Source organism: Pseudochaenichthys georgianus, chromosome 8 (genome assembly GCF_902827115.2).
Source record: "Pseudochaenichthys georgianus chromosome 8, fPseGeo1.2, whole genome shotgun sequence".
Taxonomy (NCBI): domain Eukaryota; kingdom Metazoa; phylum Chordata; class Actinopteri; order Perciformes; family Channichthyidae; genus Pseudochaenichthys; species Pseudochaenichthys georgianus.
In genome coordinates this window covers 23,249,478-23,392,421 of record NC_047510.2, presented here as the reverse complement: position 1 = coordinate 23,392,421, position 142,944 = coordinate 23,249,478, and the positions used below count along the sequence as shown (strand labels likewise).

At 40.7% G+C, this 142,944-nt stretch overlaps 10 protein-coding genes and 1 non-coding gene across 14 annotated transcripts; 7 read left to right on the top strand and 4 right to left on the bottom strand.

Moving 5' to 3' along the window:
* The first annotated feature begins 5,020 nt into the window (after window positions 1-5,020).
* anks4b (ankyrin repeat and sterile alpha motif domain containing 4B) lies at window positions 5,021-8,198 on the top strand. Its single transcript, XM_034089527.2, has 2 exons — window positions 5,021-5,287; window positions 6,246-8,198. Exons 1-2 carry the CDS (start codon window positions 5,127-5,129, stop codon window positions 7,366-7,368), a joined length of 1,284 nt encoding a protein of 427 aa, XP_033945418.1. The 5' UTR covers window positions 5,021-5,126; the 3' UTR covers window positions 7,369-8,198.
* Window positions 8,199-8,586: 388 nt separating this feature from the next.
* LOC117451625 (kelch-like protein 20) lies at window positions 8,587-19,875 on the top strand. Of its 2 annotated transcripts, none has more exons than XM_034090022.2 (12): window positions 8,587-8,676; window positions 9,008-9,292; window positions 11,398-11,532; window positions 11,616-11,807; window positions 12,861-13,004; window positions 13,565-13,751; window positions 14,412-14,558; window positions 14,654-14,782; window positions 17,394-17,570; window positions 17,681-17,827; window positions 18,374-18,539; window positions 19,061-19,875. In XM_034090022.2, exons 2-12 carry the CDS (start codon window positions 9,014-9,016, stop codon window positions 19,215-19,217), a joined length of 1,860 nt encoding a protein of 619 aa, XP_033945913.1. In that variant the 5' UTR covers window positions 8,587-8,676; window positions 9,008-9,013; the 3' UTR covers window positions 19,218-19,875. The 2 variants fall into 2 exon arrangements, with proteins under 2 accessions (XP_033945913.1, XP_033945914.1); XM_034090023.2 differs by lacking the exon at window positions 8,587-8,676 and adding an exon at window positions 8,684-8,817.
* A 455-nt stretch (window positions 19,876-20,330) lies between these two features.
* uqcrc2a (ubiquinol-cytochrome c reductase core protein 2a) lies at window positions 20,331-27,425 on the top strand. The gene is made up of 14 exons (XM_034089078.1): window positions 20,331-20,433; window positions 21,932-22,027; window positions 22,133-22,282; window positions 22,443-22,507; window positions 22,618-22,674; window positions 22,771-22,895; window positions 23,639-23,736; window positions 23,835-23,892; window positions 25,757-25,852; window positions 25,932-26,131; window positions 26,220-26,300; window positions 26,406-26,482; window positions 26,564-26,717; window positions 27,110-27,425. The coding sequence occupies exons 1-14, from the start codon at window positions 20,401-20,403 to the stop codon at window positions 27,191-27,193; spliced, it is 1,374 nt and encodes a 457-aa protein (XP_033944969.1). The 5' UTR covers window positions 20,331-20,400; the 3' UTR covers window positions 27,194-27,425.
* Window positions 27,426-28,444: 1,019 nt separating this feature from the next.
* On the top strand, window positions 28,445-51,574 carry mosmoa (modulator of smoothened a). The gene is made up of 3 exons (XM_034089131.2): window positions 28,445-29,369; window positions 38,238-38,450; window positions 49,541-51,574. Exons 1-3 carry the CDS (start codon window positions 29,264-29,266, stop codon window positions 49,723-49,725), a joined length of 504 nt encoding a protein of 167 aa, XP_033945022.1. The 5' UTR covers window positions 28,445-29,263; the 3' UTR covers window positions 49,726-51,574.
* Window positions 51,575-74,965: 23,391 nt separating this feature from the next.
* sdr42e2 (short chain dehydrogenase/reductase family 42E, member 2) lies at window positions 74,966-84,632 on the top strand. Its single transcript, XM_034090101.1, has 11 exons — window positions 74,966-75,376; window positions 76,366-76,461; window positions 77,354-77,411; window positions 79,025-79,143; window positions 79,575-79,650; window positions 81,099-81,181; window positions 81,560-81,697; window positions 81,988-82,053; window positions 82,558-82,621; window positions 82,724-82,797; window positions 84,099-84,632. The coding sequence occupies exons 1-11, from the start codon at window positions 74,966-74,968 to the stop codon at window positions 84,339-84,341; spliced, it is 1,428 nt and encodes a 475-aa protein (XP_033945992.1). The 3' UTR covers window positions 84,342-84,632.
* Window positions 84,633-85,701: 1,069 nt separating this feature from the next.
* trnal-uag (transfer RNA leucine (anticodon UAG)) lies at window positions 85,702-85,783 on the bottom strand. The gene has a single exon. It is a non-coding gene; the product is annotated as a tRNA-Leu (tRNA).
* Window positions 85,784-88,358: 2,575 nt separating this feature from the next.
* On the bottom strand, window positions 88,359-96,561 carry cdr2a (cerebellar degeneration-related protein 2a). Of its 2 annotated transcripts, none has more exons than XM_034088359.1 (7): window positions 96,322-96,561; window positions 94,830-94,942; window positions 93,105-93,253; window positions 92,832-93,008; window positions 91,223-91,537; window positions 90,548-90,818; window positions 88,359-89,846 (listed from the first exon to the last, which is right to left on the bottom strand). In XM_034088359.1, exons 1-7 carry the CDS (start codon window positions 96,398-96,400, stop codon window positions 89,583-89,585), a joined length of 1,368 nt encoding a protein of 455 aa, XP_033944250.1. In that variant the 5' UTR covers window positions 96,401-96,561; the 3' UTR covers window positions 88,359-89,582. The 2 variants fall into 2 exon arrangements, with proteins under 2 accessions (XP_033944250.1, XP_033944251.1); XM_034088360.1 differs by having other exon boundaries at window positions 89,773-89,846; window positions 90,525-90,818.
* A 294-nt stretch (window positions 96,562-96,855) lies between these two features.
* mfsd13al (major facilitator superfamily domain containing 13a-like) lies at window positions 96,856-103,257 on the top strand. The gene is made up of 7 exons (XM_034089824.2): window positions 96,856-97,382; window positions 97,993-98,307; window positions 98,399-98,818; window positions 99,488-99,642; window positions 99,744-99,827; window positions 100,007-100,150; window positions 102,723-103,257. Exons 1-7 carry the CDS (start codon window positions 97,182-97,184, stop codon window positions 102,862-102,864), a joined length of 1,461 nt encoding a protein of 486 aa, XP_033945715.1. The 5' UTR covers window positions 96,856-97,181; the 3' UTR covers window positions 102,865-103,257.
* A 593-nt stretch (window positions 103,258-103,850) lies between these two features.
* LOC117451455 (uncharacterized) lies at window positions 103,851-106,801 on the bottom strand. 2 transcript variants are annotated; one of them, XM_034089767.1, is made up of 6 exons: window positions 106,711-106,801; window positions 106,212-106,529; window positions 106,027-106,124; window positions 105,887-105,934; window positions 105,518-105,640; window positions 103,851-105,405 (listed from the first exon to the last, which is right to left on the bottom strand). In XM_034089767.1, the coding sequence occupies exons 1-6, from the start codon at window positions 106,760-106,762 to the stop codon at window positions 105,352-105,354; spliced, it is 693 nt and encodes a 230-aa protein (XP_033945658.1). In that variant the 5' UTR covers window positions 106,763-106,801; the 3' UTR covers window positions 103,851-105,351. The 2 variants fall into 2 exon arrangements, with proteins under 2 accessions (XP_033945658.1, XP_033945657.1); XM_034089766.2 differs by lacking the exon at window positions 103,851-105,405 and having other exon boundaries at window positions 105,550-105,934.
* Window positions 106,802-119,436: 12,635 nt separating this feature from the next.
* LOC117451367 (ER lumen protein-retaining receptor 2) lies at window positions 119,437-129,312 on the top strand. The gene is made up of 5 exons (XM_034089636.2): window positions 119,437-119,718; window positions 124,901-125,001; window positions 125,103-125,261; window positions 125,959-126,211; window positions 127,973-129,312. The coding sequence occupies exons 1-5, from the start codon at window positions 119,628-119,630 to the stop codon at window positions 128,005-128,007; spliced, it is 639 nt and encodes a 212-aa protein (XP_033945527.1). The 5' UTR covers window positions 119,437-119,627; the 3' UTR covers window positions 128,008-129,312.
* Window positions 129,313-129,408: 96 nt separating this feature from the next.
* Window positions 129,409-131,956, bottom strand: LOC117451333 (lipid droplet assembly factor 1-like). The gene is made up of 5 exons (XM_034089592.2): window positions 131,827-131,956; window positions 131,533-131,687; window positions 131,217-131,385; window positions 130,970-131,115; window positions 129,409-130,639 (listed from the first exon to the last, which is right to left on the bottom strand). The coding sequence occupies exons 2-5, from the start codon at window positions 131,632-131,634 to the stop codon at window positions 130,580-130,582; spliced, it is 477 nt and encodes a 158-aa protein (XP_033945483.1). The 5' UTR covers window positions 131,635-131,687; window positions 131,827-131,956; the 3' UTR covers window positions 129,409-130,579.
* Between the last annotated feature and the right edge of the window lie 10,988 nt (window positions 131,957-142,944).

Here is a 142,944-nt window from a genome sequence, read left to right as displayed (position 1 = left end):
AGTAGGCTATAGTATTTGCATTTGTTGAATGTTTGATAAGATCTTTACTTGATTAAAGTAGGCTATTTATGCCACACTGTGGACATATTTCCCTACAAATTAAAGTATTGCATTCAAAAGTACTAAAGCTTTATCAGCAAAATGCACTTAACCCTTCTCTTGCGTTTCGGGTCAAAAGGGACCGAGTGACTTTGTTTTTTATCATAAATATTGTGTTTTTCATCCAATTGCCTCAAGACCTTATGTTATCCTCCACACTAGGCCTCTGAACATATACAGTACAATTGATGATCACCACTTGCATTGAATTTTTAGTGATTTATTCAACAGTGAAACACCCATGATGTTTTCACTCAGAATTGACCGCCATAGGAAATGAATGAGTGTATTATGTTCATCCTGCAGATGGAAAACATCTCCACACACACACACACACACACACACACACACACACACACACACACACACACACACACACACACACACACACACATTTGAATACTTTATTTGGTTCCACAAATGATATTACATAAGACAGGGAATCAAATATATCGGGGCTAAGAATCACAGAACACTTAAGGGAAGACATAGCATCCCCTTCTCCACACGGCTAAGCAGCAGCCTTAAGGGAACACATAGCATCTCCTTCTCCACACGGCTAAGCAGCCAATAATAGCTGAAACAGAGCAATATTTGACATATTTTGACAATCTCTTTGACATTCCAGCAATTCTCAGACCAATCATGGTGCATTTATATACATGGCCAAGACTTCAGAATATGAGTAGCTATATCTATATCTACACTTGTACGCAAAGCTGGTTATCACATCGAGCAGTGGTTGGTATTTGATATACTTGTCCTGGAAAGCCTGGTCCATGTACAGGTCAAAGGCACAGCCTACTTCTAAGATTAGCACCTCTCTGTGGTTGGTGTCAAAAAACAAACACCATTTGTATTTGGGATGTTAGCAAAGACATCATTGGTAAAACCAAACCATTCTGGTAACACAGTGTGCTTGTACATTGCTGCGCTATAGTAAGATGTTTCACACACACACACACACACACACAAACAATTTACTCTAAGTTACGGGAACCTCTCACTTTCTCGAGCTGTATGATACAATGTATCATACCTTCTCACAGGTGTGAGCTCTGTGCCCCTCGAGAAAGAAAAACCTCTCACTTTCTCGCAGTAAATGGCCCTCCATTACTGTCTCTCATGCAGTTATATTTGTGCCTTGTTCACATTTGACTCATTGACACAATGAGTAGGCGACCGATTAGGCGATTTTCTGTCAGTGAGGCTCTGGACAAATGTTTTGAACCAGATGAAGAGGACATTGAACCAGACATAGAGGACGATGTCTCAGAAATGGAAGACAACAGCGATCCAGCAGAGCCTGACCAACAGTCAACAGACCAGGAAGAGGCCCCTGAGGGAGAGAAGCCCTGAATATTTATTTTTCTCTAAATGTTCATTGAGGAAAACAGTATCAGTGTCTTGTTGCAACACACTCTCACTCCCTAAGCGTCCAGGAGCGACGTTTGGTCAGTGTCCGTGGCGTCCAGTTGTGACGCTCCTAGGCTCCTTCAGCGTCATAAAGGGACGCAAATAGCTTTCAACTGATTGCAATGTATTCCCATCTGCGGCGGGATTTGACGCTCATGGAAGCACGGCATTCGTTTGTGTCGGCTGCCCTTAAAGGCAATGTGAGCATCCATTCCCATTGGATAACGGAGAATTGTACACCCGGAAGTAAGTATTCCTCTTACTGTCGATTGATTTTACAGTGATATCTGCACTACTCATCGACTAAAAAACACCAGATTATCCTTACACAACATTGATTGGTTTAAATTGTGTGCAATGCTTTTGTATTTTTTTTTAACAAAATCCGCATCTAAAGATAGCCTACGTTATTTTCCCCTGTGAAATTCCAGTCTCACATCTCACAGCACATCGGCAGACCGAAAACATTAAAAAAAAAAATAATAATAATTTATTCCGAGTGTGCTTGCTTTTCTCTTTGAAAGTCATCACATAACGGCATTGTAATACACGGTTCGGTTGCATTAAAAATTACATATCTGTCGTAGTTCTGTATTTATAGAGCCCTGATGAGAAGACTTCTAGACAAACATGAGGAACTGAAAACGTGACGTGGATCATAAATATATCAGCCATTAACTTACATTTCTTTTCACACAATACGTCTCCGTGCAGTATCAACACTAATTCGGCTGACTTTTATATTTGATCTAATTGGTAGATAGGCTGTATTTACACCATAAAGGTGCACAGCTGATATAAAGGGACACCTAGTGGGTAAAGCATGTTATTGAATTTCATTATTTTTATTATTAGATATTAATAGGATCCCTATAAAGTATATTCATTACTCGTTATTCTCTACTAATAGCTAATTAAAGACTGTATATAATGACTATTTTGCACATCCCTTTCAAGATTTCAAGATTTTATAAGGTTTATTGACATATCATATAGGCCTACACAACTATGGTGTAGTTCTGCATTGAGTGAAAAACTTGGGTCGCAGGTTCCTCAATAGTGCATTACAAGACATCTATCAATATTTGTGCATACCTCCAGCAATGTTAACTATGTGTTGAAACACTTATTTTAACTGATATTATATATAATGTATTATGCTCTTATAAGATGTATGTAGATATTTCATCTCCGGCCTTGTCAGGTATTGAACAATCAATAAATAAAGAACACATAATTGTTAAATATAAAACACAGAATGTGTGTGATTATACTAAATGATTTACAAATAAACACCACTGCAGATTTAACTGTTACACATGCTGATGTAACGCAAATGTTCCAACTTGGGATCAATAAAGTATCTTATCTTAAGCTGATCGATGGCTACTGCCATATTTGCAAAATGTGCCTCTGAACCTTGACAAGTGCATGTTTCAGGCTTATCAATTAATGTAATGTAATGTAATGTTATCAATTAACAACAGGGGTCACAAACATAAGACCAGCTGTTAAATAAAACTCTTCTGACCTTAGCTGGCATGTGTGTATATATATAAATGCTGCCCATTATGGGCACAAGCAATTTTCACACATTTATTAATTATATGTTTTAAATTTGAGTGTTTCCTATCCCCTAAACCTCCATGGATGTACACAGTTTAATACTGGCAACTTCTTATTATGGGAAATACGAAAACGTCTTTTAAAACTACAACTCCCAGTAGAGACGTGCCATAGATAGAGAACATGTTGCGAAACAGAATAGCCAGCATGTGTAGTTCTGGGGACGGGTGGGGGAGGGGGGGGACGCGGTGGACCCGTTCAAATCCAGTTTTGGACAGTCTGCCGTGGTTCCATCCCATTTCAAGTGCTGTTCGAGAATCGGCGTAACCCTCGGAGCACACTCTCCAATCACAGAGCTTGAGGACTATCACGGGGTTTGTCAAACAGAGCACATGGTGTAGTCCAAACGATAGCTGGGGATTCTGGGTATTGTAGTGTCTTCTGCCATCCTTTACTCAGAAAAAATATTTGTTTCTCTGAATCGAAGGGGAAAAATACAAAAGCATTGCACACAATTTAAACCAATCAATGTTGTGTAATTAACAAGGATAATCTGGTGTTTTTTAGTCGATGAGTAGTGCAGATATGATATCAATGTAAAATCAATCGATAGTAAGAGGAATACTTACTTCCGGGTGTACAATTCTCCGTTATCCAATGGGAATGGACGCTCACATTGCCTTTAAGGGCAGCCGACACAAACGAATGCCGTGCTTCCATGAGCGTCAAATCCCGCCGCAGGTGGGAATACATTGCAATCAGTTGAAAGCTATTTGCGTCCCTTTATGACGCTGAAGGAGCCTAGGATTGTCAAAACTGGACGCCAAGGACACTGACCAAACGTCGCTCCTGGACGCTTAGGGAGTGAGAGTGTGTTGCTTATTTTATATTCATCACAGTGAATGCAGTGAATGCTGAACTTGATGGGCCCACCGGTGGGTCCGGACCATATACTGATGAAGTACACAATGAAACACTTGCTTGCATCAAATCAATACATCCCATACATCATTGGAACGGGTAGAATCTCAGCTACAACACCAACTAAAGCATTTCCATCTCCAGTAAAGAAAGTCTACATGGCAAGCATTTTTATAATGTAATGTAGAGTAAGCACTATCTTTGCACCGAGCAAACAAATGCACTACTGCACAATTATAACATGAAATTCACCCCTGGTGTTATTATGTCTGTCACCCCTTGATCCTACTTGCTTTGACTGTTCAAACGAGATGTCAACCATCAAAATCGGATAAGGGGTTCCAGAGATATGACTGTGCAAAACACACCGGTACATTTTGACCGAAAATAGTATGGGAAGGGGGGTATGACCTAACGCAAGAGAGGGGTTAAAATATGAAAGAATCCTCGTTATGTAATAACATTTTCCTTGAAATATTATACTATTATATGTATTCATTCTAATATTGAATTAATGTGTATATTTTGTTCCAATGCTAGTGAAACACAAGTAGGCAATAAAGATGCATACAATGGAAATATTCAATTGAAACTTCTGTACTTTTACTTTAGTTTAAATATGAATTACATGTTTACGGTTTTAAAAGATAACCATACAATGACAATGATAAAAAAAATCGAAATGTAACGTAAACAATGATCAAGTATAGTGTTATAATCAAAAAGTCTTCCATATAAAATTGTACTTCAGTATAAAAAAAATTGTTATGTTAAGTTATGTTGTGGAAGTTATATTATTATAAACTATTTTTGTGGGATGATCACTGTACGAACAGTTTTTCTTTAGATGAGAAAATGATAAGGCCATACTGGAAATCTTTGCTGTGACCACACTGTACAATGCATCTTAAACACACCTTAATGATGATCTCAAGCAGCAGAAGATTATGTGCCTGACAGCAGTGAATTGGACTTTGCTTTTCTTTTATGGCTCTGATCTGCTGATTCGTTGACGCCCAGTAAGCACTTTGTTTGCTCGGTGTGTGCAGTTCAGTCAGTGTGTGCATCTGACAGGAGAGTGGGGGGAAAAGTGAAAAAAGAGACGTTTCTGTTCTTGTGAAGAGATGTCTAGGTACCACAAAGCAGCGATTGATGGATACTTGGACCTCTTGAAGGAGGCCACGAGGAAGGACTTGAACTCTGCGGATGAGGATGGCATGACTCCCACTTTACTGGCTGCTTTCCACGGACATGTCGATGTTCTTCAGCTCATATGCAGCCGAGAGTAAGCATGATGCACTCCTCTCTATCATCGAGGCGTAATTTGTATATATAGCCAGCTTAATCTCATTCATGGTTAATGAAAAGGCTTGGTAAATTGGCTGAATTGTTACATTTTTAGAAAACCATACTTTTTAAAGTAATTTCTGCTGAAATTCTTGATGTATTAAGCACATTATAACTAAACTAAGATACAGTCAATGTTTTTCTTCATGTGTTGGTTTTAAACATGTCTCTGAAGACAATATAACAAGCTAAAACTTAATTCCACTCCCATGAGCTGAGCCAAATGTTTAATCAACCAAAAACCTCCTGTGAAACAAAAGATCCCTTTATCTGTAACCACAACCCCCACCGAATCATTTGTTCAACATAACAAAACAGAGGCTTCAATCTAGAACAGCATTCTTACTGAAAAAAATATGATTCTGGGACAGCCTATTTAGCAGGGCGTAACACGCACCTCACCCTGTTACGTGGAAAGAAGTAATTAAAGCTTTTCTACTTTGGTCATTGGTTTTTATGACACCGTATTGCAGGAATACAGCAATAAAGAATTTTATGGCTGTGACAATGAGGCGCAGCGCAAGAGGACTTTAAGTCTTAATAGTTTACCAATTCACTTAGCTGTGTTTGGTATTATATGTCATCAGTTTTTGTTTGACATGAAAGACGTTAATTCTAACCTTAAATGTAAAGGGTTAGGAAATTCATATTTGCTCTCTTGCTACGAGTCAGATTAGAAGATTGTCTGACACCTGTAGCTGGAGCTTCTTAGCTAACTTAGCTTAGTGTCCGAAGACTGTACAAATATTTTTTAAAAGCTAGCCTTGCTCTGTCCAAAATCTACTTACCAGCTTCTCCAAATGTCACTGATATCCTATGTATATCTCTTTCTAGTCCAACCCATATAAGAGTTGCAGATTATTACTTTAAAATAAATATGTTTTTGTTTCAAACAGAGGAGACCCCAACAAGAGTGACATCTGGGGAAATACACCTCTGCACCACGCTGCTGCTAATGGCCACATGCACATCCTTAGCTTTCTCGTCAACTTCGGTGTTAACCTTTTTGCACTGGACAATGAATCCCACACAGCTATGGACGTTGCTGCTTCTCACGACCGCATGGACTGCGTGCGCTTCCTAGATGCTGCTTCATCGCAGCAGACCAACCAAAATCCAAAGAAGGTTGCCAATCTAAAGAAAGAGGCCATCAAAGAAGCAGAGAAACATATAAAACTATGCGAGAAAGTGAAGAAGAAACACCAGAGCAAGATGGATAAAATGCAACACAGAGCGGATAATACGGGATCTGTCTCAGAGGCCAGCATGGCATCAGCATTCTCAAAGGGTGGCACCATGTCCGGCATCAACGAGCAGTTCTCCAAGCTGATTGCTGCGGATAAATCCGGGTCCCTCACAGCCAGGGTTAAAGGCACACTCCAGAAGAAGCTCAGTAAAAAAGATAAAGGCACGCTGCAGAGAACAGGAGGGGATGGGAACGTCATTTTCCTGAAACAGGATAGTGCAGCGACTGATCAGCCAGAGTTTCTGGATGTCTTCAACGAGCAGGATGAGAGCATGCTAGACAAGGAAGGCTTTGAAGACTATTATGACGACGAACCAGGCGAAATCAAACAGTCCATCTTCAACCGGCCTGGCCTTGGAGGTCTAATTTTCATGAAGAAGATGGGACTTGATTCAGAAGACATCCCCAGTGGGAACAATGAAAGTTTGGGCTACCTTGTTCAGAACGAGATGTTTGATGCAGAGGAAGATGCTGCTGGCTTTGATGGAATTGATACTGATCTGCCCTGGGATCAGGAAGACCTGGGACTGGATGATAATGAAGATCAGGAGACTTCTCCTTTGGATGGATTCTTGTCTGCCATCTCTTTTCCAGAGTTTGCCCCTGCATTCAGCAGAGAGCACCTAGACCTGGAGGCGCTGATGCTTTGCTCTGATGAAGATCTGAAAGGCATCCGCATCCAGCTGGGTCCCAGGAAGAAGATCCTGGAAGCTGTTGCTCGCAGAAAGAAAGCACTGGAGAGTCCAGGCACCATGACAGACAGCTGCTTGTAATCTCAAACAACACATGAACGGTACATTATAATCCTATTTAACGCTTAAAGAGTGTTTTTTTGTAAATAGAGGCAAAAGTTAGATTTTCCAAATACAAGAAAATGTTTTCCTCGAAACTGAATTTTACTGTACTTACCTACAATATCAAGAAAAGCATTGATAAATCTGGTTGAGAAAGACAAGAAAATTGTAATACAAATCCACAGATGTTTCTTCAGATGTTGTTGATTTCCACAAATAACAATCGTTGGAAGATGTGCTGTTTTATGTTGTTTTTACTTTTGACTTGAAAATATAATTGTCAAATAAATCAAATATAATAAACAATGTCTCCTAATTAGTGATGGGTAAATATATACATAGATTTGCTTGTGTGTGTCTACTTGTTCCCTGGTTTTGGGAACATAGGTTTGTTCATACAGTCACATTGTGAGGACTCACATTCCATTTTGGACAAAAAGTTGGTCCCAATAAAGTATGTTATGACAGTATATTGTGGCCAAAAGAGCATAACTGCAAGTGAACAAAATACAAATAAAGAAAATAATAGACTAATTTTAAAGTTTGCGTAGAGCCTAAATAATTGGGTTTGGATCTTATTGTTCTAAAGTTAAAATGCCCCAACCTGATAACTTGAGAAGTTAACCAGAGATGTAACAGGAAGTCAAAGATCCAGGGAATTATTTTTTGAAAAAAAAGATCTGATGAACCCACTTAACAACCTGCAACCAAATAGCCAGTGAACACAGTATGTTGGGTAAAACATATAGTTATTGGACTCTAAATAATTCCTTGCATTGTTCCATGTGTGCTTGATGTATAAACAACTAATATAAGGTAAAGCAAAATGCATAATTAATTAAAAAAAAAAAAACATTCATGAGTGACAGTTTGTATTACTTATTTTGTGTTTATTAGTTTCGGTGTCCTATTCTTTAAACATGCTGCATGTATAGAGGCCTATGTGGAATCTACTACAAGTCTGGATAATGAAAAAGGTTTTGAATAATTTAATGTTTTCATTTATACACTCAGTTTTGATATTATGATGTAAGATGATCCTTCTAGTCTTAAAGTAGCGTATTGCATATAATAGTAAAACAAAGACTTTGGTGCAAACATTACACTTTTTTCTCAGCTTGGGAATTTACACAAAGCCGGAAGTACTTGGGGGTGATTGCTCTTGAGCTGTGGGCGGGACTTCCGGTGAGAGGCTTTAAAGCCCTGTCGTTACCGTTTGACGGTAGTATGTGACTGCAGAGGGTGGGCTCGTACTTGTACTGTTGTGGTCACGATCGTGTCTAACAGGTATTATGGTTTACAACTGCTGAATGCTTTATATCCCCTGCCTGTGCCTTGTATGTATTCTGCTGAAACGAAGGATAGCATATCACGAGAGAGAGATATCGGCTGTGATTCGCTAAACCTAATTAGTCCGCTAACTAACAGGTAATCTCAGGTCCTCTCTCCGTCGTGTTGCTTCTCCTGCGACTTTTACACATGGCAATTTTGAACAGCAATTAACTTACGGAAAATAAGTGATGACCGGCTAATCTTTAAACTGTCGGTTTTATCTAACACGTGAATTGACAGTCAAGGTGTTCCAACTGTGCTGTCTGTTTGTCTCTCCACTACAAAGTGAGAAATGGCTGAAATAATCGCCGTCCACGCCGTGTTGCCCTCGCCGTCCACTATAAACGGCACCTTCCCGATCCAGGAGGACACAGCTGCATCCGCCCCCCCGGCCTCCGTGAGCAGCGAGGAGGACTACCTGTTTGTGGAGGCCAGGCACCCCAACACCGTCCTGCAGGGCCTCAACAGCCTGAGGCTCAACAACGCCTTCTCTGATGTGACCCTGTGCTGCGGAGGCAAGGAGTTCCCCTGCCATCGCATTGTGCTGGCCTCCTTTAGCTCTTACTTCCAGGTAAACACAGCTCTCCGTCACCACAGTCATAGCCATTACACACTCAATCAACCACTCCATCAATCACTCAATTTCTGTTAAAGTGAAGATACCCAATACACTTGACAATTACGAAGATTGCATGCAATGTGATGCATCATACAGTGCATAAAAGTAAACAAAAAAAAGTGACAAATTGCAATGTCAATGGGATAGATCGGATTCTGTGACGTGTAGTTGGATGAGGTTCTTATAGGTTCTTATGTGAGTAGATGGGACAAGCTGACAAGAGGACCAGCACAAGTACTACAGAATAACAGTGTAGTGCTGTGGACAAAAAATCCCTCCTAAAAAGGTTTATGTATTATACTTTAAATATTTTCACAGCTCTACCTTGCTGTCAGACAGCCCTTTCCGACAGGGATCTGAAGCAACTGAAGGAATGACTAGCATCAAGCGAGTAACAGTTTACAGCAGAGGTGGGAGTAAGTCCTACATGTGCAAGTCATGAGCAAGTCTCAAGTCTTGACCTACAAGTATCAAGCAAGTCCTAAGTCACTGTGGTGAGAGTCAAGCAAGTCAAGTCATTGCTCAGGTCAAGCAAGTCAAGTCATACGAAATTCTGATGAATAAGCCCAGTTTCCGCATTTCCGCATCAGTTAAAAGACAGTGGTTATGAAAATGGATTCAACCCACACTATGATCTTCATTACATACACAGTTAATCATTTGAAATCTAATTTAGACCAATGACAATCATATTAGATTAATATTAACCCTAGAACTGCAGACAATATAGCTAGGACTCAAAAAGTCTGTTCAAAAAGGCAGAATTCCAGGTAAGAAAATCATATATGGCATTTGCCATTACACATATTTAATTTAAATGTCTTAACACTACCACCAACAGCGTCAGAACCTACATAGATATCATTTAATTTGTTCCTCTTCATAATTTCCAATTAAACTAAGTAGGACGATTTAAAACTCACTTAATTGGGTTAATTTAGAAATTGCTTCAGTTTATCATCATAACAGATAAAAAAGTTCAGATTCATTGTACAATAAATCAAAGAATGATGCACTTCTACAAACAAACAACATAATTAAAACATTTAAACAAGCTACTAAAAGTAGATGAACTACATTATTCAAAAGTTTACAGTAACTTCTGATAATAACACAGGGGAAATAAATGAGGCCTCTCTCTCTCTCTCTCTCCTGACAGCCTGTCAGTATCGGGGTTAGTCAAAATGAATCCCTTGGCAGTTCTAGTGTTCATTTACCGTTTTGTCTTCTCTTTGCAATGCTTAATCGATTTGAAACCAAGTCTTAACGTAACTTAAACTTAACGTTATCTTTCTAGCTAACACAACACATTCACGCATCTTTCTCTGTGGGTTTTTTTGTTGTGACGAATTAAGTTGGATGTTGTGGTGGTCGTGTCACTGATATTTATGCTGCAGACCCTGCATACCGCTGTTCTTTTCGTATTAGCGTCACATAATACAACATAATCCTTGAATCCAAACTTCACTATTTTTGAAGTAAAGTTAGCCAGTCAAGTCCTTTCAAGTCATCTATCTCAAGCTTAAGTCATGAATACCAAGTCAAAGTCAAGTCTTTTATTAATGTTAGTCAAGCAAGTCTCAAGTCAAAAAATATGCGAGTCATGTGACTCGAGTCCCCACCTCTGGTTTACAGTATGGCTTTATTAGCCCAGATGGAGTAGACATGCATGGCCTTGTAGCATGGCCTTGTAACCACTACTGATAGGCCAACATGTTATATGGTAAAACTTTCTAGTTTTTGTCACGTTTCTAGCTTCATAATGTTGGACTGCTGAAACTGAACAGTTCTAGTATCAGAATTGGACAGACCAGAGAAAAGGACATTACAATGATCAAGCCTGGAAGATATAAATGCATGGATTACGGTTTCATTACAATGATTCAATAAATCTAACTTTGGCAATATTAGTCTAAAAAAAACATTCGATGTTAACAGTCAAGTTCTCACAAGGTCCCACATTTCTTTGGACCAACAACTCAAGGAGTCCAGATGTTCATACGCTACAAATTAATGTAAACAGTTTGGATTTTTGGGTGTTTCCTCCATCTCTCCAGGCAATGTTTTCTACTGACCTGATAGAGTCCAAACAGGAACGGGTTGCCATTAATGGAGTTGAGCCTCAGATGATTGGCATGCTGGTGAGCTACGCCTACACCTCAGAGGTCTACATTTCTAAAGCAAATGTGCAGGTAAAGTATCAGCCATTCTTTCTTCTTCACTGGCACCCTTCCTCTAAAGAATCTGTGCTGAAAAACAACAACATTTGTTCCAGGCTCTGCTGGCAGCAGCCAACCTGTTGGACGTGATGGCCGTTCGAGAGGCCTGTTGTCGCTTTATGGAGCGTCAGATGGACGAGATGAACTGTGTGGGGATTCACTGCTTCGCTGAGGCCCATTCTTGTAAGGTGTTGGAAAAACGCAGCATGGAGTACATTCATGAGCAATTCAGCAGCGTTTCTCAGCAGGTGAGAAACGCTGATCAAACCTTTTCAGTCTACATGCTGATACCTGGGTATCTGCTGTGTTTAGTTAATAAGCGTGAATGGGAGTGTTCTTTAACATGTAAGGCAACATCAGGTTTGAACTAAACATTGCTTTCAAAACTTAAAAAAACTAAATGTAACGAATAATTGTATAGTTCTAACTTTACTGAATAGTTTTTCACTTAACTCAAAGTCAACTTTAATGTCAATCTTTCAGTTTGTGTGTACAGACGGAGAGATCGAAATGACGTTTCCAACAATCCCGAATACAAAAATACAATTATACAATACACAGATATGTATACAAATTGGGGCTGTCCCGAATACCATTTTTCGGGCTCCGGATATTCGGTAGTAATCAGCAGCGAATATTCCAATATTTGTTCCGCGCGGGGGGGGGGTGCGTAGTAATAAGCAGCGGAGGAGAGAGCCTATTAAATTGAGCACCAGCAACTATGTAAAACAAATCCTGAACTGGAATTAAAATACATGTATACAACTGCATACAATTCTACTGCTTATTGGGAATTTGATATTCTTTAGGTTTTGCATTGATGGACAAATTTAACAAGCAATCAAGAGGCAAAGTTACAGACTAAGAAATCGCGAGGGACATTTCTTCACTAATTGTATAGATAACAAGTTTGGATCATTCTACAGAAAAGCCATATTTGGTCTTGACACATTGCAGCTATTTTGTTAAAATGGTAGTGTTTTCTCAATTTTCACTGGTGCTACTCTTCTTCCTGGTAACACCAGTGACATTCCTATATAAATAAGCTTTGTATAATAAAAATACTTTAAGCTCTACTTGTTGTGGATTCATCAAGTTAAGAGTTAGTTATTGCTATTCAACAGGTTTTAGATGTGTTTAGAAGGAATATATTTCAGCAGATTTGTATCACCCAGATTCCACCTTTTCTGTAGAATGACTGGTTTACATGATTTAATGGAGGAAATGATATTTTGTCCTAATACAAAACGGGTTAAGATTTATATTTTTCACAGTTTCATGTGTCGTTTTTTTCCCACTAGGAGGAGTTCCTGTCTCTATGTGTGGACAAACTGACAGAAATCATCGCCAGTGATTATCTCAATGTGCCTAAAGAGGAGCTGGTGTTTGAGGCCGCCATGTCCTGGTTGAACAAATGTGCCACTCGAAAACAGAGCTTTGAAAAGGTCAGTTTACACAACCTCCGATAGAGGAATGCCTGTATAATGTTTTATTGTTCATGTATACATTTGAAGTATAGTATTGAGCAGTAGGCATCTCTTTATATGTTGAGTCACAGTGCTGAGCAGCTGTTAGTCTTTAAGACATTCATAAATGAAGGATGACATGCCACCTCTGGAGAACACTGTCTGTTGTCATTGTTGCCTTCTTTTCCTTTGAGGTATTTTGCACTCTTTGTTTTACCATGCTGGAGATGAAGACGGATATACTTAATAATTTCCAAACATTACATTCTACGGAAGGTCATAAGAAACCATCAAAGGAAACCTGTGAGGAGTGTTCAAGCTGAGCTATGTCTCTAAAAGTATAAATTAAACTGGTCGTGCTGTTATGAGGGGTTATGTACTGTACCAGACTAATCATGTTCTAACATCTTATCCGGTGAGTGTGCTTAGCTAAAGAGTTCCTGGCTTCATTTTTTGCATTTTTAACTCCTGTGACTTTTCAACCAGCAGTGATAACCGTGGCAGTTCCTTAGTTCTCTTTTTCTAATCCTTCCTCAAAGGTCCTTGAACACATCCGCCTGTCTCTCATCAGCCCGTACTACCTGCACGATGTGATCGAGTCTCTGGATGTGGTGAAGGAGAACCAGGCCTGCCAGAAGCTCATCTCCGAGGCCAAGGACTACCTGCTGCTGAAGGACCGCCGCGGAGAGCTCTACTGTCCCCGAGCGAGGCCGCGCAGGTCCACAGGTCCACACGTTCACTTTCTATAGCTATTCCTGAAAAAATATGTGACTGTGACATACTTTGAATCTTATCGACTCATCTGCTGCAATTCCAGAAAATGGTCCAGCACGGCCTCACAAACAAGCAATTTTTTTAGTGGGTTTTCAAGCGATTGTGGGATTACTATGGGATATTTGACAGCTTTTGCATCTGGTTTCAGCAATTCTCTCCATTAGGTGCTCACACACTTCTACATCTGACACGATTGGAGGATTGATCGATCAGTCAATAAAGGTTTATCAGCAACTATTGTAATCATTGATTTAATAAAGTCATGTTTTGAGCAAAAATGCCACAAATTCATAGGTTCCAGCTTCTCAAAAGTAAATATTTGCTGGATTTAATCAAACCAAATATGTTTCGGTTTGGGGGCATCATAACGGGCAAAAATCAAACATTTAGATCTGTTAATTTGCACAGAAATTGTAGAGGCAGTCTATGGACCAAAAAAGAATCGACCAAACGGATTAAGATACTGTATGATTTAAAATAATCCCAACAATAGTCACAGCCCTGTATACGACCACATTGTATCCTACAGGGATTAGATGAATATCTATCCAAAGGCAAGTGTGCCTCGGCTCACGTCTCTCTGTTCTTCTACTACTGTTACCACGGCAACAGGGACAGCTGAAGTGATAGTGACAGTTGGCGGGGAGGATGACAAGGTGGTGCTGCGCAGCGTGGAGAGCTTCGATCCTCTGACCAATCAGTGGAAGAATCTGGCCTGCCTGCCCTTCGCTGTGAGCAAACACGGGCTGGTCGTGTCCGGTGAGATCAATTCAAAACTCCATATTGTGTCCCCCTCTCTCTGAAATGAGCAGCAGCTAAGTGACACGTCTTTTTCCTCCGCTCCTCCTCTGCAGACTCCACTCTGTATTTGGCAGGAGGAGAGTTTCCTGACGGCTCAGCCAGCAGGGAGATGTGGCGCTACGACCCCTGCTTCGACTCCTGGATGGAGATGGCTCCCATGAATGTTGCTCGCTCTGAGTTAGGTGAGGCACTCTCACTACAACAACACATAGGACCTGATTAGGCCTTTCAGTGATTTAAACTCATTTATATGATGTGATAAATCTGTCTGTTGGCTAATAATTTTTGATTATAGCCAAGTTTTAGTTGAAACAGTAGAATAGGGTAACGTTCACATTTGAACTATTAACCAATGGCTCCTTTTGAGGCTATTTTACTGTCTCTTTATTTAAAGTGGACCTATCATGCTATATTTGAACAATATATTGTAGGGCCATACCTATGTAAAGTATATAAATATAGTTGTTTTTTTCAAAATACCAAACAGATCCTGCATTTTAGCCATGCCTCATTTCGCTCTATTTGCTCTTTCCAGCCCTGTTTTTGCAGGTTCTGATTCTGTGACGTAGCTTTAATGCAAATGAGCTGCAGCTGACCACGCCCCCCTGCAGGAGAGGGGAGCGTGCTTTGAGATCAGCTGCTGGGCTGTCAGAAGAGGGGGAGAAAAAGAGATCTCCGTGTTTTATTCTTATATGATTATATAGTCATTATTCATTCGTTTTAAAGCTCAATAAATAACAAAGAAGATCTTTGACCGGCACTTTTCTAAGTTTGTCCGTAAGATTTCAACTTTAACGGACATGTAGACCGGCGAAAACAAATCTAACTGAAACTCTGCCGCACGGTTCCCTCGTCCCTTGTAAGAGGCGGAGAGGTGGGTGTTTGTCATCGGCTGGTGGCAAACCGGAGAGAATTACAGTGCTTGCTTCGCGGGGAGGGATTGCATTGAATTACAGCAGCAGGAGGCACAAACGCTTGCCTCGAGGAGGGAGAAAAAGAGCCACAGCGGAGAATAAACAGAAGGGCAACCATGCGCGGGAAGTCTTCTTCGCTGCTTTTGTGGCAGACTATAGCACCACTTACAGGCCTGGCATATGTACTACAGCGCTTTCAAGCGGCAATGGCCGGCCATGGCCCAACCCCACATTCACCTGACGGCCCGTCCACACAGCGGCGTGCGATGAAGCTTGCCGGCGGACGTGTCTGAAACAACCAATCTCCCGCCCCTGACACACAAGCAGCGGTTTGATTGGCTAAAGCTTGTACTGGCATATGATTAGATTGGCTGACACTTCTGCCGAGGCTTCAAAAGTTGAACATTGCTCAACTTTTTGCAGCCAGCCACGCCAGCAAAACTCCGCTTCGCTTCCCACAATGCAGTTTGGCGAAAAGTGACATCACACCATTCAAAGTGAATGGTGAAGCTTTCAACGCACGCCGCTGTGTGGATGGGCCATGATAGGTGGAGAGTTGGCCATATAATAATAATACATTTTATTTATATAGCGCTTTTCACAACTCAAAGATGCTTTACAGTATGAGGGAAGATAGACAAACAAGGACAGGCAAACAAATAAATATAGTAAAATAAACAAAAGGCAATCGAGAGGAAGTTGATTGAGAAGGGGGTGGGCTTATGGGTTAGGGTTATAGGTCAGTGTTTCTCAAACTTTTTCATACCAAGGACCACTTAACCAATAAAAAAACACTCGCGGACCACCGAACTCCACAAATATCCCAAAACACATCGTTTTTCTAGAACAGATTATAAATCGCCTGAAAATGGTACAAACAAGTGACAACATGTGTGATGAAGGTGTTGCCCTGGGCTTTATCATGCAATAGAAAGTGAAACTTAAACGTGTTCCATTACGGAGATATTCCCGCGAGAGTGCGGAAAACTTAAATGTATTTATTTATTTCAAATGTGAAATGTTACCAATATACTCACGGACCACTAGGGGCCGCTCACGGACCACCAGTGGTTCGCGGACCACACTTTGAGAAGCACTGTTATAGGTTATATAGGCGGAGCTCCTCGTTCCTGACAGAGAATTTTCAAATCTGTATCAGATCCGTTGCAGCCCTGTTTTTAGAGATTTGGGTTTGGAGGAAAAGAGAGGGTTGTGTTTTCTGACACTTGGTGAGTTCCCTGACACAACGGGGACACATATTCATGTATAAAAGATGAAGAAAAGTGCATTTTGCATGATAGGTCCCCTTTAAGAAAATGTCATTTCAGTTCCAAACTTCTAAATACATCACACAAAGTAAACCCCTTCCCTATCTTCCTCTCGAATCTCACCACTACCTTCAGCCTGTCACTTGTGTATAACGTGAGAACGCCAGCTTTGCATTTTGTGTACAAGTGTTGTATTGAGTTTGTGTCGAGTATGGAATATGTTACCAGACTTGGAACCACTGTGGGATGCTGTTACCTAGACTCTCTGTGTATGGAACAATCTATACCTCTTTCTCTTTTCCTCTGCCAGCACATTAAACACGACACTGAGGTGCGGTATGGCTGCAGATCATATACTCTGCCTCCCAGGCACTAAAGGTTGGCCCCATTTGAATAGATATGTAACACAGTCGATAGAGTTCGGAACCCAACCCTAAAAGATAAGAATTGTTTTTTACCGTGTAGAAACAGACCGCACGCATAAGTTTTGTTTCCGCCGCTGAGCCAGGACACATCGAAGCTCTTAGCTAAGTTAACTCTAACATGTGGGGGTAAATATCTGTCATGTTTAGATAAAACGCGATTACTGATTTGGTTAATCTTGCCCTCAGGCCTGGTGATGCTGGATGGCTTTGTGTATGCAGTGGGGGGGTGGGAGGGGGGGTCCCGCCTGGACTCTGTGGAGTGCTACAACCCTCACACCAACTCCTGGCAGTTCACAGAGTCGGTGAAGATGGCCGTCACAAGCCCCGCTGTGGTGGCCCTGGACGGACTGCTCTACGTTACTGGTAGGAAACACAGGCTACACATGTGAACGATTTTCCTGAGGTTGTGCTTTTTGACTGAAAATATTTGCAGTTTTACCACTTATTATGCTTGTGTCAACCTGTCCTGGTAGGTGGAGCCGTTCTAGAGGATGGTGACGGCACAGACCTCGCTCAGGTGTACAACCCTAAACGCTCGATGTGGACCGAGGTTGCCCCCATGCAGATCGCCCGCTCGGGTTCAGCTGCTTGCACACTCAAAGGAAAGATTTATGTTATAGGTATGTAACACACTTTACAGCAGCTATTCCCCACCATTGTGCCTCAGAGCATTATTTAGTGGGAGTGTAACATTTAATATAAAATAAAATGTTGATAAAATACAAAGCAAGTTTTTGGATAAATGTGCGCAATAAGAAGTTATTTCGACACACTAACATGTAATGCCCATGTTGGCCACTGTTTACATCTGATGTACTAATAAGAAATGATATATTTTTTAGAAACTAAAACATCATGAGGGAGATGACTCGCAGCACTAAGAAAAGTACAAAGTATGTGGTAATAAAATATGAGCTTGAATAATTTACATTTAGATAATTTATTGAAATCATTACTGCTGACAGTGGCAAGACATTTTCAGCCCAGATTATTTTTTGTCAGGTTACATATTTTTGTTTGGCTGAAACGTTTAAACAATCAGAAATGGGCACTAACTTACAAAAGTTACAATCTTCTTTTATAGCACCCGACAACAACACAGCAAGACCTTTTTATATACATTGAAATCAAACAAGATCATGACTATCTCTTGTTTATTCTGACAGGAGGATGGCACGCCTCAACAGAGAACACAGATAAGGTGGAGTGTTACAATCCAAAGACCAACAAGTGGACCATGTGCGCCCCCATGAAAGAACGACGGTACCGGCCAGGGGCGGCAGTGGTGGATGGAAAGATCTACGTCCTGGGAGGAGAAGAGGGCTGGGACAGGTGAGGGGCTCACCTGGAACATTTTGAAAAGTTGCTTGTCAATGTAATGTCATCTGATCCCAGCAGGAACTTCTGCATGAGTCCAGGATTTGACAATCAATTGGGGCTTAACAGTTGATAATTGAATGTTATCACCATCACAAGATGGGACTATTGCAATATCCAAATCCGAGGAAGGCAAATATGTGAAATTCCATTCATTTGTTTTTTTTAAACTCTGTTTTTAAGATGATCCTCATGAAAAACATTACAGCACGATCATTTCAAATGTTTAAATGAAATAAGAATAATGATACCCTTTTTTTTTCTTCTTCCATTATCATGAGGCGTATCACAATGTCAGCCACAATAATCCCAGTAAGATATTGTTTTCAATTGTATTTATTTAAAAAAAATGAATGAACTGCTCTTATGCAGTTGGAATGTAAAGAGGAATGTGAAGTGGCTTTTTTTTCTTGCATTAAAACCAAAAGACATTTACAGCCTTACTACTTTTAATGCTCCTTCCCCTGTACATGCAGATATCACGACACGATCGAGAGGTACTGTGATGAGACGGACACGTGGGAGATCGTCGGGGAGATGCCCACCAGTCGCAGCTGGCTCAGCTGTGTGTCTCTCCAGCTCAGGAAGGACATCCACATGTGCTGCTTACCCGAGACGCCAAACGACATTTGAGCGACAGTGTCTGAATCTTTCATGGTTGTTCATTGCACCCTCATTAGGGGACAGTGCCCTACAAAGCTCAGTGCTGTGGAGAGCAGCTTACTGAGATGGGATGCCGGGATCTGGCACGGCGCTGATTGAGCTGTTACCGGTGGCAAAGAGTAGTCGGTTTTGATCGACGTCTGCTTGTGGAATGAGTCACAATTGTGTCCCATTTTTGCCTTGATGACAAAAGACATATGGTACACGGATATTAAGTTACTGATTGACGATCGAGTCAGCAGTCTGATCTGGCTCTCTGTATGTTTACGGTACTGTTTTGATGTCCGAACACCTCAAATCTGTGAAAAGCCAACATAGTGTATTTTTGTACTGTTATAATGATGTGATGTATTTATTGGGGTGTGATTAGCTGTGAGAAAGATATTTAAAAAAAATGTAAACGGTTGACAAAAGATTCTCTATGGGCCAAATAATCTTTCTGTGAATATTTCTGAAGGTCACCCGTGAAAAAGTTGTCTATACGCGAGCTGTGTTTTTGTAAGTAATGCTTTGTAAGTTCTGAATTATTGTCTTTACTACCTGTAATATGTTGATTCTATTTTTGTAATGTGTGTCATGCATTGTAGTGACTTTTAATGGAGTGTGTTCTAATAAATAGTTTAAATTATGTATTGCGAGTGCAATTTTTATTTTGTTGTTGCTATTTCAGAAACGGCCTTAAACAACTTAAAACGTTTTGTATATTTAAGCAAAGCCAGTGGAAAATGTCCACTATAGAGTAAAGAGATATTAGACCAAGCTACGTATTGTTTTTATTTATTACATTTCAGTTTGATTCAATATGAAGCCCTGATATATGAAAGGCTACTTCATAATTTAGCTTTTATTGTTCAAGCTTCACTCACGTCATTTAAAATCTCATACTCATTTTTCTTGGCAGTAATGGGATTCCCTCCTAAACTAGACATAATTAGGGAAAACATCTTCGTATAAATATCTTTATGTATACTATCAATTTATTTATTGACCACAAAACGAAGTTTATAATAGTTTTGGTAACTTTGAACCTGCTGCAAAAGTTTATCTTGAAGTCCTATAATCTTTGATAGTCTGCTAGCTGCAGTGGATTCTGGGTAATACGACGCCAGCCGCCATATCTGTCTTTCTGTACCGGTTGAAGGAGACTGGAGTCATGAAAGGAATCCGATCCCTCCACAATATCCCCGTGAGTCCCGTTTTTCTCAGTTTGATATAAGTCGTGTAACCGTCAGGAGTTCAACTCATTGTGATTCTGGAGCTGCTTGAGGGGAATTAAGCTCCAGTTAGCCTGCTGGCTAGTTAGCTTGCTAGGTGGCTAGCTAATGCAGATTTATCTAACGTTAGGCTTGTTTTCATGGTTTCATAATCACACCCTGAAGTCAGTCACATGTACAGAAAGCCCAGTTTAACGTTATGTTTCCAGTAAAACAGTTTATGAAATACTTATAGCGGTGTAGCTTGTTTTTGGTTAGCTTCTTGCAACCTGAAGGTCATGTCAGAAGCCAGGTAAGGTTTTCCCAAATATTTTGGTTGAGGTGTCTCCAAACGAAAAACACCCCTTAATGTGGTCATAGCTGAGTGACAACCAGATATTTTACGGCCACAGGCTTTGTTTAAACTTTACAGGAAACATGTGTAATGTAATTTGTGTTTATACTGTAATGTTAGTAAAGTTACACGGGTTATTTCGCGACAACCTAACATTACACTGACACACCAGCTCTGCTTTATGACAGGCTGTCAGTGCATGACAAGCCAGAGGTGGAAACTATCATTACTTATTTGTGCCCAATACAAATGTTCAAGTCTTTTAGGCTTTTTCATGTTGTATTTGATCTTTGGGCACATGCTACTACTTACAAATATGTTTTATTATATATAAATAACAACACGGAGGTCCCATACGCAAAGGCTAATAATTATAGTACACAAATGGCTGTTTCTCATAAACTACATGGGGCATATTGAATATCAAAGGTCTGTAAACATGCACACAGAATACAAATATTGCATTTGAAATACATCTTAAAAACACAATGTTTTTCCTGACAATGTGTAATAAAAAGTGTAATCATCAAACTTGATAATACTACAAATATCATCATATAGTGCATAAACCTGTTGCTTACCTGTTGTTAGTGATATGATCCGACCCCTCAGATTTACTTTGGAGGAGGGGCAGGGAAACACAAATATATCTCTTAAGCCCTCATGTACTTGTATCAGAGGTTGATAGGTGACGGCTGCTGTAAGGAAACATTAGAGGTCATATTACTCTTCATGGGCCAGATTGTCTGATAGGGGATCCTATCCATAGTCAGTGTATTACTAACAGTAAATATCGCTCCAGTTTTTAGAAACATACCAGCTCCTGGGCTGTGGACTGGGGCCTAAGTGAACAATATTTTAGCCACCTTAAAGCTGGTTTAATTTGTTGCTATATTTAGTTTATTTTGACAGCTTTACCTCACTGTCAGACAGTCCCTTTCCAATGCTAATGCTGTCAGTAAAGACAACTAATCTTTAGGTTTCACAGGATACATGATTGCCAGTCTTTGGTTAAACTTATTTTTCTTTAATCCTTATGTTGAGTCTGTACCCCTTTTTAACTGGAAAACACAAGTCAAGAGCAGTGAAAGAAAACAAGATGCTTGTGTTAAATCGTGTGTCTCCTCTTCCTACAGAAACGCTGCTATGCGGCTGCCAGGAGGAGTCCAGCTCTCACTGAACCCCTCGCTCTGCCGTCCTTAGCTAAACCTCTCCCTCCCCAAAATGTCCAGGTAGGCACTGCTCAAATATAAATACCCATATCTGTTTCAGCCTACAATCACGCTGGACATTGTTTGATTGCAAGTTCCCAGTAACAATTGTTTTTGCTGCTTCAGGTGTCTAAACTTCCCAACGGTCTGGTGATAGCATCGCTGGAGAACAACTCCCCGCTGTCCAGTGTCAGTGTGTTTGTGAAAGCTGGGAGTCGCTATGAGACTGTGGAGAACCAAGGCGTCTCTCATGTGCTGCGACTGGCAGCAAACCTGGTAACTTGTGATTGTGTGTTCTGTAGCTGCTTACTGTGTACTTCTCCTGAGTAAATGTACTTTGATAAGTAGTATCTCAGCCATTGGACTGTTATATCTTAACCTGTTTATCACCCACATGCTGTAAAAAGTTGTTGAAACACTTTGTGTTGTGTTTTAGACCACTAAGGGTGCATCTGCCTTCAAGATCTGTCGTGGTTTGGAGGCACTGGGGGGCAGCCTGAGGTCAGTGATGGTACTCTCTGCACATGCACACACTGACAGTCTAAAAATAAATACCAGTGTTACCTTATAGCCCCATTGATACATCTGTGTTGTCACCTATTTACTTTCAGTGTGACATCATCAAGGGAGACCACCGTCTACACGGCAGGATGCATGAGAGACAACATGTAAGTGCTGCTTTCTGTATGTCAAGCCTTTAATGCTGTTCCACTCCCATGTTGATGACTATGTAAGTGTTAACATGACTGTATCTGTGTGTGCAGAGATTCATTATTTGAGTATCTGGTCAACGTGATCACAGCTCAGGATTTTCGGCCATGGGAGGTGTCCGGACTGACGTCAAGAGTGAAGATCGACAAGGCTCTGGCTCAGCAGTGTCCTCAGATAGGTCGGTAGCAACAGTTCAGCTCTGAACATCCTGCTTTCTCACTGTGGTAATGGAGTCAGTCTGTCATTATGTTGAGTCGAAGGAGAGCAATTGTACGCAAAGGACTTTAGGTTCAAGGCTATCAGAAACATTTGGTAAAAGGTAACGGCTGCACACTTAGTCCATGCCGACTCCATTAGAGTAATTATTCCACTACTTTACACTTCATTTTATTCTATTTTACAAGTACACATTTGACTTATTCCTTCCACACAGTTATGTCTCCTGCACCATTATGTTGCACTATTTAATTCATTATTTATTTTATGTCTTAAGTTTCATTGTATGTTCAGCGGTTCCTGGGACTTTAGATTGTCATGGTCACTGTGTATGCCTGCCGCTGTAACTATTGAGCATTTGACAATAAAGCCTTTAAATCTTTGAAGCCTTTAAATCTTTGAATCAATTCTTCAGTAGGATTGGCTCATCACAGGGTCTCATTAGATTTACATTTAATGTTAAAAATGCTCAAAGACCTAGTAAAAAAATGTGAAATTCTGTGTTGGTGGTTTATCCATCTCGTGACATTTTAAATACTTGTCAAAAAAATCCCCCTTTAAAAATGCAGTTAAGGGAGACAGAGAGGGGAGGTGAGGAGACATTTGTCACATTACGGAAACTAAACTCACTGAATGGAAAACAAGATGTAATTTATGGAGCATGCTAACTAAAGTTCTCTACTAAGTTTCTACTTTCTCCCGCAGGTGTTATTGAGAAGTTGCATGAAGCAGCGTACAAAAATACCCTGTCCAACTCTCTGTACTGCCCGGACTACATGGTCGGCCATATCTCTTCTGCACAGGTATGAATCTTATTTATTAAAACATATGAATATATCTGACATAAGCTTTTCTTCTTTTGCTCTAACACACGTTTCTTCTCCTTATCGCCCCCTTGTAGCTGCATTCATTTGTTGCGGACAATTTCACCACTGGGAGAATGGCTCTTGTAGGACTAGGTGAGTGTCACAGCTGATTTTTACAATCCTCAAATGTAGCCTCAGCCCAAACACAGGGGTAGAAACATATAGGCCAACAGAGATACTAATGTAGTTTAGTATGTGTGTCAGCATGCCTGAAGTGATTACACATACAGTGGGGCAAAAAAGTATTTAGTCAGCCACCAATTGTGCAAGTTCTCCCACTTAAAAAGATGAGAGGCCTGTGCATTTTGTAATCCTCCTAGGTATACCTCAACTATGAGACAAAATGAGAAGAAAAAAAAAATCCAGAAAATCACATTGTCTGATTTTTAAAGAATGTATTTGCAAATTATGGTGGAAAATAAGTATTTGGTCAATAACAAAAGTTCATCTCAATACTTTGTTATATACCCTTTGTTGGCAATGACAGAGGTCAAACATTTTCTGTAAGTCTTCACAAGGTTTTCACACACTGTTGCTGGTATTTTGGCCCATTCCTCCATGCAGATCTCCTCAGTGATGAGGAGCAGTGATGTTTTGGGGCTGTCGCTGGGCAACACGGACTTTCAACTCCCTCCAAAGATTTTCTATGGGGTTGAGATCTGGAGACTGTCTAGGCCTCTCCAGGACCTTGAAATGCTTCTTACGAAGCCACTCCTTCGTTGCCCGGGCGGTGTGTTTGGGATCATTGTCATGCTCAAAGACCCAGCCACATCTTCAATGCCCTTGCTGATGGAAGGAGGTTGTCACTCAAAATCTCACGATACATGGCCCCATGCATTCTTTCCTTTACACGGATCAGTCGTCCTGGTCCCTTTGCAGAAAAACAGCCCCAAAGCATGATGTTTCCACCCCCATGTTTCACAGTAGGTATGGTGTTCTTTGGATGCATTCTTGCATTCTTTCTCCTCCAAACACGTCTAGTTGAGTTTTTACCAAAAAGTTCTATTTCGGTTTCATCTGACCATATGACATTCTCCCAATCCTCTTCTGGATCATCTAAATGCTCTCTAGCAAACTTCAGACGGGCCTGGACATGTACTGGCTTAAGCAGGGGGACACATCTGGCACTGCAGGATTTGAGTCCCTGGCGGCGTAGTGTGTTACTGATGGTAGCCTTTGTTACTTTGGTCCCAGCTCTCTGCAGGTCATTGACTCGGTCCCCCCGTGTGGTTCTGGGATTTTTGCTCACCGTTCTTGTGATCATTTTGACCCCACAGGGTGTGATCTTGCGTGGAGCCCCAGATCGAGGGAGATTATCAGTGGTCTGATATGTCTTCCATTTTCTAATAATTGCTCCCACAGTTGTTTTCTTCACACCAAGCTGCTTACCTATTGCAGATTCAGTCTTCCCAGCCTGGTGCAGGTCTACAATTTAGTTTCTGGTGTCCTTTGACAGCTCTTTGGTCTTGGCCATAGTGGAGTTTGGAGTGTGACTGTTTGAGGTTGTAGACAGGTGTCTTTTATACTGATAACGACTTCAAACAGGTGCCATTAATACAGTTAACAAGTGGAGGACAGAGGAGGCTCTTAAAGAAGAAGTTACAGGTCTGTGAGAGCCAGAAATCTTGTTTGTTTGTAGGTGACCAAATACTTATTTTACCGAGGAATTTACCAATTAATTCATTAAAAATCCTACAATGTGATTTCCTGGATTCTTTCCCCCCATTCTGTCTCTCATAGTTGAAGTGTACCTACAGTAGGATGAAAATTACAGGCCTCTCATCTTTTTAAGTGGGAGAACTTGCACAATTGGTGGCTGACTAAATACTTTTTTGCCCCACTGTACACTTTTATGGATGTTTTTCTATCCCGGGAATGTAAGGTGTTTTTCAGTTTGTGTGCTCTGTTCCAGTTAATTTGCATGTTAACGTTAGTTTTGTCTGATTCCTGCGTGCAGGTGTGAAGCACTCTGTCCTAAGGCAGTTGGGCGAGGGGCTCCTGAGTGAGCGCAGCGGGGCGGGAGCGCCTGTGGCTCAGGCTGTGTACCGCGGAGGTGAAGCTTCAGTTTATTAACACATTACTCTCTTAGATTTATCACTGGAACATTGTCATAATGCTATTGTTTTTTGCAGGTGAGCTGCGGATGCAGAACACCGATGACCTGGTCCACGCCCTGATTACCAGCGAGGGCGGTGTGACAGGAAGCGCAGAGGCTAATGCCTTCAGCGTGCTGCAGAGGATCCTGGGAGCTGGGCCACATATTAAGAGAGGCTCCAACATCACCAGCAAGCTGAGCCAGGGTATTGCCAAAGCCACCACACAGCCATTTGATGTAAGTTAAAAAAGAGAGGATATTATTTGGTGTTGTTTAGTTGTAGACTTACTGTGTTTGCATTAGTTATAAACGTGCTGTCTTTCAGGCCACAGCCTTCAATGCCTCATACACCGACTCCGGCCTGTTTGGCATATATACCATTGCACAAGCTGACTCAGCAGGAGAGGTGATTGACTAAAATACTAATTCAAAGATAAATGTTATCCGATCTAAAATCTGCATTGATGCCTGAGTCTACATTTCTCTAAACTGCTGCTTGTGCTCTGTGTAGGTGATCCAAGCTGCCGTTGCTCAGGTGAGCGGTGTGGCAGAGGGAAATGTATCGGAGGAGGACATCATCAGAGCAAAGTGAGTTCACTGAGTAACGTTAGACAGACGAAGGTGAAGCCTTCTTTGTACCAGAACAAAATGATTGACTTCTCTGCTTAGGAACCAGGTGAAGGCAGAGTACCTGATGTCAATAGAGAGCGCCGAGAGTCTGATGGAGGAGATCGGGGCTCAGGCTCTGAGCACTGCAGCGTACCAGCTCCCTGACGCCATCCTCCAGGCCATAGATGGTGTCACCCATGACGAAGTGGTCAAGGTGAGAGTCTCTACTGTAGAGGTGGTGATGCTGTTTGTCAAAAGTGAATAATTATGTTTTGATTTTTTTATCAGACAATGTATTATTATCAGCAGGTAACTGTTTTTAAAAAGCTATTTCTTGCAGAAAAAAAACAGAAGGTGTCTTCAGATTTTACTTTCGGTTAAACAAAATACTTGAATTTAAAACATGAGAAAATCATCTCAGCATTTATTTATTGAGAACGATTAACATAACAAAAACCCCAAAAGTTGCACTACCGATAAATGCAGAAAGATAATATAAAGTGACAATTTTTATTAATTAATTAAATAGAGTTGTATTGGAGTTGTAATTGACCACTTAAGAAAATGCTTTAAATTAAAGCGTTTCCTCTGACCTTTACTTGACAGGCTGCGAATACATTTGTGGATGGCAAGAAGACCATGGCATCTTGTGGACAACTGTTGAATACACCTTTCGTTGATGAATTATGAAGATAAATCATAAGAACGGTTGGTTTTATTTCTGGCTCGCTGTGCCGGGCTGCTTCAAAAGGAAAAAGGACATCAAAGCCTCCTGCAACAATTCATCTGATGTCACCAATCATGTGTCTGTCCTGCAGTAAGTGCACCAACGAGGACCTGGAGAATCATAATGCAATATCTTTTTTGTTTTCTGTCAATTGAACTGTATATCTATGTAAATTAAAGAACGTGATAACCACTAGCTGTTGCTTGTATTTGTATCTTGGAATGAATCCAGATGTACTTAAGGTTCATGTTTTATCAGGAGAGTTGAGGCATCTCTGTTAGGGCTGTTCAGGCAGCTGGTATTTTCAGCATTCCGAGATGTTGTTCCATTCTTCAACCAATGGAGGGACACAAAAGCACAAACATGACTAAGCAGGATTTAACGTTGCCAATGCTGAACATCCTACGTTACATTTTTAGCAGTCCTGTTTTCACTTCTAATTATGTTTGCAGCATTGTTAAGTATAATTCACTAAAGAGAAAAGTAAAACCAGAATGATATACATAAAGAATACAAATAAAAGTACTTTAATCATAAGGCTGCATTATCTTGTGTTTTCTGAGTAAAATGTTTGTCTGCTTTCTGGCTCATTGCTATAGCTAAGATAAACACATTTAATTAGTTATTTAAGCATAAAATGACAAGTGTAAACTACAGTCAATGCAAGTAGAAGTAGTACAATGTTAACATTTTAAATGCTGGAACTTGTCAAAGTTTACTTGAATGATGAATTGGTTATTCAAATTGTTGGCAATTTTTTTTGTCCTCTAATTTGAGCTGTATTTCAACCACACTTTTACTTTTGCCTCGTGAGATTTTATTATTGTATACAAAAGGACAATTTACAAAATATTCAATTGAACATCAAAAAAGTGCATAAGAGCATAAAGCATAATGAAGAAAAGAAAACTAGAAGGTTATAAGGTAATCCACCCCCAAAAGGACATGGTACAGTGTTATTTTCCCGTGAAAATGCATAATAACATTTCAAAGACATGTTTAAATAAACTAGACATAAATTAGAATATTCTCATGGACCATTGCATGAACAGCCTTAGTTCATATTGTACTTAAATGGTTCAAATTCCCAACATTCATAGCACCCCTGTAGCAATCGCCGACCCCCCCAAAAAACTGCCTCCCAGGGCGACTCAGGTCACCCTGAACCCCGTTTCTGCGTAGTATCGCGAGAAGACAGTGAGTTGTGTCGCTGGTGGGGGTGTTTGCCTGATGTCATTAGGCAGAAAGGGAGGCTGAGATAACGGTGGGCACACGGGTGGAAAGCAAAACAATACCGCTACCGCTTTACCGGTCACACAGGGAATAATAACGGCTGTTTAGGGGTTAATTACGCTGCGTTAAATACATTCTCCTCAGTGTTGTCCGTAGAGGAAGAGGAAGAGGAAGTTAACGGACAGAAGGACCAGATGCTATTCCAGCGGAGAACGGGCTCGAATAAGCAAGACACGGTGATGGGTTCTCCTGACGGCTAACCTTCGCTTGAAACACGGATACTACGAAGAGAGGGGGACCTGTTTGCTTCTTCTCCACCTCGCTGTGTGTGTGTGTGTTTGACATTGTGTCTGAAATGCTAGCACAGTTGCGGTGTCGGCCGTCGAGCAGCTTCTGGGCCGCAGCTCGGCACACCGAGCCCGAATCTGGGAACTAGCTAGCTAGCTCTGTGCTAGCCGCAGCTGTACCCGATGCTGCTGTTGCTGCTGCTGCTAAACGGATCCACACAAGAGGTTCGGGGCCCCGGCGCTGAGTGAGCTATTGTTTTATCTTACTGGACTACAGCGGGCATTTGAGATGTGATGCTTTTGTGCGTCGTTTTTGAGCCGTTTGTAGCTGGAGGCTCTCGCTTGTTGAGGAGCTAACGTTGCTGCAACATGCAGAGCAGAACCACAGGCTCATGTTGAAGGGGGCGAGGTTAGACTGATAACAGCCCACCCTGTGTCTCTCTACACTCCGGGTCACATTTGGACAACGACCACATTTTTTCCACGTCATTCACTGCTTCCTCAGCTGGAGATATGGATAAACTCACGATCATTTCAGGGTGCCTCTTTTTGGCAGCAGATATCTTTGCAATAGCCAGCATTGCAAACCCAGACTGGATCAACACTGGTGAATCAGCAGGTAATGAAGCAGGCCACAACTGTCATTAAGAACCACTGTGATGTTTTGTGTGATTTAAGCAGGACTTCTCGCCACATCTCCCCCCCACGCTGCAGGAGCCTTTAGCGTCAGATAATCTCCATAACAAAGATATGCTCTATCGTGTGGAGGCTTTCATGTGCATCATCCGGCTCAGCACTGTGTTCTCTGCTGGTGTTTGTTGCTTCTTACTGACTTAAACCAGTACTTACAATTTCATACCTGAGTGATCAGCATCATAAACCTCTGTTGCTTTAGGGCTGCAACAAAACTATTGTTTCCATATGACTTTTGATAAATAGGTGAATTGCTAGTAACTCTTCAAATAGCTTGCTTTGATTAACAGTAACACAAAGAAAACACATTTTAAATTTAATAAGGATGTATAATGAAAAAGAGCTGTACATTTGGAAACTCTTTTGCTTCAAAATAGTGCTGACATCTTTAGTTGAATACTATATTGTCGGGTATTTATTCGAAGTGATGAATCAACATTTTATCAAGCATTAAAATGCCTTTCTCTTATACAAAACTGTGTAATTAGAATATGTTTGGGGTTTTACACAAAACAACCAGTTAAATCATGTGTCAGTGAGTTAAAGGGACATTATGGAGACTAGTCGACTTATTGAAAAATAAATCAACAAATGAATCAATCATGAAATAATCACTATAGCCTTTTTTCTTCCCACTGTCTAATTGATTAAGCGGCCTATCATTTTGGCCCTCAAATACATTTCATATGCTATGCTCTTCTTCTATGGTGACCTGACATTTGAAGTCACCTCCATGTGACCAATCAGCTGTCACTTGAGGAACCAAAGCAGGTGTTCATGTGTGGCGTCCCTGCTGATTTTGGACAGAAGCACGTGCTGTTCGTACCCTGCTTTATTTTTGTCAGTCCTGAAAACACATTCAGGCTATTGATAGACAGCTGCTCCTCTCTTTGTTCCCGCTGCAGGATGACAGCTTAGTAACTGGGTCAGGAAGGGTCCATCTCACACACACACGCGCACACGCACACACATCCAGGCTGTATTAGCTCCACAGAATCTGTACAAAAGTAATAACAGAGATGAAATGAGGGCATCGTCTACAATGCTTGCCATTTGGTTGTATTGTAGAGTTCCCATCTAAAGTTAGTGAAGTAGAGCCGAAACGTGGACAGCTACACCCCATTAACCCTTCCCTACAGATACCCTGCAGTCGGGCTGCTCGATTATTTGGGTCAATAATTGATATCATGATTATTAAAAACGATTATCCATTTACTTTGAAAACATCAATTTATTGGAGAAAAAAAATGGAACAGTATGTTTTTAACAGCTGATTACCCTGAACTTTAAGAATACTTCAACTGAAAAACCAATAAAAAAAAATTGAAAAAAGTAATAATGATAAAAACAATAATCGTTTTTATTTCGATTACGTTGTTTTCGTAATCGTTGCAAGACGTAATTGCAATTTAAAATACGATTAAATGAGCAGCCCTACCCTGCAGTGTTGAGAGTGGGTGTCGTGTTATATAGCAGGTTTCATACAGCCACCGACTTCCACCTCCCTGTCACTCTTCTCACTTCCCCTCACAGCTTTCACAGCACTCTTTGATGATCGTGATGTGACCTGTCTTGGATGGGTTTATGAGACATGAAGGTGATGGAGCACGGACACACATTCCTCTCTCTTGCTGTATTCAAATACATGATTGTAAACTAGGTTTGAAATCTAGTCAATATTCTGTAGTGTTCCTCGGTTTGGAAAGACAGTTATTATGCTTGTAAAATATATTTTGACTATAATTTCACCTTGAGAATCTGTTTATTTTGTCTCCACATTGGTAGGGCATGAGGTGCAATGTAGTCTTATTTTTCTATTTTTTTTTTTGTCAATGTGAAAATGAATGCATGTTGCTATTATACAGCTGCACATAACCCAGAAATCCATCCTTATGTGCACCTTGCAACAGATCTTAAATGGTCACCCTATGGGTTGAGTGTGGGATCTCACCCTCAAACTTTTGTAGTTATTTGTTAAGCTTAATATGAAACCATAATATTGTATAGATGACAACCACACATCACCTTTTGAGGGCACTAAAAAGTTGAAGCTGGTGCAAAAAGAACAAAGTGATCTATAAATGTACATTAAACACACTGCACGTAAAAAGGACTTTCAATTTAGGTAACAAAATTAATTCTGCTCACACGGCTATAACGTTGGAATACATTTACTTTGTGTGTAATGGGAAATCAGTGTCATGTGCCAGCTCTCCTGCATATTCCCTACTTTTACATTTCTTAATTTCAACCTGTGACCTTGGCTTCTCTTTGTCTGTAGAGCTTGTCAGTTTTTGTCCTGTTATGTCTGGACTTTAATCATGGTCTAGTCTGCATCCTAAATAATTTACAGTTCATATTTAGGGCTCTGCAACAGACTTTAGTTTGATACGTATGCCTCTATTAGCGCTGACATGCTGCTAAATGGCATTCAACCTAATGAAAGTCACATTTCTTGCAGCAGTTATTGTGCATTTGAGTGAAGTAGCCTTTCATGTTTCATAAGCTTGAGTTGTCTACCTCATTGCACAGACTTGTGTATCGTCTGAAGTTCTTATGAAGTAAGGGCCCCTGGCGACTCCCCACATATTGTTATCTCTTATCGGCTTTGTTGTCTTGTCAGATGGGCTCAGCTTTTGTCAACTTGCCCCTTGTTGGACCTCATTGTGCCGTGGAGAAACAGACATGTTCTTCTGGGTAGTAAGCAAAAATATAAGCTGACTTTGCTTCTTGAATGTAAGGCATTTGCTTCTGTTTCGGTCAAGTGATTTGATCAAAGCATTTCTTGAGAACAACTCATAGAAGTACACAAACGGAATCATCTTATATATCTAGAAATTACACGGAAAGAGCCATACCTCAGTGAGAAAGTGCACATTGCGCAGGAAGGAGTAGTAGCATAGCACTGCTGTAACACAAAAGACAAACACTGTCCTCCCTTCAGTGTGATATCCTCGGGCTGTAACAGCTGAAGTTGATTTCCTGTGCCGCGCTTCAAGACAAAAGCCACTGTGGCTGTAGTGTCAGGCTCGTCACCCAACTGCCCTCCTGCAGATACTTGGCATCAGAGTGGATGTCCTCCTGCAGTCCCTGAATAACCAGGGCTGAACCAAACGTTTTTTTTAAATATTAATCTGCTATTGAAGATTAAATATATGTTTGTCTTATTTTACGACGTCATCACTAGGGATTTCACTGTACCAGGAACTGAATAGCTGATACCAATACTATTATGACTACAATTCTCATACACTATTTTTAAAAGCTTTGAGGACAGTCAGTCAATAAGGCAGTGGAATAATGGACTACCATTTCCCATTATGTTGATTTATCTTCACTGGACTTTGTGTTAGCCCTCCACCATGATCCCCATGGTTAAAGCTCAACCTTCTTTACCAACATAAACTATGAACACTTAAAGCTCCTACTTAGCCTAAAAGTGATATCACTTTGCAAAGCCTTTTTTTGTACAGTGTGCTGCTGAATAAAAGAATACTGTTGATAGAGATCGTAAGCCTCGTGATAATCATGACAGTAAAATGCCACCCTTTTTAAGCACGTGGTTTTTCAAATAGAACAGAATACCTTTTGAGCATCTCTTCATCAATGGCTATAAATAATCTCCAACCAGAATTGCTGCCCTTAGAGTGAATGCTGTTCGGTAATACTTGTGTGATAATGAACAGCCAGGTCTATTTTCCACTAAGTGCTAAAGAGCAGCATGAGCTCCAATATGCTGCTTCAGGTTGTGTTGGAGACGGAGTTCTGATTGTGCCCAAAAACTCAGGCATTGTAATCAATGACACCGTTTGAGTTAGTTGCTAGATTATAAGTCTATGTTTAGCAAACAAACATGTAAGACTATACATTGTACAGTTGTACAAAATAACATTATACAAAATGCGTGAAAAAACTAAAAGGCCCAGGAACAGTATTGTGATTACAATCTGATGTCAAAAATATGAATTGGAGGATATTAAATGGTGTTATTGTAGATTTCTCTTTTAGAACACACACAGTGGCATTGATGCAAAGCAACTGAATCGGGCCCAGCCAATAATATCCAGATCGGCATCGTCAGCGGTTACACTTCTACACTTATTTCCAACCTTGGTCACCAACAAGAAAGGACAAAAACATCAGCATCGGTTCCGAACCGCAAATGTGACTGTTCTCAAATGTAGTTTTGTGTGTTCGATGTAAAGCCCTGAACTTGCGCACACACAGAAAACTGCAGCTTTAACACGTTTTTTAACACACGCCTGCAGGTGGCCCAAATGGCAGAAGCTAGGCCAACACTGATGTGTCCTGTCGGTTGAGGCACTCTAACTCTCTACTCACTCTTTGCTTTCACATCAGCGCTGCAGGTTGTCGATTCGATTATTTTAGATGTATCATTAAACACTTAGGTTGAGTGAATGCTATTCTCTCGTGGGTTGGTCGAACATGTTTTGTATGGAAGCTTTTGCCGTTCACAGCATCTGTGTTCCAGTGTGCCAACAATGCAAGGGCGCTGGAACAGCCTCCAGCAGCATTGGCAGAAGGCGCAGCTGTTGGCTGCTTTAACTTGCCTACTTGCCGCCCACCACAGATCAGAGGCCTGTTAGACTCATCCCTCTAGAGCTTTTAAAAAGCACCCTCCATACTCCGCTAATGACAGCATCATCATGCTGAAGATGAGCAGACACAGACCTCATTTCCTCTCATTCAGACCGAGACATGGTGAGATGAGGATTTTGAATTTTTGATCATAGCTGACCTGACTGCAGGGCGCAATGGGGGCGAGCAAATGAGCAGGGCTCGAAATATAGTATGGGCCCATTTAATTTCTACATGTGAGAGTCGAAGAAAACAATAAGATGTGTGTTTTAAGCTAAAGACAATCCAGTTTTGCTTTTTCTAGCAGGCACAATGTATAGTGTCACTTGCTCTGTCTCCAGTTTACTTCAATTAAAGCCCATGTACCAGATGAGGTCATGTACTGTCTCCTGTACTGGTGGGCTTGTCAGTCAGAGTTCACCTTAACGTTGAACCTGCAGATGTGCATGTTGGCCAACAGCAAAAAAACGAATGTCGTGTGTTTGGAAATGGTCATTATTCTAGAGATGCACCAACAGCTTGTTAAGAACAATATCACTTCCAGACAACCAGCAGAGACTCCAGTAATGACGCTTTTCCACTGGTCCCAATCAGGAAGTAATAAACAGATAATTGAATTAAAGGTGCTGGTTGGTGGGTTTACCTTCAGAAAGAGCCTGGCTCACGTTTCCCGTCTTTTTGCTAAGCTAGCTTTATATGCATTGGACATAACTGAGATTGGTGATCTTTGGTGAGCCAGCCATGCAAAATAAACGTGCTTCATAAAATGTCAAACTATTCCTGTAATATATCCTAATGCATTGTCTTGGCTTACACAGCCCAAGTCTGTAAGCTTTTGTGTGTCAGCTGAAAAGCAGACTCCCTATCTTAAAATAAATATGTATAACAACCACACTGTTGCTGTTTGAGTCCGACAGACTTTCACAAGAGCTGTTGCCTGCTCATGAGTTGTTTACCTGTATCCCTGTACCATAGCGTGCCTGCCTGTTGTAAGGCAGGCATTCCACAGAGAGCCAGTGAAACAGCAGGAGGCCAGAGGATCCAGAGAAAATGGCCATAAACTGGTGCCATTAACTGCAGCGTTCAAACCTTTGCTTCATGTTCTTCTGGTCCCAGCCGCAGTCTCTGCTTCCTTTACCTCTCTCACCTCTCGTTCTTTCATTTCTTCAAGGTTACTCTGTACTCAGGGAAAAGCCTGAGAGCTATTCAGTTGCCACTTTAGTCATGAGCCATGACCTCCATCTTTTTCTTTTTTTATGGCATAAGTGTTCTGCGCAGTGAGATATAAATTTCCAGAGCAGTGATGCAAACGATACGAGAAAAGCATCGATGGAGAACATCTGCTTTATTTGTAACTTGTCTGTAATGAAATGGGCCCTTATGACAGCATTTACTGTTACATTGGACAATGTTTACCAAATTGTCACAGATGTCCCCAGTGAAACATCAGTTACTATAATATACATTTAGAATTTAAAATGTATGAATTGTTATGTGTATCAACGACGTCCCTGCGCTGACTGTGCGTGGTGTGAAGGGTTGGTGTTCCTGCTGTAGAGTAAAGCCCTCTGTTCTGCAGCTTACTCTTACTTCAACATCTACTCACTCCTAAGGTGTTTCTTTTGAACCTCTGCATTGTGTGTGTGGGCTGTTACTGTAAAAGCAGTTCTTTCACCGGGTGTTATGAAAGAGACAGGATTTCCTCTGGATTGCCTGCAAAACACGACCGCACCCACGGGGAACAAGAACACCTTCCCACAGGCTTTGTTATTCTGTTTGTACAAAAGTGCTTTGGACATAATGGGGTTATTAGCAGCTTGATACGTTGTACAGAAAGGGTTATAGCCGACGCCGGGTTATCTGAAATGTTGCCAGACAGAGTCAGTAACGCGCCTGACCTTCTGTAGTTGCTTGTCTCATGCAAGCGTCCGCCCACCTGCTGAGCCCCTGTTGAACTTTTGTGATGTCGCCCACGCAGACTGCCTTTCAGTCAATGAATTATATTGTGGTCAGTAACAGAGTGTTTACCACTAGATCATTTGTCTTCTTTCAGACTACGCATCAAACATGTAGAGGAAATGCATTCTCTGAGAAGACAGCCTTGCTTTAGAGTTAGCTTAGCCAGAGTTAGCTTTGTATATCTTTGGCAGTTACTAGAAGGACAAAGTTTATTTACAGCTTCCCTGTGGAGATTTTGACCTTTTGTGGTACTATGGAGTTGTTTATCCACGTGTGGGTGTTAATCGTGTGCATGCCCGGTCGGATGCACACGCCAATGGTCTTTGACAGGTGAATCTAATGAGCCACGATATGTAGGCGAAACGGGCAAGAAAAAGACCGCTAGCAAGTTAACATGGATGTTAAAAATACAGGATGTAAAATACTTGAAATGTACACTTTGCAATTTATTTATCTTTAATGAGGAATGACCAAAAGTACACATTAACTTTATTTGTTTCCAGGAACACTCCAAAGGCACCTTTTAAGTAGAAATGTGTTACATTTACTTAAGTATGTTCTTCAAGTGTGGTATTAATAATCACTATATGACATGTATAGCGTGTTTTCGAGACTCAGCTTTGAGAATGAGAACATTGCCGTGCAGTGTTGCTTCAGATCCTCAAGTGTAGGTACACAACAACACTGCATTTTTCATGCAGTGTTGTTGCCTCTCCAAACCCAGTCCACCATCTTTCTGTTATTTGTACCAGAGCATTGGCATTCAGCACAGCTCATCTGAAAACATAATAATATACACCATTCAATTTTGTGCTTAAGCCTCTTTTATTTCTCAAATCAACACCTCACATCCTCACTAGTCCATCATTATATGTTTCCTTTCGTCGCCCCAGACCTAGGATCAGCAGAGGCCTGAGTGATGCGACGCTGTTCTGCTTACTCGGGTAGAAATTCCCCTTCAGGACGTTTTCGAATAGAATGACGTCCCTCCAGATAGGCCGCATGTTGCCGCTCTGTATGGCCTTCACACACACACACACACACACACACACACACACACACACACACACACACACACACACACACACACACACACACACACACACACACACACACACACACACACACACACACACACACACACACACACACACACACACACACACGCTTTAGCAGAGCTCTGCTCATGATTCACAGGGAGACGCGGGTCCATTTGCCTCCTTGTCTGATCAATGATGGAGGGCACAGTCAATGCGCATACTTAGACATTCAAAGCTCATAGCCAATGAAGATTTACACTGTCATACCTGCGTGGGACGGATTCAGTAATTGGCAGGATTGATTTATTCCTCGCTTGCTCTTGTCAAGAAAAGATATTGGCCGCTCACTGGCATAATTGAGCCCACCGGTGTAGAGAGAGCCGTTCCCCAGATCCTCGCCAGCACTGAATTGGTGACAAATTAAAGGAAGCTCTCTCTCTTCTCTCTTCTGTCACTTGTTCCTCTTTCACTTGAAATCCTCTGAGCTACTGTCACAGCTTTACTGCTCAGTATGAGACCTTGAATCTTTTGTTGCTCTTAAATTCTTGTGTGTTTCTCCTTTTGTATTCAGCCTGTAGGCATACTGTGGTGTGAAATATGAAATTGGCTTCGCATGCTCAAAAGGTTCGCCTCAAGCAGTTTAACTTTCCCTCCTATTTTTTTTACTTTTGCCCTATGGAGCAGAAATGACATCAATTTCTCTTGTATTAAAGGTGGGGTAGGTAAGTTTCAGAAACCGGCTCGAGATACACTTTTTGTTATATTTCATGGAATGCTCTTAACATCCCGATAGCAATGAATATCTTAAGTGCTTTGACAAAAAATCCATAAAAAAAGGTCATCTGTAGAAGCCGTAATACTGTAAAAAGTACAACTGGATGGCCTACCTGCCTGTCAGCCTTCCATCGGGGCACAAACTGATCTCGTGCCCTCATTGGTCATGTGCACGTTCGTGTGTGTTGGAGGAGGGGCTCTATAAGGAAGTGGCAGATTTTCTCCGGTTGTGTATTTTCAAATTCTAGCGATCTCGAGCCGGTTTCTCAAACTTACCTACCCCACCTTTAAGTGATGCTGAGGTTTTAATGTGTTTTCACTAACCCTAATATTAAGGGTCTTTGCTTGTCAATAATGATTTAAAACTAGATTAAAAATACAACCGAATGAAACTGACATGTTAATATGTCATCTCTCTGCAGGTGCCCTCACAGTCGGTCTGGTCCGGCAGTGTCAGACCATCCACGGGCGAGACCGGACCTGTATCCCCCCCCGGCTGCCCCCGGAGTGGGTCACCACACTGTTCTTCATCATCATGGGCATCATCTCCCTCACAGTCACCTGTGGACTGCTCGTGGCATCACACTGGCGCCGAGAAGCCACCAAATACGCTCGATGGATCGCCTTTACTGGCAGTAAGTCAACCAGACGATGACATTTGCGCTGGATAAATTAGTTTTGCTTTACTAGATCGGCTGTCAGTACATTTGCCCTCGGAGCTTTCTCACTGCATCTTTTATGGCATAACCTTTCCAAAGTCACTCTTGCATCTTAAGCTTTGTCATAAGCATTAGTCTTTCAAGGGCAGGAAATAATGGCGATGAGTTTAAAACAGAGTGAAATATTGGCCCAGATTTGCCCAGACGTCATTTGAGGCTTCATACAGGACCCATTGTGTGTTTGTGTTTCGGACTTACATCAAAACCTGTGTGGGTTTTTTTGTTTTTTGTGTTTAGATGCATTTGCAAATTCAGAGTGTTTTTCTTGCATGTTTAGCAGCTCCTCTCGCTCCCTGAAGCTGATTTATTGAGTAATGTGCAGCTCCTCGGATACCCGAGTGGGTGGCTTATGTGCCACAGCGTCTCTCTAGTGCCTTCTCTCCCTGTTTGCCTCGAACATCACTTATTTTATCAACAACACTTATTTTCCGATCATGATTTCTGGATACGCTTCCAGCCACAATAATATCTCGGCATCCATCTAATGTACAGCGGCTGGGCTGTGTGGGAGGGTGGAGTTGTATTGGCCGCTCAGTTAAGGAAAGAGACGGCCTGAAGCACACTCGTACAGATGGAGCGATGGTCCGTGGAGCCACAATGCTCTGTATTATTGTTCGAAAGCTGGGTGCATTTTTCAACACACTGAGGCTTTTTTGTTCTGCTGATTTGAATAAACACTCGGTGCTTTCGTCAAGATTATTTTCTAAGCCTGCCGGGCCAAATGCAGACTCATAATCAGCGCTCCCTAATCACTTGCAAACTCCCAATGAATCACCACTTTCTCCACAAACTGGTCCGTCTTTCCAATAAGCACAAATCTGTATCGCATCTAAATTGGATGCCGTTAAGTCATTGTTTTACCATCACGCTTAAAGGGAAGTAAGGCTGTTGCCATGGAAACTGTGAGTCATTGTCACCCTTGTCCCCTTATTAAGCTTCAGTTGGCCACTTTAGACAGAAGAGGTTTATTGTTGTTCTTTTTAACAGGTTTAAAGCAAAATGATGATTGTCAGGAAATAGTGCTGTGGGGATTTTATATATTTAAGGAACAAGGTAGAAGAAGCTTGGTTTGTTGAGAAACAAAAAGTCATCTCTTATTTTGTTGTAGGACAACAGTTAACTTAGCCTAAGTTAACGGTCAACCTGGGATACTCTGTTATGTCACAAGTCTGTTTAAATTGTAGGAGAGGGAAGAAATGGCAACATTTGACTTTGAAAGGACATTCTGTCCCTTGTGATCAGATTTGTATCAGCATGCGAACACCTCTCTGCCTTCGGCCCAGCAGAGTGAGCGGGTAAAAGGTCATGTGAGGAAACGGCCGGGCGCTTAGGAAGAGTTGAGTAAAGAAGCCGAGTTGAGTGGAAAATTAATCCTTGTGCAGGGCTGAGAGCCAAGGCAAAGACAAAAATGGACATGGAGAGACGATGAATAAAGTGAGGTTGGATTTAAGGAGACAGGTTGGTGCATTCAGGGTAACCAGGGGATGAAGGTTGAGGGAAGGTGGGCCGTCTGTTGTGGAACTCCAGGCCACCGCCTCCTGAATGGAGAGCTTTGTACGTCCAGCACAGGCTCGCCTCTGTGTCGCTACACACACACAAACACACGCTCACACCAGCAGTGTTTCCCTGAGGTGTGAGAGTCATCTGTAGGAGGAGGACTGGGAGTGGAGTTAAAATGAATACAATGTTTACAGTACATTAACATTTACTGCAGTGGAAATTACAATATATAAATAATTAGGTTTTGATTGGAGCCACATACACCTGTATCCAGTCCATCGATCACATTGTTAGTCCATCTTGATTTGAAGAGTAGCTTAACATTAATCCACTCTTTTGAGTTTATAAATAACATGTATACTCTTTATTACACTGTATGTTTGTCCCCTTGTGTTGAATACCTCATTAGTTACTTAATGAGAAAATAAATACTGTATGTTTGGCTTCCATAAACACAAACATGCAAAAATATTGACTATCACGTCATACTAAGAAAGCAGCAAATCCTTACATTTAGAAAGCTGGAAACAGAAAATGTTAAACATGAAAAAGGATGAATTATTAATGAGTTATCAAAATAGTTCAACCCAATTATTTATGTTTAAAGGTTATTTCTGTACTAAACATTAGTAGTCCATTAGCTAAATTGCTGTAGTTCGATCAGCAGCAGGTTAGCAAGGTGCCGTGTGTCATCAGTTCAGGCTTTTAAGAGAAGCAGTGGACTGTGATGTGCACTTTAATTAACTCTCTGGTGAAGCTTGCAGGAGAAATGCTGAGCCATGTATTTCTGGCCAAAGTTTAGCTTACCGTATCCCTTTGCAATCTCGCCCCCCTAATAGATTAACACTTTGAACAATGAGCAGGCAAAATCAGCTACATATTAGCTTGTGTGTGTGGTGCAGCTTTACCAAATGTAATGGTTTAAATGTCAGGGATTTGTTTAAATAGCTGCATGGATATCGCAATGTGTTAGAAAATATCACTCGTCACCGACTTGAGCTTCAATATCAGGATACATGTATTTATTATCCTTGCAAGAATGGAAGTAGTCATCACGCATAGAGGTGCATGGGACAAATAGTTCCCAGAACAGTGTCCTTCACCTACCTTAAATACAAGAGAGGGTGTATCATAGTCACAAGATGCAAGAATACTGGCTAAGGCCCACGTAAGCAATAAACATGACAGTCATATGCCTATCTATCTGTAGGGGCTGAATCATCATGTTAATCGTTGTCACATGGCTATCATATGCCTAAAACAGTTTGTCCTGACACTCTTCTAGGTAATCATACATCTGGTTACGTACACAGCTACGTAGGGCCTTTGTTCTACTCTGATATTAGAAGAGTACATTCAGTATTTTCCCAACACAATGGCATTCAGATTAAATATGGGGGCAATTTGTCATATGTATTTTGAGACATACTGTTGCCATCCCACAATTATAAACAAATAGCCCCATTTATTCTATCCATATCGCTAATTTCTAATTACTTATTTAATCTCTGGGTTCATTTGTAGACACTGACGGCCACAAAATGTATTTTGGTAATCCCAGTGCTACTACGGTCTCCTCCAGCTGCAAGAGACTTCAAATCTGATTAAAGCAACATCAGTGAGATGTTTGAGGCTGAGAGAAGTCATCCCTCAGGTACTGAACAGTTTCTCTAATTGGAAAAGGAGAGAAAGCTAAAACGGCTTCATCACCTCTCACCAAAATGCATTACATACTGTTACGTTCCCTCCTAAACTAGGGGTGCAAAGGGAAGTAACAAAACACAAGAATAACCGGGCGAGAGAAAAAGGAGAGGAAACTGACCGCTGAAGCCACAAAGTGATGTTTAATTAACCAATGATAGACAAAAGAGACTCACCAGCCAATTTGCAAAGTAAACTGAAAACAACTTTCATATAAAAGAAAGCGACTAAAACAAAACAATACACTCGAGCACATCTCCTAATAGTTAGCAAAATAGAGGTTAATAGCAGGTCTCACACAGAGATAGGGACACGACACATGCTGCACACATGCAGCCCGAGGAGAAGGAGAGAGAACACTGCAGCCTTCCTCAGGTCCTTTATAGAGGCCCTGATTGAGGATTGGGAGCACCTGGGGAGAGGCTGCACCTGGGGACAATCAGGCTGCACCTGGGGAATCAGAGGGAGAGAGAGAAAGACACACACACCCACACAAATACTACGGCACGTAACACATAAAACCAAACAAGTGTTTGGCCACAGTTACCAAAAACACTCTTGGACATAAATCGTGAAGTCTCACCCACGGGACAGTACAGTATCGGCCACCACATAATATTATCCGCTCCCTTCTTGTATTTGATGATGATGTTGAAGTCTTGTGCCAACAGGGCCCAGCGCTTCAACCGCTGGTTGTGGTTGAACATCTGGGACAGAAATACGAGTGGGTTGTGGTCGGTGTACACCACCACTGGCGTTGAACTGGACCCAACATACACTTGAAAATGCTGCAGGGCAAGGAGCATGGCCAGAGTTTCCTTCTCAATGGTGGAATAATTCAGCTGATGTCGCTTGAACTTGATCGAGAAGTAGCACACAGGATGGCACACACCCCCATCACCTTCCTGCAGCAGCACAGCACCAGCCCCAGAACCACTAGCATCCACCTCTAGTTTGAATAACCTGTCACACTGCTGACCACCAGAGGGCACTATCAAATCATCCTCAACCATCGACACTGCACAGGCTAGGGAAGTGGCCACGCTGGGAACAGCAGTCACCACAGTACCTTGCTGCTCCCCCTGGGGAAATTTCCCTGGCATGATGGGACTTAAGCATGTTAACATGGCACAACCTTGTTTTTCTCCTACGCTCAGGTGTGTCAATGATATAGTTGGTGTCAGACACTTGCCTTACAACCACATACGGACCTGAGAAACGCGCGTTGAGAGCAGATCCGGGTGTAGGCAACAACACCAGCACCTGCTCACCAGGCTGAAACTGCCGCTTAACTGCTCTCCTATCGTACCTGTTCTTCATGTTTTCCTGCGAAGATGCAAGGGCTTCCCTTGCTAGCTTAGTTGCCTGTCGTAAACGCTCACGACACTGGGACACAAACTTCTTCACATCAGTTTTCGGAAGGGACTCAGACATCAATTTATCTTTCAGCATCTTTAATGGGCCACGCACATTGTGCCCAAACACTAGTTCAGCTGGGCTAAACCCAATAGACTCCTGCTTTGCGTCACGAATAGCAAATAACACGAAGGGAACACCCTCATCCCAGTCCCTGCCTGTGTCATGGCAGTATTTACCAAGCATCGACTTCAATGTCTGATGCCAACGCTCAAGTGCCCCTTGTGATCCTGGATGGTAGGCACTAGACACTGAATGGAAAACACCCAATGACTCCAAGGTTTGTCTACAAATCTTGGAAAGGAAGTTAGTTCCCTGATCAGTCTGCACAACCTTCGGCAACCCAAAGGTGGTAAAAAACTTGGTCAGTGCTTTAATGATGGCCGGTGCAGTGATTTTACGCAAAGGGATGGCCTCAGGGAAACGGGTTGATACACGCATCACAGTCAGCAGAAACCGATTACTGCCTTGGTCTTCGGCAACGGACCGACACAGTCAGCAATGATATGGTCAAAAGGCTCACCAATAGCCGGAACAGGACACAACGGCGCTGGGGAACTACTTGATTTGGTTTACCCACCACCTGGCATGTGCTACAAGTTCTACAGAAACACACTACGTCATCTTTCAATCCTGGCCAAAAAAATGTTGAAGGATCCGGTCATAAGTCTTAGTCACACCTAAGTGGCCAGACCACAGTGCTCATGGGCTAACCAGAACCTGCTGCCGACAACTCACAGGAACCACTACTGATAAACGCTGTTCCAATCACACCTGAACCAACATCTGCATCACTTGATTGGTCAGCCCACCGGCGCATCAGCACCCCGTCATCCACAAAAACAATTGTTTCTTATTGCCTTCGTTAGGGTTCTCAGCAGCGTTAAAACACTTGATCAAGGTAGGATCATCTCTCTGTGCCGTGATGAGCACCTCACGGGTCAAAGGCATAGCCATCTCTGGAGCAATAGCGAGAGGTTCCATTTCACCATCACACTGTTGGAGGGCCCTCCACTAATCCATCAACAGAGGTCAACCTGTCGTTAGATAGGGCAGAAACAAGCCAAGAATCAGACAAATCCACATCCTGAGCCTGCTTACGGGCCTGAGCTCTGGTCGAAACACTAACTGCAAATACCTCCGGATGAGTCAGAGCTAGGTTATCATCTACAGCACCAGGAACGTCAACAACCTCTGGAGTAGGATACACTTTACCTCCGGCTATATCGTTTCCCATTATGAAATCCACACCGTCGATTGGAAACCTGGGGAGTACGGCAACTGTGAAGAAACCAGTAGCCAGTTTGGACTGGACATGGACATTGTGGAGAGGTGCGGGCACAAAACCCATTTCGATACCTCTTACCATGGCACTTACATCACAGGCAGACTCAGTACTCAAGGGCAGAGCACTGGCAAGAATGAACGACTGTGAGCCACCACTGTCTCGTAACACAGTAACCTGCCGCTGGTCCCCCACCTTCCCTGATGGAGAGACAAAAGCAGTGGAGATGAACGGCTTAAAACACTCATCAGGGCCCGTGTTAACAGTGGCCTGACCACTAGGATATATTGTTTTAATCAAGCCTACCCCTTTTGGGTGCTTGCCACCTGCTGCCCGCTCTCGCTTCCAAGCTGCACAGTCTGCTATCATATGACCTGGGTCACGACAAAAAGAAAAACTCTGTCTAGCCTGGGATCCAACACTGAAACACTAGCACAGGGAACGTCAGGAGCTCTACGATAAGTGTCCCGCTGAGGAGGATCACGCTGAAAAAAACCGCTCTTGTGTATCAGTGCAAACTCGTCTGCCAGAGTGGCAGCCTGATGAAGGGTAGTTACTTTCTGCTCGTTCAGATGGACTACCGTACGCTCCGGTACACAGTTTTTAAACTCTAACATCATCAGCTCACACACTGAAGTAATGTCATCAGCTTTACACGCTCTACACCACCTGTCAAAGAGGACTTTCTTCTCCCTCGCGAAGTCCACGTACGTTAGGCCAGAAGTTTTCTTCAGGCCGCGAAAACACTGCCTGTAGGCCTCAGGCACAAGCTCATATGCCCTGAGAATAGCACCTTTCACATTGTCATACACCAAACTATCCTCGACAGAAAGAGAAGAGCAAGCCTCTTGAGCCTTGCCGACTACCTTGCACTGTAAAAGAATAGCCCACACATCTTCTGGCCAGTGCAGAGCAGCAGCAATGCTCTCAAATGCACCAAAATAGATATCCACCTCTGATTCACGAAACACAGGGACCAAAGAAATATGCCTGCTCACATCAAAGGAGGCAGCAGGACCAGAAGATGTAACGGCAGAATCACCCACCACAGCTGCTTGGAGCTCTAGCTGACGCATCCGGACAGCAGTGTCTGCCTCCAACTTCCTGATCTCCAGCTCCCTCCTGAGCTGAAAATCCCTATCACGCTCCTCCCTCTCACACTGTAGACGAGCCATACGCACTTTTACCCTGGCATCTAATTTAGACCCCGTAGATGAGGATCCTGCCGAAAACGAGTCAAACTGAGGTATGGTGAAAAGTTTTGCCTGTTCCGTAGCAACACCAATGCGGCCTCCACCATGACATACTGCTGCTACAGCCCCGGCCACCGTGCCAGGGGATTCCACTAGGCAGACTCAAAACCCCCTGTTCAACTAGTCCAGTTAGCAAAGTAGCCTTGAGTTCACTTTTAACAAGAGCAGAGGCGACAGAAACGTGATAATGGTCAGCAACTAACCGCAAATCAACCTTCCTGCACCCGTCTAGCTGTCCCACTGTAGGACTGGCCACGAACTGCTCCAAAACAAAAACCATCCTTAGCAACGGCTACTTACAAATAACTTTTTATTTTACAAACTTCCCCAGATCCTGCCTACCAAAATGTACCTACCTATCTCCTGGAGCGTGCCGGGCTCGAGGCGACTTTAAAGGCAAACATCAGCAGCCGAAACCCTGAAACGCCTGCCCCAACAGGGACTAATTCCCCACCCAGGATTACCCCGAAAATAAAAAGGCAAAATAATAAATGAGTGCCTGAAGGAAGGACTGATTCAGCCCAGCTAGACACTCCCCTATCCAAACTGAGGAAGCTGTTAAACAGTAAGAGACTTCACAGCCAATGCTACACTTATATACACTACTGCTCACCACCAAACACAATATCAACACTATACGACAAACAATCAAATACTCAGTCCTTGGCTCAAAGATCCCGGACGAGCCCCCATTTGTTACGTTCCCTCCTAAACTAGGGGTGCAAAGGGAAGTAACAAAACACAAGAATAACCGGGCGAGAGAAAAAGGAGAGGAAACTGACTGCTGAAGCCACAAAGTGATGTTTAATTAACCAATGATAGACAAAAGAGACTCACCAGCCAATTTGCAAAGTAAACTGAAAACAACTTTCATATAAAAGAAAGCGACTAAAACAAAACAATACACTCGAGCACATCTCCTAATAGTTAGCAAAATACAGGTTAATAGCAGGTCTCACACAGAGACAGGGACACGACACATGCTGCACACATGCAGCCCGAGGAGAAGGAGAGACAACACTGCAGCCTTCCTCAGGTCCTTTATAGAGGCTCTGATTGAGGATTGGGAGCACCTGGGGAGAGGCTGCACCTGGGGACAATCAGGCTGCACCTGGGGAATCAGAGGGAGAGAGAAAGACAGACAAACACTACGGCACGTAACACACACTTTGCAGGAAACCAAAATAACTCAACATATCCTCAGTTTACTTTGAAAGTCTGTCATACTTTTTGTTGGAGAACAAGGGTCTTGAAACTAAGATGGTTGATAATGTATGCAGTACACAGTGACATATAGTGAGTCCCACCCCCTCATAGGCCCAACCCTGCTACTGCAGACAGTCCAGGATGAAATGCTGATCAAATATTCCACTGTGCTTTGAATGCAACAAGAACAATTTATTTTTAGGCACCTAAAGCTATTTTTAGAATTCTGTGGAGCCATTGTTCTGTGATTCCAAACAGTTACAGTTTAACACCACGGGGTTACAGAAGGAGACTCAGAGGTGGACCCAAAGCTTCAGTTTTAACGTCTTCAAAGGAAACCGAATGAAAAGGGAGATTCTAATTAGTGACAACTTTGTTATCCAATCACTTCATCCTGACCGTGTGATAAGACTAATGATGTGACCCCTGACCTCTGCTTACTCTGCAGCTGTGAGCCTGCTGTGCTGATGTTCTTCAGAGGGGAACTTCTCCTCTGTGAATTTTTTCCACATGCGTACTTGTACATAGCCAATTTAAAAATGTGGCTAAAGGGAACTCCTGCAGAGTGCTACTTCGTTCAACAAAATAAAAAGGTTTTCTTAAATCCTTTTGTAGCTCCAGAGGAAGCTGCCTGAAATCTGGTTAATTGCCTCAAGTGATGTCACCCAAGTCGGATAAAAGTTGTAAAGTGAGACCTCTGTAGCCTGACGGCCCCTACACATGGCGGCGTGCGTTGAAGCTTGGCGGTGGGCGTGTCTGAAGCTTGGGGAGTCAACGCGACCAACAACCAATCACATGAATCTCATGTTATTATATAATTACATGTCACACTTTATATGATGAACATTTATGACATTAATGTCTATGGTGCTATTTTATGCAACATTCCATGCTGGCTAAATACTGTCTATGCCTGCTAGCTGTCCATTCAAACGAAGTACACTGGATATAAAATCCCCCAACAGGCGAAAACCTACCAGTTTCACCCACTGTCTCTGCCACCTCCCTCCATGCCTGGCTCCTCCGGTTTGTATCCCGGTAGGTGAACAGGGACTGGTCATAAAGCACCGGGTGATTCCCTACCGCTACAATGATTTTGTCCTCCATTTTTTGGAACATGAGGAAATGACCTGCAGTATGGCTCTCCCAGCATAGACATACATGCGGTTTGATTGGCTAGCGCTTGTACTGGCAGATTTGCATAAACGGGATTTGATTGGCTGACGCTTCCGTCGAAGCTTCAAAAGTAGAACATTGCTCTACTTTTTAAGCGAGCAACACGTGCAAAGCAAAGCTTTGCCCCCACAATGCAGTTCGGCAAAGCGTGACGTCACCCCATTCAAAGTGAATGGGCAGAAGATAGTCCTCTTAGCTTGAGGCTTACTTTATGTTCTACCACTATTATAACACAACTGAATCTCAGACCAATCTGTCATCAATGGAATTGCATTCTGGGTAATACAAGGTAGTTACAAGGATTCAATGAAAAAGAAGAATTAATGGAATAAAACATATGGTAGGAATCAAATCGATATTTTTCTTTTCAAACAGCCATTGTGAGTCTGACAATGCACTCTTTTGTTATAACAGTGCATTGTTATTGTAAATAACCAAAGAAGGTCAAAGGAACACAACCTAAATGGACAATACGTTTTTAATATAATACGATTGTGTCATTACTAAATGTTTCTATCGGTAAATAAAAATTCTTACTGTGTTACATATAGTGGTAGCTGTGGGACAGAACTAACTTGCAGTGAGTAAACAGAGCTGTGGCTGTCAGAGAGCCTGAACACCTTTAAGCTTGTAGAGACATTTTGCACAGGTTGCTATAGAGAAGTTATTTATGGTTCTGCAGAAACATTTACTGACACAGATGCTGCATTCATGTGGTGTCAAGGTTCTGCAAATATGTGGTGCTCAAGGATGGCACTTGATAATGATAGCTTTGTGCAAAAGAAATTGCCTAAAGCCACATAAAAGCTTCACTTCACTAACTTCAAAGCTGAAATTAAATCACCTGATAGATGCTTTTCAGAAATGTGCAAAAACATTTTACTGTGATGGAATGCACCCTTCATTTACTCTCAGAAAATAATGTGCCATTGAAAAAGGACAAATACAGTTTCTAACTCACATAAACTATTATATTTCGATTATTTTTGTCAGAGTAATGTATAAGCCGTAAGCTAACTTTTAATGAAATGTTGACACAAAGAAGTTACATAAATGCTTTTTAACAGAAACAGTTTGTCACACTGTGAGTCTTCCTAAAACACACAGTGCCCCCCTGTCATGGTGCTACTATGAGCCCCCTCTGTGTAATTGCCCCTTTAGAGCCTTTTGAAAGGCCCTATTGTAAGTCTCTAATTAACTCGCTCAAATTCAATTCAATTTGAGCAGCTTATGCTTCCTGCTCAAGGTGAGTGAGTTAGTCGCTTCTTGTGTGGAGAACAAAGTCTTCAAGGATAACTGAGGTTTAAGTTTCTGTGTCCTTTATGTATTTACTTACTCTCCAGCTTATGAGTCTGTCCTTGAGATGAATCTAAATGTTTAAACACCTGGCCAGTAAAATGATGTTTCTGTGCAGGTATTTTATGATTTGGGGAACAGTAAACTAACATCTTCCCTCTCCTTCCTTTCAGTGATCCTGTTCTGCATGGCGGCGCTCATCTTCCCCATAGGCTTCTATATCAACGAGGTGGGGGGGCAGCCGTACAAGCTGCCCAACAACACGGTGGTGGGCTCCTCGTACGTGCTCTTTGTCCTCTCCATCTTCTTCACCATAGTGGGACTTCTGTTTGCCGGCAAAGTCTGCCTCCCAGGCTGAGGACTGCATCCCTCCCGCCTCTGGACTGACACACGAGGCTCTGAAAATGTTACGGGATTTACAAAAACACAATGACTGAACATTAAGAACAACAAACTCTGGCTAAAAGCCTGACACAGGGAAGTCTTTGATTTTATGTCAAGGGACCGCAGCACCACGGAGTATCTAACGAACAAAAAGACTAAAAGAGGCGACGTGGACACAATAGGGTGGAGGAGAGAGAGAGAGGGGGCGGCAGAGGCTGCTGCAGCACCCTGCCACTGTTGATTTAAAATATGGCCATCTCTGTTGTTGTTCTGTTGGAAGAGGGTGCTTAATGTGCTGCTGTCATGGCAACTGCTGGTCACAATGCTGGCACCCATTCCTTGAGGACCACTCCTCCCCTCGCCCGGCCGCCCGCTGCAGCGCCCTCAGCACACACCCGCGCTGTCACGACTGCTCCGGGTGCTATTTTTGGCTCCTCTTAGCTATTTCTGTTGTGTGTTGTTTTGTTTTTGTACATTTTGTGTTCTCGTTTTGTTTGTTTTTCCTTCCAACCTCCGCCGCCTTTCACTTAAGTAGCTTGAGTGTTATTGAGGCTCACTGAGCTGAGTCTTTGAGGGTCGTTTTTTTTTTGCCAGCTTGGCTTTAGAGCAGGGTTTATTCTCGCCCACCACTTCCCGAGGCCCCAGGTGTGCGGCTGTGCTGAGCAGCTGTGAGCGCGGGGGCAGGTCTGAGAGGGGGGGGCAGGTCTGCCTCCTCTCAGGCTCCCACCAGCTGCAGCTCAGGAGCAGGTAGCAGCGTAGGACCCCCCCCCGGGCCGCAGACGGGAGGACGAGTAATGTAAAGGAGAATGCCACTCAATGGATGACCAAACATTTTGTTTATCTGTACGCTCGGCAACAGAGTATTAGTAAGCTTAACCCATGACACTGATAAACATCTTTGCCAATAACTAGTAAAACTGTGCATTTAGAAAAGGATCATCTGAATATAAAGACAACTCTTGTATTTGTTGTAATGATTCTGTTAAACACGACCACAAGCACAGTGGCTTTTTCAAAGTAGAGTATTGCATCACTGTGGTGTTACATTTTAGAAGGGTAGAGATGACCTTAGTATATCACTAATTGTAGCAGACAGTATTGACTTTTTATTAATAGAAGATAAAGTTGAAAATAACATAAGCGAATCGTGACAATTGGTGGTATTCTCCTTTTAATGTTGGACAGGAAGGAAGCGAGCCAGGAGCTTTTTTTGTCTTGTGGAGGCACAGGGACTGCAGGTCAGGTCCATGGGGCTGGGCCTCAGGGTGCTACTTTTGAGGTCTGTGATTGTAAAACACACACACACACACACACACACACACACACACACACACACACACACACACACACACACTCTGTATACTGTAAATATGCAGCAACAAACTTATTTTTTATTTCGTAATGCTTCATTTTTTTCAAGAACAGCTTTTAACTTAACACAGAGAGGTGCAGATTACTGTGACTCTCAAAAGTCAAACTTGGTCCCACAAGTCTTCCCCTGCTTTATCAAGAGCACCAACATTTGTCAGCTAACTCGCCTTTATCAAGGTGGTCTCTAAGGTTTATTTTTCTTGTTCTGGTCCATAGTCATGCTCGTAAGAACTACAAATCCCATGACTTGTAGGCTCTAGGGGATGTCAACATAAAGTACAGTGTTGCCATGGATGTAGTGAGTTATGCTGTGAGCTACAGGTTAAGATGTGCTTTAATTTGTATATTTGTTCACATAGTGACAAATTGGCCATATTTAAGTATTGGTTACTAGGATGCCAGTTTAGCTAGCCTTTTACCGACTGCGGTAGTTCATCTAATTTTACAAACTGGTTATTGTGTGTGTGTGTGTGTGTGTGTGTGTGTGTGTGTGTGTGTGTGTGTGTGTGTGTGTGTGTGTGTGTGTGTGTGTGTGTGTGTGTGTGTGTGTGTGTGTGTGTGTGTGTGTGTGTGTGTGTGTGTGTGTGTGTGTGTGTGTGTGTGTGTGTGTGTGTGTGTGTGTGTGTGTGTGTGTGTGTGTGTGTGTGTGTGTGTGTGTGTGTGCGTGTGTGTGTGTGTGTGTGTGTGTGTGTGTGTGTGTGTGTGTGTGTGTGTGTGTGTGTGTGTGTGTGTGTGTGTGTGTGTGTGTGTGTGTGGAGAGAAAGAAAGAAAGAAATGTACGGCTGCGATGTGCCCGTCTCGGTTGGTCTGTATTGTGCCATGACCTGTTTTTGTTTAATAATGTACAGACACTCAAAAGGCAGGATCTCTGTATTAGGAAGCACTGTGCGTTGGACAGTATAGGTAACATAGAAGCACCACAAATGTATAAAAAAGAGAGAACTTCTTACCTCATTGTTTTTGTTTCTGCTATTATTTTCTAATGGTGGCAATGTGTGCCCACAAATTGTCTCTTGCCTTGATCGGATGTCTTCACATAAAGCCTATGATCATAGGAAATTATTTATCACTGAATAAAAAGAGGAAAAATGGGTGTGTGTTGCTCTGATGTAGTTGTTATGATTTATTGTGCTCATTTAAGGGGATGTGAATGGCAAAACACAACTCATCATCTAATCTTAAACTATGTATCTGAGAATGAACATGCTACTTCTGCAGGATGGGATTCAGATGTCCTTCTACTCTTCATTGAACTTGAAAAAAAACTGACTTCAAGGGCAGCCTCTCAGGATGCAGCAGTGAAAGGACGATCTGTGTTCCCAGAGTGCATCTGTTAAATACTGTCTTGAAGTCTATTTTTAGAGAAGTATTGTCTAAGCTAAGTGATCTAATGAGGTTAGTCATCTTCAGAATTTCGTTTTGCAAAGGCAACTTTCCCTTCAGAATAACACTTGCTTATCTACACATCATGTTTAAGAGTCTGCGTAAAGGAGCGCAGTAGTTGCACCCTTTATGTTTTACCTTGACCGACTATCAGAATTATTTGATTTGTTATTGAACGAGAGGGCAGCTTTTGATAGCAACCTAACTTTCGAAAGGTCAGGTTTTAAGGAATTAAAAAAGGTATTACATTTTAAACAAAGTTTTGACTGAGTTTTTAGGGCAGACTTTTGCTTCCATACGTATTGTCCTTACAGAAGATCGATCCATGCAACCAATGTTTGTGTTTTTAAATATGAAGCTATCACCAGCAGCTGGCTAGCATAGCTTAACGCAGAGGCATGACAAGGGGGCGGGAGAGACCAGGAGGAAAAATGGTTATTAAAAAGAAAAAAAATCTTAATTTGAAAAGTTATTGATTCGAAAATAATATGATACAGTGCTATTACGTCTGGGTCTCTGTGTGTGTGGAACGAGCCATTTTGTTTGCGTGCGCGAGCGAGAGGGGGCACCGGTACCGGAGATCGTAGTTGTTAGCTTCTGGTGCTAGCGAGCTACGCTAACGGATATAAGGAGTTTTTTCCACAACACGCTGGAGGAGAGTCCTCTCCTGTCAGACTGAGTGAGAGGCTCATTGAACTAAAGGACTCTCGGAGTGTTTAGATAGTTAACTTTAGTCTAAGTTATCTCAGTGGGTCTAAAACGTTTTGGTCACCATTAATGTAAACAATTATTTCCGAGGCACACGTTCATATGATCATTAAAGGTATAAGAGAATAAATGAAAAACAGGTATGATATACTAGGCTATATGACAGTAAAAAAAAGAATAAAGTTTAAAAGGGTGATTTGTAAAATATCCATAAAGAAAAAGTAAATCTGTTTACAGTTCTGTTTCATATAGGTGTTGAGAGATGTATCCATAGATCTCTTCATTTTGCTCTCAAAGTGCACGAGATTGATGCTTTTAACTTCAATATTTAAAAATAATCTTTCCGGGGGAGCTTGCCCCCGGACCCCCATATGTGAGGTCCACACACCACCTATAAAAATAGTACTTTACCGATGCTTACACCTATATGCCTCGAGCCTTCATTGTAACTGTCACACTTTGTATTTGCGTGGGGAGTGTTGCAGTAGAACATTCCACTGTAGCGACCAGTACATTAATGGGAAACCCTAAATGTTTGAGCACCCTCTATGAAACGTCAAGCTACCCCACAGCACCCCAAAATAAATATCTGGTGCCGCCACTGAGGCTGACTATTTGTGTTGGGGGGGCCGACTTTTTTTTTTCTCCAAAGGGAACCACTGGCTTAACATGATGTCTGTAAACAGGGCAGGGGCAACATCTAGCTTACCTCTCTTTAGGCAGGCTAGCTGTTTCCCTCGGTTTCCAGTCTTTCTCGTAATGTAAATGTTAGCTGGCCGTAGCTTCCTGTTTAGCAGAGTACCAATGTTTGTATTTCCTAAAAGTATTCTTTTAAGGCTCATGAAAACTGACAGAAAACAATAACATCTTCTGAAGTTGGGCTTATTAGTTGTTATTTTGCAGCATCAGTTCATTGTTAATTCCGATCAACATTGACACCCTTCAAACTAGGGATGGGAATTTGAAAGCAAATTTATATTCGAATATTCGACCCCCCAAAAAACGGTTAACCGTTTAACCGAAATGTACAAATCCTATAAAAAAAAAAGTTTCCATTTTTTTTCCCGAAATTTTTTTCAGTAATTTTTGGAAACAAATACATACATGTTCAAATAAGTGTAGAAACCAAGTCGAATTTGTCAAATGTATTGAACTGGTGATCACAGTTTGACAGCTATAGACCTACAGCTTTCATGTGCGGGATTCACAATCAGCCCAGCTGTAGAGAAGATCCTCTCAGCTGGAACGGAGGTTGCGGGTATAGCATGTATATATAAGTTTAATTTGGCATTCTTTCACACACAGTGACGTCACGAGCTACCCGCAATGCAACGCGCGTCATATATATATAAATACGCCATTTTCCTGGAGGTGCTAATATCCTGGAGGTGCTAATATAAACAGCTAGCTAAAGTAGCCAGGCACTAGGTTTTTTTTCTGAATTAACGACTGAAGAAATCGCTGCATGTCTTCGGATTACATCTCTGGAATTGAGGGGTGTGCTCTAAATCGTTACCAGCGTAAACTAGAGCTGTGTGGGTTGTCGGATTGCCTTTACAAGACTGCCTGCAGATGTATGGAAAAACGAACCCTGAAAGTGGCCTTCGTCGATTTTGGCTGCATCTACGTCTAATTTCTGGAAACACCAGGTGAATACCCCACTTGTCACAATAATATTATCATGCCATTGCATATATGTGGTATTTTAGAGTTGACTAGATATTGATTAAGGCAATAGACTATGATATTCTGCTTGCACCTCGCGTGAAATGGCGGATACCGGAAGTACGGTGTCGCACTCGGCCCAATACCCGTATGTATGTGTGAAAGAATAGTTTGACCTCTACACCGCGCTCACTAACCTGGTCGAAATATTTCCACACATTACTCCTTTTTGACACCATGTCTGTTGTGTAGGACTCTTCTTAGAGTGTAAATAATTACCGGACTATGACTGGTAAAATATGTTGAATACCGGCAAAAATCTCTCCAGTCAAAATGTCTATGTACTTTGCCGCCACACACGGTTGCCAAGCAGCGCTTATTGTTGTTTAGGCTGGCCACTCATGTGTTGCGAGTGTTGACAGGGGGCGGGGGGAGCACGCTCATGAACCTCGCAATGGCTGCGGAGCGCATTTGCGCCACATTTGGGCCTAAAATGAGGTTTGAGTCTGCGTGATTTGCGTGTAGGGAGGGGCAGCAGCCATATCATTGGCTAGAACTAGCTAGATCTGATGGATTTGGACATAAACGCGAGTGAAGTATAACCAGACGCGAGAGAGAGATCAGCACCTGCAGCTCTGCCTGCTGTGAGGGACCGGTGAGCGGAGCAAAACACACCTTTAGACGTCAACTAACACATTTAGCTATGGCACTGTCGTATATATATATACATTGAATTATTCAATTTGATAATATGTAATCAAATTAGGCATCCCTCCCAAAAAAAAAAAAGGTAGAAATATTCATAACTCATATTCGAATACATGAATAATTTCGAATATTCGATTAATCGTTCCCATCCCTACTTCAAACCCGCACAACCAATGCACAACAACAGTTCAAACTCAGGACTCCTAAGGAAAGCAGATATATCACACGAATAGCCACAGATATTTGAGGACCAGTGTTCAACTCTCAGCACAAGCCTACCAAAAACAGGTTTTCTTCACTCACACATTCAGCTTGAGGAGTTTCCTTGGTCTGCTATGTCTCTCTGGCGCTGTGCAGTATGTGTCTCCTCTCAGGACTGCACCTCCATGAACCTCTCAGTGACCTGCAGAGATGAGCATAGTGTTTCCATTTAGGATTTCAGAAGGTCACAGTATTTTGGCTCAGCGTATCACTTCAGTTCAGACATCCCTCTGCTCTCTGAAGGCAGAACTAGACGAAAAAGCACTAATGAAAATGTGATCTCGTCCGTAATGCAGAGGCTCCTTAAACATGATTCTGTAATCTCACCTTTTTTCATGAAACACTGCCACAACGTCTAAAAATAATTCAAGGGAAAGAAGAAACAGATTGTTTAAGTGATGAATTTTGAATATAAAATAGAAATATACAATAAAGAATTTGAGTTAAAAAATCAACATTCAAAAGTGCTTCATAATATAATTTGAATAAAAGGAAAACACTTACAACTCCAACTGAAATTCAGTATTTAGTTTCAGAGTAAGCGTTAAAAGGTTACAAGCAGTCTTACTGTGTGACACATGCTTCTCATCTACCTTGAAGAATAAGCAGAAAAAAACACATTTACGTTGTATAAGTTCTCCTGGTTGCTCCTATGTTGTTTGCTTTCACCCCCTCAACTCAATTTTCTATGTTATCCGCTCTCACAATATGTGTGTAAAGCAGTATCACCCTGCATTAAATACCGAGGGGGCGAGAGTATAAAGGAGGCCTCACAGATGCGACTTGATTTAGTCGGCCCCCCTGATCGGAGTTATTGGAAGATGAACACTGACAGACCCCAGATCAGGTCTCTCAGTCTAGATGAAGGTGGGAGTCATTTCTCTGGCCCAAAAAAATCATTAAAAGTGAAGCAGATTATAGGTAGGGCCTACCTATTATAGCTTCCACAGTGTCCATATTTTAATGCCAATTAAAATGAGCAACCTGAGTGTTGCAGCAATACACATTATGCTGGATGGTAATGAATTATAACTGCTTTACCTCAATTAGATTTGATTAGGAAAGTTACGGGTTTGTTACAAGAAATGTCAACATGCAGTACATTATGATGAATTGCTGCAATACAACTTCCATTAGAGGATTTATTCTGGGACTATGTTTCACTTTACTGCTGGGAGCTCAATATATTTAATGCGACATCACGGAGCAATCCTTTTCTAATATTGTGAAAATGTCTGTCGTTTAACAACAGTCTGCCATCTGCTGAACCAATATGTCTTGATGTGTACCCTCTGCTCTGGTTTATATCACTTTTCCCAATTCGCAGAGACAATATGGGAGATCTGAAGTATGACAGAAGAATGGCTCTGGATGACTGACTCAAAAGACACATATTGGCATTTCCAGCCGAAATGATCCAATTATCTTTTTATCTCAGCATCTTTACCGTGTTAGATTCAGTCCAATACATCTTCTGATGAAATCTGATTTGTTGTCATTTGCTGTTTCACATCACATTGAAGACAGAAATACATAGAATGCAGAATGCTTTCCTGTTTCGTGCTGCATTCACTGCCTTAACATGACATAAGTTGTGTGGGTGGAGGAAGCGTTGACCGAAAATATTCTGCAGCACCACCTATTCCTGTATTTTATAGAAAGTGTGTGTGCACAGTGCTCCTTCCATGAACGCTGTGCTCATGGTTTACAGTGTGCTGTCCTTCCCGTCTGCCCGCTAAGATAGATTATAGTGTCAGCATGCTGCCAGGAGCACTTAGAGGGAAATATCGCTGCCATCTGTTCTCAGGAGAGGCTGATCCAGATTGTTGTGCTCCACCTGAGGATCTATCTTTGCACATTCACCCTATCCTTCTAAAGAGTCCCCTCATGTTTTAAGAGATCCAAAAGTACTCTGCTTGGAAAATAATTTGTGTTGAATTAAAGGTGGGGTAGGAAATTTGGAGAAACCAGCTCGAGTGCGCTAGAATTTGAAAATACACAACCGGAAAGAATCTGCCACTTCCTTACAGAGCCCCTCCTCCAACACACACAAACGCGCACATGACCAATGAGGGCACGAGATAAGTTTGTGCACAGATGGAAGGCTGACAGGCAGGTAGGCCATCCAGTTATTTTAGCCGGGCCGGCTAAAATGATTGGTTGTACTTTTTACAGTACTACGGCTTCCACAGATGAAATCTTTTTATGATTTTTTGTCAAAGCACTTAAGATATTCATTGCTATCGGGATGTTAACAGCATTCCATGGAATATAACAAAAAGTGTATCTCGAGCCGGTTTCTCAAACTTACCTTTAACTGCTACCTAAGATTCTTGAAAATCTCCCTTTCTCTCGTTGGAAATTCCAGAATCTATAAATGTAATATTATACAAGTTAAACTAGACGCAATGTCTGAATGTCCTTGAATAACCCACTCAAAGTGTATTTGCACCGCAAATTCAAGTTTCCACATCACACTTGTGTTTCATGTTACACAATGGACCTTAATTGTTTCCTAACAAAAATTGTGCTTATACATTCAGGAGTATTTCTGCAAATCTCATATATCACAATAAATTAAAAACAAGCAGAATACATCTTTGAATTGATCGAGGACCTTAAAACCTGTTAAGCCCGAAGGTCCCCGCCGACGGGGACCCTGTTTTTTTTTTTCACAACACTGTGTCTCAGGGCATCTTAATATTTAAAAACCTATTAATGTGTTATACCAGATTAACGAGAAGAATCTCAGCTAACTGACAATACGAACCATTTTTACAGAAACAAAACACAAGTCTCACAAGAAGCGTTAGCATTAGCCCTTAGCTAAAACGGGCAGATGCTACTTCCGGTGCTAACTAGCAAAAACGATCTTTAAAACTTAATATTTTCTGCACAAACTACATATCATCTGAAAGCTGATACTCCACAGATTATTTTTGTTATAAGTATCATCACTGTAGGACACAAACTCACTGAGCTAGCAGCCAGAACAGAGAAGAAAAAAAACCATAACAATAATTATGTCTTACTGTTGCTGTTTTGTGATCAAAGCTCTTGTTCAAGGGAATAAAAACGCTGTTTAAGGTTAATCCAATGTCTCTTAGTCACTTTAGAATTGTTCCTGATAATCTATCATTACATTCATGGCAGCAGAGTAGGTACAAAGTTTCGCAGTCCCGAGCTAATGCTGTTTACGTGCTGTTTACGCAAACCTCTCTCTACTTGACGTAAGTGTTTAGCGGGACTTACTAACTGTCACTCGATTCTATTGGCTCTAACGGTTCAGAAAAGGTGTCAATCACCCAAATCGACCAATGGGTTCCAAAGATATGATCCTGCGTAGTATACACTACGCCCGCTCCGGCTCCATTACGCATTACGCAGCCAGAAGAGAGAGCTTCACCACAGAGCAGGTGCTAGAGATGCTAGCTGACGATAGCTATGATCATACCAGATGACTCTTCGTCGGATGATGAAGATCTCCTCCAGCCAGACCTGGATCCGGACAGTAGTGACTCGGATGTTGAACTTCCACAACAGGTATGTAATCTCTCTGTTTTTATATATTACTTATGTGTTTGGTGAAACTGCGTCACAGTGCTAGCTTAGCCAAGAAGCTACAGGAATGATTAGGCAAAATGCTAAATAGTGTTACTTGTCTTTTTGGAGTTACATTTTCTAAATGAATGGCCAGTGAATGAATATATATATATATATATATGTGTTTACTTATTTATTTGGTGTAATATTATTCATTTATAGTCCAATATTATCCTTTTTATATATTACTTTGTGTTTGGTGGAACTGCATCACAGTGTTAGCTTAGCCAAGAAGCTACAGGAATGATTAGGCAAAATGCTAAATGGTGTTACTTGTCTTTTTGGAGTTACATTTTCTAAATGAATGGCCAGTGAATGAATATACATGTGTTTACTTATTTATTTGGTGTAATATTATTCATTTATAGTCCAATATTATCCTATAAGTATAAGCCAGTGAATTAATCTAATCTCTTTGTTTTTCCACATTTGTTAGATGAGGTGTGACCCCAGCAGGACAAAGCCACACACCCAGAAGACTTTCAGGGAGCAGCTTGCTGCAGAATTGTTGGAGTTTGCTGAAGGCCCTGCTGAAGGCCCTGCACCTCCACCACCCCCTCTCCACCACTCACATGCATGCCCGAGTATTATGGGGAAGATGCCACCAAGGTCAGGAAGAACTGCAGGAGGTGCCTAGATGCTGGACTCAAAAGGGTGAAGACACCTGTGTACTGCAGGAAGTGCCAGGTCCCTCTGTGCTTCACTGTCAAAATAACTGTTTCAGGGAGTGGCACGACCTAAATACTGGAACATTCAGGTAGGTATAAAGTTCAGGTAGGTATAACATTTTGCGAGTGTTTATTTAAAAGAAAAAATACTTGTTGTTTTTATGTACCTAGTGTGATTTTATTGTATATTGAGTTGGTAAAATATTTGTTGTTTTTACAAACCTACAGTGTGGTTTTATTGTATAGTACGTTGGTAAAATGTTTGTTTTTACATGCCTATAGTGTGTTGGTAAAATGTTTGAAATAAATCTGCCCCAGTTGGAGTCAAATGTTACCTATGTTTCCGTTTTTTTTATTGTGCAAGTACACCTACACACAATGACCTACAGTGTAGTTTTATTGTATAGTGCGTTGGTACAGTTACATACACACACAGCTACACTTACACATACACACCTACACGTACCCACACAGCTACACTTACATACCCACACAGCTACACTTACACATACACACACACACACAACAATTACACTTACACACACCTACACACACAAACATATTTTTAACATATTTAAAAAAATTTAAGAAATATATATATATATTTTTTTTTTTTTGTTTGGGTGGAATGAATACCTATAGTGATGATTCCATGTAATACAATGATTTTTATAGTCTGGTACCTGAAAAAGGTCAAATGGCACTGATGGAACCAAATGTGCCCAAAGCTTATTCCGCCTGGACTTTATTTTCATAAACCTCTCTAAAAAGGTCAAATGTCACTTGTTTTGCCTCAATCTTGATACAGGGTACTTATTATATGTTATACTTTGGATTCCTAAAGCTTTTAGGCTACTAACCCATCATTCAAGGTTGGTCTTCACTATAAGTAATGGGTTTTCTTTAGGCGGAGACAGGAATTTACATTTTTTTGCTATGTTCCATCTGAATTTACTCTGACACAGAACAATCTATATTGATTCTGACACTTCTACATCCAACTCACAGATGTAACCTTGCTTTGACAACAACAATTATTCATATAAACCTTTTAGAAGTGAAGTTATAGTCATTTGTTCTGGGAATGTCATTTTCGAGCCTGAAACCTGAAAAACAGGCTCGGGGTTTAACAGGTTAAAAAAGGCAATGAAATATGTGTCCAATGACATGCCATAACGAATCTTTATAATCACAATATAAAATGCTTTATTGATTCAGAGCTTTGCCTTCACATAGTTGCTGTTATTAAAACAAGTAACACTCAAGGCATTCTTTATAGGTCTAAACAATCTTTTTCTTTTACAATAATGTCGATGCTGATTTTACTTCCTGTATCATTACCTAGTTCCATCTTTATGTTCATTTCCAAATGCATTCAATTAAATCACAGAGTTTATTTGACAATGCTTTTACAGCCACATACTGTGTCTGCTACAAAAAGGTCTATGTAAGCAGTAAAAAGCCAATATACACAGCGGCATCAAAGTGATGTGAGTCGCCGGTCTGACTCCTCACAGATGCTTTTTTTAGTGTTAACTTTAGCTATTGATCCTTCAGTAGGTGGGCGGCAGAGGACGCAGCGATGATTCCTGAGTGTGTGGAAATCAGGGTTGGACGGGAAATGTGTCAAATTGCTCTGTGTGTGTGTATTTGTGTGTGTGCCAGGTGTGATTCACATGGGGGGGATTGTGCACATAAGGGTGAGGGGGGGATACATCGTGTGTGTGTGTGTGTGTGTGTGTGTGTGTGTGTGTGTGTGTGTGTGTGTGTGTGTGTGTGTGTGTGTGTGTGTGTGTGTGTGTGTGTGTGTGTGTGTGTGTGTGTGTGTGTGTGTGTGTGTGTGTGTGTGTGTGTGTGTGTGTGTGTGTGTGTGTGATCCGGATGGTTACTAATTCCTTTTCTTTATGGCAGTCATCTTTGACCGGGAACACCATGGGCGTTACAAAGTCGACTAAATCATCCAAAATTCAATGAAAGTGCTGATCAGCAATTTTATATGTTCAAATGTCTACTGTGAAGGATATCATAAAGCCTTAATGCAATCGAATGTAAAACAAAAAAGTTATGTTTGATGAAAGTAGTAAATCGGTCAGATTTCACCCGAAGACAACAGGAGGGTTAACATATTGTTTTGAACATATATTTTATGTTAATGCCACAAGAGAGATTATATCATTAGTTTGCTTATACCTTTTTATATTCATGGCGACACCTTTTTTTGCAATGGTTAATTAATGATGTGTCAACTCAGGTATTTGTATTCAGTGAACAAGCTTGTGTAACCCCACTGTTAATTTTCTCTCCAGTACCAAACTGCAAACAGACATTTGCTGTTTCTTCCGCCGGCCTCAAGTGGCCGAAAAATCTATTCCTGCTGCTTTAATATCAAATCCACAAGCTGCAGCGGCTCCTGTTTGCCTCAGTCTATATTGATGGTACTGTCATGTTGTATACACTACTACAATATACTTTATTGTCCTCATAAGGAATAGAAATGCGGCACACATGACATGTTGTGAAGTTCCATAGCAGTAATCCTAAGCAACAACCAACATACATATATTGCGAGAGTAAGAGACAAACAGCTGGACTTCCTGCTCTGTCAACTTGTATTTCTGCCAATCACAGCAGTCTGCATGAATAAACACAAACACTTGTTACACTGGAATGCAAAGACATCTGCTGTCGCTTAGGTGTACCCGAGTGTTGGAACAGATGCTGCTGAATGCTCTCTCTCTCTCACACACACACACGCACGCACGCACGCACACGCACATCATATGAGGCTATCACAGCTGCCATGATTCTTACAGTGTGCACCTGTGACTGGTGTGTTTGCTGCAGTCACATCCTGACTGTTTAACTGAGCTGTAACAGAGATGACTCATACCATTTACACATTATTATATTTATTATATAGCGTTGGTATATTATACTTACCTGTAATATACTTACCTTACATTATTTTCAGTTTGAGTGAAGCATCTTGAGAGGAAATGTCCAGTAAAGATCTGAAAACTCATCAAGTTAATTACAGTTATGTCTCCTAACAACATTTACAGTATGTGTAATATTAGAGGTCAAGGGTCAACAACTCTGCCTGTCCACATACTTTACTGATTGTAATCTTCAGTTAATCAATTCCAGCTGAAAATAAATCAAGTTTTTATTCTCATATTTATCATTAGCATAATGAATACGCCGAGCTGTTTACAAGTTTTTTTTTTTAAATCAACCAGTTACACCTCAAACTGTTTTATCATCAAATATTCTTGATGTAATTTCAAGAGTGAGCATTGAAACAATATTGTGAACATTTTAACTCGAGGTCTTACTCGTCCACTTTTTCTGCATTTCACAATTGAGTTTGCGTAAATGACCATAACAACTCATTCTTCCTAAGAATCATGAGATTGAATGAGAATTAATATGTGATTAAAAGGTATGGACAAAGCTAGAAAAGAACCTTGGTTTAAGATTTTCTTTCTGTTTTACATTTTGTCAAATGTGTATGAAAGGTTATTGGCTCAGTTAGGATGTGTGGCATATACTTTCATAACGTTACATTTAGTCTTTTTGTTGTAATTTTGGGTATGTTTGCACGTTTTCATAGTGGTTGTAAATCCTTTTGTGTCTCATTGAAGTCAATGTATGTCTTTTCCAGATGCTTTGTCTCCTTGTGGTAATTGTTTGTCTCCTTGTGGTCATTTTGTGTCTCTTTGGTCTGGGCCGGTCTCCTCTTTCAGTCATCTTGCCCCGGATATAAGTGCTGGCACATATCTGTCCAAGTGTATTGCCCGGTGAAAGCATCACCCATATTCATCAGACAACCTTGTGGTATCCTAAAGAGCTGCTCAGTCACTTCAGCCTGATCTCCCATGGTTGTGTTTGGTATGCATCAGTAGGAGCGGAGGTGCGGCCCACAGACCGAGCTCGCTGAACAGTGTTTATTTCTGCCGGGCTCCACCGTTTATTTTCATGAGGGTATTAATGTCTATTTGGATATGCCTCTCCTGTTATTTTAGATGAGTCATTGGGGAGTATTAGCATGTGAGAACAGTCTGTGCCTCTGCGAGGAGAGGCGAGACGCGTGCATGATGGAGGATTGTATGTGTGTGTACATGTGCAAACACACACACTCATAGGATATTGTAGGCTTCTGTGTCCTGGTGAGCAGAGGAGTTTGTTTCTTTATCCGTCGTCAACAAAGGCTAACAGAACAAGATGAGAAACCTTTGTTTACAGCTTCTCACAATGTTGAGCCTTTGTAACATTACATAATAGTACAGTACAAATAAAACAAGCTGACTCTTTACTGTTTTTGTGGAAAACATAGAAAGAAGGTTTGTCTGTAGACTTACTGTCCTCTGTTTGTCCCTCTGGCTCTACTGCAGTGTCATGGTTGCGGTAAGATTGAGGGGGGGGGGGGGGGGGGGGGAGAGTAACCTCTTGATGGCCTTAAAGAGAGGCCTCCAGCTGGCCTTCTGCTGTTTTGTCTAAGAAACCCTCAAAGAGCTGGACAAAGACTCAAATAACCTTCACTAATCATGCTACTGTAGTTGTGTACTGACAACTTCAACATTCTGAAGAGACCTTAGATGTTTTATAAGAACTGGATATCAGGCTTCACAATGGGGTGACGTCATGTATATAACCATCTCTTCTAGGCTCTGTGAAGATTTGACAGATAAATAACCTTCAAGTGTTGAAAGAACCTTCAAAGGGAAATATTTGATGTTGCGTGCTTATACAAGAACAATCATTGTAAGTCGTTTGGCCTTGAGAGTGCCATTGGAAGTGTCTTGTTTATTGTCTATTTCTCTCACTCTAGATGTGATCATAATTTATCAAATGAAAATCCTAAAGGCTTTAAGCCAGCGACTGAGACCGTAAACTCATTATAAAATGTCAAATGAGGTAATACATCTACATAGGGTCCTTTTCTCATAGACTTCTAAACAATCTGACTTCTTTGTGCAACCAGTAAGTCGCTCCCATTCCATTAGAATGAATGCAGGTTTCACACACTTTCACACAAGGCCAGGATACATTCCTTTTTTAATAAAGTCTATTGGAAAGTGTATTTTGGTCCGTGTTGGAATTGTTTTTGCTGCACTACCGTGAGATGAATTTAGCAGCAAGGCTTTATCCAACTCTCTAAAGAAAACATTTACAGAAAACCTAATTTAGCTCAAGGGAAATTATTGTGCAGTACACGGAAGAATAAAGGCGGTAGATGATGATATAAATATATCCTCTGCACTCTCCTTTTCCCTTTTTTTCTTTTCCTCATGTTTTTGCAATCATTCTCTCCTCTTTATCCAACTCTGCAGCTCACACACACTGAATGGCTGGCTGAACAGGTGCATGCTGGGACTTCAACAGCAGCAGCTATAATGAACAGACCTCTGTGTCACAAACAATAACTGAACCCACAAAGAAAATATTGATGTTGTTTTTTCTACCGGTGGATATGAATGATTGATGTCTTCCTGGTTTGCAAAGAGCCGCCTGAAGAACACTGTCACTTGTTCTCAGCTTCTCTGTAGACGACAGAGATCTATGAGATCTTAGATGTTTAATGAGAAAAAGATAGATGCCATTTTGTTACCGAGGGATATCAGAGTCTGTCGGGGACGACTGGAGGACGTTTCAGTAATTGTGATATAAAGGAGGAGACTGTAATCCTTTTTGTCCTCTCCTTGATTTAACTGTAATTATAGAACATATGTTATCCTCGCTTCCATGTCTTGTTTTCCAGCTGCAGATAAACACAGAGATAATGTCTGAAGCGTTTCACCCCCTTTCCTCTCCCTGCTTTGCTTCGAGCCATCAGGTGCATCAGGACAGCTGCTCAGGCTGCTCGTGCTCCGGAGCGATGGATTGAAAGGTAAATGCCAAATATTGATTGCCTGCGAGCCTCTGACCTTAACAAGAGCGGACTTAGAGCAAAAGCTTTTTGTCAGATTCTGCTACAACATTATCTGTGCTGCTGTTCAGCCTTCTGTTGGGTTATTGCAAAAATATTGACTCAGGATGATAAAGACAGCAAAGTATCCTGACAAAACATCATGATGAACGCCTGAAAGAAGTTCAACTATAAACGGTTCATGCATCGAAGAGATCCTTGCTGCTTTCCCACAACATATCCATCACACTCTCTGTTACAGAGCTACTCGGAGCAGCTTTGCCCCTCCCCTCACTTTTTCCTCTGTCCTTGAAGCAGCCGAACCGCTGTCATCTTTGTCACAGGCTTCCAATTTTGTCCTCGGAGGAATTATGGGCTTGTCTGTCACTTTTCTCAATTGCTTTCTCCTTTATCTCTACTTAGGAAGCAAGCAAGCTTCATTCTCTGGCAGAATCAGCAGGAATTCATTAGCTATACTGATACTATTTTAACCTGTTTTGTCATAAATCAGAAGTTTGTTTCATTTAAAATAATGTGCCACTGATTTGTGAGCGTTACAGTGAAAAGACTAGACACAAACACACAAATGTAAAATCTAATAAAGTGTGCACTTGCATGTCAATCCCCTTCTCCTGGCACAGTGTATATCTACTGTGCTATAAAGGAAAAGTGTTCAATTGGTAACATCATTTAAAAAAAGAAAATCCTGGGGCTCCATTAGAGCTGCAGGCACAGCGTTGTTTGTTTCATGATTCGGGTACTTTATATGAAATGTACTTAAATAACATGTTTTTGTTGTGTAAAAGCCAAAAGAGTTAAATGTGTGGTTTGACAGGACATTTAAAAAAAACAATTATATCTTTTTAGGGCATTTAGGAGACAGGAAGGCTCTGATTAAAGACACTGTTGAGTTATATTCTGGAGAAAGTGAGATATAATGGTTTTGAAGCATGACGAATAACTTAAAGTAAAAAAACTGATACTTCAATTGTGATATTTTGATTCAATATTTGTCTTGTGAATCTTGTTTTATGGAGGTGTAATAATATTAGAGGACCCCTTAAACCATCTTATTGCAATCTCAGCTGCATCTTGTGATCATCAATAGATAGAGTTTGCTCGGTTGATGTGGAGACGGTTCATTTGTAATCATGTGATTTAAAAATCGAATTGACCAAACTTAATCCATTGAGGATTACCAAGACATGCCGTCAATATTTTCCTTTTTATTTTTCATATTCTACTCGTCAGTCATAATCTCACTCCTTCCGATAAGGAAAATAACTAAAACACTTAAAACAATCGCTCTAATCCAATGTTTTTTCAGTTGGAAGTGTTTTAAATATTGTTTTAATAAAAATGCAAATGTTGGGGATTCACTGGTCTCCATTGGAGCATGTGAGTGTTTTCAAGATGTCAAGGTGACACGGGGTAGGTATACAAATGATCGTTTTGTGGTTGAATTATTCCTTTAAACACAAAAACAATTACTGTAGGTACTGTGGTTTGAATTGTTGCAACCTAGTAGAGTATGCTGTGTAGGTATAGAGTAGGCTTTCAGAGTATTTCCAGATAATGTGACTGCTGGCTGGCTGCCCATCGGTCAAGAGTTTGGCTGCTGGCTGATTGTAATTTCCTTCCCTGCATTTAAAGCTGACTGAAGGTCCCTGAGGAACATTTCCTTTCCTGTCCTCTATGTCCTGTCACATGTCTGCAGTGCAGTCAGCCCTTATACTGCAATTTTGTCCAATGTGTATGAAAGGTTATTGGCTCAGTTAGGATGTGTAGTATATACTTTCATAACGTTACATTTAGTCTTTTTGTTGTAATTTTGGGTATGTTTGCACGTTTTCATAGTGGTTGTACATCTTTTTGTGTCTCATTGAAGTCAATGTATGTCTTTTCCAGATGCTTTGTCTCCTTGTGGTAATTTTTTGTCTCCTTATTTCATTCAATGTGTTGGACAGATAAGAGAGCAGAACTCCGACACTTTTCTAAATGTAAGGTAATGGTTTAATCAGCAAAGCATTTCTCCTGCATCAACACTCCCCCCTTAAAACTATAGCCATTAGTAACACTTTTATTTCCTGCAAGATTTAGTCCCTCTTCAGTTTGTGGCAAGAGTTAATGAGCAGAGCAGATTAAACTTAAAGACCCCCGCAGTTTACAAGCAATAGAGATGCTGCTTTTTGTTAATGTTAGGCTTCACAGAACACTTTGCATCGCTGTGAACTCTCGTTTCAGATACTAGGATAATTAAAGTTCAACCACTGCCGCTTCCTTTCTTTCTGTCCCTCTTTTTCACACGAGTGATTTTTGGGAAGTTATACATAAAGTCAAACTAATTGATTTAGCTTAAAATCCTCTCAGTATTAGCTCATCAGGCTGCCTCTTTTCAGAAGTGTAACCCCTGAGGTCCCGTTTCTTAAAATGAGCTAACTGTATGACTAATCCACTTATATTACTAATTTCAACAAAACAAATAAACCTGACACATCCTGACGCATCTTTCACTGAGGAGTGTTAAAAGCAGGGATGCTGGGTAATTGCTCTATTTTGTAACTCAACACATTTTAACCCACTTCACAAGTATAATGTTATTGGATTAGACAATTATTGCCTGCGACAGCACAGCATAATGATTAGCCTATTTTTTAAGTACATGTTGTCATATGTTCTGCATTTCTTGGTAGCTCACAAGGATCCAAGGTGTGGTGGTCTCTGTAGATTTTAGAGTATGTCATTCTGTCTTATTTCTTATAAGCATCTTTGTGAAAGTGGATCTTATCAAAATAAAATAATTAAGTACGTCATCATCACCCTGTGTCTATATGATTTATGGACGCATATAGAAGCCCAGGGGAACATGACCCTCTCCATTTTTGTCTATATTTCTGTCTAAGTGGTTCAGAAATATCTTGAAGATGAAATCCTCTGCACACTAACCAGAGCACTGAGGACGACCAGGCGCAACGGATCCAGCATCCGTTTTAAACTCAACATGATTTACTGAATTTAGATTGGCTCACCCGGATAAGAGAGAACAAACCACGAGTGACCTCACACTGATCTGCGGTGTATCGAGGTTCATGGTGTATTTCAAAGCTGTTGTCTGGCTCCCTCTGCTGCCCATCAGGACGACTAATTATTGTGGGATCCTTAATCCTATTTATCGCGATATACTGTAGGGTAAGGCTGCTCGATTAGGGCAAAAATCATAATCTCGATTATTTGGGTCAATAATTGATATCACGATTAATAAAAACGATTATCCATTTACTTTGAAAACATCAATTTATTGAAAAATAAATGTGAACAGTATGTTTTTAACAGTTGATTACCCTTAACTTTCAGTATAATTCAACTTAAAAACCAATAATAAAAAAAAAAGAAATCGTTATATTTCGATTATGTTGTTTTCATAATCGTTGCAAGCCAAAATCGTAATTGCGATTAAAATACGATTAATTGAGCAGCCCTACTGTAGGGTTACATCTGAAAAGTGCACTGAGGATAATAACTGAAGCTCTAATTTGTGTTTTTTCTATTATTCTCTCCAAACAGGCAGATTTCCAGGTTGAATTTATACTTTTTTCACAGATGTTACAAATCTCAGTCCTGCAAAATAAGAGACAGCTGTCCACTTGTCTTGTCAAAACAGTAAGTGTGCAGGGTTTTGCATTGCATTTTAAATTATTCTATACGTACATTATAAATACCAAATGTCTGATTATTCTTGATATTTACAGAGCTGTCAAAAGGGGTGATGCTCTCAAAGGAGCACTGTGAAGTAGGACATATCTGAGTAATGCATCCCGAATACAGAATAATAGAATCTGAAGTTTGTATAAAAGTTAAATAAATACACTTTGTATCGGTTTTCACAGTATGGATAATTGATTCATTGATCAAACCTTTTCTTGAGCGACGTAGCAGAATGTCAAAGGTGTAGATATGGTTTACACAGGTCAGCACTGTTACCACAGCACTTCCTGTTTGCTCAGACATCTCTGCGTATGTCAGAAAAATGCATGGGATTGTATATGTATTCAAACCTAATGTGTATAGGTCCTGTCCTGTGCATGTGTGTGTTTTGTACTTTGTGTTACAGCTGAGTGAACACCTGCCTTTCCCATTAAGGATGAAATAAAAGGTTCATCTTCTTCTTCCCCACTGCTGCCTGTGATTCATTGGTGTGCTTTGGCAGCATTTAATGAGAGAGTAACTCAAACCTCTTATCACACCAAGTGCTGAAAAAACAAATGAGCAGTAGAGGAAGAAGGCAGTGAGTTAGGATCATGTTCGCTTATATATAAAAGATTATTCATTTATTGTCCTAAAAAAAGACAAAAACATGGAGTAAAGTCTAAAGAACAACTGGTAAATGTTGCTTTTGAGGCCCTATGAAGACATGGCAATGAAGTCTTGCTCAAGTTATGTCATTTGCTACATAAGCGCTTATTAGCATAGTTCAAACTGTTGTTGGCCAACTATTGTGGGTAAACAGCACATTTTCCCCACAAAGAACAATATGTGAATGAAAATGATGATATCTCTGCTTTCTCTGCTCATTTCCCCCTTAACTGTCTAAGTCTGACAATGTTATGTACAATGCTAAATCAGTGGAGTCTTTTATGTCATGATATGCGTATCCCTCGGCATGCATACTGTCTCTTAAACAGAAATTAAAATACTAAAGGAGATACTAAAGCCACACAACCCAAATGAGAGTAAATGCAATCTGGGATTAGTAGTAAATCACAGAGCATGTCCTGTTTAAAAATAAGAGTATATAAAAAAAGAACATTTCAAATTCATCCTCCTTTTCCAGAGTCCAGTTTATCTCCAAATTGCCTCTGTACCCAAGAGCTCTATCTACTTAAGATTATTTGTTTCACCCTTCTTTAATTACGTGCAGCACATAACTGTCAACTCAGGTTTGGCAGTCTGTCGGCTGTCTTCTAAATAAAATATGAAGCGTCTATTTCTGTCCTCTCCAAAAACACTGAGCTCGGGAAGTGACCGCTGTGGTTTTACCTGGCCTGTTGTCATGTCAAAAATACATTAGTTATAGATTTGATTGGCCTGTGTTTACAGACATATAGAAATCATTTTAACTTGCCACACATAACATGAAGATGTGTCATGGCCTACTATATGCCCCCGTGGCCTTTTCATCTTATCCCATTCCCAAAATAAACTTGAGATTTTAAGCCTGATTGTATTATTAAGCCTTTAACTTCAAAATCCTCAATATCTTCTTCACTCTGTCTCACAGTTTTCTATTCCATTGGGATAGGAATGAGCAGAACGACTTATATTTAAGATCCCTGGTCTATACCAGGGCGGGCAATAGGAGGAAAGAAGATGGATTGTTTGTATCAGATCCTTTTATAAATTGATAGTTAACATTTATAAGTCGAATGACCATGACCAATTGTTGGGGGAACTTTACAAGGGTGTTGCCTTGATCTAGTAACATCAGGGGCTAAACCAGCCCGACAATATATTAAATTATACATAATATATATGTCAATAGAGTATCCAAAGATCACACAACATTAAATGTAAATAATGAATTAAAAGTATCTACACTAGACCACTTTACTACCGAACTAGAAGGTAATTGACATAGGTTACTATATAAAAAGTGTGCAAATATATTTAGGATCATATCCATGTGAACATGTTTTAAGTGAGGGGTGGACCTCCCCACTCGCATGCTCCTCCGGGTAGATTTTTTTTTTAAAAGAAAGGATTTTGGAGTTAAATGCATCAATCTTGTGAACAAAATTAAGAAACTAGATCTATGGATACATCTCGTAACACCCATATGAAAAATATATATATTAAATAATCAAAAAATCGTTAGAATATGGTCTCCAATAACCAATAATAGTCAATAACAAGTCATTTAAACTTTTATTTTATTTTTCTGTTCATTTATATTTGTGAGCGTGCATGTGTCCCAGTTGCCTGATATTTTATAATCTGTCCATGAGTGCAGACTTTATTTAGTTTGACATAATAATCAACTGATATAACATTAGATAAAATAAGACATTTGACAGGTTTTCGACTCACATTACACTGAATAAACAAAACTAACAAATTGGAGTTTGTATTGCTATGAACCAGGGCTTTAAATTCGAGACACCCACAAAGGGCAGGCTCTGTTGCTACTTGATGCTCCTGGAAACACGATCCTCCTGCGCCGCGCACACAGACATTACGGATTACGGTAGTGTCCTCAGGTGAGGAGCAGGTGATTGACAGAGAGATGTGACGCGAGAGGCACCATGCCCGAGAGGGAGGGGAAGGTATAGACGGGATTATTTCCCGAGCCAACCGCCACAGGTATGGATGTGAGAGGTTGACAGGAATATTAAGGTAAATGTATAATTATGAGTATTAATATCAGTAGCCTATTGAGACGTTTAAAGTATGCACGTGATGGAAATCTGATCCGCGTGTCGGATTTTTCACTTTGAATGCTAAATGTCTCACTAGCTGATTCGTTTTGCTGAGAAGAGGTAGCCTACATATTAAGTGTTAATATATGGATATTGCTTTGGTGGCTGGAGACTGCACCCTTTATCTCTAAAAACAATGGCTGTTTCATGTGCATTTTGTACGGAGCCCTGGAGGGTTCATTGAGAGAAAAATAAATAAAACGTGGCCACGTTTTACTTTCTCGTTCGCACGAGTTAATAAAGCGTGGGCACGAGTTAATAAAGCGTGCGCACGAGTTAATAAGGCGTTTATTTAAATTGAGGGATTCCTGTCCGTGATTTACAGTAGGCTTGTTTGAGACACATTGCGGCTCGCCTCGAAAGTAGACGAGAGTAGCCGATCGCAGCCGGGGGAGGTGTCAAAAAGCTCGTCTTAAGTCGGACAGCTCAGACTCGGAGTCGGCTTGACTGGCTGGGTTTGCAATGGCGGAAATTGCATTGGCGTTTTTCGTTGCAGATGAAGTGGATGCAATAGAAATCCCACATGTATTGTATGGAGAATGACATGATGTACACAATCTACAGAATAACATATAGAATGAATTGAATGATGAATAAACAGTGGGGTATGAATACACTAGATATCAGCCTGTGAGCAGTATGAACAGTGTGTATGAATATGCTAAGATATATAAAGTATGAAAACGGTAATCAGTATAGTATAAAATATATAGATATTAATTTCATGATGATAAACATTGTGGAACAATGATGAAAAATGGGAATGGATGTGGCGACGTAAAACTGACACAAAACAACAACAAACTTTTGCCAGCCAATTGGAGAGTTTCATCAGCAGCACGTGGTAAAAACCACCAATGAGCTCAGTTCGAGATACCAGCGAGCCGTTTCCCATCAAGCATTTCGCTTCCGCAGCTCGTGGAGAGCAACTGCGCCAACTCGCCTCGCCTCGCTCTCAAGGCTGCGGGCGTCTTTGTCCCGCGAGATTTCAAAGTCTCATGTGGACGAGCCTCCAGAGCAAGTCGGACAAAATGACTAACCATCATGCAACGCACTAGCAAGACGTTGATCGCAACTGCGCAGGTCTGCGCAGGTCTTGCTTGTCTCAAACAAGCCTAGTATCTGCTGCCCACAGCTGTTTTATAGAAGGAAAACCTCCTTCACTTTATGAAATCTCTGTGGCACCAGTGGCCTGTACTACGAAGCAGGATTTGCTATTTACACTATTCATTCATGAAGTATGACAGCACCCGTCTCCATGTTTGTGATTGGTCAAATGTTGGTAACCCCGTCCCTTTCACGTGAACGCACTCTCAACCGGACAGAGAAACCCTGGTTGATTTGCTGAGTTGATAACCAGCTTTGTAGGACCGCTTAGCGACATCGCGTTTGTTAGGGTTAGTTAAGCCGGGTAAATCAAACATATCCAGGGTCTGTTGAACTGGCTTCGTCGTACAGGGCACTGGAGGCAGTAACGTGAAATTCAGCAGAATCTGAGAAGAGCAGCACCAGCTGCAAAGAGCGGTGCCTTTTACTGTTTACTTCACTGCGTTGCCCTTCATTAGAACCGCTGAATAGAGATCGAGGCTGCTACGTTTAACCACACACACCTCTACACACATCGAACTACCAGAGTATTCCCCTCGTTTTATGAAGGAGATGTCCTGTCACCTGGGCGCATGATGTGTGTGTGTGTGTGTGTGTGTGTGTGTGTGTGTGTGTGTGTGTGTGTGTGTGTGTGTGTGTGTGGTGTGTGTTTGTGTGTGTCCGACACCACCGGCATTTGTTTTCAAATTAACACGAACAGTAATTTACACAAATCTGGTTCTCCATAGTTATATGTGTATTCCCAAATGAAAGAAATTCGTTTAATCTTAATCTCGATGTGCTATAGTCCTGCCGGAGTGCACCGGAACGAACGATACTATCATAAACAAATGCCCACACACACGCACACACACGCACGCACGCACACACACACACACACAACGAGGCCACGCTTTATTAACTCGTGCGCACGCTTTATTAACTCGTGCGCACGCTTTAGTAACTCGTGCGGCACGCTTTAGTAACTCGTGCGCACGAGTTACTAAAGCGTTCGCACGAGTTACTAAAGCGTTCGCACGAGAAGGTATCTCGTGCGAACGAGAAAGTAAAACGTGGCCACGTTTTATTTATTTTTCTCTCTATGAACCCTCCAGGGCTCCGTAGTTTTGCATGTGTATTTGTGTTTTTTCCACAAAAAGTATAAAAAATAAACGTTTACTTTAATTAATCATGAAATGATTCCCAGTCCATGAACTATGTTATACTCAGGAAGATGTGGGTACATTTGATCTTCCAGTTTAAAAAAAAACATTATTTTAGTTTTGTGAGATAATCATTGCATTGAAGTTTAATTGTGAGGCCATATAGTTAATTTTGCCAGATTACATTTTGATTCTGTTAACAATTATTAACATAGATATGTACCTTTACTCGACCCATCAAGACATAAGTCTGGGGGCTCTCTGCAAGGTGAAGCAGCTTCAGAGTGTCATGCAGGCCAGTGGACCCAACATGCTCGACCTCGCCCAGCAGCCATGGGTCGACCACCCAGCCCCCGCCATCGCCTCCAGCCCGACCCCCGCCATCCGCCAGAGGCTGAGTGGAGCCATGGCAACCAGCTGCAGCAGCCCGGAGAGTTGGGCCTCCAGACTGGGAGAGGAGACAGCGCTGGCCCGGGGCGTCTCCTCAGGGAAGGTGCTGGTCACAGGGGGAGGGGGATACTTTGGGTTCAGGCTGGGGAGAGATCTGGCCAGCCAGGGGGTGTCAGTGATCCTTCTGGACATGAACAGGCCTCCCTGTGACATCCCTGATGGGGCCACCTTCTATCAGGTATGTAGCAGTGAGGGACCTGAGATCCTGCTATTAAAGAGATGAAGATGTTTCTGTTTCTCTAATCTTCCTTGCATTTTACCAAATAATCTTGCCCGACAATTTCATTCAAGTCAATACTATGACAGGGTAATGATACAGCATACTACACCAACAACAGCAATGATTGTTTAAGTCATAAAGCTGTGGTTCCCTGGTATTGTGCCCAATAACTGTCCCTTCACTTACTTTTTAAATGTTAGCCTGTCGATCGCCAATTCAGCAACTAATTTCATTAAAAGGCATGCGTGCCAATAACATTAGGGAAAGGTAAACATACATGGCACCTAAAGAATAGCTTCTTCTTTTAACCGACACGCCTCCTTACAGACTTGAAAATCGTCTCGAGCCTTGAATGAGCCAGCGTCAGTGTGTCTCTGTGGTTAGTCTGCATTCTGTCATGAAGAAAGACACAGGTGAGTGATCTGCCTCAGACCGCCAGCTGCTGGGTCACAGAGGGTGAAGACATGTTTCGGGTTTCACCTGAAGGCCTCATGGCACACTTACCTTAATTACAACTGTCCTTCCATGGGATATATATGAACTCACACATGCTCTGTGACTGCAATGCTCCTAACTTGTCATGGGGCTGGCAGTCCTCCTGTCGTACTGTCATGGAGCAAAACACAGAAACCCAAATAGCTCCTGATGGTTTGCTAGCACACTGCATGGTAGCCTGCTGCCAGGTGTGTGTGTGTGTGTGTGTGTGTGTGTGTGTGTGTGTGTGTGTGTGTGTGTGTGTGTGTGTGTGTGTGTGTGTGTGTGTGTGTGTGTGTGTGTGTGTGTGTGTGTGTGTGTGTGTGTGTGTGTGTGTGAATGAGAGGCTAAGACCTTACTGATAACACCGCATGAAATGGATGTAAAGTAATGGAACTAATGAAGATAGCTGTTTCCAAATGAAGCATCAAGCATTACATTTAGGGTTATTTTTTTAATTTTTGTTCTCAAAGGGTGACATCCGGGATTATTTTTCGCTCTATAAAATGTGTGAAGGGGTCGACTGTATATTCCACACGGCTTCTTACGGCATGTCTGGACCAGAACAGGTGACTTTCCTTTCTTTAAGCCTTTTCAGTCAGAGGAAAAAAGACTAGGGAGGATGTTCATTGGTGTGCTTTGTTCACTTTTTAATGTAGTAATCTGTAATCAACATGCACAATACGTTCATAACAATATATTAATAAGTACCAGACCTTCTTGTGAGAGGTGAAGATAAACGCAACAACAGTTTATTTAGAAGAGGTTGTTCTCTTGGAGAGCACACACACATGAAAGCTGTGATTGTAAATCAGTGTTATTCCATAAAACATTGATTTTTATATTAGCTAAACAAAGTTCACAAATTACTTGAAATAATTAGGATTTCTTTTGTTTTCATTATTAATATTTGAATTTTAATTACCTGCAAATTCTCTTAATTACTATATTTTTATTTGGAATTTGAAATCAGAGGATTACAGAATAACACAAACAAATGTCAATTGACTCAAACACAAACACAATAGTAAAACCAGATACACATGTGTGTTCCAGTGCTGTGCACTTACCGACACACACCCTGCAGCTGGAGAACCAGAAAAGCAGCATCCCCAGTATTTGCTCTCCACAAACCGTCCCTCGAGTGCACACACCTACACACATGCCATACATTCACACATACACACATACACACATACCTACTACTTCTCAGTCATGCTCACATTACATTAAGGCTGCTCTTGGTCACTGACTGCTTCTGTTTTGTTCAACAAATGTTACACTAATGCTCCTTCAATGCCAAAACCCCCAGTGCTCCACCAATAAAGAAATTAAAGCAAATTGACCTCAGTTATTTGTGTGTGTAAGAGAGAGCAAATAGTCACGATGTAAGAAGAAGTTTGTACATCAATGTATCATTATAATTATGTCATTATAATTATCATTTTGTTTATCTGTCAGCTGAGAAAAGAACAGGTGGAGTCAGTCAATGTGGGCGGGACCAATAATGTCATAAATGGTAGGTATTCATGTATCAGTGATTCAATATAATATTTAAAGATACAAATTAAGAGGCAATTGACATTCTTAAAGGTGGGGTATGTAATATTGGAGAAACCAGCTCGAGTGCGCTAGAATTTGAAATTACACAACCGGAAAAAATCTGCCCCTTCCTTCAGACTTCCTTACAACACCTCCTCCAACACACACGAACGCGCACATGACCAATGAGGGCACGAGATAAGTTTGTGCACAGATGGAAGGCTGACAGGGAGGTAGGCCATCCAGTTACTTTAGCCGGGCCGGCTAAAATGATTGGTCGTACTTTTTACAGTACTACGGTTTCCACAGATGACATTTTTCAAAGCATTTAATATATTCATTGCTATCGGGATGTTAAGAGCATTCCATGGAATATAACAAAAAGTGTTTCTGAAATATTACATTACATTACATTGCATTTAGCTGACGCTTTTATCCAAAGCGACTTACAATAAGTACATTCGACCAGGAAGACACAACCTTGAAGAAAACAGAATCATATAAGTACATCAGGTTTCATAGAGCCAATCATTCAAGTGCTACTCAACTGGCTTTAGATAAGCCAGTCCTTTATTAGTATATAAGTGCTCTGTTCGCAGTTCTTTGTTAGTCATTCTATCGCTCGAAGTGGAGTCGAAAGAGATGAGTTTTCAGTCTGCGCCGGAAGGTGTGTAAGCTTTCTGCGGTCCTGATGTCAATGGGGAGCTCATTCCACCATTTTGGAGCCAGGATAGCAAATCCACGTGTTTTTTGCTGATGGGAACTTGGGTCCCCCTCGCAGCGAGGGTGCAGCGAGTCGTTTGGCTGATGCAGAGCGAAGTGCACGCGCTGGGGTGTACAGTTTAACCATGTCCTGGATGTAGGAAGGGCCAGATCCATTCGCAGCATGTTATGCAAGTACCAGTGTCTTGAAGTGGATTCTAGCAGTTACTGGAAGCCAGTGAAGGGAGCGGAGGAGCGGCGTGGTGTGGGAAAATTTAGGAAGGTTGAAGACCAGACGAGCCGCTGCATTCTGGATGAGCTGTAGAGGTCGGATGGCACATGCAGGTAGACCAGCCAGGAGGGAGTTGCAGTAGTCTAGGCGTGAGGTGACGAAAGCCTGGACCAGAACCTGCATCGCTTTCTGGGTCAGCTGGGGACGTATCTTCCTGATGTTGTAAAGCGTGTATCTGCAGCAGCGGGTTGTAGCAGCGATGTTTGCAGTGAAGGACAGGTTGTTATCTAGGATCACACCCAGATTCCTTGCAGTCTGAGTCGGGGAAACAACAGAGGTGCCGATGTTGATAGTCAGGTCAAGAGTGGGACAATCTTTTCACGGAAGGAAAAGCAGTTCAGTTTTGTCAAGGTTTGTCAAATAAATGATATACCCCACCTTTAACTATGATGTGAAATGTACTTGGTCTGGTGAGTTTGAGTTTTAATAGCTGATTTAGCTGAAAAGTTATTAATCACACATTGTAAACAAATCATTTCTGCAGTAAATAGTGAGACATAATGTTATGTTTTTGTAGCCAAAATAAAGTTGTTAATCCGCAAATCCATATAAATCCTCCTCCGTAGTGTTCGGTGTGTGACCTGCCTCTCTCTCAGTGTGCAGGGAGAGGAGCATCCCCAGGCTGGTGTACACCAGCACCATCAATGTGGTGTTTTCTGGGAAACCAATTGAGGATGGGGACGAGGGCTCCGTGCAATGTGTACCCCCCGACGTGGTGCGTATAAAGAAAATCATTAAAAACAAATAACTTATCATATTGACTATTGCAGTGATGGGATCTAGCTGAGTACAATTAAACAAATAGTGAGCAAAATGCATCTTTCATGTACCATTTTATTGTATTTTATGCAATTATATTATTGTATATACTTTTTTATTTGATTAACTTTTTATTTGATTTGATAAACTGTGTATTCTCCTACATTTCTTTGATATATTTCTTTGTGGGTTTATTAATACAACACATAATCATTAAATATAAAGACACGTATTTTTGATTACATTTTAGTGTTGTTACTTTCACCGAACAAGAGCTTTGATTTGTCTTTAAACTGTGGTTTTGCTACTAGACCAACATATTTAAATGTCCCGTACATTTGCCAAACATAATACACTTTCAGTATTTTGTTTTTATCTCTGTTCCAGCACATTGACAACTACTCCAGAACCAAAACAATAGCAGAGCAGATGGTCCTCTCTGCCGACGGATGCTCCCTAAAAGGTCAGTGATTGCAGCCTTAGCTTTTTGGGTTTAGCTGTAAAATAATTGTGCAAAAGGAAACACACTAAAGCGCTCAGTGATTGCCATGGAAACGGTTTGTTCGATCCCATATGAACTCAGTGACACCAGTTCAAATTTAGAGCTTGGCAAGACTATAGTTTCCAATGCGACAAACATCTTTAATGCATAAAATGGGTTTCGAGTTCCTTCATGTTATTTACATTCTCAGCTGTTAAGTGTCCCTTTACCTCCTCCAGTGTAACCCGACATCCAACAGTGAGCATCGCCTTAACCATTCAATTAAGCTCAGATATGGATGAAATGTATAAGGTGATGGTATCTCATTGCTGTTCTATGACATACTGCAAGTTAAAGTTCCTGTATCTGCTCCAGCACGTAAAAGAAAACCTCTGCAGTGGTGAAAAGAAACAAAACACATTCACTCAAATTGACTTAAGTACAACGTTGAAAGTTCATAGTTCATTTGAAAAAAGTAATCATTTGATTAAATTAGAAAATAAGAGTTAAAAGGGTAAACAAGTTATTTAAAAAATGTTTGTCCAGTTTCCCAACTCCTCAAATGTTTGCATTTAAAAGCAATGCCAAGATAGTTGCAATTATCCAATACTATGTCATGTGCTAGCCTAGTCCGACTTATTGATGCTTTATCTGACTAAGGTTAGGTTACTGTGCTCTGTTGGATGTGTACAGTCTATGGTTTTAATAAATATATGGAGCTGTCCGTGGTTCTGAAGTAGCAGACACATTCCTAATCGCTGCTTTGTGTCTGAGTCACAGTCTTTTCATAGTCTTTTCTTGCATCTATTGTATTCTTAATACTAAATAGCTAGAGGAGTCGTGCGAGATAAATTACCAAAATATTTCTTCATGGAGAGGTTCACTAGTAGAATGTGACACAAACAAAACAAGTCTGTCCCCGCTGATACACAGCGGAAAAGGAAGAAAAAAAAACAGCTTCGTGAGGATTTCTTTGCTTAAATATGAGTGCACTGATAACAGGTTTTAAAGGTCACCAAAATCTACTTTTTCATGTCTTTTATACATCAACATGTGTCCCCTCTGTGTAAAGAGATTCTCTCTCTTTTTGTCCTGATCCATTTATATAAAAACCTGTCTGAAAATGAGCTGATCCGATTTTGGCCACTTTATGATGTCATAACGATTTTTTTGGCTTGTGTAACCATTAGCCAATCACCAACCAAGGTAATCCCCCCCCCCCCCCACCTTATCACCTGAATTTCCTCCTAGAGCAGCAATGTGTCTTTTTAACCAAATATCTCTCAGAGGGGCGTGGGGAGGGGCTTCAGAAACATGTTTTGTATATAACTGAGACCTATAATAAAGTAATGAAAAACAGTATAATAGGGGACCTTTAAAACACATTACATGCATGTTTTCACTGAACTTTTGAATGGTCCCTTGTGCAGCTGGAGGTCTGCTTCGGAGCTGCGTCCTGCGGCCCTGCGGCATCTACGGACCAGAGGAGAGGAGACACCTCCACAGAGTCATGGTGAGAGACACAGAATCAACTTGGTATATGTTAACAATGTATTTATTCATCTTATTTTGGAACTGGGAAAGATATACATTGTGTAGTATCTGTAGCCTCCTTTGCAGAATGTATGTCTGACGAAATAGTTTAATGTCAATTTACATGAAAAGCAATTTAATTTCAATTTTTTTCAGTGCCTAGTTTTATTGAAAGTCAATAAATCGCTGAAATGTAAGACAGTTTTTTTTTTACTTTTCTTTTCAAAAAACATTTGATGATGTACAGACATAACGATGCTCCACTTTGGCTTGAGCATGTTAAAGAATACAGAATGTGTGATGTAGAACCACCACACTAACCACAGAACGACGCCCCTCCTCCCTCTCTATCTCTCAGATGAATGTGGAGCGCCGGTTGTTCAGCTTCAGGTTTGGTGACCCCGGGGCCCGGATGAACTGGGTCCATGTGGATAACCTGGTGCTGGCCCACAAGCTGGCTGCCGAGGCTCTCACTCTGAAGAGGAACGGAGTCGCTGTGAGTCAGGAAAAACAGACAGACCCATAGATCTATGATGTGATCAATCTGATGAAACTACACAGAATAAATCAGGTTTTAAACTACGACATGCAACAACGCTGCTAACCATACTTTTTAAGTGTCAGATTGATGACTTAAATATTGTTTATTATTAACTGAAGTTAATTATTCCCTCAGTCTTTTATCCTAAACATCACAAACTAAGACCATAGACAGACAGGATGAGTGTGTGTATGTTCAAAATTAAAACTAGCTCCTATTATTAATTGTTTTCTGTTCCTTTGCAGAGTGGACAGGCCTATTTCATCAATGATGGAGTTTCATTAAATCTGTTTGAGTGGTTGAGACCTTTGGTAAGTTAAATAGTAATGCAGGTCATATACTGTATATTCCTATTGTCAACAAATATCATGAAAACAACAAAACTAACATTGATTCGATTCTACCAACAACTATTGTCTGTGAAGCCAACGCTTGATTACGTTGTTCTTCTGTGTTCAGCGGGAACTGTGGCGCAATAATGGTTACTCTAGTTCACTTTTACTACCACAAAAGTGTTTTAATTGGCCGCTGAAATAATCCAAAACATAATGCACTATTGACCACTGTTTGAGTGAAACCAAGCGGTTTTAACAAACGACTGAAAGAAAATATCTGACTTTTTTTTTAATATTTACATCCACGAATGGGCTTGAGTTCTATAGACAGGATATGGTGTATGGTATTGTTAGACACTTGTCGTCATTACTTAGCTATCTACAGTTCTATTAGATATAAAATAACCTGCCTTATCCTTTATGCTGTCAGGGATATTTACAGTTTAAGTGGAATGTTTTTCTCTCTGTTACATGCTGCAGTTTGAGAGGCTGGGCCACAGCCAACCAACGATAAACCTTCCTGTTTCACTCGTCTATTCAGCAGGTAGCTCATCATTATTTTTCTACCTTTTAGAGCATAATGTATTCAAACATTTGGTGAGTTGTTACCAATACTAACGTGCATGTATATTTGTCTTCTTTTCAGCCATCCTTGTTGAGTATTTGCATCTAGCCCTGAGACCTGTGATAGAGGTGCCTCTCCTCTTCACCAGGAGCGAGGTAATCATGCTTCTTCCTGCCTCTTTGGTCAAAACACGTTTCAGACTCCATGAATTTTGAAAGCTTAGTTTGTTCTGCCCTCAACAAGTTTTATGACATACTAAAATTGAACTCTGTAATTGATGCTTGGAAAGAAAATGGTGTATAACTCCTCAAATTATTCCTTAGGCTTTCTGATTGGAATAAACTGAGCAGAGATAAGGACCGTATCTATAGCTACCTTAGTGGAAGTATGTTCTTGTATGTTGGTTGTCTGCTCTCTCATCTGTAGATCTATGCTTTAGTCACTTCCACAACAGTGAAGACAAACTTCTGTTGAGCTGGGTATTTTCCTATCAGCCCTTCCCTTCCCTTCCTTCGTCTGATTTGTGCACTAATTAATAACACTACCTCAAAAGCGGAATAATGATAGTGTATCAGGAAAAGGGCAGTGTGCAGTAATCCTGCCGGGGGAGACCTTTCCGCTGCTTCTTAAGGAGCCTCCGTCCGCCACCTGTACAGACTCATGAAAGTGTAATGAGACTGTGGGCCTGCAGCTCATTCTGTCAGACAGCTGCTGGCCCGGGGATTAATGATTGTTCCTGTGAATAAAACATAAACTGCTGAGGGTCAGAACAGGAAGGTCAGGATGAAGTCTTCAGGAAGTGACCTCAGCTGTTGCTATGGTGAGCGGAGTTGGCAGCTGGCCTCAAATTATTCTGCCAACTCTCAGGTTAAGCCATCGCGTGATGTGCAGAGTTGTTCCTCTCGCACAAACATTGCTGGTCTGCAAGGAAGATCTTTTTGTGTGCTTATTTCAAATGTTATAATTAATGTGTGGCCAATTTGTAAAAATGTGTGCCATCAGCATAGTAAGGTAACGCCTGGGGAAGTGAATTGCCTAAAGCTTTAAAGTTGTCTCAAGTGAGGTAACGTTGAAGGCAGTAAAAAGGTGAGGTTACTGTACATGCATAGATAGATATGTTGTGGAATTTGAGCAGTGTTTGAAGCAGTTTAACCTAAGGAGCGAGCTGGAAGATGACAGATTGGTAACAAGCTTTTCCTGTCCCACTGGTGTCTGTTTGAACTCCTTTTCACATCACATGCTGACACCTTATACCCAAGCAGTAAGGAGATGCAGTAACCGGAGGCATCAATCAGTCAAAGGCTATCCGAATGTAAAACCAAGTTTGCCAAATAGAGGTTAATGTAAACCATTAGCCTGACAGTGTGACCTTTACCTTTCTCTCCTGTCCTGCAGCGTCTGGAGATGATTTCTGTCTTGATGAATTATTAATTGATGTAAATGTCTTCCACTGCAGGTAAGGAGCATAGCTGTGAGCCACACCTTCAAGATTGACAAAGCGCGTCGAGAGCTGGGATACTGTCCCAAGTCCTACAGCCTGGCGGACTCTGTGGAGCACTACCTGAAGTCCAGACAGCCTCGCTCCAGCTCAGCTTTCCTCAGCCTCTCCTGGACCCCCCAGCAGCCCCTGGTCCTCCTGCTGCTGATGGGCATCAGCATGCTGATACTGATGATATCCTGCATACTCTGTCAGAACTAAACCATTTGTATTGAAAACGTACTGGATGGATCGCGGTCAATATAGTTTGTGAGAAAAAAACATTTTTGGAATGTCATGTTATATAAACATGTCTTCCATCTTTTAGATTTTGTTGTATATGGGTATCTGATTTCCAAACAATGAAACTACCAGGCTGCTTAAAAGTATTAAACCTGAGTTGTGTGAATGTTATTGATTTCTCTACAGTTTGAAGTAACTATGAATCTAATTTTGTACTGCACATATTACAATTTTGATTGATTTGATTTAAAACATGTTTCCAGCTTCCATGATAACGATTTGTTGTGATTCACAAAGGGTTGAATAAGTAATTTTGTACACTTTTGCGAAATAAAAGCATTAACTATGAATTCCTACAATACGAGCTTCACTTTATAAGTTCTCTCTTTTCTATACAATTGAAAGAAAAGCATAACTTTAAACTTAAAATGAATTCCCATGACACAAGTGTAATCTAACACTTCCTATAAAATGTAAGTACTGAATTTGTGGATGTGTGCTTATTAAGGTTGCCACAAGAGTGCGCACTTGCACTGCCAACGATTTCCCCAGTCCTAAATAGTCATCTGTAAGGGCAAAATGAGCCATAGTGGCAAATGTCTACCCTATGTTCAAATAATAAAGAAACAAGGCAAATTCTATGAAAAACGCCAAGCTCCAACATTCTTTGGCCAATGAGAGTGCGAGCTCCAACATTCGTCCAACATTTGACCAATCACGGTGGAGAAATGTTGAACCACGAGGGAATGCTAGCTAGTTAGATTCGTTTTACGTAGATAGTGAAAACAACGGGCTCTTTCAAAGTTTACACGTCGTAATGAACATGGTGAGTCTTACTAGACTGTTGTATATGATATAACTATAAGTGTAGAATTCATCTAAACTGTTGTGTTGTGTTGTCATATAGATTAATTTAACTATTAATGTTACAAACACTCCGTTATCTGACCCACCCACATCGTCAGCATGCACAGTGTAAACAACAGACGCCATCAAAGTTTACGAGTGGTTATTAACATGGTGAGTCTGCCTACTACAGGGTTGTATGTGATATAACTACACGTGTAGAATTCAACTGTTGTGTCGTGTTGTCATATAGATTAATTAAACTATTAGCTACAAATACTCCAATATCTGACGACGCTCTGCTTCATTAGCCTGCATTTGATAACATATCTTGGGGTTGTCACGTGTTTCATTGGGAGCGGAACTGCTAAAATAACGTTATTTACTACATTACAACATATTACTCAGTATTACTAGTCCTTTATTTACGTTACTTGCCAAACCTTTCCATTTGATCAAATAATACAAGCCGTCTCTAAGAATAAAATAAATCTGGCAGCGGTGGGATTCGAACCCACGCCATCGAAATGACTGGAGCCTAAATCCAGCGCCTTAGACCACTCGGCCACGCTACCATATCACAGCCCTAAAAGGCTTTACGATATAAATAACAATATAATAATCAAATATGATGCATATTTATATATATAAATTAGTAGAATATTCGTATAGTCATTGCGAGAATAGTAAGGTTGCACCTTTTAAAAAGTTTTAATGTAACGTCTCATTTCTAGGACTGAAATTGAGTAAAAAAGAGATTTGACCATTAAAAAAAATGTTCTTCCATACACCAGTCAACAGAAAAGCGAGCAAAAGATCTTTGGAAGTCATTTCAATTTAAAAGCCCTCTTCAGTTAGAAAGTTACTAACAGATGCAATGCAATCTTGATGGATCAAAAACAAAACGTTCTTAAAACGACGTCTCTAAACAACCAAAGTTAGGTATACAAGGAGCTTCAACCTAATCTCTATTAAAACAAGCCGACAACTTAAATCTGCAATGCAATATTAAATAACTTCCCTGTTATAAAGTAAAGTCCTACCAAAATCACTTTATACATCTTCTAACACTTCCCCTACTGGACATATAATCAGTAGGGGAGTACATATGAAGGTATAAATGCTTTTGCATGATTCTTGTTATTTAATAACTCAACTGTTATGCAGTGAAGTGCTACCAAAAACACTTCATACATTCATGTTTTTTTGTTAAAGGAATGGTATGCTCATGACACTCATTTTTAAATAATTATCATCCGATAAAACAGACCAGTCTCTGCCAGTCTTTCTTTTTTTTTTTTAATCCGATGACATTATCAGTGATTTTAAACTGATTATATACCGAAATAACATCAACACTGTGGGCGCCGCCATTTTCCGGACGTGACGTAAACCATGCGTTTGGTTTTCGAGGACACGTTGATCTCCATGTTATTTACTGTAGTTTCTCTCTTCAAATATGCCTCACTGTATCGCGAAATATTGCCATAATTCTGATAGGAACAATCCACGGAATGCTCGGTTCCATCTGTTGCCAAAAGGTAAGCGTAAGAAGTACATTCAGAGGCAGTGGCTAGCGAAATGTGGCCGGCCCGAACCGAGAGATTCACAGGCTCATGTATGCAGCGAACATTTCAAATTTCCGGACGACTACTCTGAGAGTATGATAAAACATAACATGGGATTTATGGAACAACCATTACTTAATGGAGATGCAGTACCATCGGTCTTTCTGGTGTCATCACCGACCAGGACACCAGTTCGGCCAGTTGAGAAATCGCCCTCTGCAAGTGTGAAGCGACGGAGGAGCAGAAGTAGTGCTCGGAGTAAGAATAAGGTATGTTATAGCGCATTTCCATTGCAGCGGCTAGCCCCGTTTTAACGTCCTTTAGCGTCCAGGCCAGGACAGTTTTTGGTGGCCTTTCCATATAGCGTAGTACCGACTAGTGTGTATTTCCCCCCAGTTTTTTCCGGCCCCATAAAATCGTGATTCTATGGCCAGGGACAACGAAGCTGAGTATGCTAAACTAGAGAGGGAATCGCTAGCAAGGGTGGTACTACATGCATACATATAGTTTCTTATATCATCTTCCTATTATACACACATGCATTTCCAAACATCTGGACTACCTATGTTGCAAATGTATTATCTCTTCAATTTACACACGGCATCTATTGCACGTCTGTCCGTCCTGGGAGAGGGATCCCTCCTCTGTTGCTCTCCCTGAGGTTTCTCCCATGTTCCCTTTAAACTGGGGGTTTTCTTCGGAAGTTTTTCCTTGTACGATGTGAGGGTCTAAGGACAGAGGGTGTCGTATTGTCATACTGATAAAACATCAAAACTTCTTCCTCTGCTGACGAGTCCGAACTCAAATATTCAGCCATGTTTCCGTGTGTTGACAAAGTGAACGCATGGATGACGTCACGACCATCACGTGACTACTGAAAATGGCAAAAATGGCGGCGGCCAGAGGAATATAAAGGTTTTGATAAAAAAGAGCTATAAAATCATTATTTACCGGGGAATATCGCTGATTTCTTCAGGGTATGGTTTAAACATAATGTTTCACTAAATACTGAAGTTTTGATTAATTATCTAATGAGTGGACCATTCCTTTAATAATAGAAATGCGTTTGCATAATTTTGGTGATCTTTTCCTTGTGCTTTCCTTCACTCGTTTGATTTCAATAGGTAACAATAATTTCATTAAAAAAGAAAGACCTTTGCTTATTGCTTCGCTAATGCCGTTATAAGATTTGTGCTTATATACTTATGACCTGTCCCCTTAAGGAAAGTGAGGTATGCAATCCCCTTGTTTTGAGGTTTATTGGATTTGAAAGCAGTGTGGGGAAATCACAGTTATGCAAAACCTAATTATGAAAAAGAGACAAAGCCCCATTAATTGTTAGCTGGACGCTGGAAGTTCAGAAGAGCAGGAGCACTGAGAGAAAATGCTACACTGCTGTAGTGTTTTGATCGTTTCTACAACACACTGAGGGAAGACAGGTTGAGACTTCTCTGCACATACAAACTATGTAGTGATGCTATCTCTTATGCTACCGCACCCACAATTCAGCACTCCGATACACGCACTGATGATGCCAGAGTTGGTGTTTCAGACATTGTGACAGAGAAAAATCAGCAGACACTTGTGTTAATGTTTTTAATAATATGTTTCAGTTTCTAAGAAGCATATTTCTAAATGCCATACTGTATTTTAGTACAACAGGATTGTCCATTAAGCAACCTTTTCCCCATGAGCATCACATCACAAGGAACATTACTTTAACACCATTTTGAACTGCATAGGAAGACATGTCAAATACATTTTTCATCAAAATAGAAGTTATCTCTAGAAGCTCATTTCAGGCCAAAAGAGCCACAGTAAAAAATAAATAATATTTAATAAACGTCTTTCTGTTGTTTATGGTTACCTGATCAACACAATTGGTTCTATATTAAGATCAGGAAATGTCCTAGTCAGAAGAAATATTCCGACAACTTGAGGCAATGGTTTTTTACGTTTTCCTCTTTGTCAGCTATTTACATCCAAAAAATAAGCACCTCAGTGTACAATTACTTTCACTCTCAGCTGACTAATCTGCTTTGCTTATTCAACAACAAAGACAAATAAATAGAATGTAATGTTAGTTAAAATAATAAATAAAAAGAAAACATTTGATTGAGAAATAAAATGTGCAAAGCTGTTATGTGTCCTACTGGCATGGAGACAATCGTAAGAAGCTGTGCAGACACGGAACAGAAAGCACAAGCTAGTCAAAACTGTTTTCCAGTGTCCACTTATATTTCTCTGTTGACCCTCTACGAATAAACTTTCGGCAACTTGCATAACCACCTCACATTAGCGGTTAAGCTAATATTATAACCTCCGTCTTTAGTAAATACATAACTACAGTTTTTCATCCTATTACAACATTCCAACTTTTCTGTTTACATAAGTCGTACAACAATATTATACGTGAGCATTTCTCTCCCAAGCACCAAGTGATTACAGTGTCCTCATTACATAAACACTGAATACTGTTGGAGGTAATACAAACTGATAGTACAAATTATTCGACTATAAATATATCTCCATACAATAATTCTTTACCATGTATGTATTTTTTCGAATTTGTCGTTAAACTTTTAAATGCATTCTTGCTTAAATAACACGTTTTATAACACTTAATTTGTTCGATAAGGACGGAATAAAAGGAACAGTGCTGACTTACAAAAACAAAGTGTATCAAAATGTCATGATATAACCGGAGAGCACCGTGTCAAGGATATTGCATCCTTTGATATTTTTATTGCAAAGCAGCCTGCAAGTTTCTCCTTTGTCAAACACTTTGAAAAGACACAAACAAAAATCATCTGGCAGAGCCCTGAGCATCATTGTCCTTGATTGGATGTATGTTGTCACTGAGGTCCTCTTTGGTTCTTTGAATGCGGGTGAAGATCTCCTTGAAGAGAGCCTTGTACTCAGGCTGCTGACCGCCTGTCATATCCGACAGAAGTGATGAGCGGTGGCGGAGGGTTCGGCCGCTCGCACACGGAGTAACGGACGTCTGGACGGATTTATGGCTGGGCCCGCCCGCCCGCTGATACCGCCGCAGCAGCTCGTCATATTTCACCTAGACGACAAACGCATATTTTAGGGAGGTCCACACATTTTATTTTCAATGCTATGTACAGACTTCTTTAAAAGTTAAAGGTCCCCTATTATACTGTTTTTCATCAATATATTATAAGCCTCAGATATATACAAACATGTCTCTGAAGTGTTTGGCTCCAAACACCAAACAGATCATTGTACCATCCCATAATCCCCTCTGTTTCAGCCCTGTTTCAAAAGTGCTGATTCTCTGTCTGTTACTTCAGATGAAAATAAGGAGCCCCTCCCCACGCCCCTCTGAGAGATATTTGGTTAAAAATAAGTTAGAACACAATGGTGCTCTAGGAAGAGATTCAGGTGATAAGGTGGGGGGGGGGGGGGTTACCTTGGTTGGTTATTGGCTAATGGTTACACAAGCCAAAAGAAACGTCATGACATCATTAAATGGCCAAAATCTAATCAGCTCATTTACATACAGGTTTATATATAAATGGATCAGGACAAAAAGAGAATGAATCTGTATTCCTGAAACTTTCAGAATCTCTTAAGGGGACACATAAATATGTATAAAAGACATGAAAAAGTGGATTTTGCCTAATAGGGGACCTTTAAGAGAAGCATTGTTCGAAACAAATATTGAGAAATTCAACAACAATAATACTTTTTCTTCTGAATATTTTTGATGGGTCTATTGTACCAGAGATGCTATGAATACGCCACCTGCAGTGCGCTGTATTGTGCATCCACCTCGTTGAGCAGAGAGATGCCCCTCTGTTTCACCGCCTCCGCTCGCCTTACACACAGCCGCTCGTGATCACGGCGAATGTCTTCTGGGGTTGTGGTTTTCAGAACGCTGTCACTGTTAGACCTCTGCCTGAAGTTTCTCCTCTGCTCCTCATCCTTTTCTACTTCCTCGTCCCTCTCATCCTGTCTTTCTTCCGAGGCAAAGAACACTGTGTCAGGAAGCAGCAGCTGGTCCGGTCTTCTGGCACTGAGAGAGCGGAGGGGACAAGTAGGAATAAGTCTCAGGTTTATCAGACTGACCCAAACATGTATATATGTTTAATTCATTTCTTATTTCAAAAGTTACTTAACTGTATATCTGTATGTATATCTATATATGTTATCTTTAATCTTGTGTGAATCTGTGCTGTCCTGTTTTTCAATCTTACCCTGTCGCTGTTTAAACAACTGAATTACCCCACGGGGATTAATACAGGTCCATCTTATCTTATCTTATATCAGAGAATTTATTTCTGTTTAAGGTCTTTGTTTGTTAATTTGTTCCCCTTAATTTCACCATCATGTCGTTGACCTGTGGGAAGCATGGTATCAAATGTTGTATCCCCAAAATTCAATCATAAAGTTGCATTCAAAATAGTTTTACAAGCCTACCTGTTGGCACATTCAGCTCGCCAGAGGAGCCTCAGCTGCTCCACCTCGGCCTCCAGCTCCCTCTGCCTGGCTGGGCAGCCGGACAGCATGGCCAGCCGCTCCTCCAGGTCTCTGTTCTCGCTGGAGGTCAACTCGCTCTCCCGCTCTGCAGCCTCCCTGCGGCTCCGCTCCGCAGATATCTGGCTCTGGAGGGTCTGAACGGAGCGCTGCAGAGATGCATGCTCCTCCTCCGGGTCCTGCCGTCTGTGTCTGTCATGGAAAGAGCCCTGCGGTGACCAGAGTCCTTCCACACGCACACCATCGTGGGGTAGATGCCTGAGCAAAGATAGGGAAGTGTTAATAAAAGCACATTCAGACATACAACACTTAAAAACATTGAGACCGCATTACATGAAAAGATGCATTAGAGTGCTTTCTCGAAAAGAAAGCACTCTAATGTTGGATATACTCACAAGTCAACATGCTATACTTAATTATAATAAGCCGTTTCCTACACTACCTACTGCATTACTTTGACAATGAAACAGAAACTACAGTACGCCCTTGGGTGCTTCCATTTTCTGCAAACATGAAACCAAATGATGTCAACAGTTATTTTGTTAACCTTATAAATGACAACTCTACACATCAAACAAGTGGCATGACTGTGTATTAGAATAATCCTGACAATGGGGGGGGATTAATGTCCTCCTCATTAGATTATGTCTAAAGAAGGAGGTCTGGTCCGGCTCTGTGTGACCTGTAGGTGTCCAGTCAGCTGAGTCAGCAGTGCACTGAGGGTAAGAGATGATCAGACAACAGGCGAGGGCTCTTACTATTCAGATGCACTAAACCCTCACTTCTCATGTAAAGGTGCAAGAAAAAAACCTCAAGCAGATATATCCGAGTAGTTCTCAGTAATAAAGCTAACTGTCCAAATGCCCACAGTCACTACTCCAACTAGAGCTGTGCTGAATGTCATTAACATTATCTTAACATTCAAACCTTCAATAGAGGTGTTCAAATGAAGCTTTGAATGTCTGTCATCATATTTTAATCCACCTAAAAGAAGAGGGTACACTTTTTCGACATTGTGGTTATATAAATATTATTATTGGTGTTGGTAGATTGACGCTAAACTTGCCTGTTAATACATGTATTTGCTTCCTTTGTGTGCGGCAAGTGTGACAGCATTGAACAAATGGTGGTTTGGTCTTAACCCCAACAATAGGGATTGCAGCAGAGTATTTGAAAGATGAAAAGGGACATTTTGGAAATGATCAAATCTAACTTTTTTCAATTAATTGTAATGTTATGACTGAAGCTTTTGGAAATAGGATTCCTACTTCGGCACCATCAAAATCTGATTCTACAAATATGAAAATAATAAGTATATGTTTGAAGCTTTTCTTGATCTGCATTTGTGCACAAACACCGCATTTAATGTAATGAATAAACATCCACCATATGTTGCTTTGGAATTTGAAGCTTCAAACTATTGGGTACAGCACTAACGGTGACTTTATCCCACAACGGATCTACAAAGAATGTTCTCATTCTGTGATATCTGCCATTAGCACTGTATAGCAGAACATGTGTAATGAAACACTTCACTTCAGACATGAAATACCTGTCGTGGTGTAAGTCGTACAGCTCTTTGAGACAGGACACACTCTGTGCTCCCAGGCTGCGGCGCTGCTCTGACTGCTCTCTCTTGACCCGCTCCACCTGAGCCGTCTTCAACTCTTCCACCTGAGTCTGCAGGCTCTCCATGTACGTCTGAATCCCCTCAACGGTCTCTGTTAGACTGGAGAGAGGGAGGAGAAAGGAGATCGTGGCACTGCACATAACCAAATATATAAGGAAATGTAAAAGCCAAATTCACAGATAACTGATGTGGTACCTGCGGATCTTCTGCTGGGCCAGGCGGCTGTCCGTCACCAGCCTGCGGTTGTCATGCTCCAGATCCCGGGCAGCCACGTCCAGCTGCTCGTACACTCTGGCGTGCTGATCGTTCATCTGACGCAGCAGCTCCACCTGCTTGGTCAGGTGCTGGAGAACAAGAGAGGGATTGATTGATTTGATTTGTTTTTTTGAGGTTTGTAATGTGTCTTCAATTCATATCATGTTTAAATCAATTTATTTTCTTCTGCTTTGTATTTTTGCAAACTGAATATTTGATGTTTGAGCTGTTGAAAAAACAAAATAAGACATAACAAAAAAAGGCTACTTTGGGCCCCAGGCTTGTTGGTCAAGCTCTACGGATGTATTCATAGATGGTTGATTCCAATTAGGAATATGATCATTTTCATTATTTATTATCTGTCCGTGTCCATTCATCTTTTGATTAATTGTTTGCTCAATGAAATGTGAGATTACAGTGGAAAATGTTGTTTCCAGTGTTTCCAATGGTTTTGGTTTGAAATTCCAAAAGCATGAAATCTCCTTATTAAGAGGCTGAAAACGTACATATTTGCATAAAGAATTACAATTACTTAAACTGTTAATATATTTTAGATTTCTGATGATTGACTTATCACGTATAACCCATACAAAAAAAAGATGAGGTAGCAACTTTTACACGCTTCTATATTTGGTTTTATTTCCCAGGTCAATACATTTTATTACCAACCAGACAAAGGCTTCTCAGACGCAAAGAGCTGCCTGTTAAGAGGGACATGTTTGAGCTTTTTTGCATGGTGCACTCATAATCTATGAAGATTATCCTGCAATAGCCCTTTATCGTCTTTTACCTAAATGACTTTGATAGAAAACAATGCAACCATGCAGCAGCACAGCCCTGTATCACACTTCAAGAGGATGAAGGTCAGACAGACGTATGGCGATTATCATATCGACTTCAAAAAATCCTTAAGCCAACAGATCCAACTGCCGTAAACAAATTAAGGCTCTTATCTTCTTTCACCTGCTGAATGCCATGTCCTCAAACTCAAATAGATAAGCACTGTCTGCATGTGCCAAAATGAAATGTCTGAGCACTGAAATGTCCCATTGCGTTCATTTATAATCTTAACCTGAAAACCTACAAATGAAGCCCAATCTATACTCTGCGTTATTCAAATAGATTGAAATGACCAACAGAGAGGTTGATGTATTGACAGATGAACACCAACAAGTGATTTTGTAGCAGAAGCAAATCCTTAATTAGGATGTTGGTTATTTGAACAATGTAGACTTTTATCCCACTACATTATGACACATATTGTATTTTTCGTGACTTCCTTCATTTTTTATTTGATGCCGTCTTAAGTAAAAGGTGAACGGTGGCAAATAAGCCGTTTGAAATGTTCATATAATTACGTAAACAGCATCCTGCCAAGAGGGCTTTACTAAGGGCTCAATAGGTCTGTTCAGAATTACATAAGCCTTTACTTCATCCGATTTAAAGTTGAGGGACATTCACCACGATCCCTCCCCTGCAGTGAAAGAGCTTTTAAAACCCTTGACATGGACTTTTCTCGACAAATCCCCCTTTGAAGGATATACATTACATATACACATATTTTGCATGACATGGATATGCATTGCTCACATACTGTCCTTAGAGAGAGTTTAGTTCAGCTCAAGCTTCATGAAGTCTGATTAGTTCCTTCCTAACATGTATCACCTCTATCTCCAGCAGCTGCTCCTGGTTGGTGGAGTACATCTGCTGCAGGGCCTGCTCCAGCTCATGGTTCCTCTCCAGGAGAGTTTTCCCAAGCTCCGCTGCCAAGTGGAGATCTGTCAAAGCACGGGGGAACATGTAAACACAAGATACAGGACACTTTCAATGCCCAAACACAGGCAACAAATAGAACTAGACTTGTGTGACGGGTAAACACACCCACACCTCATTGTCTCACACTGTTAAGTATCTGGCATGGTTTCTCCCACAAAATAATCTTAAACTCTGGCCCTTGTCCAGAGACATGTTGACTAGTCCCCTGAAGAGAAGGGAAGCATGTTTTATGTGGGACTCTCCAATAACAATGCGATGACACCAAACATGTTACCGGCAATCAGCAGTGTATGCCCTGGGATTTTTTTTACTCGATCTGTCATGTGGTTACAACAACAACCTTGAGCCCTACAATGAAGTGCTTAGAGTTGTTGGTGGAGAGGATGCTGCTGCAGAAATTGTTATCCTTCTGATATCTACAAACAATAAATCCGATTCAGCCCCACTGTGGAATGCAGCAGGAAACCTTTCCTTCCTGCTGCCATCTCCCTGTGTAACAAGCTGCCTCTGTATCTGCTTTCAGGTTGAGGTCAGACTGCCTACTTGGTCATTTTGTTATAAAAGTGATTCATTTCAGCTGCAGTGTCAATTCAGTGTCAATTCATCTGACATAGGCCAAAACAAACACATTTACTTTTATTACGTGTATGCCAAATGGAAGCATCAAATCCCCCAATTAAGAATCTAAAACCAGTGGATGTTAACAGTCTTTGCTTTGAAAAATTACTATTACAATATATTGACATACAAAAAAAAATATTTTTTGTCAATCGACCACTTTTAATACACTTAAAATAACCCATCTGCCTATATATATATATATATATATATATATGTTGATGTATTTTATCCCTGTATTGTAATATACCTGTGAATATGTCAATTAAAAAAACAAATCCATTATGTGGTGCAAGCACAATCTAACATCACATATTAGAGAGTAACGTTTTTTTTTATAACGTCGTATGTCTATAGATCTTTAAACATATTTTAATCTAAACCCAACTTTGTTGACTTGTCAGCAGCACAAACAACATGCATGATGAGCAAAAGGTTACCAACAAAGGGCCTGTGACAGCCTCAGGGAACCAGCTTTCACCTCATGACCAGTGTGATGATTTAGTCACAAGAACAGACTATAGGCTTCAATGTCATCATCTGTGAGCCTTCTTGCTAGTCTCATCAGTTTAGAGAAATCTCATATGACCACCAATCAAGCAGAATAAAAGTTTGTATCTCTTATTACATTTGTACCAGACAAGATGTGGCAATAAATCAGTCATATTATCCTGCTGTCTGTATACAACTGTCCATGCAGTAATTACAGCCCACAAAGTCAGACAGAGTTTAGGGTGCGACCGCAGAGCCGAGCAGCTCTTACCATGTTCCAGGTCCTGCGGGTCGTACCAAGCCTCTCCATTCTTGTCAAACTCTTCCTCCAAAATCACGTCACTTAGCATTGTTATAGCCGCGGGGCTGTTAACGGCTCCAGCTGACAGACACCTGACACACAGGTGTGCGTGGTTCAGCAGCTTGAAGTTGTTCTCGGTCCACCCCTGTGAGCGGACAAAAGTAAAGTGACATCCTCGATCCTCCCGGCGTGTGTAAAGGCGTTCTGTCTGTTGTCTACAGCAACGTGGCAAATACGCCCCAGCATCCGGCAGGTGGCAGATAAACCACATAATTACTTTGATACATTTTCAAAAATTATAACCCAATATTAAAAATGACTTTCTATACAATTCATAATCTACATTTGTAGAAAATATACATTTAGTTACTGTTTAACACGTTTAAAAAATCGTTGTTCCTGTTCACGTTAACAGACATTTTCCAACGACGAATCACGAAGCAGCAAATTGGAGAATAACAGTTATGGCCAATCAGATGTTTAGTTCTCTAGAAGCCTCGCCCTGCTCCGTAGAGAGAAATGTGTCCGACGGACTGGTGTTGACTATCGAGTTGTTCCTAATGTGACTAAACTTCAGGAAGCATTTACTTTCGGGAAGACACATTGTTGAAATGAAAATGTGACACTTGGAAGAACAGCAAGCTTAGTACCGAACGATTTTTTTTGCTGTGAAATTTTTACCAACCTACTATTTTTGCTATTAGCAGTAGGCTAGGCTACTTTGTAGAAATGCTAAATAACAGCGTAACATAGATATTAAAAGCGACAACCTTTTGTTGCCCCAGCTGCTTAAACCTGCAGAGAACTTGGTTGTTACCATTTGAGCTGTCATGGCCATGGAGGTGAAACCTGCTTCCGGACAAATGAATGTACTTCGTCTCCTGATATATGTTGGGCTCAATCCTGCAGCTGTGGCTTATGCCATGACTACACTGGGGTCTGGCATGATAAACAACATATTCAGCTTCTACTATGTCAAACTCTTTCTCAATAAGTACAAGATATCAGAGGGAGCATTCCACCAATCACAAGTGAGTATTTCATTTTTACGTATTGCTGTTCTTTGTATACAAATGTCTATTAATGTTATAATAGATCACAATACAATAACACTGCTAGTAGTCAACAGTAATATGGAAATGTTTTGGGCTGCTTTCCACAGGCTGCATCATGATGATTTTATTAAACTTTAAGCTGTTACCTAATTATTTTTGATCACTGATAACTAATTGTTTAGTTAATGGGATATCTGGCAGAAGTAAAATATGCTTAACATTTCCCAGAGTGTGGGTTGATGTCTCCATATTGCTTATTTCTTTCAGCCAACTGTCCAAAACCTAAAGATACTCACTCAATTTACTGCTAAATAGTTCACTCAATATTACAGTCAAGAACTCAACAAGGTGTTTCTGGCCTTACAAAAACACTGCTTTGACGTATGATTCAATTGATACCACAATTGCTTTAATTAAGAATGCAAGTACCGACAGGAACATTTCCTTTTCCCTTGGGGAAATGACAAGATTAGCTTTCAGGCAGATGCACGTACACACATGACCGAAATGCTTACGAGATAGTCATTTGAAATGGAGAAAGCAGTAAATCCACTCTAGTGTTTCAATATGACTCCTATCTTCCCAGGTGGTGTACATGGTGTGGAATGCGATCAACGACCCTCTGTTTGGATACCTGCAAGATAACTCCAGGGTGCCGTGCTGCTCTCAGCGACGTCTCTCCATCCTGTACGGGGCTCCCCTCTACTCACTGGCTTTTCTTATAGCCTGGTTCCCATGGCAGACATACGCCCCCGGGGACTGGCTGAGCGGCGTGCACTTGACAGTGTCGCTGTGTGCTTTTGACGCCATGCTGACTTTTGTGCTGCTGGCACAATGTGCGTTGTTTGCAGAGATTTCGGGGCACCATCAGAGCCGAATAAGACTTGTGAAGTACAACCAGGTAAGGACTTTACATAACACTTTTTCCATCGGTGAAAAGGTCCATGCTTCTCATACCTCTCTGATACCATCTTACACCTTTTATTTCCCAGGTGGCTTCTCTCATTGGTTCCTCAAGTGTCCTCTTCTGTGGTGTTCTTTCCAAAAACATGGAGGACTTTGCATCCTTCCAAGCCTTCTCAGTGCTGATCGCTATCCTGAGCTGTGGCTGCATGTTCTACACAGGCTTCAACAGCGAGAGTCGCTTCGACCAAGTATCAGATGCAGGGGGATCTGCTGACCAGACTTCCCATCAATCCGCAGTTTCCTTCTCCATGTTGAAATCTTTGACATGGCAAATTCTGAGCAACAGGGACTTCCAGATCTTTGTGTTCATGAACTTCTTTCAGGTGTTCGTGTTAGCTTTCTTTAATAACTTTACCATGATCTTTACTGAGCACCTGATTCCTCCAGATGTGCTTCCATCACTTGCCAAGAGCATCATGTACGGAGCGGGATTCATGTGTCCACAGGTACTGTCTTTGTTTGTGTCCTTTTGTCCTGTCGTCTCGAATGACAATGCTGACTATTAATTACAACTCAGTTAAAACAATTGGAATGCACGTAATGGATATTTTCAGGCAATACCAATAACTAATAATTACCTCCTATGGCTGATGAACTATAATTTCACCTTTTTTTATTTTAAAAGGGAAATGTATAACCTGTAGTTTTTGCACATCGGAATGTAAAAAAGGTGTAGTTGGATGATTTGATACTCAGACTCAACAAAATATCACTGTCTCTATTGTTAACACAGCAAAAACAAACAAATACTTCTTATTTGTTGTGATGTATACAAAAACTCCAAAAGCAACTTTAAAGGTGCATACTGCCACCTACTGTATCAGAGTGCATAGATGCAGCACCTTTAAAGTCAATTAATGCAATGTTTCTTTATTATATCAGCCAATTATTTTGGCTCGAACTTAAACCATAAGAAAAATACACAATAATGTAAATATCCCATTATCAGCCCAATACATATTGTGCAGCCCTTACTTTTTGGAAGTCCACATTTAAACTGAGCTCGGCTGCAGCACCAAATGCACCAACAAGAAAGTGTTTATTTACTACTTTATATATAATATGCTATGCCTTTATGTTTAAGTGTTGTTCCTGACTCCTTGTCTCCTTCCCAGCTGTTAGTATTAAGCTGTCAGAGTCTGCTCCACAGCCTCGGCTACTACAGGATCATCCTCTACACCTTCTACATGCAATCTGGAATGGCGGCTATCATGCTCGCACTCGGTCCTCAGCACTATTATATCCTGGCATTTTTCCTCACTGTTAATATGTAAGAGGTTAAACTTAATTTAATCTTTCATTTTTTTGTATTACATTATCACTACAACTTGACTGAATTGAACCTTCACTCTCTTCTTGTCTTTTGTGCAGGGTCATAATCCAAGCAGCCTTCAGTCTCTTTGGCTTGCCTTTGGCTGACATCATTGACAAAGACATGCAGAAGTACAAGCGCAGGTAAAATACAGATGATTATCAGCAAACTTCCCCTTTTCACATGAATACACAGAATTTCATCTGACAAAAATACATTGTCTTGTTACCAGGCCAAGATGTTTTCTACTAAAGTTATAATTAAACATGTTCCTGTTATTTGACTGGTGATATAATATCATAACGTGTGTTCCCATCAACAGTTCCCCTCTCTCCTCCATGGTGTTTGGGACGAACGCTCTGTTCACTAAGCCGGCTCAGTCTCTAGCCCCAATGATCGTGCTGACTATCCTCAACCAGTTTGGATATGAACAGCTGAAGGAAGCAGAAACGGGTTCAAATCCAAGGTATGGAGACGTTCTTGCTTCTGAGCTTATAGATCAAAACAAGTCTAAACTAAAACTGTTAAGATTTGATGTACAGTCGTTTTGATTCAGTAATATTTATTTGCTCCCCTTAACTTGAGAAAACCAAAAATCTGTGAAAACTGATATTATAAGAGCTGTTCAAAATTAAAAACTGAAGTAGAACTACCAACATTTCATTGTGGTAACTTTTGGTTTAAGTGAAATGCTTGTACAGAAAATGAATTTTGTTTTGCTAACGAACTAAACATGTTCTTTACCCGTTTCGAGTCACTGGATAATTCTGCAAAGTGCACTGAAATGCTCGAAACCATAATACCTACTTCCTCTGACACAATTACCATCAGTGTCGAAGAGGTCAGAAAAACATTTCAGTGCACTAACACCAAGAAAGCGGCTGGGCCAGATGGGTGCAGCGGTTTTCTGCTGAAAAACTTTGCTACTGAGCTGGCTCCTGTGTGGCAACCCATCTTTCAGGCTTCCATTGACACGCACACCATCCCTCTGTCATGGAAAACTTCCCACATCAAACCGCTGCCCAAAATTCCATGCCCAAAAGAACATAAGGACTACAGACCAATAGCCCTCACATCAGTGATTATGAAATCACTAGAAAGAATTCTGCTCCGATTCCTTATCAGTACAACACAAGACAAACTTGATCCATACCAATTTGCCTATAAACAAGGGTGCGGTACGGAAGATGCTGTGGCCACTTTGGTTCACATCATCACTAAACATTTAGACAAACGTAACACTTATGCAAGAGCCCTCTTCCTAGACTTCTCATCAGCATTCAACACAATACAAGCAGACATCTTGGTGTCAAAAATGGCCAAAATGGAAGTAAATCCATACCTGATTTACTGGTATGCTGCTTTCCTCACCAGTAGAGAGCAACTTGTGAAGGTTAACAAAACCCTGTCATCTGCCATCACAACCAATGTAGGGGCCCCCCAGGGCTGCGTGAGTTCAGCTGTGCTCTTTACTCTCTACACTGATGATTGTCGTACCAACACACCAAATCAATTCATCATTAAGTACTCTGATGATACTGCAATAATATCTCTGCTCAGTAACACAGACGACCCTGAGCTGCACCAACAGGCTGTAAATCAGGTGGTCGAGTGGACTGATAGCAATGCTCTTGAGATCAACACCAAGAAAACTGAGGAAATCATTTTTGGCTCACCATCTGACTCCCATAAAGTCCCCATTGTCATCCATACAGATGAGATCAAGCAGGGAGTTTCATACAAATACCTGGGTGTAATGATTGACCATCTGCTGTCATGGAAGGATCACATTGATTATCTGTGCAAAAGGACAAAACAAAGAATTTATTTTCTCCGCCGTCTTAGGTCTTTTGGCGCGAGCAGAGAAATTCTTCTGTTGTTCTTTACATCTGTGATCATGTCCATTCTACAGTACTGCAATACTACCTGGTACAAATGTCTGTCGGCAGCGTTAAAATCAAAACTGCTCCACCTGTTAAAGATCTGCTCAAAGATTGTTGGTCAACCCTGTCAGAGACTCTATGACTCAGCCTATCATAACAACCTAGTGAGGCTTTCCAACAACATCATCTCCGACCCAAACCATGTTCTGAACAGTGAATATGAACTGCTACCATCTAATCGGAGATACAGGGTCCCACGATTCAATAAAGTCAGACTGAAGCACTCCTTTGTGCATCAGTCAGTCCTCACAGTAAATACAGAGCTAAATCCCAGACCAAATGCACGCTGAAGGCTCTTTGAGCATGTTTTTCTCTCACTGATTGTGCTGTTATGTTAAATGTTTGTGTTTCATGTATTTGTGTATGCATATTTGTCTGTTGATGTTGGACATGGAGCTGCTGTGACGCAAGTCAAATTTCAGACTTGATCTGACAATAAAGTAATATCGTATCGTATAGAAATCACATACCACTACTAAATATAGTTTATTCTGAGATGTCCTTTTATTTCAGTTACATTATTTCATAGATTAAGAGATATGTTGGATATGGGCTGAAAAGGTTAGCACATACATCTCATTCAAAACTGGCCTGTGTAAAAAAAATTCAAAGAAGATTTGACATTCACTTTATTTAAACACATTTAATAATAATAATAATAATAATAATAATAATAATACATATTATTTGTAGCACCTTTCATGCACAAAGCAGCCCAAAGTCCTTTACAGAAAACACAACAACAATATTAAAATAATATAAAAAATTAATACAGAACAAGATAAAACATCTAGAGTGATATGTTAAAATAAAACAATTAAAACAATAACATTTTAAAAATGTAAAATAAGCAAAACTGAAAAAAAAATACATTAACACATGGACAATGATACTAGTGATAATTGAATGTTAACCCAAATAAAAAAGATTTTAATTTGAATTTGCTTTAGAAGAAACATCATCTCTGGAATACACTTTAAACAATCTGCCTAACGTGTTCAGGTTGTTTCAGTTTCATTGTTATAACAGTGTGCAACAAGTCAAATGGTGATGCGTTGTAAAATGATTTACACATTGTTTTGTGCCTGTTTGCAGTGCCTGGGGGAGCCTCCGGAGCGTCATGTTCTACTTGGTGTGTCTGGTGCCCCTGTGTGTCGCTGCGCTGCAAGTCCTTTCCTGGAGGCTGTTTTCTATCCGCAGCAGTCACACGGTGGACACAAAGTACCTCGATAATTAACTTCAATATCTTAAGTTTTCATAGGAAGACAGTTGATCTTTCACCAGCTGGAATTTGGGGGACATCTTTTTTTGTGCTATGTGATAATGAGATTATATTTGAGAGAATTCAGGTTTTTACTGAACATGTACTAAATTTACCACTGTAAAGCATCAGTGGTGTAAAAGCACCTGTTTGCTGACAGGTGACACCAAGGAGATACACTGTAAATAATAACTATATTTGAAGAAGTGAAAATATAACCTTTCAAACACTTTCTGGATAACTTGACCAAACATTGTAGAATTGTAATGTTAGTGTACGTCTTGGATTGCTAGAATAAAGTCAGAAAAAGATTTGGACAATTACTATTATCATTAAAAGGAAGAAATGTAATTCTTATTTCCCCTGCCAGTACAGTATGTCTCTCTTTTCCTTTAATGACTTTCTATAACATAAGACATAACAAATAAGTAGTTGCAGTGCAGTCGACACCATCTTCTTTGCTGTAAACATGGGCAATCTTTATTTCACTCATTATTATAGTCCAACAAGCAAAAATCCCACACACCTCACCTCTGCATCATTTATTTAAAAATACTATTTTACATTAATAAGATAAGATGGACTTTTATTAATCCCTCGTGGGGAAATTGTTTCTCTGCATCTGACCCATCCTAGTGTTAGGAACAGTGGGCTGCCATTTTGAACGGCGCCCGAGGAGCAGTGTGGGGAACGGTGCCTTGCTCAGGGACACCTCGGTAGCACTTGGTCTTGCCGGGACTTGAACTGGTGACCAGTTACCAAGCTAAGTCCCTATCGACTTCGCCACCACCGCCTCAATCAATGCAGAGGTGTGCAGTATTTGATTGTTTTCTTAGGAATTGGATCCTCAGGGGAATTGGATTTCTGCACCAAAAGCAAAGCAAGGGTTTTTGTGCCTTCTAATTCACTTCACTATATAATCAGTACTTATACTCAGTTAAAAAAAAATGAGCTTAAAGAGATAGAAGGCATGATGTGTTTATTTAGGATCCCCATTAGCTTTTGCTCTTGACAAGAGCTACTCTTCCTGGGGTCCGACACTTAAAACAATACAACAATAATACAAACAACATTCAAGACATAAGTCCTGACATCATTAACAACATTAATAACATCACCAATATCATCAACAATCTCCAACATCATCAACAATCTCATCCACTTTCAATATCAATCTCAGCCAAGGATGAGTGCACGAGACACCCACCAGTACAAAGCATGAGATACAATTAAATTAGGGTTCACAGCTCACAAGGGTACATGGTCATTAGTAGATGGCCCTTCAAGGTAGTTTGGCAATGAGTTCCATTCCTTTATAGCTCTATAAGTCACAGAAGGTTTCAGAAGATGTGTCCTGGGTTTAGGTGCCAGTAGATGACCTGATGTAGCTTGTCTAGTCGTATGGTCATGCCTGTCTCTTGTGTAAACTATTTGATCATAAAAATACAATGGTTTTTTGCTAAATTGGACATTTTTTCAAAAAGTGATAACACGAGATTGCAGACGTTTCTCAACCGGAAGCCATGATAGGTTTCTATGTATAACTCCAATATGACTGTGCTTCGAACAGTGGAGAGCTAGTCTGGCAGCCTTGTTTTGAGCTATTTGTCATTTCTGTATATGTGTGATTGTTGTATAAGTTAAAGAGTGCATATCACAGCTTTGAATGTATAACATTGTGTATGTAAACATCCAATTTGACTTTATGAAGTAATTGCTAATGTTAACTGGCAGAAACTTTTCTACGGGCATTTGCAGTAAATAAATACAAGGTATTGTACCGAATATGATGAAGCACAAACATATCAGATTGTAAAATGAATGCATATTAGAAGTTGTTTTTTTAGCAAATACTAAACAATACAAAACGTTTGCCTTGTTAATGCACCATTGTCTACTGTATTGTATTGCAAGTCATCGGCAATGTTCCCTTTATGTCATTACATTTTTTAATGAGCAATCTTGTAAATACTTGAATGTTGAAACTTTGTTTTTACCTTAATTGTTGAAAAAGGGAAATTACATTTTCTTCTTGCAGACTTTTTTGCACTGTTGCACAGTTCTGATTTTCACTTTCATCAGTGAATGGTAGTTGTTTCCTGAAAATGTGACTTTCTATTCTCTGTTTCTAAAAATGCAATTCACAATTTATTTTGTATTTTTCTATCAAACAACTTGTATGGAAGAAATTAAATTGATGAACTAAAAAGATGTGCCTCATTTCTGAATCAGATTGGGTTTTCTTTTGTTTCTTTTCACAAGGAATGAAACTGAAAAACTGACGATCTTCGTTGTGGTTGTTGTGTTTCCCTTCGCGAGAAAAGGCGAACAAGCACTCGACTAACTTACAGCCTTTGATTTGTTCATTTCCTGTGTCTCTTCACGGCATCCTGTGCCAAGTATTTAACGGCTGTGGAATTTCCTCTCAGTCTGGATGTTGGAGGTCATTTACATCAATGACACTTAGACGTTTTGATAGATGTCATCAGTTGAGTTGTTGATCTCGGTGCTTGGAGCCTGAAACACAATTGAAGACTATGAATTACAAACATGCTTTGACACAAGCTTTTCAGAAGTCTCATGCTTACTCAATTTTTCTGTTGACTAAACATGCTGCTACAAGATTTACCTCCGCTTGAGAGCGTTTTTTGTTCTCAGCTTTAATGCCTTTCTCCAAATTCCTTTTGCTGTACATTTCTTGCAGGACATCCCGGAAGTGTGTTCTTTTAAAAGAATATTCCTCTCTAGGAGTCTGAGAAGAAATATGTTATCAAACAGAGATATTTGGAGATTGCTTTTGTTTTGTGTTGTTAAGAAAAGCTGGTGAAAGGCTGCTTTGACATACAGTATGTGGTAATGTAAGAGCCGTGACTGGACAGTAATTTACACAAGCCTTGGTTCCTGTTCCTCTTTTTGCCTCTGTTAGTTTTTCCCAGTTTAGTAAACATGTGAAACGTATATTAAAACAGAAATCAGATTTTTTTTTAATATTTACAACCTTATCTGTTTCCCCCCTCTTTCTGCAGACGCCCGTTTTGCAGCCACACTGGAACAGAGGGGAACAGGTACATTTATCATGAACTCTGTAACATCTTAACAATACATAACATTACAAATAAATGTGTTTCAGTAACTTACCTTCTTTAGAATAAGCGTCCCTATTGCCAAGCTGTAGGTGGCCAAGAGGGCAAATGATAACCAAAGAAGAATGTGCCTCACTAGTGGACTAATGTGTTCTGAGAACAACAACAAAAAGGTTGTTAATCCCAATTTATCTACATCAACACATTCAAACATCTGTACCTTTAAAATCAGACACTTACCCGTCACCACAAGAGTGGTGCCCAACGCTACATATGGTGTGCCCGGTGCTTTGTATCCAGAAAATACTGCACAGTAGTAGATCCCGCTCTCATTTGTGTGAAGTGACTTGATGTTTAAAGAGGCTTTGTCCAGGCTGTACTTGTGAGCATTCTTAATCACGTTGAGAGGAAGATGGACGTTTTCCTTGAAAGCAAACCACTCAAACTGCAAGCCCTTGGCTAAGCAATTTGAACTGAGGCTACATTTGAGAAAAACACTCTGGCCTGTTTTCCGCCAGATCATCTTGTTTGTCTGGGATAAGCAGCCCTCCGTACTCTCTAGATTAAAAAACAGATATAACATTCAGTATCTCCTATCGAGAAATGTTTCAGAGAAAGCAGCTATTGTTGAACAGAAGTAATGTTTGCATAAATCTGAATTTTTTTTTAATTCCTGAATAGATTATTGCCAAGGACTGATATAAATAAAGCTGATAAATACAAAACAAAGACATCTTACCTGTTACTGGCAGGTATGTGAGCAAGAGCGAGAAACAAAACAAGCGGTCCATGTCTGTGACAGTCTGTGAATGATTTCATTATTCCTTGCCTCTCTTGCTGGGTGACAACATGGGAAGTAGGTATATTGCACTTCCTCAACACTTAGTTCCTATTTATCCCCCTGTCCTCTGCAGCTGAATGGTTACTATGGATTTTTATAAACATGACTCATTTCAGTGTGTAAAATCCTGTCATGATAACTATGGCATCTGTAATATCAAGTGCAATAGATTTAATGCTAGGATTTAGATGTCAATCTATGGTCAGAAATATGCAAAAATATTTGTCTTGTCTGTATAAACAGAAAGACACATCAGACATGTCATTGCCTAATATAAACAACATTTTCTGAAGAAGTGTACTGTTACCTCTGTGCATATAAGCAATGCAGCAATCTAATAAAGGGAAACGTCTGATGTGTGTTATAGATGATTTGAAATCAACATACAACGTAGGGTGAACCCACTGAGACTGTGTGCTGTTCACTAAAAACACTGTCAGCCTATGGGCCATAATCATTCAAAGTTACTGCCAATGGTCCTCAACAAAGTCGGCTCGGGTCCTCACACACACAAAGCCGTGGCAGCACATCACTCCCACCCTCATCCACCTCCCCTGGTTGCCGGTCAAGTTCCGCATAACTTATAAAGTCCTCCTCCTGACCTACAAGTCCCTCCATGCCCTTGCCCCCCAGTACCTATCGGACATCCTCCACCCACATGCCCCACCCCGGAACCTGCGGTCTTCAGACTCTGGCCTGCTCACCACCCCCCGCACCAAACTGAGAACCTTCGGGGACAGAGCCTTCAGTGTGGCAGCCCCCACCCTCTGGAACGCTCTCCCTGCGGAGATTCGCAACATCCCCACACTGGACGCCTTCAAAAGGGCCCTCAAGTCCCATCTGTTCATCAAGGCTTTCGGCCCTTAAATCGATCTGTTGTTTTGTCTGTCTGACCTTTGTTTTGTTTTTGTTTTGTTTGTGCTTGCCCTATTCCTGTAAAGCGACCTTGGATCCCTTGAAAGGCGCTATAGAAATCTCAGTTATTATTATTATTATTATTATTATTAATAAGAGATTCGTTAATATTAGTAAATGGAGTCAAATCCAGCTTAAACCTTGTGTTGTGTTCGAAAGCTGTTACCGTTCATGGTGTTCGCGGGTCAAAATTGAATATAGATTGTTGGAGACAGTAGGCTTGTTTGAGACAAGCAAGACCTGCGCAGACCTGCGCAGGTCTTGCGATCAACGTCTTGCTAGTGCGTTGCATGATGGTTAGTCATTTTGTCCGACTTGCTCTGGAGGCCCGCCCACATGAGACTTTGAAATATCGCGGGACAAAGACGCAGCCTTGAGAGCGAGGCGAGGCGAGTTGGCACAGAAGGGCTGCAGTCGGATAGTTTAAAAATCAGCTCCTAAATTCTAACCCTATCGTCTATTCCTTGACCTCTGAGTGAAACGTCACGGGGTTAAGGGATAGTGGATAGGAGAATTCAAAAGGACTTAGGAGAAGAGACTGCGGTACTTTAGAAAATCCGAATGCACTTTCACTATCCGACGTGTTTATGATGCGCCAGCGGACGTCATTGTGTGGTCTGCTGCTGTGGGGAAACCATGGAAACCACAGTTTTCTATACAGCGGACTACAACATGGATGTTTAATAAGAACGAGGGACTACTGTGAACTCATCTAGAGACTCTGCACCGTGCTCTGATGCTGCTGCTTTGCTTTATGAACGTGGACAACAGAGAAACATATTCTGCAGGACCAAAGTTGGAATTGAAATACAAAAGGAAAGTGAAACTTATGCTCATCACCCTCTCCCTCCGGTCCACATTAATACAAATGATCCCAATACGTATGATTGTATGAACTAAATATCTTAAAATCAATACAGATGTATTTATTATAAACGTTAGTCCTTAACATCTATCACTGTGTATATCACCATTCAAACATCTTTTAAAAGTTGAACAAACCCCACACAGCTCAGTGAAGACTGAAATGTTGACTTTATTTGATCATTTCAGTAAAAACTAACGTTCATATTTCTCTCTTTGATTATAATACTGATGAACGTTCAAAACAAAGCACTTTGGCAACTTACCACCTATGTTTTAAAAAGCTTAATAAGCACCGTAACTTTCATGATATCATTTCTCCGTCATAATCGTTTTTTTCCGTGAACGGCCGACTGTTGAGTGACGGCAAATGCTGCGGCTGCAAGGCATTGTGGGGCAGCATTTTCGCTTCTCCTGCCGGTTAGGGAGGTCCAGTGGTTCCTAAGCTAAAGGAGGTTATAAAGGAAGTTTGAAACCTCCTTTCCTATCATTCTCATCATTCTAGAGAATTCGAACGGCACTTATCATGGCTGCCACTGAGGGACTTCCGGGTCATTTCACTCCTTTAGGAAGGTTCCTAAGCTAAATGGACTATTCGACTTCAGCCTTGGGCTGCAGTCGGATAGTTTAAAAATCAGCTCCTAAGTTCTAACCCTATCGTCTATTCCTTGACCTCTGAGTGAAACGTCACGGGGTTAAGGGATAGTGGATAGGAGAATTCAAAAGGACTTAGGAGAAGAGACTGCGGTACTTTAGAAAATCCGAATGCACTTTCACTATCCGACGTGTTTATGATGCGCCAGCGGACGTCATTGTGTGCGTCTGCTGCTGTGGGGAAACCATGGAAACCACAGTTTTCTATACAGCGGACTACAACATGGATGTTTAATAAGAACGAGGGACTACTGTGAACTCATCTAGAGACTCTGCACCGTGCTCTGATGCTGCTGCTTTGCTTTATGAACGTGGACAACAGAGAAACATATTCTTCATGACCAAAGTTGGAATTGAAATACAAAAGGAAAGTGAAACTTCTGCTCGTCCCCCTCTCCCTCCGGTCCACATTAATACACATGATCCCAATAGGCCTACGTATGATTGTATGAACTAAAGATCTTAAAATCAATACAAATGTATTTATTATAAACGTTAGTCCTTAACATCTATCACTGTGTATATCACCATTCAAACATCTTTTAAAAGTTGAACAAACCCCACACAGCTCAGTAAAGACTGAAATGTTGACTTTATTTGATAACTTCAGTGAAAACTAACGTTCATATTTCTCTTTTTGATTATAATACTGATGAACGTTCAAAACAAAGCACTTTGGCAACTTACCACCTACGTTTTAAAATGCTTAATACGCACCGTAACTTTCATGATATCATTTCTCGGTCATAATCGGTTGTTTCCGTGAACGGCCGACTGTTGAGTGACGGCAAATGCTGCGGCTGCAAGGCATTGTGGGGCAGCATTTTCGCTTCTCCTGTCGGTTAGGGAGGTCCAGTGGTTCCTAAGCTAAAGGAGGTTATAAAGGAAGTTTGAAACCTCCTTTCCTATCATTCTCATCATTCTAGAGAATTCGAACAGCACTTATCATGGCTGCCACTGAGGGACTTCCGGGTCATTTCACTCCTTTAGGAAGGTTCCTAAGCTAAATGGACTATTCGACTTCAGCCTAGCTCTCCACGAGCTGCGGAAGCGAAATGCTTGATGGGAAACGGCTCGCTGGTATCTCGAGCTGAGCGCTCATTGGTGGTTTTTACCACGTGCTGCTGATGAAACTCTCCAATTGGCTGGCAAAAGTTTGTTGTTGTTTTGTGTCAGTTTTACGTCGCCACATCCATTCCCATTTTTCATCATTGTTCCACAATGTTTATCATCATGAAATTAATATCTATATATTTTATACTATACTGCTTACCGTTTTCATACTTTATATATCTTAGCATATTCATACACACTGTTCATACTGCTCACAGGCTGATATCTAGTGTATGCATACCCCTCACTGTTTATTCATCATTCAATTCATTCTATATTTTATTCTGTAAATGGTGTACATTACTTTTCACTTTACTGCTTGTTGCACATGGTTAAAAGCTAAACTGCATTTCGTTGTCTCAGTACCTGCAATCTGTGCAATAACAATAAAGTTTAATCTAATCTTGAGCAGGAACAAATGTATTTACTTAGTACATATCTGACATTAACGATTAAACACATGTGTGCATTCTTTATAAATGCAAACCGAGTCAAGCCGACTCCGGAGGTGGCGGGATGCACCTTAAAGTTGTTTGCAATCCGCCAAAAAACCGAGAGAAGAAGAAGAAGAATGCAAAGAAGAAGATGAAGAAGAAGAAGCCGACTCGGAGCTGTCCGACTTCAGGCGAGCTTTTTGACACCTCCCCCGGCTGCGATCGGCTACTCTCGTCTACTTTCGAGGCGAGCCGCAATGTGTCTCAAACAAGCCTAGTGTTGTTCAAGCCACACCCCCACAAGATGAAGTGTGTGTGTGTGTGTGTGTGTGTGTGTGTGTGTGTGTGTGTGTGCGTGCGTGTGTGTGCGTGCGTGCTTGTGTGCGTATTTGCACGTGTGTGTTCAGGTCCAAGTGTTAGTGTACATATTCTTTGAGAAAGGTGGAGTTTCCGTGGGGGGAGGGGGCAGAGGGATGGGAGACCAGGGGCCTATAGAGAGGCGAAGTCCCTCCCTTTCCGGGAGCCTCCATGGGACCCCGGAAGCGTAAAATTATACATTGAAGTCAATGGAGAGAGAAAGGTTATCTTTTGATCCCGTTTGAATTGTGCCACGAATGACACATATGATGTTTGACAATTTAAAAGAATATTTTGCAAGTCAAAAAAATTAAAATGTGTCGTAAAAATGTGAAGTTACACATTTTTTTGTGTGAAACCGCTGAGTGAATTACAGGTCTCTTGGTCTCGCACAATACGCGTCACCATCACAAAGACGGCCGTCACGTTAGCAAATTTCACCTGTTTCTTTCAGAATGAGGCGAAAAGTATAAAATGAGGTGAAAATCACTACAAGTCTGGGCATGTTGAGAGCTGTACATACACGAAAGGGGAGTTAGTCGGTTCTGTAAGAGCAGCGGGACCGGCTTTACAAGATGTTGGTGAGTAATATGAGTGCAATGTGTAACGTTAATGTCAGCTAGCTAACATTAGCTAACAAGGTACACTAACGTGTTTTGTTTCAGGAACTAGTTTTCTCCTTAAGAACTTCGTGCTCTCTGTGTATGCTGTGGATTACATTAGTGTTCACAAGAACAAGGTACACTCCCGTGTTTTGTTTTAGTTGCTCTTCAGATTGAAGCGGCCAGTTTTATATCGACTATACAGTATATTCTATACTGTATGTGTGATCTCCTTTTACATCTCGTTGTGTCATTTGAGTTTATTTGCTGTGTGTAGATTCAAGGATTTTGGTGACATGAACATGACCATCGCGGAGGCAGTCCAGTTACCATCCTTCTGTCTCCGTGAGGAGGGTGGGTCATATATCACCCATACTGGCACCAGGTCCAAGGGCAGCTGCACATCACAGACCGGAGTCTCTGCTACTTTGTTGTGTGGACCACGAAGGAGGCGATCATCATCCTCATCCCCAAAGACCCTGCATGGCATGGAAATCTCCTCCTCCTGGAACAATTCTACACCCAGCATATGCTCCCTGTGTTGGCCAGTAGAGAGGAGGACATTTAAATAAACATACTCTTAACACCCTCAGACTCTGCGTTGTGTTCCGTATGTGTGATGGGTGTTATGCAGAGGGGAGGAAAACAGGACACAGCAGATTGGGATTGTGGTGGAGACGCTGTGCAGTTATTTCATTGTTGCATGTAATTATTATTATACTGCGTGCTTCTTAGTTATTCCATCTTTTGCTGTAACATGGATCTGTATGTAACTCTATATTTACTTGTTATCTACCACACTTCCTTCTACATCATACACCATCATTATACATGATGGTGTATATAGGATATATATATTTGTATACATTACATATCTGTAAATTGTATAATTTAATTTTTCGTATTTGGGATTGTTGGAAACATCTTTTTAATCTCTGTCTATAAACACAAACTGAGTAAGATTGAAAATAAAGTTGACTTTGAAAAATATATATATTCTTTATGAAAATAGTTGACTGTTGGCGAAATGAATCCAAATTAAACGTTGGACTGAACTACAACTACGCCTTTAAATCTCGACGGACTGTTTTTCAGTGGGATGGCAAGTTCCTATCTTTAAACATGTATTAGCTTTTTCTCAGAACAGATTTGATTTTCTGAAGTTAATTTAACTTTGCCGACCATGTAAGGTCATTATTAAAAAGGTACAATCAATTTGTTTAGGGTTGAATAAAATAATGAAAAACATTCATTTGGATAATTTACTGACAGAATAAGAAACTCAATGATGCTCTACTCACCTGTTCCTTTTTATAAAGTGAAACCGTTGAAACGATAGATTTTTAGTAAACTTAAAAACAACCTTCTCCAAAAGCTATCAAGGAATATACCGAATACTTATTTTAGAACTTTATTACATATTATTTGTATATAGTTTGAATGATCCATAATTGACAGAAGCTTGTGTTTACACTGACCTGTTACTCATATATTAATGTCTTTGTAACTTCAGTAAACCACTACCTCACTAATTTCTTTCATTCATCACGGTTCAGTAAACTAAGTGATACATGAACCAGTTTAATAATTATAATAACGTAGGATTGCAACTCTTTGAAACTGTAGGTGGCTCTTAAAAGAGCTGTTGTGTTTGGGTGTGCTGGTCTCAGGTCAGTTTAAGCCCTCTCTCCGCGGATGCAGCGGGCCAGCTGGATGGCCTTGGGCATGATAGTGACCCTCTTTGCTTAGTTCATCTTACTGGGGGGCAGCTACATGGATGTCGGTGCAGTCCACAGTCATTGTGCAGTTGAAGGCAGAATGGATGAAGGCAGAATGAATGTATTATTGACTCCGAATGAAGCACAACTTCATGTCATACAATACATTGACTTTATTTGTAACTGTGTAAAAACATATGAGCATAATGATTAGCAAGCAGGACCTGCAGGAACAGAGCACGGTGATGGATGGAGCTGGGAAGAGAGAAGAATAAAGAAAACATATCAACTTCATTTTCGAATATTAAAAATTCAATTTCAAAACAAGTTGCCGCTCCTACAGTTTTCTAGTGTGTAAAGATGATTTCATATGACCTATGCACAATATCACACTCAATACATGTGTGTCTCTGGGGGGTGCATTGTGCCTTTGATGTATATAAATAATATACCATAACCAAATACTATTACGTACAGTGGAAATCAGGTTGCCAGGGCAGGTCAGTGTGCATGTTCCTCAGGGTCTCAGCAGTTACAGGTGAGGGAAAGGAAATAAAAGAGAAAAAGGTCAGTAACAACACTTTAAAGTAACAACACTTTGAATAATTATCCCTTCTAATAATTTTCTCTCAGTAATCACTCAACTACTGTCTTTCCAACAAACAGATTGACTCACCCTTACTGTCATCACAATGAAACACGTCCAGAAGAATCTGTCATGCAAAGCTCCCTGCCTGCCTTCGACTCTCCCTGACTGCTTCCTTAGCACCCGGTGGATGGCGCAGTAGGCTACTCTTCAAATGTTTCACGAAATACTTACCATCATGACTACTCTTACTCTTACTTCATGTAATAAAATAATAACTTCATGGTAAGGCTACTAAAAATGACAAGGCTAAGTAATGTAATGCTAACTAACGTGCTCGCTACTCGTCGCTACTAGCTAGGTAGCTAACTTGACTATATGTTCCATGCACAACATGTATATTACCTGATATGTCCGATCCAGCGACTCCTGGTCCTTTCATCAGACGGCAATCAATAGAATGAGCAAGTGGTTTTGATCACTTATGTGATTACAACCTGGTACAAAGCACACAGGCATCTTGTAAAAATGAATTTATTTTTAGAAATCTCTTATTTATTGGAGGGAATAAATCAGTTATGAGATCTTCTTCTTCTTCTTCTTCTTCTTCTTCTTCTTCTTCTTCTTCTTCTTCTTCTTCTTCTTCTTCTTCTTCTTCTTCTTCTTCTTCTTCTTCTTCTTCTTCTTCTTCTTCTTCTTCTTCTTCTTCTTCTTCTTCTTCGCTTTAATTACGAGTCGCAACCACTTGGAGAATTATCCCCTGTGACATCACTTACGCGAGCCAGAATGGGATTTGTAGTCTTTGTAGTCGCGTATTTTTCATAGTCTTATATTTCAACAGTTTTACGACAAAATGTGACTTTTTTGACATGGAACTTATTGTTTAAGATTGACAAACATCATATGTGTAGTTCGTGGCACAATTCAAACGGGATCAAAAGATACGTTTTCTCCCTCCACCTGTACATTTTTCGCTTCCGGGGTCCCATGGGCCGGAAGTAGATGGGCGTGACTTCGCCTCTCTATACTACGAAGCTGGTTCAACCTAACCTGGATATGTTTGAGTTAGCCGGTTGGCTTAATCCAAAACATACGCGCTCTCGCTAAACTGTACTATGACGCTGGTTATCAAGTGGATCGCTCAAGCCAGCCGTTTCCTATGTAGTTAGGTGCGCGTTCACATGAAAGGGGTGGTATCTGGAGCATTCGACCAATCACAAACATGGAGAAGCGTACTGACAGCGCAGCGTCATACTTCCTGAATGAAAAGTGAACTTTAATACTAGTCAAAAATGAAGAAGTTAAACTTTAAAGATCCATGACTTAAACACTTGATCCAGGATCAAAGCCACAGAGCTGCACCTGCAAGGTGAATACAGCTGGCAAAAGAAAAAGTGTTTGAATGCATACATTAACAGGTTTATGATATCACTGCCCCGTCTAAAACACGATCTGACTTTAATTACATTTGTCTCGAGTGTTTCGTCAACTTAATGTGTTGCTTAAAATAATACTTCTGCATACAGTATGTGACACTGTGAGTGTTGCACGGCCAGATACGGCTCAGTGATTCAGATAAGGAGATATATGATACATTATGAAGTGATATGCAGCGGACTGTACTTCATGTACTCTGATCCGGTTACTTATGTTGTGGCCGATATTTAAGTAAGCTTTCTTAACGCTAATGTTATAATAGTCAGATTGCTCTGAAGATGGGAGGTGATATTCTATTGATGTTCACGTTCACACAGTCGGTGATTTTTGCCGGCCGTCTTTCCTGCGACGGCAGCTTTTCTGTATTTCCTTTCTCCTGTAATATGACTTGATCGCTTTAAACTCCGCACACTGAGCTCTGATTGGTCAGCAGGCGGTGCTTTCACTGAGTTGAGCTCTTAGCCTGCAACCTAACCTGGTCCCGACCAGGTTAGCCGCCAAGCATAAATTACCATGGAGATCTAGCCTGCTAAAAAGAGAACCAGCTTCGTAGGACCGGAAAGCCGGAGTTTCCCCTGAATTTAGTCGGCTAAGCGAAAATCCTGCTTCGTAGTATACCCCCCTGGTGCATGTTGCGAAACAAATATTGTTACAGTGGATGGGTGGGGCTGGGGTGTCGAAAGTAAAAGATGAATCTTGATTGGGCCAAATTTGAACCTGAGTCACTCACAACAATGCTGCTGGGTCTCCCCAGAACCGAACACCAAATGATACACTTAAAAAAAACTTGAAACGTGTCACGGGAGACCCGAACACAACATAAGGGTTTTAAGAACCTTATTGTGCAGTTGTTTTGTTGATTACAAAATAAAAAAAACAGTGCACTTGGGATTTTAAGGGGGCCTCAGGAGCCTATAGGAGACTTGCGTCCACACTACAGCTTAAAAAATAGCTTGGAGCTGGGCGTGTCTGGAGCTTGGGGATTTTATTCAAGCAACACGGCCAACAACCAATCACATGAATCTCCCGCCCCCGACATACAAAGCAAAAAACCCCGGGGATTGTATGGGAGCTATATATATATAAACTCCCCAAACAGGCGAAAACCTACCAGTTTCACCCACTGTCTCTGCCACCTCCCTCCATGCCTGGTTCCTCCGGTTTGTATCCCGGTAGGTGAAGAGGGTCTGGTCATACAAAACCGGGTGATTTGCTACGGCGATAGTTAGTTTCTCCTCCGACTTTTTTTGAAATATAGAAATGAACGGCGGGATATCTCTCCCAGCTTAGACGCGGTTTGATTGGCTACGGCTTCAGCTGTCAGATTTTGGGAAACGGGATTTGATTGGCTGGCGCTGGCTACTCCGGCGTCTCAGGCGACAGAAGTTGAACATTGTTCAACTTCTGTCGCCTGAGACGCCTGAGACGGACCGCTCTGCTACCCACAATTCAGTTCGGCGAAAAAGCGCGGCTACGTGATGTCACCCCATTGAAAGTGAATGGGCAGATTGGAGCTTTCGACGCTGTTGACGCTGTCGACGCTGTAGTGTAGACGGGCCTGGGGAGCAGCTCTGATGTGTGTAGGGTATATACAGCAGCAGCAACAATCCATGCAGAGTAACCAAACAGGGAACAATCAGAGCATTAGGAAATAATATGACAAAACATTGATATACTTTATCAGGATTTTGCATCATGACAAATGCAAACAGCAGCAAAATACAAAAATACTACAGCTTAAAAGTGTCAGCTATAAGTAAAAGTCCTGAATTCAAAAGTAAAAGTACAAAAGTATATGCATAAAATAATAGTTTGGGTACCAACAGTAGCAGTAATCCTCATGCAGAATGGCACAAATAAGCACCATATATTTTAAAAATATTGTATAATAATTACTGATGGTGTTCATAAAGTCAATGATGTGCTTGGAAAAAAAAATATTTTATAAACTGGCTAGCTAAACCTATAATAAAATATAATAATGTATTAGTTAATTTATATTTTGTATTTATAATATGAATGTTTTGGAGTAAAAAGAACAACAAAATGCAGCAAAATGGGAAAATACTCAAGTAAAGTATAATTATAGTGTACATATTTTTTTTACAGCACTTTGACCAGGCACCAGCGGGCACCGTGTTGGCTTCCCCTGATATATATTATATCACTGGATCATAATTAGTGATGCATAAATGTGTTTATTTTATTTTAGCAAATTGTAAAGAACGAAATACATTTAATTACTTTTTATAATGTCAGGTATCGTCATCCATAATAGTACATTACATTTCATTAGTCTATTTAATTGTAGTTATTAATTAAATGAACCTTCGAAAATAACAAACTCATCTTGTCAAATAAATAAAAAGTAGCCTACAATATATGCTTCAAAATGGTAATGGAGTAGAAGTATGAAGTAGCATAAAATGACAATACTCAAGTAGTTTTGTACCTCATAATGTACTCAATTACAGTACTTGAGTACTTTAACTTAGTTCCTTTCCAACACTGCATTAAACTAGGCCAAGATTCAAGATTCAAGTCTTTTATTGTCATGTGTACATAAACGCAACACTTTTGTTTTTGCTCCCATTTTTCATGAGATGAACTCAAAGATCTAAAACATTTTCTATATAGACAAAATAACCATTTCTCTCAAATATTGTTCACAAATCTAAAAAAATCTGTGATAGTGAGCACTTCTCCTTTGCCGAGATAATCCATCCCACCTCACAGGTGTGGCATATCAAGATGCTGATTAGACAGCATGATTATTGCACAGGTGTGCCTTAGGCTGGCCACAATAAAAGGCCACTCTGAAACGTGCAGTTTTGCTTTATTGGGGGGGTCCGAAAACCAGTCAGTATCTGGTGTGACCACCATTTGCCTCACGCAGTGCAACACATCTCCTTCGCATAGAGTTGATCAGGTTGTTGATTGTGGCCTGTGGAATGTTGGTCCACTCCTCTTCAATGGCTGTGCGAAGTTGCTGGATATTGGCAGGAACTGGAACACGCTGTCGTATACGCCGATCCAGAGCATCCCAAACATGCTCAATGGGTGACATGTCCGGTGAGTATGCTGGCCATGCAAGAACTGGGATGTTTTCAGCCTCCAGGAATTGTGTACAGATCCTTGCAACATGGGGCCGTGCATTATCATGCTGCAACATGAGGTGATGGTCGTGGATGAATGGCACAACAATGGGCCTCAGGATCTCGTCACGGTATCTCTGTGCATTCACAATGCCATCAATAAAATGCACCTGTGTTCGTCGTCCATAACATACGCCTGCCCATACCATAACCCCACCAACACCATGGGCCACTCCATTCACAACATTACCCTAACCCTACCCCTACCCCTACCACCAGATACTGACTGGTTTTCGGACCCCTCCAGACCCCCCAATAAAGCAAAACTGCACGTTTCAGAGTGGCCTTTTATTGTGGCCAGCCTAAGGCACACCTGTGCAATAATCATGCTGTCTAATCAGCATCTTGATATGCCACACCTGTGAGGTGGGATGGATTATCTCGGCAAAGGAGAAGTGCTCACTATCACAGATTTTTTCAGATTTGTGAACAATATTTGAGAGAAATGGTTATTTTGTGTATATAGAAAATGTTTTAGATCTTTGAGTTCATCTCATGAAAAATGGGAGCAAAAACAAAAGTGTTGCGTTTATATTTTTTGTTCAGTGTAGCTACAGTGTAGATATATCAATGAAAATCTTAGGTCACAGGCTCCTCCAACAGTGCAACACCATAAAACAGATACAATGGTTCAAATAGTGCACTTTCTGTAGTGATAACCACAACTCTAACCGCTCCTCGTCCACACAGGGCTGAAGTTTGCACCCACTTTGCGTCCAGCTATCTGTAGGCGGGTCTTCTCGGGCTGTCAGTCATATTTTAGTCCAATCCAAATCTCTTTGTTGGGTTTGTTCACGCCCCCTTCCACGTCGACCTGCACACTCGCCATATTTTCAATCTTCTGAATCCTTCAGCCCGGTTTGCTGCCACATTCTGGAGGGGAAGCTTTCACACACGACCGCACTAGGTTAAAAAACCTACTACAAAGGATACAAGGGGACATCTGTATTTGCTGGAGTCTGTTAATTCATTCTGCAACCATGAACATCTTCAGACTGACAGGGGACCTCTCTCATCTGGCTGCTATCATCATCCTGCTACTCAAAATATGGAAAAGCAGGTCGTGTGCAGGTAAGATATATATATATATATATATATTGTATAACATATGCTTCAATGTTTTCCCCTGATTTCCCTTGCCTTTCTTTGAATGACTGAAACAAGTAGCTTTCTCTCTTCTTGCCCTGTAAACTCCAAGCTAGCTAACGTTAGCTATATATGCTTACGTTTACAACCCATTCATTTGAGTCTACGGCTAACATCGTTAGCAAGCAATGGGCTAAATTTAACTGGGCTTAGGTAGTCACTAAAATGTCTGCTGTTTAGTAAATGAAGGATCAAAGTAATACAGCGTTTAGCTTGTTTTTTGGGGGATATTTCTTCAATTTCACTAGTCTGTTTAGCTTTCTCTACTTATGTTGTCTAAACACCACACATCCATTACTCCTGCTCGGTTAATTTGAAGTTTGGTGCTCGATTCTTCTAGTCTGGCATCTGACGTGGCGTTATAAAGGCGCTACGCAAGTGACTAACGTGTCAGTTTAGTTTGTGTTACTCTGTCATTTACACTTTTCTCTGGGTCTCTTAACTGTATATATTGATTTATAAAAAAAGATTTCTGGTGTGCAGTCCACAGCGGTGGATCGTACCTTTTTAATTATGAGGAGACGTGTTGTGACTGGCCTCCTGCAAAGCTGCTGGGTTGACTAAAGGTTCTAAGTTACTGGAGGTTATGTCAGGTGGTCATGTCAGGTGGTCACAATCATGGTCACAACTCAGAGTTTGTAGTGTTTATGTATAGTCTAGGCAGGGTAAGATATCACAGTTGTATCTTTAAATACGATTTTACTTAATATTACCAGGTGGGGGTAGTAGTACATTTACTCAAGAACTGTAGCTGCACACATTGCTGTTCAGTCAGTGCTTTTCATCTTTTTTTTAAATCTATATAGAAGTTTATTTGTGATTTTATTTTTACAAAAATGTAGACTATCTATGTTGTTGCAAGCTACAGATATTAAATGCATTATAATTCCCTGCATCATAAATAATGATTTAATAATATCATATAATAATGGAACAACTAAAGAGCCCATTTGGCTGCATGCTGTATGCCACTCACACAGAAAGAAGAAGAAAGGATACATAGATCCTAAGCAAGGATAAAGCTGATATTGTTCACACATGATGTGGTGTGTGTAAGCAAATATTGAGAAAACACTTTGAGGAAACTCATTCGGATGCAAATAATAGAACAACTCTTCATAGTAAAGCCACCAGGTTTGAACCAAGGTCCTTTTTGTTTAAGGTGACAAACAGTGCAAACCAACTTACCACCCTGTGTGGATCTGTATGCATCTTACAGCACTTGAAGCTTATTTGCAACATAAAATATTATAATGTTTAACCATGTTAAAGTCAGAGAAAGATTTGTAAGGGATTTTCAACTCTGTAATGGTCCTTGATACTACACGATTGTTTTAAGAGTTATTGTTTGGCTGTGATCAGCTCAGAGTGTCAGAGATGCATACAAAGAGCCAAATGTACACACTTTTTTAGTATTTTCTCTAGGGCTGTCAGTCTATTAAAATATTTAATCGCGATTAATCGCATGATTGTCTATAGTTAATCGCGATTAATCGCAAATTAATCGCACATTTTTTATCTGTTCTAAATGTACCTTAGAGGAATATTTTTCAAGTTTTTAATACTCTTATCAACATATGAGTGGACAAATATGCTTTATGCTAATGTTTATTATCATTTGAACAATGACAAATATTCTCATGAATATTAAACACAACAACCTGGAACCTCTCTCATTCAATACAAATGGTGTGTGTGCATGTGCGTGCGTGCGTGTGTGATCGTTGGAGCTATGTGCAACTCAAGGCATATGCTCGAACGGGAGCTGCCTGGACGCTGCACTCATGTTGCTGCAATCATGAGTGTGCTGACTTCTCGTACAATGTCCCGCTGTCTGGCTGCCTGCATAAAGTCAAGTGCTCGGCGCAGTTGTGTGGATAGGGCGCTCCTCTGTTTTCATTTAAACAGCTCCTTATATCCGTTAGCGCAGCTAGCTAGCACCAGATGCTAACAACAACAATAGCCGCGTTCACACTGCGGTACGGTAATGCACGTAAGGTCTCTCTCTCGATCGGGCCACACATACACACACCCTCCCGGTCCTCCCGATGGCCAGTCGGTGCCTGTCGGTGAGCGTGGAAGTGTGGTCTGCCACAAGCGGGCGGCAGGAGCGGGGCTGTCAGCAGCATCAGCTTGTAGATCTACAAGCTGATGCTGCTGACAGCATTTTAAACTCGATGCACTCTGAAACTACGGGGCGGCTGAGGAAAAAAAATACACATGCGTTAATCGCGTTAAAATAATTAGTGGCGTTAATTTTTTTTTGCGTTATTAACGCGTTAACTTGACAGCCCTAATTTTCTCATAGTACACTGTGAAGGGCCGGCTAATGTACCCTGCTGTGTAAGTTAAAGAACCCAAATCCATGTACATGAGTTACATGTGGGGTAACCTCAAGGCTCCATCTTGGGGCCTCTTCTCTTTAACGTCTACATGCTACCACTGGCTCAGATAATGAAGAACAACAAAATAAGTTACCATAGCTATGCGGATGACACACAAATTTACGTAACAATTTCACCAGGAGACTATGCTCCAATTCAAACACTGAGTAAGTGCATTGAACAAATCAATGACTGGATGTGTCAGAACTTTCTCCAATTAAACAAAGATAAAACTGAGGTAATGGTTTTTGGAGCCAAGGCAGAACGTATAAAAGTTAGCGCTGAGCTTCAGTCTGCAATGTTCAAAACAACAGATAAAGCCAGAAATCTAGGTGTAGTCATGGACTCTGACCTGAGTTTCAACAGTCACATTAAAACAGTTACTAAATCAGCCTACTATCACCTAAAGCAGGGTTGCCCAACTTTTAACCGAGAGCTACTTTTAAAGTTGCCAGTCTGCCGAGATCTACCAGTCCAAATAGAGAGGCGTAGCCATTACTGACAGCCTACTACCAGGTAAATACACACTTCTACTTGTATAAAACTGACATTTGCACGATTAATACTTCATAAAATACTGCAGATCCTTTATCTTACTTCTTTCTAATCTACACACATACAAGTATTTAACTGAAGTTACACAACAGTGTTGTTGATACAGAGTTGGAGTTTATTTACACGTCACATACTACAGTGGGTAATGTTTTCAAGAAACATTGAACAGTGCTGCCACATATGACGCAGGGAAAAAAGAAAAGACTCTGAACCCTTTCTTTGCCATTATATACAAATAGTGTTGCTACAAAAGTATAAATTAGGCTTACTAATAAGACAACTCAGATCTGAAGCTACACAGGAATCTGCTGCCAAAGTGCAATAAAAAAGACAAAATTAATAGAATCAAACCCTTTTTTTGTTGCATTTTAGTAGAGTATAAAAAGAAATGCCTTTAAAATAGGATGCAAGCAACACTAGTTTCTTAACCTGAATTGATAATGGACTATAATCAATTTAAGTTTGCATTCTTATACCATTTTGTACAATAATTATAATGAATAAGTTCAAACAAACAAAAACTTACAGCTGATTAATAACGGTATCTAACTTGAGTTTTTATTATATCAAAAACCTGTTGAAATGCTGCTGTTATTTTTACTGTCCCCAAAAAGCGCGTTGGCAGCCTCCAGGAATGCTTCTTTCACAACTTTGCCATCTTTGAAAGACTTCATGTGTTTCTCAAGAACGTGACTGACACGATAAGATGCTATGGTAGCAACCTTGCTCTTGTTGTTGGGCCTGGTGAAAATGGACTGCTGTGCATTTAGCTGTCCTTTCAGGCCCCAGGGAATTCCGTCTCGTAGCGTTTGTGCACTGTTTTGAAATGCCGCTCCTAAATTACCCTTCTTCGATAAAGTCACGCTCGCATTGCAGATGAGACCGATGGACTTTGAATTGGAATAGATACAAAAATAATCATCCTCCCACTCGGAGTGAAAATTATATATGTTGGGCTTTTTTTGCTTCTGCCATAAAGCCATACCCCGACACATGGGGTCACGCCGGCCAATCACAAAGCTTTGATGAGTTCAAGTGCATTATTCTGGCACAGGAAGATTATGTTACTCGACATTAACGATAAAACAGAATATTGTTGTTCTATTTTTAGACACATCTCGCGATCGACTGGGAATCTCCCCCTGACCTAAAGAATATATCTAGGATTAAAAGACTAATGTCACAGCAGGATTTGGAAAAACTTGTCCATGCTTTTATCTTCAGTAGACTCGACTACTGCAATGGTGTCTTCACAGGTCTCACTAAAAAATCTATTAGAAAGCTGCAGCTGATTCAGAACGCCGCTGCTCGAGTCCTCACTAACACTAAGACAGTGGATCACATCACTCCTGTTCTGAAGTCTTTACACTGGCTTCCTGTGTGTCAAAGAATAGATTTCAAAAATACTGCTGCTGGTTTATAAAGCACTGAATGGTTTAGGCCCAAAATACATTTCTGACCTACTGCTAAATTAGGAACCATCCAGATCTCTCAGGTCTTCAGGGACTGGTCAGCTTTCTGTCCCCAGAGTCAGAACTAAACATGGTAAAGCAGCGTTCAGTTATTATGCTACAAATATCTGGAACAAACTCCCAGAGACCTGCAGGTCTGCTGCAACTCTGACTACTTTTAAATCCAGGCTGAAGACTTTTCTTTTTGTCGCTGCTTTTAATTGAACTATTCATATCTTAGACTGCACTGTAACTTTTATCCATGTATTTTTTCTTTTAATGTTTATTTTATTAGCTTTTCTTTTTAATGACTGATTTTAAATGCCATTTTCTTAATGTCTTTCATTTTTTGTAAAGCACTTTGAATTGCCTTGTGTTGAAAAGTGCTATATAAATAAACTTGCCTTGCCTTGAGTTGCTCTCATACCTGCCAACCTGAGATTTCATTTGTTTCTGCATTTTCCAAAAGATAGCATTATTTAGTCATTAAGATTGACTGTAAATAAGTAACTCTATACATACAAGCACTTGCTTTAAATATGCCTATACAAACGTGTAAGGAAGGACTTGGGTTGCAACATTATATTTCCACTAGATGTCACCGTTCAACTAAGAAAAGCATTTTATGAATCATGTTTAATCCAAACTACTTGTCAAGCTCTTGCTGATGGCTATGCTAAACATAAAGGTTTAATCTGATTCATATTTATTTTGAAGGTATCTCTGGAAAAAGCCAAATCCTGTTTGCTATCGTGTTCACCGCGCGCTACCTGGATCTGCTCACCTCCTTCGTCTCCCTCTATAACACCAGCATGAAGGTAAGGCAGTCACTTTTCAGCTCTGGCCAGCAGCTCTTCAAACATGTCACACATTTCTCCCCGGTACTTTCACTGACCAACTGTTCTTCATTGTTCACCAGGTGATCTACATCGGATGTGCGTATGCGACAGTCTACCTGATCTATGCGAAGTTCAGGGCCACCTACGATGGCAACCATGACAGTTTCAGAGTGGAGTTCCTGGTTGTTCCCGTCGGGGGTCTCGCTGTTCTCATCAACCACACCTTCTCTCCTCTGGAGGTGGGTTTAACCTCCTCTACTGTAGTCTTTGCGTGATGGGATGACTTGAAAAGGAACTGATATCCTGCTGTAAATGACTGTAAAAGTCTGAACTTACTGTAGTATGATTTTCATATAAAAAAATGGTATTCCTCTTGGGATTCACTGATTTTAACTTTTCATTGAGTAGGTCATTCTCTAGCAGGCTAAAAGGCTTTGTTAAAGTTCTGAAAGGAGGTTTTAATAAATGTTGGACTTGTGTTCAATCAAAGCAAGTGTAATAAAGGATTCAAGGCTTTTATTGTCATACGTACATAGCTACAGTGTAGTTAAGACAATGGAATTCTTAGGTCACAGGCTCCTCCCACAGTGCAACCCAATAAAACGAATAATAGTGCAAGTAAATAAAAATAATATAGAATATAATAGAAATTGTGCACAATAGTCTATATACAAGTAATTAGAATATTGATATATATAAGTTACAACCAGATGAATGTTTTGGATGTTCTTTCCAAAGTTCAGGAGACTTTTGAAACAGATAAGTTGTTATTTTAAATATTGCATTGTTTCCCTAGCACAAAATCGGAATAAATAACAATAAAGAAAATGCATAGACTATTGGAAAAAATCTGTAAGCATTTATTTTGGTATCAATGTTGAACTTCACAATGGTGGCATCCCTAATTCCTGACCATGTAAATGTTTCTGTCATCAGATCTTGTGGACATTCTCCATCTACCTGGAGTCGGTGGCTATCCTGCCTCAGCTCTTCATGATCAGCAAGACTGGCGAGGCGGAGACCATCACCACCCACTACCTGTTCTGCCTCGGCATGTATCGGGCTCTCTATCTCTTCAACTGGGTCTGGCGTTTCTACTTCGAAGGCTTCTTTGACTTGATCGCCATTGTGGCCGGATTGGTCCAGACTGTCCTCTACTGTGACTTCTTCTACCTTTATGTCACCAAAGGTGGGTTTTCTTGCTGGTTTCCGATTATGGCATTAGATGGATTAACTAAGGAAATAAGAGCGTGGTTATCAGGAATAAAAATATGTCTATATGTTTGTTAAAAGAGTTTAGATAATCATGTGTTGTTGGATAATTATTACTCCACATTCCTCTGGCACTGACGCAATCTCTTCCTAGTGTGACTGAGATGTGAGAGATCCACAGTCCTCGTTCCCTGAAAAGCCTCATAATAAAATGCATTGGAAGCTAATATGAGGCTTCAGCAGTCTGCATTTTCTAAATGAAATGGTCCTTTTACCACAAAATTCCCTCTTTGTATTGCTGTTCACCCTCGGTAGCTTACCAAGGAAACACATTCCTACTAATACATAAAGGGGATTTTGTGCTAAAGAGACGCTTGATTTGTAAACATGCTCTTGATTTGGCTTACTCCGACTGCTGAGACCTCACATTAGCATCGGTTTGCCTTCAGAATGAATTATGCTCACGATTTTATCAAGTATTTCTTACAGTCGCCTTGGAGACAAATACATAGAGTTAAGACAGCTCAAGACCTTTCGTTCACAATCTTATCAAAGCGCTTCCAAAACTGCAGCTATTCACACTAGTTTGTTTTGGAACAATACAATTCTGAAAACTTGGACAGTGTTTCAGTTACTTTAGCCATTTATTTCCTTACAGTAGCTTCAAAACAGTAGTTTTCTGAGAGCCAACACCAGAATATCAATAAGGTTTATTAACTTAAGTACGTTTTCACTTACAAGGAATTTGCCTTTGTGATGGTGCATACTCTACATAAAATAACTTCTGTAGAGGAATTAAAAACACAGGCAAAGTAAACCAGATTAAATGATAAATTGCAGTAAAACATTTTTAGAAAGGGGGGCTGTATAGAACCTTTTTCAAGATGTTCAAATATTCAAAGTGAAGAGATAATGTACAAGGTTCAAGGTTTTTGTCTGGGCTTGGAGAGGTCCGACACAATCCTTCCCGCCTGTCTCAGGTTGCTGAGGGACAGCAGATTGAACCAATCACTGTCTAACAGAGCAGTGATGTGCTGCAGTCTGCCCTTCACTGTGGCAGCAGCATACCAGATGGTGATGGAGAGGGTTAGGATGGACTTGATGGCAGTCTAGAAGTGCCCCATCATTGAATTTGTCAAGTTACACTTTTTTAGCTGCCACAGGAAGTACATCCTCGACATTTGGGTTTTATCAAAGTGGGGGGTGGGCCTCCTTAGCTGGGCTCAGGGAAACTTTAAGTATTCCACTAGTTTCTACGGAAATGTTCCGTCTGATCCCCAAAAAAGTATTTAGTTAGTACATTCAGATGGCCCAGAAATGTTATATATAAACGAGTTGATGTAAAAAAACTAAAGTTACAACACGGCGGTAAATTAGGGAGGACAGCTGTCTGTGTTTGATTATCTGTGTGAATATTTGGTTTCACACAAGCCATTGTTTTATTTAAAATATGTCATAGTCTGAATTGCCTAATTTTCCCAGTTGTTCAGATGGGTTGGACACGGTTACAGGGATGAGTTCACAAGGTTCTTTTTAGTTTCTAGTTCAATCATTTTGTGGTCAGCCTCGTGGAAATGGCTGCTTCAAAAGGGCCAACCACTTGTGGTCACTTCTGAACACAAATTGATGAACTCCCATTTGAAAGCTTCTTAAAAATGTAAACTTGATTAGCTATGGCAGCATGAACAACCACTGGCACTGATGGTTTCTGACTGTTTCTTTCTCTTTCGTCCCCCAGTACTGAAAGGCAAGAAGCTGAGCCTGCCGGCATAAAACGTAAGGAAGGAGATGGAGACTCCCAGCAGACTCAGGGGGGTGTGGAGATGACATCATGTCATCTCATGACCTACAGCGAAAAATGCCTGAGACAAAGAGCCAACTATTTGGGGGGAAAACACTAGTCTTCTTGATGATTGCTGATAGGGTAAATGCCAACAAACAGCGGAGCTGAACAAAAATCATACAGTCAACGTTTGGATTTCTGTGTTCAGCATCTTGCCTTATACTTATTTTCATTGCTGTTCAATTAGGAGAAAAGGCTTCTTTTTTTTTCTACATGTGAGGTGTATACGCTTGTTTTTTTTTTTTTTTTTATAATGTCACAAATAGGGTCGACTCTGAAAAGTACCTTGTTTGAATTGGTAATGAAATGCACAAATGTACAGTCTTATTAATGAGTGAGATGAAGAGGTAATGTATCGGAGTGCCTGATGAGGATTATGTCCACTTTCTCACATATTTTTCTTTTTTTACTGTTGGATTTTCTTTGTCTGCATATACTATAATACTGTATCTTCTCATGGAAATATTTAAGATGCCAACAGCAACAGTTTCGCCACAAACACAAACTTGCATTTTGTAAAAACATTGATTTCTAAAATTGCATAAAACTCTGTTTTAACAATTGTCTTTAAATCTGAAACATTTTGTATCCGGTTAACATTACAGGATTTAAAGTTTCAACTTAAGTTTAGGTAACCAATGAAATATAAAACTTAGTGCCAGCAATCTTTGGGACGAACATGTCAGTATTTTTGAATGATGGCTATTTTGGAATTAAATCTTTGGTGTATTTATTGATCTTCTTTCTTCAGCTTGCTGTTTAATAGACAAAAAATGCATCAATTGTTCTTCAGCTTTAATATACATTTCACCAAACCTAAACAATGCTACATCACATTTTGGATGTGGATAGAGCACACATTTAGTTTCTGCCAGCATTGCACCCAGAAACAAACTATTGAACACCTTCCAACAGTGACTTGTTGTTTTTCTCAAGGTCATAATCAATGAAGTCGAGAGTAAAGCAATAAGGAATATAGCTGAATAATGATAATTGACTGAGAATCGTTCAGCCCTTTGACTGGTTGTGACATTTCAATTGTTAACGGTACGTCTGGAGAGTGAACAAATGAACAGTCTGTTGTCGAGTAGGGGGATCACTGTGTTCAATGGGTGCATTTCTATAAAAACGCCTCTTGTTTAATATTTCAAATGAGTAATTCCCAACACTGTCTTCTTTTATTTTTATTTTTTTTGTGCATGATATCACCTCCATTAAAGATCTTCTAAGAATCACCTTCCAGTGTCGCTGTTTGACTTCTTAAAATCATTCAAGCAAAGATTATAAGCACACTTACACTATTGAGTTTTGTGCCAGTAGTAGTGCCTTTTAATGTAAACGCATCATCGCCATCATATATCTTTGAAAATGTGGCAGGTGTAGGCGGGAGAAATACTAAAATATGACATTTCATAATGTTTAGTAGGCACAGTTCATTCCAATAAAGATCTTTGCAACACAAATACATGCTGAGGATACACAATTATTACTCATCTCAAGTTCCTTGTACATCAGGATATTCTCTCATTAAGAAAAACTACATCCATAAATAAATTCAGAAACAATTGTTGTGTGCCATACACCAGACTTTATTTTCAGCAGATCATCTATCGCCAATAATCCATTGTTTTTAATCCATTAAATTAGGTTAATTATTTATCTCTCCATGTAAATTCAAAATCAAATCAAGTTTTATTTATATAGCACATTTATAAACCATTTTTTGGTCGAGCCATAGTGCTTTACATATAATAAAATTAGCCTACAGTAGAGACACTTTACAGCAAATACAACAACACAGATTGTTCAGAATATCAGTATGAGAAAAACTACACCCTCTGTCCGTAGACCCTCACATCGTACAAGGAACAAGTTCCAGAGAAAACCCAGTTTAAAGGGAAAAATGGGAGAAACCTCAGGGAGAGCAACAGAGGTTCACTGTTGAGGAACCGGCTATCTAAGTTTTTCATACATTACATAACGACACCGTAGTTGTGTTATGACAATAAATCTTTGAATCTTGAATCATATTTTAAAGCCAAGAATTGCACTTATTCAAAGTTTCATCACAAATGTGCAACATCGAGCTCTTTTAAAGGTAACAGCAAACAAGTAACAGGCATGTGCATCAGATAGCTGCAGACATACATTACTGTATATACACAAGCATTTCTAAAACTGAATACATATTCTGTGTGTATTGGGACTAATAAAGCAATATTAGTTATTACATAGTTTGGCAGTGATATGTTATACTTATATAACATGTAACCATAGAGATAATGACACATAGTACAATGTACTAATAATCTTTAGGCTTTAGACTTACAGTGACCATCAGGGAGTCTTTGTGCTTACACAATCTGTTACATACAGCACATTCAAGGGTCTCAATCCAAACCACCAAGCTTCAGTAGTGCTCATTTATGGTGCCAGTTCACAAAGCAATTTTAAACCTTTCCACATACAGTTGACAATTGAGAGAGAAGAATAATCAGGCTTTTACATTTCCTTCGTTTTTGAAGTTTCACCCTCACTCTCCTTCTCCTGGAAATCATGTTGCTGATAGGAATAAAGGACAAGAGAGAATAAATACACCGTGGGAACAATTTCACAGATAATAATATGAATGGCAGGACACTTAAATGGGAATTTTAGAAGATAGGATTACGAAACTGAAATGATTGTATTGTATCACCACAACCACATTTAACAGAAGCGTTGCATAAAGCTTTGAATGAAATGCTCAACAGGTTGTGTAGGCTGCTGTATTTTATCTTTAAGGCCGAACTTACCAAGAAAAAGGCCAATTATGGATGAAATGGCGGTATAATAAAATGTTGTGTTTGTTCTTCTTTTGTTCAAAACACACACCACACATCAGTACATTACCTTTGTCAGATTTGGGTTATAGCGGCTGAGGATGTTGGAGATGGTGAAATAAAGCGCATTAAAGATGAATGAAACCATGACAGAGAAGAGGGCGATGCCAGAGAGCACACACAGCAGAGTCGTCCCTCCTACAAACAACAGGAACGCTGACAAAGAGAGAAATAAGTTGAGTTTGGTTAATAAAAAGTACTGTCAGATTAGTACAGTTTAGCTTGCATAAGACAGTTATTGACATGATCAGACATACCTTCAAAGAAAACCAAACCAACTGCAGACATGATAATGGTCACAAGAGCAAAAGAGAGGAACATTCCAACGGGAATTGCAGACATGGCACCAAACAGCATCACCGTGAGAGCAAAGAAAGGGTGGCTGTTCAGGTACTGCCTGATCCTTGTTTTCATCAGCTGTGCTACCTGGGAAAAAGATAAAAGCAAAATGCAGCTGTCCTTTTCACTCAGCTGGAAATGAACACAGACCCCTGGGATTTGCTGACGGAAAAGCAAACACAAAGAATAAAGAACGTTCTTTTTGACAGATGCAGGTGTTTAGTGTTGTCTTACCTTGGGGTCATCATATAAGCGGCTCAGCAGGGTGGCCCAACTCCCAAACAACTGCTGAAACTCAGCCACTCTGCTTTTGCTTTTGATGCTGCACTGATCCATCTCCCTTCACCAGACTGAGGACTTGAGGAAAACTGAGTCCGCCTGACAGCCAGCTGGTGCAATGAAAAAACAATCAAGGATCAGAGTAAACAACAGTGACTTTAATAAAATAGAAGAATTTAGTTAACTACAGTATAAAACCTTTAAATACTTTACATTTCTGAAAACTGAGAACAAAGTTAAGTGACTAACCTGAATAATGTAGTTAACCTGGTCCGGTTGTCAGCTCACAACTTATGAAACTGTGTCTTAAAGTTGTCTCCAACTCAGTAGCAACACAACCTTTATAAAACCACCCCTTCTTCTTCTTCTTCCTCCTCCTTCTTCCTCTTCCTGGATTTCTGTTGGAGGGACTCTAAAAGGTGTGTTGGTATTGCTGGTGCCATCTGCTGTTCACCTAAAATGTTACAGCATTAGACTGAGGGCAATACTTTTCTGAAGAACTGCTTCATAATTAATATGCCAACAGATCATATAATGTGAGGATCTAGATATCATAAACATCTGGTTTTATTCTAATTAAAGTAGGCAAGATCAGTATTGGACCATACAATTGAACTTGATATCAAAATTAGAAATAAATACAAGAGCAATACTTACAAATGAATGTGATTTATGCATGTATTTATTTATTTATTGTAAACTTGGAAATGATATGTAATTGATTCAATAATACTGAAACTGATATTATTATTTAGATTATTGTTATTACTATTATGAGGTACAGCATCCAAACTATTTGACCTGAGTCCATTTATAATCATAAGTGGTCACTCTGAGAAACTGAAACACATAATTGAATTCATTGAAAGCTCACAAAGCCAAATGACTTATCAGAGATGTATTTCATGACAGAGGTGCGTAGGAGAAGTTTTACAAGTTTAAAAGTTGCAAGTAAGTTCTCACACACTGTTTGAGGAGCAAACACGATGTATTATAATGATTGATATTATTAAGAGTTGTTTTCTCATGTGGAAACATCCTAGCATTATGGTGGCTCTAGATACAAATATACATTTATTAGTAATTGTATTATTATCCATGCATCGTTACTGTGATGGATTTATCGGCTCTTTCCACAAGGGAGGGGTGTGTGGGGTTGTGCGCCATCTAGCATTGTGGTTGCAGGTTGCTGCCAAGTAAATACTACTTTGCTCACCCGTCCCTTTACAAGACAGCGGTTACGAGCCACCAAGTGTAACACTGCAGTAATGCAATGCAGGACCTTCCCCTCAACCAGAGGCCAACCTCACCATAGCTTGAGTAATGCAATGACATTCAACTGGCAAGCACCAGCTGGGATTAAGACAGTTTCACAAGAGTGTTGGTAAAGTACAATGGCTTTCAGGTTACTTAAAAAAACCTCCAGAAACAGTGTTCTGCCCTTAAAGCTTCTTTACAAACATGGTGGTGCAACAGAGTGGACCTGACATCTACAGTATGTACACACAAAGGCTCATTCTAAGGTAACACAATCAACAGTTCTTAGTTCAGGTGATTGTGCACTAATAAAGATTATGAATATTATATTCAATACACTTTATTTATAAGTGCCTTTCAAGACACCCAAAGGACACAGAATATGACCAGATAATACATGATGAAATATAACAGTGTAAGAAATATGTATGTAGGCTAGGGCTGAACGATTCATCGATTTTAAATCGAAATTGCGATTTGAAATGATGCGATTATCAAATCGCAAAGCCTGCGATTTTTTGTGTGTGCTTGTGTGTCAGTCATCCACACCGATCAGAAGTGCTGTGCTCCGCATGTACCAGCCATTGTTAACCAATCAGAAGTGGCCCATGATAGAAGGTGATTGACAGATTGATCTGTGACTGTGACTGTGACCTGCCATATATTCTTGAAAGTGCCTGCCCTTTTCCAAATGGCTTCCAATGGAGCTTTCCTAGATGGTTTGGGTAAGGTTAGTAATGCTCCATCACATGTTCTACATCTATTACAGGGTGAATCTTAAACTGAAGCTTGACTTTAAAGCAACCCAATGGAAGTTTCATTTAAGTTTAGTTATTTCACTCCTAGCTCGGGCTGCGGCCCGGAGGTGCTAGAGACGGGAGCACGTTGACACGACCTTCCTAGCCGGAGATATGGCCGCATTTTACAATAAACTTCCGTTGGGTCGCTTAAAAACAAATATCGCAAATCGAATCGCAATATCTGTCAGAAAAATCGCAATTAGATTATTTCCCCAAATCGTGCAACCCTAGGCATATGTATAACAGATTGCCCATCCTCATTGGTGTTTTACAGCGCGTACAACTACATATCTTCTGCTCCTTCTCGGGGATATTAAACATTGTCATTAAAAGACCGCTGTCACTAATTATGATGGATGTCATGGCCAGCCTTCTCTGATTCTGCCTAATTGTGCCATAAACCACCAATCGTCTTTATTGGACATGTTATGAATCATCAAATGAGTTGTTTGTGATTGTAGAGGAAACTATATATCTCTTTTCATTTCTCTCAGGTGACTAAAATGTGGCTACTTTAGATGAAGCTAAGGTATAAAATGAGAATACTTTTTTGACTTTTCATATGAGATAAGAAGCTACCCAGCACACTCTATTCTAAGAACAAACATAAGGGAAATTACAACAGTATTTCTATAGAGATCCAGCAGAGGGTGTTCCCAGTTTACTTCACAGCTGTCAGACTGGAACGGCTCCTTAAAAATAATGACCACACTTTCTTCCCTTCTGCTCTGTACTGCCATTAGATGGCAACAGCCAGGCTCCTCTGTGGGACTGATCAGAATATTAAATGACTGAACTTTACCATCGCCGCTGACTACTTCTTCAATCAAAGATATGAGTTTCCACGGCCACCCATAAATTAAGTTACCCCCTCAGATAGCATTAAATAAATGCAGGCACATAACTGCAAGAGAAATTGCAGTGTGATTTGTTTTGAGCTACACCAAAGAGAGACACCCCCGGGACGTGTGATGACAACTTACTAGGCCTATTTGGAGACTTTATAGCTGCCGGCCATACAAATTAATCTGCTCTCTTTTTGTATTGAGTACAGGGAATGATTTGGTGAGAGAGAAACTGCTTCAACAGTACCTCTCCAGACTGCTAAACACAATGAACTCAGTAAACCAAGGCTTCTGTGTGCAATTACTGCATTTGTGCACATAAAACAAGGACTTCCTACTAATTAACTATGGTTTCTGCTCTGCCGTTTTTTTACTCTTTTATTTTTCTGACTCTTACACCTCTACACACCACTTATATTTTCTATGCTCTGGAGTTCACAACAGCCTGGTTGCTGCCATGCTCAAACACACACCCGCCCACTGCTTCACTTATTGATAACACACCATAGTTGGCAGTCGGATGTTTAGTAGACCTCAGTTACTGGTGAAAGGCTTCATCTTCTATCACAGCTGGGAAACATCTGGGAGAGAGTTAATTAGTTTTACATTAGTGCTCTATGCAACTTACTAATTATATGTGGACCATTTTAAACTATAGTGCATGTTGTATATGAGCAAACTATATGTTAACTATCTTAATGTTAATGGAATACATTCAATTATTGTTTTATTAAAAAAAAATCACATTATACTTAAAGTCTACACTTGATTTCTTGTTGGACAACATGAGACGGATAAAAGTTGTTCGATGGCTCCTGAGACAAATGACTCATCCCGTACCTGAACTTGAAGGTAGAATGTTCCTAATGCCTCCCATATACCTGTGGTGCAAAGAAATATCCGAGCGTCTGAGAGCAAATTGACCATATGTCTACTGGCACGTGTCGAGACGTTCTACATATTGCAGCCATTATGTGATTGATGGGCTGTCAGTTAACTGCAATTTGCATCCGCTGATTGTAAGAACTAATCACTGCTAGAGGAGGGGCATAAAAAGGTCGGAAATTTCCTGTGAATCCATGTTAACTGATGCGTTTCCAACTGGTTTGGCCACGGAAATTATATCATGTGTGCATTATTGACGTCAGTCCCTCACGTACACACTGCAGTCAATGTCTGCTGTGTTTTATGAGAAAATAAGAGGGACATGGTGTTGTTTCTCCCGCCTTGTCACTCCTGATATCCACACTTCTCCACCACACTATCCGTGTTCATCCATGATCTCCCCTCTCTTTGAAGTTACAGGAGAACACGGCCAACCTGGCAACATTAGAAAAAAAGAATTTGGAGTCTGCCCTGCATCAAATAGGACAGTCCTTGTTGTCATTGGTTGTCATTTTGCCCAATGAAGTGAAGGGGAGCTTTCAGTTCCTGTTCTCACTGGGGTGAGGAAGAGACTCAACGGGAGCTCCCTGGAGGGTGCTAAAGGGCGCTGCGGAGGACGCGTCAGAGCGGTCAGAGCCCTCCTATAGGCTTAACTACAGCAGCATGACTTCACCCACAGCACAAACAGGAGGAATGTTAACTGTTGCACTGTTCACATTAGACATTATTACAAAGATACAGCTGCTCGCAACTAGCTAACTTAGCTAACCAGAGAGAAAGGAAACAGGGACAGTCAGCCAAGAGGCCTATCAAATCATGTATCTGCTTCTCTAAGGCTGCGGCCCCACGAGGACGAATTTGGTCGTTTGCGTTACTGTTTAGTGTCATATAGACCGTTCGGCCACACGAGGACGACCGAATATGGCACTAAACGACTGAGGAAACGACAACGGGTCCCAAGGTGGATAGAAATGCATACGCCACTCTCTGGGGGGTCAAACAGCTCCGTGTGTGCGCCCTATACGGACATTTTCAGATCACTGATAGTGATTGCGCAATAGCCCCGCCTCTCCCCACCTCTTCTGCTCACCTCCGCTTACCCCGCGCCAGTGCTGAAGTGTTTCGCCACCAACAACAACAACAATGGCGGATCGCAGAGTTGCTATCGTGCTCCGGACGCTATTGACCATGCTACAGTTGTTTGTGCAACATCTACAGCAATAATGATGAGGCAATAGCCCCGCCTCTCCCCACCTCTGCTGCTCACCCCACGTCAAAGTAAACTGCATCCTGAATTCAGATTATTTATCTTTCTCTCGCGAGTGAAGTCTAATCTGACAGGACGGAGACACGCAGCTCTGCCCACCTACAGCTCCTCCCGCTGCAGCAAAACACACACTTCAAGTCAGATCATCGCCCTTAGCTATTTTAATTACCTCTCAAACTCCCTAAAGTAGTTATAAATATGTTTATTTTTTACTGTCGGCCGGGTCACTCATTACTGGATCAGCTGCTGCATGAGACAGACACTGACGCTGTCCGAAGAGAAGGAGGAAAAAGAGAGGCTCCGTGTATTTTATCATTATATTATATAGAGTCGTTATTCATTTGTTTTAAAGCTCAATAAATAACAAAGAAGACCTTTGACCGGCACTTTTATAATTTTGTCCGGAAGATTTCAACTTTAATACACGCTGACTGGCGAAAAACTCTGCCCGGTTCCCTCGGCCCCCACCGCGGAGAATAAACAGAAGGGCAACCATGACAACCATGCTTCTTCGCTGCTTTTGTGGAGGAAGTTACAGCGCCACGTAGAGGCTCCTGCGTATGTACTGCAGCTTCTCCAGCGGTTGGAGCTAAACGGAGCGGTCTCGTGTGGGCAGACACTATCCGGATAATTATTGCATGTGGACGGAAGCCGTTTGCGATTGCGTTTGCGTTAATCCTATGCGTTTAGCCGTTTTCGTCCTCGTGGGGCCGCAGCCTAAAACAACTTTGATTTTGTTTATCTTCGAATAAAAATCGCAGTGTATCAATTCATCTGTTTTGGGAGGCACATGTGGCTTTTATTAGCACCGCTACCGCCATGTGATGCTCCCCCATTCTGGTGCTAGAGACTAGTTTTGCAGCACATTAAAAAGACCATGCAGCCAGCCTGGACCTTCACCAGACTGCAGACATACAGAGCCAAGAAATCCACAGATGATGATTGAAAAAAAAAAAAAAAACTACAGAAGGCTCTTTGTTGATTCCAGCTCTTTATTCACTTCAAAATCTCCCTGAATCTGATTTGCAAATGTAACACCTGTCACTTTTACTGGATTTTAACCAACAAAGATTTAATTCTGAGAGGAAATCAACAATCCTACCCAGGACAGGAGGGCTCTGGATAGCCCAAAACATCATTGTTACCCATCGACTGTAGCAATCATCAGTGACACTGGTGAGAAGAGGTGCCTGCGAAGAGGCAAAAGATAATAAAGGACAAAGGCCAAGCCACAGTCTCTTCCCCTTGCTGCCATTTGGCACACAATACACATTGTACCACGGACTACCGAACAGCTACTTTCCCAGAGCTGTAAACTCCTTCTCTGCACACCACCATAAAAATATTTGAATTAGTATACTGTAACTGCATTTCGTTGTACAACTCTGTGTTGTAAAATGACAATATATTATCCTTGTCACCTTGTATATCTGTTGTTTAATCCAAACATGAGGCTTATTTTGTTAATTATCCACCTCATTGTAGTCAGTGATTGAATTTGCAATATTTATTCAGCATGTTTTTTCAAATCCAACTATAATAAATCAACACTGCAAAAAGCATAAATCCAACTTTTAATAACAAAGCAGTGTGGAATATTTCAAAGTCAGGTCAGTGGGTTTTCATAACTGCACCTGAAAGAAAAATTAACCTGAGAAGCAAAATGTTGTTGTGTTGTTTCTACTGTACTCCTCATTACATATGCATGCGGCTTCAGTGCATTGATGGATTGCTGTTGCCTCTATTTGCTCTTGCATTTTGATACACTGTTTGAGTAATGATTAATGAGGGAGACGGCTAAAAGCTGAAGCAGGGCTAGTGACAGCTCTAGAGAGAGGAAAGAATAACAAGAAGGCAAGGCAAGTTTATTTATATAGCACTTTTCAACACAAGGCAATTCAAAGTGCTTTACAAAAATGAAAGACATTAAGAAAATGGCATTTAAAATCAGTCATTAAAAAGAAAAGCTAATAAAATAAACATTAAAAGAAAAAATACTTGGATAAAAGTTACAGTGCAGTCTAATATGTGAATAGTTCAACTAAAAGCAGCGGCAAAAAGAAAAGTCTTTAGTCTGGATTTAAAAGTAGTCAGAGTTGCATCGGACCTGCAGGTTTCTGGGAGTTTGTTCCAGATATTTGGAGCATAATAACTGAACGCTGCTTTACCATGTTTAGTTCTGACTCTGGGGACAGAAAGCTGACCAGTCCCTGAAGACCTGAGAGATCTGGATGGTTCATAATTTAGCAGGAGGTCAGAAATGTATTTTGGGCCTAAACCATTCAAAGCTTTATAAACCAGCAGCAGTATTTTGAAATCTATTCTTTGACACACAGGAAGCCAGTGTAAAGACTTCAGAACAGGAGTGATGTGATCCACTTTCTTAGTGTTAGTGAGGACTCGAGCAGCGGCGTTCTGAATCAGCTGCAGCTTTCTAATAGATTTTTTAGTGAGACCTGTGAAGACACCATTGCAGTAGTCCAGTCTACTGAAGATAAAAGCATGGACAAGTTTTTCCAAATCCTGCTGTGACATTAGTCTTTTAATCCTAGATATATTCTTTAGGTGAAAGTAGGCTGATTTAGTAACTGTTTTAATGTGACTGTTGAAACTCAGGTCAGAGTCCATGACTACACCTGGCTCTGTTGGTTTGAACATTGCAGACTGAAGCTCAGCGCTCACTTTTATACGTTCTGCCTTGGCTCCAAAAACCATTACCTCAGTTTTATCTTTGTTTAATTGGAGAAAGTTCTGACACATCCAGTCATTGATTTGTTCAATGCACTTACTCAGGAGAAAGAGGTCATCATTAAAGAAAGTGATGATAGAATATCACCGCCTCATCCATTATTTGCTACTCCTTTGTCTGAGTCTGACTTGGAGGAGAGACCTTTTGACTAAATGAAGAGGAGAAAATGAATAGTGTTGCAACATAGGAGTTCCTTTGTCTCATTAAAACTGTGACCATCCTTTTGTATTTTCAAATACTTCCCCCTGAGTAAGGCATGGTGAGTCCAATGTGCCACAGCTTTATGTCAGCTGCTCGACTCACTTACTAAACCTGGCTTGATCATTTTGAACCAAGGGGGGGAACCATGCAGCCGCAGGAAAAAGAGCCTAGGATCCATCATACCGCATGGTAGAACATACTCTGAACTGTTCAGTGGTCTTTCGCAAATCTTTTATGATGCAAACATTAACAAATTAGTCAGGTGCATGTGCATAATATCTCACCCACACAATACTGCCACTGTCAACTTCACAGGTGACCCTTTTGTGTCTGTATTTGGTTGGATTGCAGATTGTTTGATGCTCCAACCACCCCGTATCAAGCACTACTTCAACATCAAGGCGCTGTGGTTAGCTTGATGAAAGCAGAGAGGGCTGCACATTAAACAGGCAGGTTTTCAGAGCCGGCAGCTAGGGAGAAGGACGAGGTGTGATGAAAGGGGGATTAGCATGGATTCATCACATCTCCCTATCACAGGAAAGCCATGAGTGCTACATGAAGAGACTCTGCGATTATCAGGATAAGAGCTCAGCAGGTTTGTTTGCTAAAGTCGCATTAAGTTAACAACAAAACACCAATGCGTTTATATCTTTCACAATTGGAAGGTTCAAACAGAAATGGACTTCATGTATGTAATGTTTTCCTTGACTGAAGTTAAAAGATAAAAGTAAATCATGTAAAAAATAAGCTGATTGGACAGTAATTGATATTTGTAGTCTTAAATCCAGTTGGTTAAATAATTTAGTGTTTAGTGTTACCTTTTGAAGGAAGTAAAGCCATATACAACTTGAAAGGGCTTTAGTGCTGCATTTCTCATAAAGTATTCATGACTCAATCACAATACCATTTTGCAAATGATAATGAAACAGTATCTATATGTATTTTCCATGTTTTAATGTATGCTTTACACGCAACATATTTTGCACATCGGTCAGTCCTCAGATGCTTTTCCTGAGGTTCTCCCCCCCCCCCCCCCAGTTAGTTGTGTTTATTTATTCAACTCTGCCATCATCATCATCATCATCATCATCATCATCATCATCATCATCATCATCATCATCATCATCATCATCATCATCATCATCATCATCATCATCATCATCATCATCATCATCATCAACTATTTGGAGGTTCTGATATCTCCATTACAAATAAAGAAATGAGCATGGTCCGTGTTATTGTACCATGTTTTATTGAACAGCATGTTTTGGCACTACAAAAATCAGCATTTCAGGAGTTTTTACTGCCTTCTTGCGAGTGTCACTTTAGCCCACAGTGTCCCTCAGTACCAAACTCCTGTTAAAGTACCTGCTTTGCTGCGTCAACACTCCCAGTACACATTTGTTATTTTCCACCAGCTGCAGTCCCATAACGAGGCTCAGGTTCGACACACCTGTGACTGATTCTGAAAATCCAAATTCTTACTGATGCATTTCACCGTGTCAGTTGATTGCCTGTGCACGGTGAAAACCAATTTTCGGTAATTCGTGTGGGTTTTTCTTGCATGAAGGACTTGCACTTCATCAGTTGAGTATAAACAGACTTTAACAGAGCACTTATATACTAATAAAGGACTGGCTTATCTAAAGCCAGTTGAGTAGCACTTGAAACGATTGGCTCTTTGAAACCTGATGTTCTTATATGATTCTGTTTTCTTCAAGGTTGTGTCTTCCTGGTCGAATGTACTTATTGTAAGTCGCTTTGGATAAAAGCGTCAGCTAAATGCAATGTAATGTAATGTAATGTAATAAAGACAGCGTGCTGCCGTCTCTCCTCCCTCATTCTCCTTTAATCTATCTCTTCTGTCTTTCTATTTTTCCAATATCTAACACTTGGTCCGGCTTTACAAAAGATGATAGCAATTATTGCTCGATAAAGAAGATGAGTTGAGTATTTCAGAGAGAGACTGAGGCAATGACACAGATGTCCTACATCAGCGGCAAAAGCAATAAAGATATAACCCGATCCAATAGAACTCGGCAATGAAACAGAATATCAGAAACACCAATGGGCTGGAACACTTATACATTATAAAATACTATGGAGTTTAGTATAAAAGCACCACAAGTGAATGACATGCAGTCATTGCAGTATTTTAATTGGATTTCTGCTATATTTGCACCCCTTTAAAACATATTTTACATTAGCAGATTATGATTTAAACACTTAGCTCCTCATCCTCCTCAAGGTTAAGTGGATGTGTTGGCACCATTAAATGTTGTGGAAAAGCACAAAGTGTTTAATCTAGAACTGCATGATTTTGTAATGCTACTGCAAGAGCAAATTCATTTGTCCCGGCGAATAAATGATAATCATAATAACCCTAACTTAATTTGAATTCATACATTTTCTTTGACATCTGCTGCCTTCTGCTCACAAAGTTAACACATGTTGAGTTAGCTCCATTAAGCAAATTCACTGTCATTACAGTAGCATTAAATCAAATAAATCACTGTAGTGTGAGAAGTTTGGTAGCATTTACATATCTCTGAGAGCAAAGACTCAGACGTAGAGGTCTGTATTGGGCCAGGTTCGCAGACTCTTGAGGTTAAGCAAGAGGTATCACTGAGACAAGAGCTGAAAACACATCTTTGCTAAAAGTCTGAAATCACATCGTTGCAGCTGGTGTTACTGTGCAGCGCTCCAACCAGGTCTTACTTGATCTCTGCTTAAGATACCATATATTGCTCACATCTGACAAACATTTTCACAAAGTGGAATACATTGACTGTCAGTATCAATGATTATGGGGCATTAGAAGCATGAGCAATGGAGCCTGAAACTGAAGCAGCCAAATGGAATTCAGATATTACTAGTTGTAATTAAAACAAAAATGTGACAACCCCTTATTATGAACCTTGCAGTTTTAAGTCAGAGGACACTTTATATTTTATGCATTTGCAATATGTATAATTTGAATATGAGTGAGAGAAAGACAGGGGAACTATGTAAAATAGACAGAATGTCATTATTGTCGCCACTTACTGTTTGAATGTCAGTATACATTTAAAACACATGCTTTGATGTATGTTTCATTGAGCAGCACATTTTTCAATGTTATCTGCAGTATGTAAGTATGCTTCTCAATCCATGATTAAAATAACAGTTTGACAGACATATATGATAAATAACCTTGACATATATTTACAATGGTCCTTGCCTTGCAGTGATGCTGAGATGATGTAATGTTCCCTTTTTTCACGCTTTTGTTCTGCTTATTTCACTCTTAAATGCACACACCAGCCACAAGTCCATTTAAATAAATAAATCTTTGCATGTGCACTCACTCAGAATCCACAACAG

Coding starts and splice junctions, on each gene's coding strand:
- LOC117451625 (XM_034090022.2), top strand. CDS start 9,014: ATGGCTGAAATAATCGCCGTCCACGCCGTGTTGCCCTCGCCGTCCACT. Junction 9,293..11,397: donor CCTTTAGCTCTTACTTCCAG/GTAAACACAGCT, acceptor CCATCTCTCCAG/GCAATGTTTTCTACTGACCT. Junction 11,533..11,615: donor TTTCTAAAGCAAATGTGCAG/GTAAAGTATCAG, acceptor CATTTGTTCCAG/GCTCTGCTGGCAGCAGCCAA.
- LOC117451367 (XM_034089636.2), top strand. CDS start 119,628: ATGAACATCTTCAGACTGACAGGGGACCTCTCTCATCTGGCTGCTATC. Junction 125,262..125,958: donor ACACCTTCTCTCCTCTGGAG/GTGGGTTTAACC, acceptor TTCTGTCATCAG/ATCTTGTGGACATTCTCCAT. Junction 126,212..127,972: donor CTACCTTTATGTCACCAAAG/GTGGGTTTTCTT, acceptor TTCGTCCCCCAG/TACTGAAAGGCAAGAAGCTG.
- LOC117451333 (XM_034089592.2), bottom strand. CDS start 131,634: ATGGATCAGTGCAGCATCAAAAGCAAAAGCAGAGTGGCTGAGTTTCAG. Junction 131,386..131,532: donor GCTTATATGATGACCCCAAG/GTAAGACAACAC, acceptor TCTTTTTCCCAG/GTAGCACAGCTGATGAAAAC. Junction 131,116..131,216: donor TGGTTTGGTTTTCTTTGAAG/GTATGTCTGATC, acceptor TCTCTTTGTCAG/CGTTCCTGTTGTTTGTAGGA.
- cdr2a (XM_034088359.1), bottom strand. CDS start 96,400: ATGCTAAGTGACGTGATTTTGGAGGAAGAGTTTGACAAGAATGGAGAG. Junction 91,538..92,831: donor TACGACTTACACCACGACAG/GTATTTCATGTC, acceptor ATCTTTGCTCAG/GCATCTACCCCACGATGGTG. Junction 90,819..91,222: donor CGAGCTGAATGTGCCAACAG/GTAGGCTTGTAA, acceptor CCGCTCTCTCAG/TGCCAGAAGACCGGACCAGC.
- sdr42e2 (XM_034090101.1), top strand. CDS start 74,966: ATGTACCTTTACTCGACCCATCAAGACATAAGTCTGGGGGCTCTCTGC. Junction 81,182..81,559: donor GACACCTCCACAGAGTCATG/GTGAGAGACACA, acceptor TCTATCTCTCAG/ATGAATGTGGAGCGCCGGTT. Junction 82,622..82,723: donor TTCACTCGTCTATTCAGCAG/GTAGCTCATCAT, acceptor TCTTCTTTTCAG/CCATCCTTGTTGAGTATTTG.
- mosmoa (XM_034089131.2), top strand. CDS start 29,264: ATGGATAAACTCACGATCATTTCAGGGTGCCTCTTTTTGGCAGCAGAT. Junction 29,370..38,237: donor CAACACTGGTGAATCAGCAG/GTAATGAAGCAG, acceptor ATCTCTCTGCAG/GTGCCCTCACAGTCGGTCTG. Junction 38,451..49,540: donor ATGGATCGCCTTTACTGGCA/GTAAGTCAACCA, acceptor CCTTCCTTTCAG/TGATCCTGTTCTGCATGGCG.
- mfsd13al (XM_034089824.2), top strand. CDS start 97,182: ATGGCCATGGAGGTGAAACCTGCTTCCGGACAAATGAATGTACTTCGT. Junction 97,383..97,992: donor GAGCATTCCACCAATCACAA/GTGAGTATTTCA, acceptor CTATCTTCCCAG/GTGGTGTACATGGTGTGGAA. Junction 99,643..99,743: donor TTTTTCCTCACTGTTAATAT/GTAAGAGGTTAA, acceptor TCTTTTGTGCAG/GGTCATAATCCAAGCAGCCT.
- LOC117451455 (XM_034089766.2), bottom strand. CDS start 106,762: ATGGACCGCTTGTTTTGTTTCTCGCTCTTGCTCACATACCTGCCAGTA. Junction 106,530..106,710: donor CACATACCTGCCAGTAACAG/GTAAGATGTCTT, acceptor TTTTTAATCTAG/AGAGTACGGAGGGCTGCTTA. Junction 106,125..106,211: donor CACCACTCTTGTGGTGACGG/GTAAGTGTCTGA, acceptor TGTTGTTCTCAG/AACACATTAGTCCACTAGTG.
- anks4b (XM_034089527.2), top strand. CDS start 5,127: ATGTCTAGGTACCACAAAGCAGCGATTGATGGATACTTGGACCTCTTG. Junction 5,288..6,245: donor CAGCTCATATGCAGCCGAGA/GTAAGCATGATG, acceptor TGTTTCAAACAG/AGGAGACCCCAACAAGAGTG.
- uqcrc2a (XM_034089078.1), top strand. CDS start 20,401: ATGAAAGGAATCCGATCCCTCCACAATATCCCC. Junction 26,301..26,405: donor AAGCTGACTCAGCAGGAGAG/GTGATTGACTAA, acceptor TGCTCTGTGTAG/GTGATCCAAGCTGCCGTTGC. Junction 26,718..27,109: donor CCCATGACGAAGTGGTCAAG/GTGAGAGTCTCT, acceptor TTTACTTGACAG/GCTGCGAATACATTTGTGGA.